The sequence below is a fragment of the Neolamprologus multifasciatus genome, chromosome 4 (assembly GCF_963576455.1).
Source record: "Neolamprologus multifasciatus chromosome 4, fNeoMul1.2, whole genome shotgun sequence".
NCBI lineage: Eukaryota > Metazoa > Chordata > Actinopteri > Cichliformes > Cichlidae > Neolamprologus > Neolamprologus multifasciatus.
In genome coordinates, this window is record NC_140442.1 from 29,639,113 (window position 1) to 29,783,291 (window position 144,179).

The window sequence follows — 144,179 nt, forward strand, 5'->3', positions numbered from 1 at the left end:
CTAAGGTCTTTAAGATCAGATAAGGCCTGATTATTCAAGACATTGTATGTGACTAGAAGGATTTTAAATTCAATTTAGGACTCAGCAGGGGGGCAATGAAGCAAAGCGAATATGGGTGAAATATGCATGCACTGTCCCCATCAGTACTTTTAGGACATCTTTATAATAATCAATTACAGTAGGCCAGTCGAAGTAATAAATATATGAACTCGTTTTTCAGCATCACTCTGAGACATAGAGATATTATTTAGAGATATTGTGCAAATGCACGAAAGCAGTCCTACACATGTGTTTAACCCCTTCACCCATAGTGCTTAACTATTAAGCTATTCAAAGGCTGTTTTCTTGTATTTGTGTCAGTGTTGATGGTATACTTTCACCAGTTTAACTAACTGGTGTGTGTTATCTGGCTTCATGGATATATAAAGCTGGGTATCATCTGCATAGAATGAAAATGCTGTGCCTTTTGATAATACTACCCAAGGAAACAGAACAGAACCCCGTTGGAACTCCACTGATTATATAGTGAGATCAGTGAGCTGTTACATGCACGCTACTGATTTCCATTAAACAAAGAATAAGTGACAACATTCGACTGTGCAAGAAAAACTTTAATGAAATACAGATTTAAAAGGAACAGTTCAGTTAAAAGGCACTAAGGTAACAATGCTTTTTAAAAGATGTCATTTAATCTAAAGTGCAAATGCTGCAGTTAATTAAGCGTTAGTTAGGAAGAAAACATTCTCCATTAGTAGTAGGACTTTGTGGGGATACTGCTTTAACACAACAAAAGGATGAGGAGGAGTCACAGGTTGACACACTGATTTGCTTCCACTCGTGACCACTGTCTGGTCACTTCATAATGCCAGGCCAGCTGGAAATCAAAATGGAAAGGTGCTCCATCAAGACAATGACACATTACTAAGGTCGGACAACAGCCTGCAGCTCCCCTTCCTATACTTTAAATCTGTTAACCTTTAACAATCCTCCATAGTGTAAAGGTTTACACGTGTGCATAAACAAGCAAAAGATCTCCTGGCATAATCCCAGGAGGAGACACAAACTTCTTTGGGGTTGCATCAGGAAGGGCATCCAGCATAAAACACAATTAAACAAGTGGAGCGATCCACTGTGGTAACCCCTTGAGAATAAGGCAACAGCTGAAAGCAGCTTTAATTTATACATACACACTGAGAAATGGAGCAAGAAGGTCAATTTTTATGTGTTTTTGTAACTTATAACTCCTCCTTATCCTCGTGTTGCAAAACTAATCAGCAGGTAGGAATATAGTACCGTGTGTAATTCTATAGGCAATACAAGCTTTCAGGACAATCTCCCCACAGAGTCAGGCTGGACACCCACTCTTCAGCACATCTCTGGTTGCATCTTTGCTGCCCGGCAGCGCAGGACTTTCAGGAAGCTGTCAATCTTGTGAGAGTCCCGACGGAGGCAGGACAGCAGAAAGTTGAAGTTGACCAACTTGGTAATCTTGTCCTGGCCGAGGTTGGTGCCTCCTCGGTAGGGCAGTGAAGTGATGGCCTGAGCAGATGAGCCCATCTGGACACAAACAGAGGCCGGCAAAAATCATTTTAATGATACATTTTGTATTTGTAAATGAAAATAACTTTTTATTTTCCCCCCAAAGCTCCTGCAGGCGTCTCTTACACACCTTGCTAGATAGTACATCCAGGCCATCCTTGAGACTTTTGGAGTACTGCTGCATCTCCTGGATCTTGTTGAATATGGTGCTTTGTGCTGGGTGAGGCAGGGCACTAGCAGAGGAGGACAGGAGGACGAGAGGGTCCGACCAGGCTTGGAGGAGGGAGCGAGCCAGGGACATCAAATCTGACTCCTGGACAAGAAATAAATAGAAACAAAACCACAAGAAGGTGAAGATGTTTGGGGGAAACAGAAGCAGTATGCAGATTTGTGTCAGATACAGATTTCTTACTTTTGTCTAACTAAAGTTAAAATGGGGGCAGGGGACTTCCCATGATGCACTCAGTGTTTCCTCTTTTCAGTGTCTGTGTGTTTACACACCACTCTGCATTTAATTATTAGCGGTTATAAATCTCAGGCTCTCTTCCACAGTGTCTCTTTTGGCCTGTTTACCTCCGATTACCCTAAATTGATCGTAGCTGAATCTGAGGCTGGTTCTGCGAAAGGAAGTTCTGTAAAAAGGGAGTTTTTTGTTCCCACCGTCACCAAGGGGGTCATCTGATTGTTGTGGTTTTTCTCTCTAGTCTTTACCCTACAATATGGCTGTATCCCAATTCAGGGTCTGCAGCCTTAAAGGCCGCATTTTAAGGCCGATTACGTCACAGCGACGCGACGAAGGCTGTCCCAATTCGAAGGCTGCTCGAAATGCAGCCCTCAAATGCGTCCTTCATTTCCCTGAATTTTAAGGATGTGGCGGTGTAGACTTCGTGGCCCAACATATCCCAGAATGCATAGCGCGGCGGTGGGTGTGGATAATTTTGCCGAAAAATAACGGCGGATGAGGGGCGCCGAAGAGTAAACTTAAGTAGGTACTGAATATTATGTCACTTATTTATGTGCAAATGTTTAATAACGAAGATCATTAAAACATTCCTGTTGGCCACATGTCGGCAAAGTTATGTGACATTAGTGACGTTTGTACTAACTTGGTTTTAAAGCCTTTACTTTAAAATATACGCCGTTCAATAGCTGAGCTTAATCTTACAGAGAATGATCAAAGCTCATGTAGAAACAAACAAACAAAAGATTTTCTCCTTCATTTCTGTCAAACAAAGCTGTATGAAACGTTTCCAGCTGTTAGTATCATGGTTGCTAGGCAACCTGGGCAGCGCAACGGAGGCTAGACCGTCCCATTTCACAAGCCTCGCACTTCCAGCCTTAGCGGTCTTTAAGTACGCGGCCCTTGAGGATCGTTGAGGCTGCGTACTTTAAGGCTGCAGACCCTGAATTGGGATACAGCCTATAAAGCACCTAAAGGCAACTTGTTGTGACTTTGCTCCATCTAAATAAAACAAATATCATTGAATTGCGTTGAAAATACCCCTTTTTTTTCTCGTTAGCTTTTGTAGACAGTCAAATTCACACAGTCGTTCTCAAAGTACTCTTTAAATGACTTACTGCTTAAAGCGGTCTCTGGAATATAATGTATTTCGCAAAGTTGACATTCAATTTGATGTATAAGAGACAGCGGGGAAGGTGTTAAATACAAAACTGAATAATATGTGGTTAAAGCACATGGAAGCAAACAATAATGTCAATACTGGAGTAAAAGCACTTACCGATACTTGAAGTGCTTGGTCCTTGTCAACGGGCGTCTGTAGAGAGGAGGTGTGGCACATTGCGGGACGCGGCATGATCACCCTGCCTATAGGAGGGAAGTGAGAGTCCTGGGAGGGACAGACGTTGAGCGTTAGTCTCTTTAAAAAAAGACAACAAACAGATTTTTCTCTGTGATGGAACGTGAGGATGCAGAATGCTTTAGTTCAACAGAAATGCTCTCAATCCCCACTTTTCAGGACATTAAATGAATATTGTGCTGCTCGAATAGATCAGTTAGATCAGTGCATAGTTCCTGAAGATGAGGCAGCTTCAAGCAGACCCACTGCACTACATGTCGAGCTAATAAGGAAGCATCGGGTTCAAACAGGAAGTTTGTGTTTTTTATGTTTGGGGAGACTGTGACATGTCTACAGTGCAAACACACACACACAAACAGGTACAGACCAGCTCCTGGGTGAGCGTCGTGCTGAGCGCGTGCAGTTTGTCAGAGTGCTGAGAGGCTCGCTCGAGCAGCTCGTTGATGGGGACGGCTCTGCACATCGCCACCACACACAACACTGCGAAGCATGAAAAGATGAGGCAGCGTTAGAGGAAGCAGCTGCAGGGCCACAGTTTGGTGTCCTTTTGGCTTTTTCCCTCTTTTTCTCTTACATCTGCTTATCGGGGGGGCTGGGTGGAATGTGAGCATCATTCAACAGGTACAGCTGTCATTTGTTTTTCCTTATTTTTCTTTTGTGTTTGAGTTAAAATTTCTGACCTGCATCTAATCTATAAAAGGTAAACTTTATTTATAGAAACAAAATTCCTTGTTAATCATAAATATAAATATTACGCTAGGTCTGATAACTGATTTTCAATCTGGCTTTAGTCAATGCAAAAGTGCCATCATCAGTGCAGCCATTAAAATTATTAGGTTAATTTAATTCAAAATGTTATGCACTGAAAAATACATTAAGAATACATTATTATGGCTTTCTAACTTCTAATATAATAAATAAATAAATAAAAACAAATTAATAGCCAACTCTGGTGCAATCATTTTTAAACGTAACTTTTTTAAATCCCCTTAAAAAAAAAATTAAAAAAAATATTTTTTTAATAATTACTACAATACGTTGAATAACAATCAATAACAATTAGTGAAAAAAGTATATTAGTGAATGAATGGTACGTGTCATATAAAACCACTGCAATAAACAATGTTATTAGGATAACATTTACATTTAATATATGCAATACAGATGCATATATTGATGTTATGCAGTTTGGTTGTCAGTGCTGGTGAGCAAACTTGTAACAGTGTTTCTAAATATAATCACGCTTACAAATTTGTATCTTGTTGGTACAAAACTGTAGAATGTTCAGGTCTGAACATTTACATTTTCATAAACGCAGATTTTAACTTCTAACATTTTCTTTTAAAGCAAATGATCCATTCGATTTGGACTGTTCTGTACAAATCAGTTTTCAGAAGTAAAACGGCTACGCTGAGCTCACTTGTCATGAAGAGGTTGGTTCCACTGGTTCTTCTCTGAGCCATCTCTCTTCTTCTTCTGTCCGTTAGCCGTCGCTTCTTCTCCTCGTCGCTTTTTCTTCTTCTTGGTCCATCTTGCCTCTATTTTATAGTTCTTTGGCTGCAGTTGTTTGGTTATGCAGGAGCAGGGTGACTGTGTGCTAATTGTCAAGAACTTGCTGGAACCAGTTTATAATGAGAAACATGGTGGAGGGGCTTTGAATGGATGCAACAGGATGCAGTCACAAGTTGATAAGGTGTGTGTGTGTGTGTGTGTGTGTGTGTGTGTGTGTGTGTGTGTGTGTGTGTGTGTGTGTGTGTGGTGGGGGTAAGGTGGAAAATGTTTGTTCCTGATTCTGATTGGGTGGATGAATAAAAATGCTCACATAAAGTTTTGTAAAAGCGCCGTGACACATGCAGGTTTGACGTAACCAACCAACAGGTTCTCCCACAGGACACGAAAACTCTAACAAAACTCTAACACAGCTCTAACACAGCTCTAACACAACTCTAACACAACTCTAACACAGCTCTAACACAGCTCTAACACAGCTCTAACACAACTCTAACACAACTCTAACACAACTCTAACACAGCTCTAACACAGCTCTAACACAGCTCTAACACACCTGGATTACAACTGATCTTTTCAGTCCTTGAGCTTCTTCCATTTAAGCCATTAAACTTACAATTCTCATTAAATGATCGAGATGACATGAAATAAGTAGAAATGAAAATCTTCAGTTTTAATAACCAGGATGAGCTGTGCATTGCCAGGGACCAAACAATTTGTAAGTCGACCGTTAATCTTCTTACAAACGTATTTTACAAATCACAAATATTTAGAAAAATATTAAAATATTGTTATAAATAAAATATGAGAATAATATTAGTAACACGTACCAGTTTTAGCTGAAGAGACTCAGTAAGCACGTAAGATTTTAAATGTCATGCTATGTATTTGTCAATGATAAATATTGTTACATAATAAAGGTTTAATTACTGATCAGTGAGACCATCCTGATCCTCAGGCATCAGATACAGCTGAGATATGCACATGCTGTTGTTTATCATGTCTCTGAGGCAGCTGTTGACAAAACTAAGAAACATCATGTTTTAACTAAAATCACACTTTCAGTTATTAATGATTCGTGAAGAGGAAATAAAATTGGTGACGATTAAAGAAATATAACATCTTAAATCTTGTCAACTAAACATGTATCTTTGCATTACTATTGGTGGTTATTATAAAGCATTACCACACAGTATACTTATGTACACCAGGTCATAGTTGTGCTTATTTAGTATGGTTGTAACCTTTGAGTAGAGAAGACCTTGCTCTCCTCACCCGCAAACTCATTTTGCAAAATACAGGCAGGGCAGAGTTCAGTGGAGACATCTGCTGGACAAACACGGAAATACACACACACACATCCCCCATTCCTTTTCCAGGGGGGGTGGGGGGGTGGTGGTGGTGGTGGGGGGGGTGGGGTTACTGGTGAGAAGTGACAAAAAACAAACGACATGACAAAAAATTCAGCTTTTCTGAGATTTCATCTTGTTTTATAGAGAATAAGCAATTGATCCTTGTTGGTCTCGTCTTTGGCAGCTGACAAAGTCTCTAATCACCTCATTCTTAATGGTGCTGTGATTTAATTTTAATTTATGAGGATTTTATTGATATATTTTCCAAGCAGCTCTTTCCATCAGCTTTGTGTGCAATCCAGAACTGATTATGGCGCTGCCTCTTTCCTCTTTCCTAGAGCCCGCTCATGAAGATGAAACCTTTCCCAACCCAAAAAAGTATTTTCACTAGATCACCATCACAGGTCACCTTCAACAAGGTTTTACTCTTTCTTTGCCTGATTTGCTAATCTATGAGTTTTCATGTCTATACCACATGAAAAGAGTATATAAATTAGCCCTCTGTTGGTGTTGTTATGCCACGGAGACGTTTGTGTGTGGACTTTGCATCTTGTCGCTGTGTTTTCTGGCTTCTCTCCAGGTTCTCCAGGCTTCCTCCCACATGCCTTCATATAAACTGGTGTTTCTAAACTGGCCATAGGTGTGAATGTGAGTTTGAATTCTTGTCTTTTTCTCCATCTTGTCCTGGGATGGACTGGTCGCGCATGTCAATAGCTGAGATTGACTCAAGGCTCCCCGAAAGAGCCTGATTCAGATAAGAGGCTAAGTAAATAGATGGCTGGATTATCCCAGTGTTTACAGATGGACTCCAGACTGCACTGGTGGGTTGAAGTTGCAAACACTACAAACATTTTTATCCCACAACTCAGCTCAGCGTTGTGTGGAAAGTTCAAATCTGTTCCAACCAAACGATTTTATTAATATAGCACCAATTCACAGCAATTGCTGCTTCAACTGCGCTTTATATTGAACGCTACAGCACCTACAATATTACTGTCTGCCATGATGGGTTGGAGTTCAGGGGTCTAAATGCAAACAGACCAAACATTTCACTTTCTTAAAGAACATGAACAATTGTTTATAGAGCTCTGTGCTCTGTCTCAACCTCAGGTCCTGCGCCATTTGGGCAACGACGAATAAAAGGTGTTGTTTGACAGTAAAGCCGATTTGATGACGATTTTGTGACGAGCAAGTCATTAAGCGATCAGTGAGCAGTCAGACTTGCTCAATGAACATCATGACTTCTGATTTTAAAAAGAGACTTCATAATGGGACTGCCTAACCAATACAGTCTCTACATCCAGTCTGTGGCTCTGCTGTTTTACCTACAGTCTACAGTTTGTAATGGTAGGGTCATCATCAAGACGGCGACGGCAAAAACACCAAACCAGTTTGTGACAGTGGCGACGTCTATCTTTTATCGATGCCTCGAGCACGAAAGGCACGTTTGTGATGTGGTGTTGACTGTTTCATCAAACGGGCTCCTGTTCTCTTTGTGGACACATTCTCCAAAAGTCAAGAGGTCATGTATGTGATGCTCGCTTTAAACAGCCCTCCTACACTCCCCCCCCCCCAACCTTATCCTTTCAGACTATACTACCAAAGTACCAGAGTAGGCGTCTCATGTGTGACCTACAGACTGACTTTGAAGGCTCCTCTGATTTTAGCACCGCCTCCAGCATGCACACGCACTTTTTTGTATTCTACCTGCTGGCAGCAGATTCCTGTTTATTGTCAAGAAAACAGTTCATGTTGTTGGCTTTGTCTCACAGAGCAACACTGACTGTGCGCTTGCATGTTTAGTAAATATGCATGCGGTGTTTAAATCATGCCAAGTCAGCATGCGGCCTGAGGGTCTTACGTGTATGAGGGAGGAAGCTGCACATAGATGAGCTAAAAATGAATCAGAATAAGAGAAAAAGAAAAATGTGAGAACCTCCAGAGTCATATTTCATTGTTTTATGGACTGTTAGGGCGGCCTTGCTGCAGGGCACCACAGTGCAGCCAGCACGCCACGCATTAAATGTTACACATTTATGTGAATCCCCCACCCCTCCTCTTGAGTTCCCTTTAACCCCCATGGTGTCTCAAACAGAAGCATCTTCTTTTTTAGACTGTTGCTCTTTTGACTTTCCATATTCCACCTCGCCACTCCCCCTCCCCCAAACACTCCCTCTTTGTCTTTCAGACTGCTGACAGCAAACCCACCGTCCACCGTTTTTTCCCCTTGCTGTCCACCTCAGGATCCAGACATCCCATCTGCAGATAGGTAGGATTTAACAGCATTGGTGAATACATTTCAGCAGGTATGCTGGGGTTTCTGCACAGGAAGCCGCTTCTGTGATTGAAAGTACATGGTGTACTTGTCCTGAGGCGCGTGAGCTCACAGCAAGAGATCAACATAGTTGTTTTGCCCAAAGACAAGTTTTCTTTTCTGTAAAAATAATGCTTACAGTGGACGCCGGGTAATCTGATTACATGTGTTGAGTCTTTTTTTTACTTGAATAGTGGAATTTAGTCATAATTTGTTCCTGCTTTATGCCATGACTTCATGCCAGTGAAATTACGCATGAGTGAGCATTATTTTTGGGAGAGAAGGTGACGGAAAGAGGAGTCTGTTTGTTTTTTAAATGCAAAGAACTAAGTGGTTGGCATTATATGCTAATGTAATTTAGGGACACTTTTCTCTGTGGAATATGAATGAGCAGTTTGGACTGTTGGATTGTTTCAGGGTCCTGAAACAATCCGAGTGTGAGTCCTGGTTGATGTGTGGCTGAGATCGTAAAAGAAAAGAAATAAAAAAGAAAAGAAAAGAAAAGCATGTGTTGTTTTATTGTGAAACTCTGCAGCGGTGGCTACAAAAACGACCGAAGTTAATAATGCTCACACACATGCATTCGCTTGCTCTTCCTTAAATGGGATTGTGACAAGTGTATAAATCTTTTCAAGCCACCATGGGAGCAGAATTACACAGAATTATGATCCTTATTCAAGCAGCAGTTGTGGCTAATTGAGTGTCTGATGTACACCCAGTTCCTGTTAAATGATCCGTCTTTGTATGAGGTGTTGGCACCGTCAGAAACCTGGTAAAACTCTGGACAATGACTTCCACTTCCTGTGCTTTACTGAATTCAAATTAATATTTATAAGACAATTATTATTATTATTATTATTATTATTATTATTTTCTTTTTAATGATGATGGTGAAAGGAAATTCCTTTTTATTCCTATTTATTCCAACATTCCCAAGGGTCTCACCTTTGTCTGTTCTGGTTAATTTTTTTAAGCAAAGTTAGTCTGTATCCAAAAAACAAACAAACAAAAACAGAGGCTGGGGATGCTCTACATTCAGTGTGTTCTCGGTATTTTCTGTGTAACTAAGAACTAAGTGAAGAGCTTTGGAGTTTGGATGGGTTACTTCCACCCCCCCCCCCCCCACCAATCCCCCCACCACCACCAACACAAAAAAAACGTAAAGATTTCTTTTTTTTGTTGTTATTTGTTAGAATCTAACCAGCAGCTCGTCAAAAAGCTCAATCAGAACATTAATTAATAGTAAAAAATTACAAGGTGACCTTGGGAAAACTTTGGAGTTTGGTCACATTTTCCCACAAGGACACTTGGCTTCACTGATTTTGACTAAATACAATAAATAAAGGTCTTTAATTTTGCCTAGTGATTGTAAAAGATGGTGCCCTTTAACGTGTTTCCTTGTTATATATATTCCTTGACCTTTCAGGAATGGCAGCCATGAGCTGTGATGAAGACTTGCAGTTGCACAGAATTACCAGTAGATGGCAGCTTTTTGACAGGCAGCTCTCGTTGGAAGACGAGCTGTCATGGTTGTCATGTGTGTGTGTACTTGCTTACACACACACACACACGTACGTTCATTTCACAGTCCACAAAACAACAACTTTAAAAACCTGACTTCAGGCCACTCTGACTTCTGATGTTTCATTTCACAGACATAGTAGTGAGCAGAATTCAGTTGGCATTGGTCGCTTCAGTGCATCATGGAGTTTTTATCTATTTTCTGAATGCCTGAACTAACACTTGTGTTGGACCACCTGTTAAGTAGTATTATCGGCATCAAACCTGCGTGATGAACCTCATAAATAAGGAACCCCCACAAATTCTAGTATCCTTTTTCTGTCCTTGTTCCTAAATCTTCCTCTTCTGGGTCACTGCCCTTTCACCTCTTCCGCCCCCTCCCTCAGTTCTTGACTGCTATGTACACACGTGTGCTTCCCCTCTCACATGTTTTATCTCCTCCCACCTCCCGCTGTGCTCCCCTCCCCTTTCACCAGCTCGCTCACATCTCTACTTTCTCTCTCTGTCTGTGTCCGTTGGTGGCGCTGGGACCCATAGGCGTTCAGAGGACAAGAACTGGACAGCATACGCACCCTCAACACCACGTAGCAGCACCACCGCAGACATGTCGGACTCTGAAACCGCCGCCGCCCCTGCTGAGGCCCCCGTCCCTGCTGCTTGTGCAAACATCAAGGCTGACCTGGACAAGTGGTAGGTGACTCCGTGCATGTTGGAGTGATTAACAGAAAAACAGTTTATATGTTTGTCATTTGCATATTTGCATATCCTTTAGAGTGGAAGAAAGGTTCTTATCCCAGACGCCAAAACCATACCTCTTGCAGTTCTTGGGTACACCTTTGATGCCTACTCAAGTTCATCTCTGACTCTCAGAGTTGCCTTTAAACGTTTACACGCTGAGAAGTCAAAACCGAATTATCTGGATCATTCGTGATGTTCTTGGCCGTTGCTTAACGAGCTATCAAACTGGAAAGAAAAACACCACGGCACCCAAATTAAGGGGGAGACTCGCATGTGTGGCAGCGGCTGGTCGTGGACTGCGGTATCCTAAAGTGCGCCATCCCAAAATGGAGTCGCTTCAGCGGTCATTGGCGTTTGCGCTAAAAGTCTCCACATCTTGCGTGTTGAGATGTAAATGAATTTGACAACCTGGCTGAGCGCAAGTTTGAAGGTTATGAAAACTTAGGGCACCCCATGTAGGGCAGAGCGATTAAGGGATTAATGATGCGTGACAGCGGTGGTGATGCTCGATGCTTGCCCATACGGATGGATGGAGGCTGGGAATCTGCTTACGTCACTTGCCTCCCTTTCCCCAGAATTCCTCGCGTTAGCTCGTTCTGTTCGTATCCAGTGTCTCCTTTAGCCTCTTGCTATGTCAACGGACACAACAGATGCTGCTTTGTGAGAATGGAGCAATGACATAACACTACTACAGACATTTAGAGGTCTGAGTTCTTCACAGTCAAGTTCAATGAACTGCAGGGAACAGTTTTTCTAGTGATCTCTTCGGTTGTAGTTGGAATTTGACCTGTTCTGGTGTTAATAATTATGTGCTGGCAAAGTAAACACATTTTATTGATAGCAAAAGCTGCCCAGTTTTCTTCAGCCAGCCTGTTTAGTCTTGATAAGGTGGATATGAATGCGTGAAGCTATTAGATAAGCAAGCAGGTTGAGTGGGAAAGGAAGGCATGGCATGGGTAATTGGCTAATCATGCGCCAGTGTGTTGATGACCTTTACGATACCTCTGATATTTCTAGGTGAATGTTGAGGTTTAACATATATTCAAATGAAATATACAACTGATAACTGATTGATAACTTCAGTTCCTCTTATGTTAAAGAATACACTGGGCACTCTGGCCAAAGCTGGCACTCTCAAGAGTATTTGAAAGTACAACGCAAAATGTTTTAAGGTGATAAGACGTTCTGTTGCTCATGCGGCATATCATGGTTTTACAAGATTATACTGTATGTGGGTCATTGCATGAAGCTGACCTGAACCTAACCTTGAAAGGTTGAAAATCAGGCAGCACCAGCACTATTTGTCCTTTAAGTTGTATAGAGCCAGAGTTAATCTGAGGGAGACAGTTGTCCCATAACCTGTAATCTCTGTGGCATCACTTTTTAAACTAGGGATAAATTTAACAGAAAAATAATTATGCAAACAAATTAATCATCAGTGAGTGCAGAATGGCAATCACTGTGAAATCAGTGTGTGTGTGTTGAGCTTAGAAATGTTACCAGAATCAGCAACTTTACAGAGTATTTTTAAGGAATTAGCTTAAATTAGTTTAAGCTAGCTTCACAGACCTGGTTTGTTGTTTACCTTCTTACAGTGCTATTTTTGGCCACATGGGCCTTGTAAATGACCCATTCATTAAGAATGGGAGAATTAGATACTAACTGGTAAACACACAGCACTTACCTGCTTAGCAATTAGCAGCTAAATGTTAAATTAAAACTACAGGGGTGTGTCGTGTTGCTAGCAGCTAATGCTAGCATTCTAGGCACAGTCCCATCGTTCTAATTCCCTAAGATCTGTAAGCAGACTTTTTTATATGAAACTGAAAGTCTAACCTCTTAGCTGTTGGGAATCCCACGCTCTTTCAGCTTTGCTCCTAAATTCATACGCTACATGTAACTAAAAGTAGATTTATTTTGCTAATACTGACATTCAAATTAACTTCTTTGGTTTAAGGTACAGTTTATACAAGTCAGCTCTCTATAGGACTTGCATCAGTATACATGCTCACTTATATGATGGATGCTCCTATGTACATTCATGTGCTGAAAGGAACAATTCTTGCTATACTGCGGTCTCCATTAGCCGTGTTATCCCAGCCAATTCTGAGCCAACTATAGAACCAAGATGGCTCTGCCCTGTGTAAGCAATATATCAGAAATACCTGCGTATTTATAGACAGCAGCTTGTCAAAGTCATGGATAGAAATGTTACGAGTGACTGTATATGCTGGGTATCATTGCATGTTACTAGTCGTAGGTCACATTACTGCTCCACCTGACACCCGCTCCTTTTTAAGCAGGGCAGCCAAATAAGCGAACGCTTCTCTTTCACACCCAGCTGGAAACTTATAGGGCAGCCATGATTAATATAGTCATGACCATGTCAAGGTCACAGTGGCAAAGTCACACAGAGGTGAAGTGAGCAGGTTAAAAACGAAAATGTAATGCATGAACAGTATATCAAGTATATTTTCCTTGACATTTATGAGGAACTGAACTTGACTATGACTAACTAGCATTAATAAAGTGTTACAAACATTATAAATTATAAATATATGTTTATTCCATAAATTTTTCAAAAATTTATCTTATTGATAAATAGAGGTCTCAAATAAAGATGGCACGATACCACTTTTTTATGTCCGATACCAATACCAATATCATAAATTTGTAATAATATCTGCCGATACCGATATGAATCTGATATAGCGTATTTTTTAATCAATAAAACTGTTTTTTTTTTTTTATATCTTGCTGCATTTTGTATAAGTTCATACTTTTTGTCTTAAAAAAACAAAAAAAAAAACACTAAAGCTATTCTGTTATACCTGTATTAAAAAAAATACACTGCACCCAAAATATTTCATAGTTCAACAAAACTGATCAATCTAATAAACTTAAATCCTCCATCCTCCCTATTCTGGTATTTTAAAGAGTACTTAGCAGAAATATTAAACAACCTAACTATCAGGGCTGCCACCCCCCAGCAAAGAAATTGGGAACCACCCTCCGCCTCGTTTTGCTTAATTGACGTAATCAACTTTAATTTAATGCACGTGTACAAATTATTATTTTTTAATTAAAAGAAATGCACTGAAATTAATTATTTTTCTACAATAAATAAATAGATAGAAATCTTTCTTCAACAGAATTGCAGACTGCACAGATTGTACCTTTCCAAAGAAAAAAGTACTATAGCTTACTAGGGTATATATTCAGGGATGCAAACAAGTGCTCCGCAGGTGCACATTCGCTGTCAAAATAAAAGACGCGCACCAGATAAGAAGCACATATTCGAGAAAACGCGCTTCTTTTGCGGTGGAGGAACACCAAAGTAACTGCTTACGGAGCTTGCTTCTTCGACATCTTCAAGAGTTCTGAACAAATGTCTGTCCTCCTCCAGAACATCTTAAGTACGCAAACACACGTTCCAACTTCTTATCCGGTGCGCGTCTTTTATTTTGACAGCGAATGCGCACCATTTATGTGTAGCCCTGTATATGTTAGACTTAACAGTTACTATATACAGTAATGGACTTCTATATATTTTACATCAGATGAAAACTTTGGGTGTAAAATTTGGATAATTACTTATTAAAAGCTCGACATTTTAAATGAGAATAAGAAAGAAAAGTATGTCTCTGTGCCCCCTTTTCCCTGTTAATGTCGTACCAGGCCCCCTGGCTAAACTTTGCTAGATCCGCCCCTGCACAGTTACGTCAGCTACTTAGAAAAAGATCCTGGTGTAGAAATAATATTAAATAAATTCTAACAACAGCTGATCAAGCTTAAACGTGCTGCTGTTGTTCAGCCGCTGGTTTCCTCTTTCTGGTGCAAAGTGGGCCAAAAACAAACAAGAGAGACGGACTCACGACAGAAAAGACGATCAGCTGATCATTGATCAGTGTCATGATTGAAGTAGCAGCAGGAGAGAGAGAGAGAGAGAGAGAGAGGCAGTCGCTCTATATATCGGTTGTTAAGCTTAACGTGGGAATGCTTTACAAACATTCAGAGATGAACTTACACACTTGCTTTACTTCTCTCTGGGAAAACTTCCTCGGAGATGAAATGCTGGGTTGGTAGCAAGGTCTCGCGTGCCACAGCAGCTCTATCACGTGACGCATTCTGCTCCGACGTGCTACGGTTCTGAGCTGAGTTACGCCATGTCGCAAGTTTTGTGAGGTGCTTTGGGGATATTTAATGGATCGGATTACATTTTTTGTCTCTCCGATATCCGATCCAGTAATTTAGGTCAGTATCGGACCGATACGTAATATCGGATCGGTCCATCCCTAGTCTCAAAACACCTCCAGCTGCTCCAGTGGCTCCCTTAATTTATTTAAATTCATTTATATAAATGAATAAATTTGTAAAAGAAGGCAATGTGCCATGTTTATCAATGTAACTTCTATTTATTGCTGCTAAAAATTATTCCTTAAATTGTAGTTGTAGAAACGTGTGACCTATACCTGTATGTACCTAATGTGCTACGTGTTTTATTTATTATGATTCATTTGCAAAAATACAGGTAGGACTGAAAGTATCTCTTTAGCTTTTAACATAAGCATCGACATACCAACACATATTTACTTCCTCTACTTCAGGTTCTGTTTTGCTGGTATAATAACAATGTATTTTTTTAAAAGAGCAAGCTCTTTTTTTACTTCAATAATTGCATAAATGCAACAAAATGTGATTTTACTTTAATGAAATTTCAAAGTTAAAGTACCCAATGGTCATAAATAGCTCACTGAAGAGTAGCCACAGTCTCAAAGTCTCCTCAAAAATGAGGTCAAGGCTGGTTTAGACACCTGTTTGCAGGCCATGGCGATCTATGCAAACTCCTACAGTGAACATGCTGAATGTTAGCCATAGGAACCGTGGACATGCTGGCCTTACGCTTCCTCTGCCTTCCATAAACACTCTCACACTCACTTCCACAGTCGGCCTCTTTGGGCCGATCGCCTGCAGCTGTATGGACGCACATGCATTTAATTTCTGGCTGGAATTTGGTGACTCGGCAGACGTCAGTAATCTGAGTGTAGCACTGCTGCTGTGTCAGGCTAGCTACAGCCTCTTCCCCTCCAGCTCACCATGCTGGACAGACAACAGCTTTGACGCCTGTGGAATCTGTTTATTCATTGTTTTGGTGATTTTTTTCAACATCCAGATGGGTAAAGTGCATTTTACAAAAGCAGATTTTTGAAAGACTCAGATGTTTCGATAAAGGCACAAAATGGAACAACCTTACTTCTTTGGGTCTTAACTTGTTGACATATATTGTTTTAAGAAGTCTCAAGCAGAAATGTTGGAGAATCACCGTCCCAATAAACTCTTTGATGATTCTCATCGCTACCTCACAGGACAGTGACACAGCTAATCACATGACCTCCTGCCTAAATCCTGGCGTCTGCATCATCATTTTACCCTTCTGCACCTGCTCACTGATCTATTATACATGTTGGTCCCAGTGGACTGACTATAGCAAGCCCAGCCTAAATAATTCAGATTACGCTTCCTGATTGTGTCCAAGACAAGGACACAACGTCCCTCCTCCACCCCGTGCAGAGTGGCAATCGGACCTGGACATGCTTGGATCAGGATACTAGTGCTCAGTGGTGCAGAGTTGCTTTCATTCAGTCTGCAGTCATGTATTCACTGAAACAACCAATTGGTTTTGTTCCTGGTTGCTTGTACCACGCTCATTCAGAATCACGCTCTCTCTCCCTCTCTCAGAAGATTGCGTGATGCCTCTAGTTGCGATGATGTCATCAGCTTCTTACCCTTGTCTGCCCATGCATGTGAGCACCCTGCTCTTATGCTTTATGTAATCCCTATATTTTCTTAATATTTGTTCACATGCAGATAGTAGGACTTTACAAGTACAATAATGTTCCTTCTTCTTGTTGGGTTTGATTCAGAGACATGTACATGCATGTTGATGGCACTGCGGCTGGATTATCTGGCAACACAGCCTCAGGGTTAGATTCTGCTCAGCTCTGATGTTGAGTCATTATTGCAGTGCATGCAACATAACCACTCAATGCCCCACTTCCCCATTTCCTTGCACACCCTCGCCAAGCAGCAGACACACACCGTACTCTCCAACTCTCCTGGCAAAGTAAAGTGCTGAGTGATAATCTGCAGCAGCCAGCTGTACGTTACATCACTGAAGGCGCCAGGCCACAATATGAAACGATAAAGCAGTATGCTCTGTGTAGCTCAGCTGGTGTATTAAAATGGATCTGATACACTTTTCAGACTTACAGAATTGACTGTACTTCACTCTGTTGCATGTTGAAGGCTGAAAATCAGACTGGCCTATTTTCTTCGTATTTTCCGTATATTATTTTTACTCTGGAGCTAGTTAGCTTAATTTGTGTCAGGTTTTCACTTATTTGAAGAAGAAAAAATTCACAATAACAGTAATATTACAGTACATAAATAAATATATAAATGAAATCAGGAAAAATGCATTTTTACCTACCAAAGCTGTAAGCTAGCTGTTGGGAACAGCTAGCTTACAGCTTAAAGTAAGCTAACAATGGCTGTATCCCAATTCAGGGTCTGCAGCCTTAAAGTACGCAGTCTCAACGATCCTCAAGGGCCGCGTACTTAAAGACCGCTAAGGCCGGAAGTGCGAGGATTGTGAAATGGGACGGTCTAGCCTCCGTTGCGCTGCCCAGGTTGCCTAGCAACCATGATGCTAACAGCTGGAAACATTTCATACAGCTTTGTTTGACAGAAATGAAGGAGAAAATCTTTTGTTTGTTTGTTTCTACATGAGCTTTGATCATTCTCTGATTAAGCTCAGCTATTGAACGGCGTATATTTTAAAGTAAAGGCTTTAAAACCAAGTTAGTACAAACGTCACTAATGTCACATAACTTTGCCGACATGTGGCCAACAGTAATGTTTTAATGTTCTTCGTTAGTAAACATTTCCACATAAATAAGTGACATAATATTCAGTACTTACTTAAAGTTTACTCTTCGGGCGCCCCTCATCCGCCGTTTTTTTCGGCAAAATTATCCACACCCACCGCCGCGCTATGCATTCTGGGATATGTTGGGCCACAAAGTCTACACCGCCACGTCCTTAAAATTCAGGGAAATGAAGGATGCATTTGAGGGCCGCATTTCGAGCAGCCTTTGAATTGGGACAGCCTTCGTCGCATCGTGATGTAATCGGCCTTAAAATGCGGCCTTTAAGGCTGCAGACCCTGAATTCAGATACAGCCAATATCCTGGCGCTGTGTGTGTGTGTGCCACTTTTTCTTTTCTTGGTGGGGACCAAAATCTGAAATTTACTATCCTTGTGGGGACCACCAGCCCTATTGGTTCCCACGAGTTCGAAGGCATTTTTCACATTCAAAGTGTGGTTTTAGTGTCAGGGTCATGGTTAGGTTTAGGGTAAGGGTTAGGCATTCATTTTTGATGGTTAGGGTAAGCGCCTAGGGAAAGCATTATGTCAATGAGATGTCCCCACTAGGACAGCAACACCTGACGTGTGTGTGTGTGTGTGTTGTGTGTGTGTGTGTGCTTTTCCCAGAAAATTTGTTTTCCCTTTCTCCAAATTATGGTTAGGGTTAGAGTTACCCCCTCAGACCTCGAGGGGTTAACTGTCTGCTGACATCACCAATATGGCAGCCAAATGAATAAAAGGAAAACCAATCTTCTGATCATAAAGGAAAGGTAAAAGCAGCAGACAGATTAAAAACCAATATTTATAAAAGTGACACCGTATAAGTGAGTAAATCTACATACTGGATGAAAAGCAAAACCTTTATCTTGGCAGCGAGTAGGAACCGTTGTGAATAGAGGGATTGAGGCCCCTGCTCTTCGGTGGGTTGCAGGAAAAGTGGAGCAGAGAGATAATGAGACATCATGAAGGCGGAGGAGGAGCCAGTCTATTGGTTTACGTTCATGTAACATGAACCCTCTCCTCCTGTGGCCTCCCCCTGTTACCTCTGTGTCTTATTATCTCTCCATTATCACGCAACCTCCCTCCCTCCCATCAAACAGATGGGTCCACGCACATGGCTGTTCTGTCTCCCTCCCTCCTCTCTCTCGCTCCATCACCCTAATGCACTGTGGCAGTGTCGGCTGCTGTGTTCGCTCCTGAATGGGAAGCCTGAAATTATTCCCAAGCTTGAAATCTCTCTTCCTCTCTCGCTCTGTCACATTCATCCCTTCTTCCTACTCTTCATCTTTTCTCTCTCGTTGAGAGCTGTTGCTCGTGTTTTTGCTTCTACCAATGTTAGCACACCAAACATGCATGTGTTTTGCCAACAGAATTCCTCGGATTGGCATCCAGTTGATGCTTAACTCCTGTACGTGGGTTTACTTGAGGTCTAACTGTTGTTAATCTTTCCTCCAGTGTGGCAGAGAAGGGAGCCGGGGGCTGCAAAGATCTGATGGAGGCCTTCGCTGCTTGTGTGAAGAGTGCAGCTGAAGGGACGTCATGAGGAGTCGCCCTCCAGCCTCAAATGTAAGCATGTTGCATAATTGAATGATTAATTCCATAACAGCTTCGGTGGCGGGTTATTTATAGAAACCTTTGTGAATCGTCTGAAAATGGTTTCAACAGGAACAGAGAATACAAGTGTTTATTCTCTAAATATAGCTTTAAAAAATTAACTATGGCTGAATTCTCTTTAGCTGGTCCTGCTGGTTTACTGTTCCAACGCTGACTATAATGACTATAATGCTCAGCTTAGCCTTACTTTGACATATCAAAAGTTTGTTATTATTGCCAAGACTTGGGAGGATAATTTTTAGGAGGAACAAAAATGACCTATTCTGATAGACTGGCAAATCAAATACATATATATGACTAAATAAAGATCCAAAATCTCATTATTGAGATGCTGAGTTTTAAAATATTTGCTGCTTTGTCAGTTGAAAAGCAGTTTCAATAAGAAGACACTCACCAGAATTAATAAACAGCCCGACTGAGTGATCGTCTGCTGTAGATATCAGTTCTTGGTAAGGAAACAGGTACTTTAATGCAGGCGTAAATGTATGCAAAACAAAGGATGAGAATGCAACTGGATCAGCCAGACCACATACAGAGATGATCTGGATTTCACTGGATCTGAGCCATGTGGGACTGCAGCCTGGACAACGCCTGTGGCCAAAGGTATTCAGCTGGCCTACTGTATAATGAAACGGGAAGAAGCAAGTGGTATGATTTGGGAAGATTGCAACATGTGACGCTCCTTGTCTGTATCTGTTTGAGATCAGCGGTTAGATATCAGATTATTTGTCAGGTCTGCCCAAAGGATCTTTGCCTTCATCCATCTCAAATGTCTCTCGCTATTGCAGGTCCACTGCACTGAGTCCTCCAAGTTCCCAGCATTTTCCTTCTGCACAACAGCACTGGACCGATGACAACAACTCGAATGATGAAGATGATGACGATGATCATCACAGAGAGGCAAACACTGTGTTGATTTGGGCCGAGTTTGGGATCTGGTGGCAGAAACCACAGTTTCCTCCCCCCTGTCCTCCCCCTCATGTTTTAGGCTTTTCTGGGTCCCGCAGTCTTACCCGCTATTCCCCTCGTCTCTAAGGCTGATATACATTATACTGACAATTCCAGAGAGCCAATGGGCTGTGATGTAAATTGTCGACTTGAAATGAATACTTATAAATGGAAATAAAAAGTATGAAATACTTGGTATAAAAACCAACTTGTGATTTCTGGCCTCTTGATTTGTAATACTGAGGATGCAGCAACCTTTGACCCAATCCTAGTTTTGCCTTGTAGAAGTTAGAGGTTAGCATGTACACCAAGACAGTAAATACGCAGAATAACTTCTAAATAACCGAGTAGCAATCTGAACATCTTCGTGATCATCAAAAGGATAGAGTGATGACACTGCTTCTGACATCAATGCTAGTTAAAATGGCTGTACAGAGACACATTATTGTATCCGATCGTTCAGTCTGACGTCACTAGCTGTGTCTGGGCCTAAACTCTGCTGCAGGTCCATATATCAAACGATCACTATGGCATTACTGAGAGTTAAAACACTGTCTAAAGTCTTTCATCTTTAATAAAATGATCAGCGTTCTGCTCTACCAGGTGTAACAATTGAGTTTAACATCCAGGCATCCATGAAAATGGAATTTATGACATTTAACAGAGAAGTTAGCAGGAAGTTAGCTCGCTAGCTTCTATCTAAATACAATATAGCATGTCCTGACTGCGGGGTTTTGGAAACAAATTAAAACGTACAGCTCTGTTATCACTTCCAACATAAATGAAGACAGAAAACTAAACAGCAGTGACGTTTGTAGGGTTACTGAAGTTTGGCTAGCTGGTATATAATGATGTGCTACGTGACCGCTAGCGACACAGCTATGTTAGCATAATATAAACAAGCTAACTTTTTTTCCACTCGATAAAAGTTAACGTGAGTGTTCTCGGTGGTCAGGAACAAATGTAATCGCATGGCAGGATGCTGTAAAAGGACCAAACTTCAGCCAGGAGAACAACTGAGATAATCCATCCACAATACGAGGTTAGTCATTCATATACAGCTGCATGGGCTGGGCTGTAGTTACATCCTAAGGTTTTAAAAACTGAGCTTAAATAAATGATTAGCAGTAATAAAAGCCGAGGGAGGTCAACGGTGATCACTGACTTTTTTTAGGACCTTTTTGAGATCAAATAGAAGAAAATACAAAACATTAAACATGTTAACAACACAAAAGCCATATTAAACGCAGACTACTTTAGGCCCGGAAGTAGGATTCGTCACGTCATCACTTAATAATCGGATTGCTACAGTATGTCTTTATTTTCTGCAACATCTCTAATTTTTCCCAACATACTGACACTTTTTCAAAAACATATTAATTATTAATGACAGTTTATAAAGTAAATATGTCCTAAGTACTGGTTTGTCTAGGGACTGTTAATGCTTAGCTATCTTCAGTGTTAGCATTTTGATGCTAAGGATGAAACAGTGGAGTTCCAAGTTATCAGCTAATGCTAGCTAGCTTTGTTGCTATACACATATAATAGGGTGACCAACCATCCTCTTTTCCCCGGACATGTCCACTTTTCACGTTCTGTCCAGAGCATCCGGGAGGATTTTCGAGATTGATGAAAATGTCCAGGTTTTTCTATGGGCCTACAGAGGAACCATATGTGTGATGTCATCTCCGAGCTGATGCTTTGCGAGTTTGTTCTGCGCTCACAGACCGGACAGACAGATGATGATGTTTAAAAGACGTCAAAGTGCGTGGAGCTTTTCAGATAAACTGCAAAATAAATTTCCCTCGTACGGTCCCGGTAATTTTTCTTATAAAGATGAGGCATTCTTTCTGCACCATTATTTAATTCCAGAGGTTTTTGAGTTATTTTTTTTTGCCCTTGATGACTTTTAAAAGCCTAAATGACATTTTGGTTTCACCATTCATTAACTGCACAGAGAAGGCATCGTTTAAATGTGTTAAAAATTTCTTTAAGCAAACAGTATTATTAAACTTCTTCATGAAGTGTCCTCTTTTTTTGGAAATCAAAATATGGTCACCCTAACATATAAGATAGTTAAAACTAATAAAATACTAGAATCTCACTCACCAAGTCTGAAGGACAAATTTGTTGGATGGTTTGTACCACACAGCAAAGCACATCATCAGTCAGGCAATCTGCAAAAATGCTCCAAATGTCACTAACAGCACACACAAAGAGACAAGGTCAAGTTCAATGAGTCAGAGTAGTGAAGGAGAGCAGATCTGATGGGGACACTGCTGACGTGCCCCTAACACAACTGTACAGCTGGATGACTTTTAATGAAGGTGTAAACTATTAATAGAGGTCTAAACTTTTTATTATTTTTTTATTATTTTCTTATTTATACCTGGCTTTTTGACCATGACTGTTCTGTTTTCCGTCCGTTAGATCAGCTTTGCTTGATTAACTGTATTCAGACTAAAATTCTTTAAAGGCTAGCTTCAAAGCCAAATGGTCAACCGTTTCTTTGTGACTCAACTGGCAGCCAGTATGACCCAAAACACAAGAATCAGTTTTTAATGAAGACTAAAGTCTATAAAAAGACGATTTTTGAGTTCTAGAGGTTGTCCCTTTAATGAATGTTGGCAATCTTGATAACCCAGCAAACCAGAGTTTCACACAATATTTTAGGTTACATTATAAGTAGGGATGGGTATCAAAAACCGGTTCTTGTTGAGAACCGGTTCCCACTGTTTCAATTCCTTGGAATTGTTTGCCCTTTTTGCAAACGATTCCCTTATCGATTCCAGTCGCCCCGAATGACGTCACCGCATTGCGGAGCGTCACTTACCTGGCAGGAAACATGGCGGCTCAAACGCTCAAAAGTTTGATTATACTTTACGAGAACGGATGACAACAGGACAACTTGCAATACTTGCAAAGTAGATATTTCATTTAAGGGAGGAAACACTACGAATATGCAAAAGCATTTGCTCACAAAACGCACGATGACCTTAAATGAATGTCGTGTTTTTAATTCCGCTCCGGACTCGTGAATCTCAACCCAGCAGCAGCGGTAACGTTTGCACGTCCTCTCCCGTTAATACGGCAGGTAAATAATCAACTAACAGTGCAGATTATGTTAGCGCGATCTGCCTTATTACAAACCTGCCATTACTGTGCATTTAGGTGACCATGATGAGACAGACAGAGTCTGACACCCCATTGAAGAGCCGTAGGCTGTGGATCTCTTAAGATCTCACTGTTGGGTTTGTAAGGCCATGTTACTCCTAAATTCCTATCTTGTTCAAAGAGGAGATATAAAACAAAGTTCTAAGCTAATCAACTTTAGTGTTCTCCTTTTTAAAAAAGAATCGATCAAGAATCAAATCATTAAACAGAATCGAAAATTGAATCGGAATCGTGAAAATCTTATCAATACCCATCCCTAATTATAACTTTACATATCTTGCTGTTCTCAGTGCAAAATAACTGTTTGGGCAAAGGTTCTACAAGTTGCAACAAATGTTAGCAAGAAAGCGAGAAGCTAATGTGCCAGTTACAGTTCAGCATTGTAGTGCTCCTTTCCAGTAAGTCCACAACTTCCTGTATTTTTGAAATTCACTGACAACACACGTAAGTGAGGTAGATCAAGATCTTTGTGTAGATCAAACTTTTTCTGACACATCCTTGAAAGGCTCGATTAAATTTAGACCTGAGGGAGTTTGGAGACTGGACTTCAACAGCATTTGCATTTTGGTGAGGTGAAGTGTCTGAGACCACTTCCACTGTAGCAATGGTTTATTGGGTAGCTGAATGTCAGAAATCAAGAACATTGCACTGTAACAGAATGAAAAGTATTATACATGAATCTTTTATGGTTTTCCTGTTCTAGTGTAAATATTGCAGATGATCGGTGTATGACAGAGTAGGTAGTAAATCCAATATAAGTGCTACAGTATATATTACCATCCTATATACCATTTGGATTTATACATAATCATATATATCTTGCATGTTGCCATAGATACACCAACAGCAGGGATTACATAAGGTTATAAATTGCTGAAGAGAGGGAAATTCAACATCTACCCCCAGTCATTCAACTTGTTCAAGCAAGAAGCCTCAAACATGGGTCTTTACTGTCAGCTGTCTGTGTGGCTGTCCTAATCCAGCCCCAGGGGGTAAATTCAGACTCTTTTTGGCATCACACCCATACATTCCCAGATTAGTCTGTCCTCAGCTTTCACACAGAGCCTTGCTTTCAAGAGGTCTCGAGTTTGTACATGTTTATGATACTTCAGACATATGGAAAAAGTACATTATACACTACATAATTTGCAGTAGTACCGTACAGTCACTTCAGAGGTATAAAAGAGGTATTATTACATTCAGAAAGTAGCACCAGTGTGATAAAAACATTTTTTTAGACACATCAAAACACTTTTTTTTACTCCTGCAATTATTTTTCTTTTACTTTAAAAAAACATGTTCATACAAAATCTGTCCACAGTTGTATCCACTTCTTATTTGTAAAAGTACCCATAGTGAGCACAAGAGGGAGCCAAAGACCCTCCACTCACTTTCCATAAGGTCTTCTTTCTTCTTTGAAATCGTCTTTCCTGTTTAACCCTCTGAGCTCTAAGGCGTCCTCTGTGATGAGTTGAAGGCAGGGTTAAGATTATAACCTCTGCTGATCTGAAAATCAGAGAGTCTAAGTCAACTGTACTGAAGAAAATGTGACCAGCAGCCCACATTATGCAACGCTACACATATGCACATATTGTCCGAGCAGCCACGCTATGTTTCCAGAAATATTCCCCAGCTATCAACACCTGACAGGACACATCATGTCCTACATTCTCAAACACAGATGCACATGTGTCCGTGTAATGTCCACAGTCTGTAGGCCTGACTGTATAAGGACCCTTTCTTCAGCACAAGAAATAGTAACATCAATCATAATGTGGAGCACATGTTACAGGAACACTGTGTCGCACTGCCTGCTCTGTGCTTGACATCAGATATACCGTGCCCAACAACCTAAATGCTAAATGCTTCAGGAAGATTCCCCTGGGGGGAGGAGATGCAATATTTCTGTCTGACTCTCAAGAGAAGAGCCTAAAAGGGGAAGTGTGTGTATGTGTGTGTGCGAGCGTGTGTGTGTGTGAGAGCAAATATTTTAACATATATTATGAAGTAGTCCTCCTTGGTCTGTGCACATACCAGCTTATGTAGCTGCACAGACATGTAGCTGCATGTATTTCTTTGGTGCAAGAAATTTCAGCTATGGATTCGAGCTCCTCGTGGAGCCAGATATTGCACGGGAGCCTGATGGTGTGCATTTGGTGGACAAACCTTGGCCTGGTGGCACCTGGTCAGGCACACGCCAAGCTCCCACATTTTGAAACCACTACCCTTTAGGCTATAACCATTGGAATGAAGTGCTATAAGATACACGGCGGGTAAGGAAGGATGAAGATCACCTGCCCATACACTCAGAAATGCAAAGCCAGATATAAACAAGATCCAGACTTGCTCCTTTCTTCTCTGTCAATGAATCATTTAACATTGGCTAAGGCAGAAAACTGCCATGTGGTCTGATGTGTCAAAATTTCATATCTTTTATAAAACTGATGGACACTGCAACTTTGTAGCTAGAAAATTCCATCAAGAGAAAAAAGAAAGAAGCTAGTGTAGTAGCCCAACAGCGCCACCCTGTGGTTGGAAAATGCACTTACACCAGCAGTTATACAGACTCATCTATGAAAACAAAAGATTTATTTTACTCTTGTGAAAATCAAGTTTTGTGCTCCTCTATCTTTCACTAATGAATAATGTGCACAAATGTAGGATTTTAATGTGCAATGAGATAAAAACAGCATCTGTGACACAAAAGATAACCTGGCATGAGTGGACTTACAGACTCACAAAGCACTGTAGGATAATCTGAGCTACATCAACCTGACTCTATCCACAGATTAAGATTAAAAGGGATTAAGATTTGGGTACGTCATACAGTTATCACAATGTGGAAATTTAATCACATACAGTGATGCAGCACCCAGTGGTTTTGCGTTGGTTTTGTGTGTGTGTGTGTGTGTGTGTGTGTGTGTGTGTGTGTGTGTGTGTGTGCATCGATCTGTCCCTGGGGTCTGCTATACATGAAGCACTAATGCTAAATGTTTCTAACCTAGATTCAAGCGTGACTGGCCACACTGTAGTCTTAACATCAGTTGTGAACTAGATTAGCAATGAAAGAAAAGAAACCAGAGTGCTGCTATATATACACTGCTTATGTGCAAACCATGCGCCTGTAAGCCAAGTTATTCCTGACCCTGGAAACAACTGCTATTAAAGATTTTATTGTCCACTTACTTGATTGATTTCTTGCTTTTGACCCCATTGCTTTATCCTCCAATAACAGAGTAACGTTTCCTCCTAGAAATCAAATGCTCACTGCTACAAGCTTATATGGCTGATAGCCCGTAATAGCTACTGCTGTGAGTGGGTTTATAGATCTTATTCTTCATTAAAAACTGATTCCAGTGTTTTGGGGCTGCCAGTCCTGTCACAGAGAGACGTTTGAGTGCTAGCTGGATCTTAAGGAAGCACTCAAAGTATTCTAGGTGGAATAAAGTCATGCAAGCAAATTCTTAAGATGGAAAACAGAACAACAACAATCAGCATGATCACCACAAACTGTATGTGAGAGACCAGCACAGAGTCACACATTGGTTTTTGAAAGCCAGCAGTTAGTGTTTAGGCCATGTTGGGGGGGGGGTTGAGTCAGAAGTGAACATATTTGTACAAGAGGGTCGAGTGCTAAGTTATCATGCTTAGATATCAACAAGCAACAGTAAAGTTTGCAAAGCACACTAGTCACAAAGACCTGCTCACTGGTGCTAAATAGCCGAGCATATATATCAGAATTGAACTCACCAAGAGCACAGACCTCTAGGATAGGCTGTTTGTATTAGCAACAAAGCATTATTTGTTAGATACTTCCGACAAAAACACACCTAAAAAGGACAAAAACTGTGACTCCACTTAGTGGAGGAGAGGTTCTGCACACAGCAAGGCCACAAGTCACCACTTTTAGGATCCATCTGTCAGTCTAAGAAGCCACACCCCTAACTTTAAGCCTTAATAGAGTATAAAGGCTGCATTATAAAATAATCCCAGGCTGCCAGACACACAGTAGTTACAAAAGGGCAAAAAGCGGCGGTGGTGGTGGTGGGGGGGTGGTGTCTTTTTGCCAAACTCTAAAAAGGCAGCTGACACAAAGTCAGTTGTTGGACATTTAACTTGGGAGCGTTTGGGGGTTGATTAAATCCTGTTGGATTTGTTTTTTCAAACTGGGAGGTCGTCTCCTAGCAACCACGAGTAGGAGGAGGAGTGGCCCCAGTATAGAGCCTTGCTGGACTCCTGCAATTATTTTCAACTTCAGTAATAAAAAAATATATTTCACAATTAATGACAAAGTGCCCAAAATATTTGTAAGTTTGACTTTCTGTGACAGTCAAGCAAATTACAAATGTATTAGTAAATGCCTCCCACCCGACACCCACAGAATCAGACATTTTTTTAGTATAGCAACTGTTGAAAGCATGCAAAAATTTACCGTTACATTTTTGTTTCTTAGATGCAGTAACGGTCCTCAGGTCTGAGTTGGCTGTTTTTCATTTATTTACATATTTATTTTTAATTACATTATCCATCCATCCATCCATCCATTCGCTTCCGCTTATCCTTTTCAGGGTTGCGGGGGGCGCTGGAGCCTATCCCAGCTGTCATAGGGCGAGAGGCAGGGTACACCCTGGACAGGTCGCCAGTCTGTCACAGGGCTAACACACAGGGACAGACAACCATTCACACTCACATTCACACCTAGTGGCAATTTAGATTATCCAGTTAACCTATCCCCACAAGCTGCATGTCTTTGGACGGTGGGAGGAAGCCACGCAAACACGGGGGAGAACATGCAAACTCCGGCCCCGCCCTGATGTTGGAATTGAACTCAGGACCTTCTTGCTGTGCGGCAACAGTGCTAACCACCATGCCACCGTGCTGAAAATTACATTTTCATTTATTTATTTATCTGCAATCTTAAACGTTCATAACTTCTTAAATATAGGGGGATTAGCATTAGCATTACAACTGAAACAGTGCTTTCTGGGTAAATGTTAAAGGATAACAGCATATGGGACAGGTATAAACCAAGTTATAGTATATGAAAGTTCTTCTTTTAATCTACACTTTGACACCAGACTTGTTTTCTGGCTGTGACTCCTGCCATGTGTTGATTACAGTACACTCATTTTTTCATTTTTAACACTCAGTTTGAAGCCTTCGGTGCTTTCAGTGTTATCCTTTCAAATCGACCCTGGTAGTATTATGTTCTTGATGCCCACCTCGTTTACTTCAGTGTTTCCTGTAACCCAGACAGGTATTAAAAGAAAAATAAAAAGCTGATTCTGAGGGGTTAACAACTGGCAGACTGGATTCATTTTATATGGAATGATCCTGTTACAGTTGCAGTCATATACAGTAATAAAATCTAAAACCAGAACCTGGACAGCAGCTGCATCTAACCTGCAGAAAAACAAAGAAACAATACAATCCAACTTTTACACGTTCTTCATCTGTGTGTTGTTCAAAGGTTTTGCCAAACAGATTTTTCTGCGTGCTGCGCATGTGCAAAGTAACACTTCAGTTGCGTGACTGACTGCATTACGGCTACATCGCATTATAACTGGCGCTATAACTTCTGTTTTACTTTAAATAGAAGCCAACATTGTAACAATAGAAATGTCATAATGTTTGCTTCCATTTAAAAAATGACAAACGAGATTTCTGTTGGCATTTTGCCATTATTTGTACTGAACCAATTATGTATTTGTGTGCGTCTGTGATGCTGATGTTCACGTGGTCATGTGCCTTTTTAAAAAAATACGCTTATGTTGTTGTTGCAGTCAGTCACAAACAGCATTGTGGAACTTTGCAGTAGTTAAAAGGATGGGTGGGGAGGGGGAGGTGGGGAGTTGGACGAGGTAGAGGCGTAGCACCAGGGAGGGGTGGGGCGGGAACTATGGAACCCGGATGCTGATGCTGACCCATGAAAAGGAGGAGGAGGAGTGTAATAGGTGGAGGAAACAAGAGGGGTAAAAAACGGGTAGCGGCAGAGTAGAGGAGGACATCCCGTCAATGATAAACACTCCCATGGATGCGGCCAACTTCGGACTACCTGAAAGACTCGAAACTAAAATATTTTTACTTATTTAGCGTTTGTTTTTCTGCTCCTTGTGCACGAAGCAGCCGGCTAAGGGAGGAGATGCGGTGATATCATGAGCAAAACCGGCCAGCGAGAAAGAAAGGAAAGACAGAGAAGAAGAAGAGAGAGGGAGGGGGAGCAGGGGAACAGGAGAGGCGGGGAGTCGGCTACCACCAGGCCAGCTGAGGATGCTTGTTGTTTCTAGAAGCGGGATTAATCACCGGGTTGAGCGCTGATCCTTCCCCCGGCGCACCGAGCGCACCTCTCCACGCTGCAGCTGTCCCGAGCCAGCACGCCTTTCGGCCGTCTGGCCCGGTCTGCCCCCGAGGCTGTTTGCCTTTTTGATGCTCTTCCCCCTCTTCCTCTATTTCCTGATGCAGGGCCGGGGAGGGGGCGAGCCAAAGTGTGCACCGGATATTGGAAAACCCATTCTTCTTGCTGATGCTGTTTGTGATAATAGATTGTTATCTGGGCAACGCCGCATCTACACAGAAAGGCAGATTGTGACCAAATGAGGCCCGACTTGACAGGAAGAGGGGAATGTACGGGCTCGGGAGGATTATGAAAACATTTTTTTTGGACGGCAACAGAAGAACGGGGGTCCCTGATATCGATCAGGGCATTCTGGCTTCGGATATTTGAGACTGCTCTTACAGAAATCAATCTGTGGCAAATGTAGCCTTCCTGTCCAGGTCTGAATGAGATTTTTCGTTACTGCTGTACTCTTGGCCAGCTGCATAAGCTATATAGGATCAATCAGCTTTAAACTACAGTTATTTATAGCAGGGGGTGGGTTTAATTTGACTGTTCGCACCTCTGTGGGCATCTCCCATCTCTGATACCGGCTAAACCTCACACGTCCTCATCTCTGATCTTTTCCTACCTTTCCCTTGAATGATGCCGCTTCCTGTGCTTTGGTAACTGACTTGAAAGACTCTGGATTTACAGAGTGGAAACAGGACCGGTTCTCACTCCTGACCGCATGACAAACAATTGCATGGGAGTAGCCTGCGAGGCCCGGCTTTAGATCACGACCAGTCCGCACCTCCTCTCTTCTCCTTTCCTCCTCTCTGCACCGCCGTATAGCCGCCTGTAATGTGCGTTACGGCATTACGCACGGAGCAGGAGCGAGCGCTATCTTGATTTGCCTTATATCTGGAATAGAATTTCATCTCGGGAAGGATGAGCAGCAAAGAGCTGACGGTGGGCCAGTCCAGTCAGTTTGTGGGGCCTTACCGGCTGGAGAAGACCCTCGGGAAGGGACAGACAGGTAGGCACCCTGCAGAGTAACGCAAAAAACAGGGCGTCTGCAAGGTGCGCCGGGGTGTAACACCCCACTGCAAAGCCACTTTAACATTTCTGTAATATCGAAGCTCATGGTTTAATCCGTCTTTATTCTGTACACTAAGTCTTCTCATCTCCTGTTTTATCCCTCCACGGCCTTCTTAAAGCGTCTCCCAAAAGCTAAACATTTTTGAGGAGGTTTCTGAGAATGGAGATAACTCTAAATCATTTTTTGAAGCTGAGTTGGAAGAATAAAGCTTTTTGAATTAATCATGACATCCCTTCCTTCCTGTTATTCACACCGCATCATGATCTGCGATATTCAGATGCTCTCTTCTCCTCCCTCTGTCTTGCTTCTCAGGACTTGTGAAGTTGGGTGTCCACTGTATAACAGGGCAGAAGGTGGCCATAAAGATCGTCAACAGAGAGAAGCTCTCTGAATCGGTTCTAATGAAGGTACAGCACTCCAAATTCACCTCATCTACTTATCCAGCTGTCTTTCTAGCTGTGCCGTGCATATAGTCACTGTGGCTGTCATTATGGTGGCTGCCAAGCTCAAATCATGTTAAGCTTGCACTCTGCAGAAATAGCAGCAGAAAATGAGTCTTTATTTTTGTCAAGAAAAGCCCGGCAGTGTGTTGGAACTTGGAGCTGCCGAGTGTGTGTGGGCACTGCTTCTGTATACCGAACAATAGGGATGATTTCATTCTGCTAATTAAGCCCTCTGATGAAAGCAACTGCAGCTGAAATACACTGGACTGAACTGAAATCTAAATAGCTTGTTCATGTTGGCGTTTTTAATGTGGTTGATTGCTTGGAGCTTTACAGGGTATGTCTTTTTTAGAACTGGCAGGTTGCACAAGACACACTTTAGGCGCTAGACGTGCAGCACGGTGCTAGCATATGTTTTAAGATGTGCAAAAATGTCAGCATCCTAAAAACACCGGATAGCTAAAGATTTCACGTGAGGCAGGTGTACATCACACATCTGGTATGTTTGGCTTAAACATCACGGACCTGCTCCTGTCCCATTTCCATGTGTGTGTTTATTTTATCAGAACAATACAAAATAATGTTTTCTTTCTATAGTCTGATAACTGTGTTGGGAAAAAAGCAGCATTCACCAATAGCACGTGACAAATGCCCTGAATCACTCAAGCTTAAAAAGGCACAAAATTCAAGGGATGAACCAGTGCTGTGTCCACACATAACGGACAACTTAGCAAAGAGTTAGTGCTGCAAAAACACATCATTTGTACCAATTTCTTTAGCTGAATATGCAAAATAAAATGTCAAAGAACAGTTTGACAGACAAAAAAATTATACTTTTTGCACCAACAAAGTGATTCCAAAACATGGCAAATCTTGTCATGTGTGGTGTGTCTTTAGAATAGAATAGAATAGAATAGAATTCAACTTTATTGTCATTGCACATGCACAGGTACAGGGCAACGAAATGCAGTTTGCATCCATCCAGAAGTGCTTTAGCCATGATATAGATATATTACAAATTGCTAATATATTAGCAATAATATAGATATGTGAGTATATTACAGAAATGGGTCTATTATGGGATGTTATAATGTACACGGTATGAAGTATGTTATGAATATGTTATAACTATAAGTATGTACAGGCTGTAGTGGGTACAAGCTATGTACAGGATATAAATATGAAATAAAAAACTACAGAAATCTGAGATATACAGTTATACAGAAATGTGAACTATGCAAGTTATAAACAGTTGTAGGATTAAAAATTATCGTATGTACAGAATGATTATTTATACAGAGCTATACAGTAGTGCAGTTAAGATAAGTGAGATATGTGGATAATTTCTACAGAGGCTATAAAGTGCTGGTGGTTGTGAGTGGTGGTTCAGTCCATGATATTATTGTGTGTTTGAGGGTACGGTTGTCCATTGTGTGTGTGTGTAGGTGGTTGTGGGTGTGTGTATGTTCAGTCCATGAGTTTAACGTGGGTCAGATGTCAGGAGTTCAGGAGTCTGACAGCTGTGGGGAAGAAGCTGTTCCGGTACCTGGTGGTCTTAGTCCGGAGGCTCCTGTAGCGCCTCCCAGAGGGCAGGAGGGTGAAGCGTCCATGTGATGGGTGACTGGGGTCTTTGATGATTTTCCCAGCCCTTTTCAGACACCGCTCCCTTTAAAAACAAGTGGTGGACAAAAGAAATGACAGGCCTAAAAACTATCTGCAGTCGATGACCTGAAGAAGGAGAACCATCTCAGAAACACAAAAGAAGTCCAGTTGGCTCTCTTTGAAACTTGAACAGTATCTGAAAGTTGACCTCAGTTGTGTTGAAGCAGGAATCATGTTGGCAGACAACAAAAGGCAGCCAGTTTCCAAAGAAAAGTTTTTGATGTCCTTCAAGAAGCCTTGAGGACTATTCCTGAAGACTAGTTTAAGAAATTACAAGAAAATGGCCTCAGAGAGTTCAGACTATGGTGAAGAATAAATGTGGTCATACTAAATACTGACTTATATTTAGTATGACCAATATTTTTACATCATATACTGTATTGCTGTACATTTTTGAGTGTTTCAATAAATTGCTGCTCATATTTCCCAATTTCCTACCAAAATATAAAGATATCACTGTGTGGCTCTAGACTTTTTCATATATGTTCAGTTTTATGCTGTCTTAAAATATATTTCTTGCGTCACAGTCCTGTTGTATTCAATTAAACCAAGCAGTTTTTCATAGATGTATTTTACAGAGACAACAAGTGTGTCCTTAAATGGCTTCACAAAGGTCTTTGTTTAAACTTTTAGGGCATTTCAGACTATATTTTTCAGCTGTAAGGTTTATTTAAAAGACAGTAGACATGACATGAATTTAGCAATCAATCTGGCAGTGTGGAAGGAAAATCAATGCTGCGCCTAGTTCTCTGCCACGTGTTCTGCTCTATAATAGGTCATGCTGTGGACAGCTACTAGAGCTGAATGAATGAATAAATATTTAAAAGGAACACTTAAAATTACATTTCTTTTAAAAAATAGGCCTCCATATTTTCATGTATTGTAATAAAACATAAGCAATAAGCATAAAAAGTTTAGCAATAGCTAATATGATATGATATAATATGTCTAAGGAAGTACAAGTACTGAATTTAGTCAGATAAATCTTGAGAATGGCCTTTAGACAGAAAAACTAGCTTTTTGCATTGGTTTCATCATATTTGACTGATCAAAGATTAATAAAAAAAAATGTAACTATATACGTTTTACAGAAAACTGCTCCTGGAATCAACTGACACGGCCTGGTCTCAAGGCAAAATGTGAAACAGTCACCAAAAAGAAATATTTTGGTTCATTTAAACATAGGTAATGTGCTACAAAAGTAGATTTTATGCCGTAAGCTGTGCTCTTCGGACTCTTCAAAAGCGATACGTCACCTTGACAGAGCTTTGAAAAAAGTGGCAGCCATATTTGAATCCAAACCGTGTTTTAGTTCATAAACCTAGAAAATTATTTTGGTTTTCAGATGCTAACCAAACATCATTGACATCAATTATTAATTCTGTGTGGAATTTGAACTATGGTCTCTGAGAGACAAAATGACTCAACCATAGTAGCCCTGCTAGCTAAGAAGCTGCTTGCTAAAAGAGGCTAAAATGTTAGCAGCAAAATTACGTAATTATGTATTTCTTTGGAGGTTTGTTAGCTATGAGTTGTAAATGTTATTCATCCATAAAGCAGGAGTAACAAAAAACAAAACAAAACACAGGCTCAAAAAGGGATGCACTAATAATTTGTCAGAATAGCTCTATAAGCTAATACGGGGCTTCTTGAACGATATCTGCGTATTGTCAAAGTAAGATGATATTTACTGCAGCGGTAGACGTTTATGTACGGTGACACATCAATTTTGCACTAGGTGGTGTGGTGAAGAGCTAAAATACTTTTAAAAGGTTTGGTTATTTTTCTATAATTAAAAGTTAAAAGACAAACAAACAAAACAAAAGAGAAACGGCTGTGCCAAACTGTTATTTTTAACTTGGATAGTGGCCCAGAAATTCACAGTCACACTCTGTACATGCCAAGTCTTTATCTTCATGAAAGTTTAGATAAGACACAGGCTTTAAAATAGCATTTTGATTAGTAACTAGCATAATGGAGCTAGCTTACTACGGCTTTGACCCGCTTACTAGCTTGCGCAAAGTAAATAATGGTATTAGAACAGGGCACATTTGATTCAGGATTTCTTAACAATTTCAATTTCAGAACTTTTTGTTCTAAATTATAAATTGTGTATTGCATCTCTGCTTTGTTACTATTTCTGATTATTCTGCACTAAATGTAGCTATTAGCTACATTAGCTATTAGCTAACTATTGAAAAGAAGTTGAAAAACAAGTCTGCCTATTCTCAATTCTTACCCAACTTTTTTATATGCTTGTGTCCTCCCTCTTGCTGTCTTACATCATATTTCCCTTCCTCTTCTGTCTGACATTTCCATTTCTATCATTTCTAACTTGCTCTTTTCTCTCTCCCTCTCTCTTAACCTTTCTCTACACCTCTCCCTCCCTCCGTCTGTGCAGGTGGAGAGAGAAATAGCTATTCTTAAACTAATAGAGCACCCTCATGTTCTGAAGCTGCATGATGTCTATGAAAATAACAAATACCTGTGAGTACATCTCTGTGTCTTTCTCCTTTCTGCTGACATAAAATAATCTGCTTCTGGATCTCTGCTAGAGCAGAAACAACACTGAATTAAAAAGGGAAGAATGTTCTGTAAGACAAAAGCGAGATAAATAAGCACATGGCATAGAAGATATACTGCAGAGATAAACCTTTTGTTTTTTATGTTACTGTCTGTGACCCAGGTACCTTGTGTTGGAGCATGTATCTGGCGGAGAGTTATTTGATTACCTGGTGAAGAAGGGTCGGCTCACCCCCAAAGAGGCCAGGAAGTTCTTCAGACAAATCATCTCTGCCCTGGACTTCTGCCATAGTCACTCCATATGGTCAGTGAGAAGCTACAGGAAACCTTTCTCATTTGTCGTTTGCCTGTTGATGACTTTTCTTTAATGGCTTTAAGAATGAAATCATTCTCAGTTTTTCTGATCCTTTACTTAGTTAAAGTAGCAGTATGACAATTTAAAGATCTACAAGTAAAAGCAGTGCTTACAAACTCCTACTCAAGGAACAGTATGAATATTATCAGATAAACTGGAAGCAAAAATACTGATTCTGCAGATATTTGCCGCCTGGGCCTTACAGGTTGTTATGAATGATAATTAGACTTGGGTTTGTTTTATCTATTTCATATTCAAGCAGCTGGTTTAGCCCACTGGCTCCCAAGATGGAATAAATGAGAGATAATTCATTATTCATTCAGCCACATTCTAGCTTCTCATCGTCTTATTATAATAGAATTTGGAGAATTAAAATAAATATTATTGAATATTCGTATTTAAATTTATTTCACTTATTTATTTTTATGTAACAAGGAAAAAGGTAGAGGATTAAAACTCTTTTAGATGAGTGTCCTAGCCAAGGAAGCACAAATGAGACTATGTTAGAAGTTTAAAGGGACCCTTCAAACAGTGGTAGGTGCTCATATTAGCCATTAAACCTTCAAATACTCAGGTCAGCTAATGTATCTATGGTGCCTATGACTCAAAACACTAATAGTTTCAGATCATTTTTACTACTCTTGTGTCTTCATGATTTCAATAAGAGGGAAAGATGCCTAATATGGTCATATCGGGCACCGCCCACTTCCTATTTTGTTGTTTGAGGGGCAGAAAAATTGTCTTAAAGAGAGGCTAGCTTTAAGGAAAGGATTATTTTAAATCATCACTTGTGGAAAGCTACTCTAGTAGAGTTCTTCAATAAAAATGAGGATTTGAGCATAATCAGTCCACTTGAATGAGGAATTGTCTCTGGTGGAATTATTACCAAATGCAGATTGAGCCCCAAGGTTTTCCATCTAGGGGCCAAACCGATACGCTAGCTGTATGTGATTTTTTTTAAGCTCATCATATACTTCTAATGAAGAATTATTGTTTGTTAATAAATTGCTGATTGTGGCTGTTAGATAACAGCGATTTTTCAAATTCCTCATTTCATATTTAGTGGTGACTCAAACAAAATTACACTGTGGATACTAGAGGTGGGAATCACCATACATCCCACGATACGATATTAGCACAATACTTAACGCACGATACGATATTATTGCAATTTTTTTTTTTTAAATTTTGCGATATTCAGATTCTGTCCATAAAGGTAAACTTTATCAATATTCATTTTCTCTAATATCAAAGTCTCACACTCAGTCTTTCTCTCATTTCAGTTTTATTGTTGACAAACTGAACGGTTTGTATTACAGTCTAGTCCAACTTAACTGAATCAACCATCTGGTACAATTATAGCTATTCTGAACTATGCAGTTTATGAAAACTATGCAGCCCCTTCAGCAACTGAAGAATTTGAAAGTAAATTAAAACAAAATATAATTTTACATTAAATAAAAAAGTTTTAAACTTAATTAAAATAAAACATGTCTTAAATTAAAATAAGTAAACTGTCATGTTTATTGCTGCCATAAAACAAGTTAAACACATTTGGACAGTGAAGGAATGTCAGGATTCTTGCTCAGAAAAAGGATCAACATGCTCTGAAGTCAGAGCACAAAAACCTTTTTGTAACAAAATATCGATTTCTGCTGTCCCTGTATCCATACATTATTAGCATACAAAATATCACCATGCTACACAGTATCGATTTTTCCCCCACCCCTAGTGGATACAAATTTTGGTGACTGTTAGTAATGTGTGGGTAACGTACACTGAACGTGACGCATATACAACTTGATTGGCTTACATGTTTCACTGCTGATTGGCTCTTTGGAGGCATAGTCATGACAATCACCATCTGTGTTTGAATTCTAACACAGGTTGATTGTTTTAGCATTATCTGGGTGCCATGTCACCTGCTTATATAATTGGTCTGATTGAAACCAGTTCCCTATTAGAACCACATGGAGGCTTTCTCTTCCAGAATCCTTTAATAAACACTGTGCTATGAATGTTCACGTCAAACAAGTCAACCAAATATACAAATAAGTACCTTCCTTCTTTCTACTTACGGCTTGGAAAAAATACTTCAGTGCTTTCATTGAGTGTTTGTATGTTCAGTCACAGAGACCTTAAGCCGGAGAATCTTCTCTTGGATGAGAAGAACAACATCAGGATAGCAGACTTTGGCATGGCCTCGCTACAAGTTGGGGATAGTCTGCTGGAAACCAGCTGTGGGTGAGTATGGGATTCATTGGGCAAAGACCACAAAGAAGATTTTGTGGTCTTATCAGTTTTATTGTAATGGATAAAACAGATAGCATGTGTGCAGTATCTTAGTATTTTAATGACTTTAAGCAACCCATAAAACATCCATTGTGCTTTTTACATAATCAATGGCAGCATTCACCAAGAGCTCAAGCGCTCAGCCCATTGGGAGGAGTATGGATTAAAATGATAAAATTAGCAACAGATTGTAGGTTTTACCTGGATTCACCTTTTCAGTCCGTGGATTAAAAAGCAGGTGTTCTCAGATCACAACACGATCAACATCCATGAAAGCATTTTTGATATCTTGGTGAATAAAACAATTCTTTCCTTTCAGATCTCCCCACTATGCTTGCCCAGAGGTCATAAGGGTGAGTTACCTACTTTAAATGAAGGATGTCTTTTGTGTGTGTTTGCATGTGTAACATTAACCCGCTGCGGTGTTTCAGGGTGAGAAGTACGATGGTCGTAGGGCGGATGTTTGGAGTTGTGGAGTCATTCTGTTTGCTCTCCTCGTGGTAAGAAGATTCTCTCAGCTTCTTTTATATCTCTTTCTTATATTGTGTACTCTTTTCTTTTTTGTATGATTGTACAACTTATGTCTATTTAGAACATTTACTCTTTGAGCTCTCAGTTATTAGCTGTAACCACGTAACCCAAAACTGAAGCTTGTGGTTGAGAGATGAACAAAAAGTTCTTTGATGTAAAGAAAGAAGGAAAGCTGGGGACCATATGCTGTAAGGTTATTAAAGAGGTCCAGGTGGGAATCTGCCCTGAGGCCATATACTGCAGGTCTTCCCCTGCTCTCCATCCCAGCTTTGCCAGTCTGCCATGTGCTTTTACCCCTCTGAGGTCACCCTGGGTGATTTGTCCTAACTTTATATCTTGGAGAAAGGCCAAATGGATCATTCTGGAAAAAATCTGAATAGTTTTTGAAATGTGTTAGAGTTATTATTTATTATTTGTCTTTGTTTCCTGATTACCAAGACAAGAGAGAACTACTTAACACGAAGAAGAAGTAAAAATTCTGATTGCCCTGGGATGGATTTAGAGTTAGGGTTAGGACTGAGTTCGTTACAGATGATGACTTAGAGCTTATCAGTTCGACACGTCAATTGTCACATCATAAATGCAAGGTGCCATGCACGTGTAAGTGCTTTCCAGTTTTTTGGGACTTGTCTGCAAGACACTATACCACATTGCACAAACTAATCCTGCTTAAGGTGGACTTGAAGCAGCCTTGGTTATCAGTGGTGTCCACAGCTTTACATGTTCATGTCCTTAGTCCTCAGGATATCATAAGGTGTAACGTGTGGAGCTGGTACTTACTCTGAATGTCACCAGCTATTATTAGATGAGATACATCTCAATTTGGATAGAAGAGTTGGACCAAAAAAGCAATTCTGATATCTGTACATAAAGACTTTAAATGGTTAGGGTTGACTGGGAAAACAATTTTGACACAAAGTTGCCAGCTGCAGACTGGTGAACAGTTCTTCTTTTTGATTAAACCACCAGTACTTCTTAATCTCATCCTTTCTCTCTCCATCGTCTGCCATCACTTTCCAGGGTGCCTTGCCTTTTGATCATGACAACCTGCGGCAGCTTCTAGAGAAAGTGAAAAGTGGAGTATTCCACATGCCACACTTTATACCTCCTGACTGCCAAGCTTTGCTCAAAGGAATGATAGAAGTCAACTCTGACAAGAGACTAACGGTAAGAAGGGAACATGTCACTATTACCAACATTAGCTGATGGTGATTTACCCAGATTTTCTGAGCCCATGTTTTAGGTTTTGTTGATTATATAATAATAATGCAGCAACGCACAAGATATGTAACTACAGTGACATTGAAGAGGTTATCCAACATCATGTTGGAAGCAAAGATGAAGCGCTCTATTCAATTCAATTCAATTCAATTTTATTTATATAGCACCAAATCACAACAAAAGTCGCCTCAAGGCGCTTCATAGATACAGAGAAAAACCCAACAATCATATGACCCCCTATGAGCAGCACTTTGGCGACAGTGGGAAGGAAAAACTCCCTTTTAACAGGAAGAAACCTCCGGCAGCACCAGGCTCAGGGAGGGGCGGCCATCTGCTGCGACCGGTTGGGGTGAGAGAAGGAAGACAGGATAAGGCTCTCTCTGAATTCTTTTAGTTTTCCTGTTAAAATCTATCGGAAGGAGAATAAAGGAGCTTCAACCCACAAGATTAGGCATGACTATACAAATCAAAAAGTGTACTCTAATTTGATTCATTTTGTCTACAACGAACACAACTAAACATTTTGTAATTATGGCTGACTTTAAGCTAACTTGTCTGGCTATGGATTGTTCCAGATAAAGACATTGTTGGACTTGCTCATCTGACCGACATTCATTAGCATATCTGGCAAGCTAGCTTCCTACTAACAGTATTAACTGGGCATTACTTCCTTAAGAATACCGCCTGCACAGATAGCAGGTTGGTCCTGCTTGTCGCAGTTGGAAGTCCTAGGCAGTGTTACCAGCTAAGAGTCAAAGCCATAAATTATTACCCATTCTGTGAGTTGTTTGCCTCATGACATTGAAATAAATTCTATTTATTGAAATATGAACACATAGGCAGCATGGTGGCGTGGTGATTAGCATTGTTGCTTCACAGCAAAAGGTTCATGATTCGATTCCACCATCTGGCCGCGGGGTTTCTGTGTGGAGTTTGCATGTTCTCGCTGTGTTTGCGTGGGTTCTCTACGGGTAATTTGGCTTCCACCCACAGTCCAAAGACATGCAGTTAGTGGGGTTAAGTTAATCGGTAATGCTAAATTGCCCATCAGTGCGATTGGTTGTATGTCTCTATTTGTTAGCCCTCTGACAGACTAACACCATGTCCAAGGTGTACCTTGCCTCTCGCCCCATGGTAGCTAGCATAGGCTCCAGCGCAACCTAGCAAGGATAAGTGGAATGGATGGTTGGAAATATGTCTGTGAAGGTTCTCAGTCATCCAAGTCATCGTAGTCTAAGGAGCTTGGAAAGAAAAGCTTCTGGAGCCGTTTCACCTCTTCACCCTTTTGGGGCGCGGGACATTCCCACAGGACTTAAATCTGGGACCCCCCACCATTTGACCCTAGAACTGAAGAAGCTTCTCAGATGAGAGGTGAAACGTCTTCAAGCAACTTAAAGAAGTCCAGATGCTTTTCTTTCCAAGCTCCTTCATTGGTTGGAAATATGAACACGTGCAGTAGCCTAATAATTGGTAAAGATCAGTGTAATGTCAAAATGTACTTGGTAACTATCTTAACACTAAACTACAATTCTTTTTCTCCTACATGAGTTATGGAACAGTATTGTGCGTGTTATCAGTCCGTTCACGTTTCCCATTTTTAAAATTTCGACAAATAAAGGTGGAGATGCTGTTTCACTGAACTGTGGAATGTAATGTTGACTGAACTAGCTAAGTACCTGCAATTTGTATGATTTGTCAGTGACATTTCAGCCAGATAAACTGTAGCACCATTAAAATGAAAGGCCTGTTTTTGTCTTCCTCTATTTAAAATCAACATCATGCTGTTTCGGAAACTAATTTTAATGTTAGATCTGCCTCCATAATCCTTGTAAATTGCATCAAATGTAAAAGCCTTTCAGGTGTCGTAAAAGTAGCAAAGGAGGGTGGGGATTATCGGGTTTTTTACAGCATGTGGCCTGGACATTTAAAAGGGTGAATGAGGGGAAAAGAAAAGACCCGGCCTCTGGGTTTGCTTCAAGATGTGACAGACATTAAACCTGACACGAGACCTTACAGAGGGAGGATGAAGGAGAGAAACGAGGAGGGTAGAAGGAGTGAGCAGAGGCATGGCCGTAGGGCTGCCACAAACGATTATTTTGATAGTCGACTAGTCACCGATTATTTTTGCGATTAGTCGACTAATCAGATCATCATCCATTGGACGTAAAACGTACAGCTTATTGCACCAGCTGCATCTGCTCTTATATAACTATCATTAGCTTACAGCTTTAAGTGTTTAAGGTATGTGCTAACTAAAAATAAAGACAAGATGATAGTTTATTGAATTTAAATGACATTTACAGATTGTTTCAGTGAAGTTTAATAAACTCCTTGCTATCTAAAATATAACAGGACACTGGAGTAAATTCTTGAGCATCTCACACTTCTGATAATCAGCTGTCTGCTTGACGTTTATTCAGCTGTAACTTTAATCTCAGCCAAACCGATTTACTCAGGAACAAATAAAATACTAAAAAAAGCCAAACAATAACATTTTAAGTTATCTAAGTGACTTATATATCATGTTTAACCTGAGTAGCGAAAGACAGCGGTGGGTTTGAAAACGATTAGCCGGGAGTTCAGTGCTCTCACGGCTCTAGTTAGCCTAGCCCCCGGCTAGCTATCGAGCTAGTGGGTAACAGACGTCTCCGAAAACGTCGGCGCGCTTTTGAAAATATGTGGTGTCTTGATAAACTGAGCAGATATTTGAGGTTTACACAGCTACATTCTCGCCTGAAAATATGTTAAATGTTTATTTTGTGACCCAGAAAGAATAATAAGAGTAATATTAAAACTAACTAGCTGCCGCCATTGTTGGAAACTGAGCTGGGCTGCGCTATGAATTCTGGGACACAACTTCTTCTTCTTCTTCGGGGTTTAACGGCAGCTAGCATCCTTGTACATGCAGTGCTGCCATCTTCTGTTTCAGTCCGTTATTACACTCTTAAATCCTACTACTTATTCCTGCGTCTTTTGTGATCTTACAAAGCTTCAAACGACGCGTCGACTATTAAATCAGTCGTCGACGATTTTGATAGTCGACGTAATCGTGACTAGTCGACCAATCGTGGCAGCCCTACATGGCCGTAAGGTTTTGCTGAAAGACAGAAGTAAAGTCAGCAATGACAGAACTACCACTATTTGTTGTTTCTATTCTTAGACGCAAGTTTGTAGTTTTTAAATGAATCCAGGGACTCAAAACCTTTTCTAACGAAAGGTCAGATTCTTGAAAAAGAAAAGACTGGTAGGGTGAGTAAGTGAATGAATAAAGAAATGAGTGAATGAACTGGGCAGCTAGAGGAAGTTCCATTGCACTCAGGTTATAAAATGAAGCTGAGATAAAGCAATCGTGTGGAAATTAATTCACGCTTAACAGGCAGGTAGATGGGGACAACTGTGACAATGTGTGTCACAGAGGGCTGTAAAATAAGGACAGAGAGGAGGAAAAGTCTGGTTAGTTAGTCGACAACAGCAGATTTAATCAAAGCTGTGAGTTTGTCTGATGAGCTGTTGATTAATGGAGCCTGAAACCAGGTCAGACCATCTCTCCCTCACTCTCTCTGTCTCTATCCGCTTCCTCGTTGCCTCCATGGAAACCACCCACTGCACAAGGAGACAGATTTCACACCAGTTTAGTACCGTAGTAGTTAAGATCAAATAAAGCAACACATCTTTAGTGTTTCATCACATTTAATTTATAACAGGAGGCGGTTGGAAAGGCTCCTGTCTGCAGTCCTTTGTAAGCAAGTTCACCGATGCAAATCCCTAGCTGTGTGCCGATGCTTGCAAGTTTCCTCTCTGCAGATGTATAAATGCAGTGCTTACACAGTAGGCCCACTTTCTCCTTTTATACACTTGCAGAACTGCAGCTGCTTCATTATTCTAGCCCCAAGAGATGCTGCACAGGACTGATGCGATGGTTTCTACTTATATGCAGTCCTAATGCAGAGAATCTAATGTAGGACTGCTGCAGGGAAACTTTTTACCATGTTGTGAAAACTAGAATCTGTGGCCCTTTACTGGCTAAATGCTCCACCAGTTAGCTCATATAACTATACTGACCTTGCTGACATGTTGATATAATGAAGATAAAAATACTTAGCATGTTTACCATCATGTTAGCCTGTCGAATCTTAGCTAGCTAGAAAGAGTAGCTAACGCCTAATAAACTGAGCTGTGAAAAACAGAGTACATTAGCAGCGTGTGGAACCACCTTTGGTAGCAATAACCTCAAGTCAACTTCATCAATCGCTCATCATCATCACTGTGGAGGAATTTTCTGTCCGCTCTCCCTCATAGTGTCGCTTCAGTGCAGTGAGCAGTCATTTATGCATCTCAGTGAGGTTGTGGTCTGGACTATGGCTTTGTGGTTTATTCACATATAACTTTGCAAACCAATGCTGTAGTGGCATGTTCTTCTTAAACAGTCTGAGATGTAGCTCGCGGGTCCTTCTGAGCATTGCATGGTCTGACCTGGTTTTATGTCCACTCCTGTAGAGATATTTCCACTAATAAGATGGGCTTCACATTGTTTCATTACCTTCCCTGTAAGAAAAATGGCTTCTTTTAGATCACCGTTGTAACATGTCTTTAAAAAGTTAGGATGGGGCAACAAAAGGCAATAAAAGTAAGTGGTACTAAAAGAAACAGCTGGAGGAACATTTTGCAACTAATAAAGTTAACCGGCAACAGGTCAGTAATACAACTGGGTGTAAAAAGAACATCTTAGAAAGACTCTCAGAAGAAAACATGGGTAGGGGTTCACGAATTAAAAAACTGCACCTGGCAAGATTTCAGAATAATGTTCCCCAAAGAAAAGACTTTGGATATGTCATTATTAGGGGTGCAACGATACACAAAATTCACGGTTCGGTTCGGTTCGATATTTTGGTGTCACGGTTCGATATTTTTTCGATACAAAAAAATTTTTCATGCCTTTTTAATTTGTCATTTATTAAAATTATAAATATATATTTTAACTCAAAAGTACAGTTTTTAAATTTAATGTTGCTGAAACAACAAAGTAATAAAAAAATAAATCTATCTGATTGAGGAATCACTCATCTTTGGAAAAGAGAGTTTATTACAGAGAAATGTCTCTTTCCAAAATAAAAGCTATACTATACGCTTCTTCTGGGCTATATTCTCAGCAGCATATTAAACATATCAGGTCCCCATAAGGAGAATCATGTGCTAACGGCTGTCTAAATGACTCGGCTAAAGTTTGTAGCATGCGTGCTTGTTGTTTTTGTCTGCTTCCACTTGTCTTTGCACTAGGATGATGTCGGAGTAAATGTGCAGTCATATTCGTTGTGTTCCCACTAGTGCTGTCAGCGTTAATCTGAAATGAGGTTAACGGCATAACGCGGCAAATCTCCGTTAACGAGCTACCGCGGATCGCCCCGTGCGTGGGGCTGGACGGCCAACACGTTAACAAGCTAACTGCGCTAACGCACTAGTTCCCACCAATGTAATTGAACATTGCGTGGCACATCCAACATACTGTTTTACTTTAGTCCATGACGCGCTTACCTTCAGGGTCATACGTCACATGAAAACCAAAATAGTTCCAAACGCCAGATCTGAATGAGGGTGGGGGAGGTTCAATTTGCCATGTTGCAACGAGCTTAGCTTCTGTCTGCTAGCTTGTGCTGCGCTCAGTGAATCTGCGTTCGACTACTCCGCCTAGGCTGCACTGTCGAGCGCAGATCCACTGAGCGCTCAACACAGACAGCATCGTCAGAAGAAAAGTTGATAAAATAAATTAAAAACATTTGTATTGTTCGATACATATGCGTACCGAACCGAAAGCACTGTATCGAACGGTTCAATATCGATACGAGTACCGTTGCACCCCTAGTCATTATCTACAGTACGTAATAGTATAAATGCAAAAACCTTTACAAGGTACAAGGAGCGAGGCCAAAGATCAGTATTGGATGCCGATGATCTTCAGGCCTTCGGGCAGCACTGAGTTAAAAACAGACACGATTCTGTCCTGTAAATCGGTGCATGGGCTCAGGAACAATTCCAGAAATCGCTGTCTGTGACCACACGACGCCACACCCAAATGCAGGTTAATGCTACTGTCTTTTCTGGGCAAAGCTCATTTAAAATGGGCTGAGGCAAAGTGGAAAACTTTTCTGTGGTCGGATTAACTGAAATTTGAAAGTCCTTTTGAAAAACATGGACCTGCATCTCCTGGACTAAAAAGGTGAGGGACCAAAGATGAGAGTTTCTGAACTGACGGGGCATCAGTGCACGTTTTAGAGCAACATATGCTTCCATCCAGACAATGTCTTTTTTTTTCACCCATGGAAAACATCATGTAATTAAAAAATTAGGCTGCTGAGTGTTAAACAGCTCGAATGCAATAGCAAACAAGAAGCAGTGGTTTCTATTTTGTGAAAAAGTTGTGAGTTTGTGAGATTTGCAAATCATTCTGTTCTGTTTTTACGTACATTTTATACAACTTCACAACTATTTCTGGACTTGGAGCTGTAAAATATGTGTTTGAGTCAGAAGTCTGGGTTCATTTTGAGATGTTTTTTGTTTTTTTAATGAAGCAAATGGTCCGAAATAACACGAAACTGGTCAAATGAGACAAATGACATAATCAAAACCATAAAAGCTACAGACGCTAAACATACTGCTTCTTAAAATAGCGCACGTATTTCAGCTGTGCTGACATAATTAGAATAATGGTATTTCTATTAACGACATTTTAGCATGATAAGCTCACATCAGGTGACACAATATGACATTAGAACATGGGTGGAGATACTGAAAATGTACATGTACTAAAATTTTTATTCAAAATTATAGGTAATTTACGATTAATCACTCAATCATTATCATAAACTTGATCATTTTATATCAAACATAAACAGATGTGCTTTCCTTAAAAACGCTGACATTTTTCCCAGAACCCAGAGTTGAGATGTGATTGTAAATAAGTCACAATAAGTCTCTTTAATGTGCTTTAATATGCTTTAATATTGGCTTGTGTTTTTTCAATACAGCTTGAAGCAATACAGAAACACCCCTGGTACCTGTAAGTACATTTAACTTTTTATTTTCTTCTTTTGTCCGTCTGCCTTTTTTTTTTTTTTGCATTTTACATTTCCCCTCTCTATTCAGTGCACCTCCACCCCTGCTGACTTTTTATACATACCAGCTTACTATGATCCTTCAAAGGACCTGTTTCAAAGGCATCTCTGCAGAATTTCCCCTTGTTAAATTTAACAAAGTCAAAAAGCATTTTATTTTATCATAAGATGTCTTTCCTAATTCCAATTCTTAAATATAAAGCTTTAACGTCGTGCTGATACTGAAATACCGTGTCTCATACATAAAGTACACCACTAGTCAGCGTTAACTACAAGTAGGTGATCCTCCTGTGATCTATTTTGGGATTTCTCTCTTCAGTCCTGCAGTCTTGGAGACCGAGAGTAGCTCCCGGCCTGGATTTTGGAAAGCAAAATTAAGCTTTTCAGTTATTCTCACATTTTTATTTTCTGTCAGGCTGTAAGTGAAACAATACTACCTCTACTATCTCTTTCAATAGTCCTGCTTAAACCAGATCTATTTATACTTAAATATGAAAGCCTGTGGCTGATGTGGCGGTGCTCACTGCACCACATGCTAAACTTTGTTCAGAGAAAGCATTTTTAATTACACAGCCTAAATAGACTTTTTGTTTTTGTGCCAGGGGCGGCAGGAACGAGCCCTGTCCAGAGCAGCCTCCCCCTCGCCGAGTGTGTATGAAGAGGATACTGTCCTTAACTGAGCTCGACCCTGATGTCCTGGAAAGCATGTACTCCCTAGGGTGCTTCAGAGATCGGGTTAAACTCACACAGGACCTTACAAGTGAGGAGTGAGTAAATACAACACTTTTACATCCCAGATATTGCCGAATCTGTGCCAACCACGGTTCAACTCACAAATCAGATTTACATCCACATGTTTCTCCGTTATTCCTCCTGATTTACACCATCACAGCCGCTGGCATCTCAGCTCTTACACAGGCGCTAAGTGCAGTTATTAAATGTAAGTGTGCTTGTATACATACTGAGAAAGTAAAAACAGAAAGCACGACTCTGTGTTGCTGATTTACTTTGTCTTTGTCTCATTATCTCTTTGTCTCATTGTGTCAGCCAGTTACTTACATCATGAACTGCCTGACATGGCAAGAACAAGAGCAACAATGCAAACAATGCCTCTCGCATTTTCCTCTCTGTCCGTCCTCTCCGTCTGCAGAATTAACGTGGATGTTCACCCACCACACGAGGCTCCAAAATAAAATTATATTTAGTCTTTTCATGGCAGTAATAAAAAAATACATTAAAAAAGTTATTAAAAAACTTTGTTCTTTGTGAAGTGAACTCAGCCTGAGGAAAGGAGCTGGATACTGTCTGTATAAAACCAATCACCCTCTGAATCAGCTGAGATGTTTTTGGATGAACTTATATATATAATGTATATTTAATAAATGTAACACATGCCAGATTTGACCTTATGACTTAAACGAGTTAGCTACATGAAATTTTCAGGGATAAAAAGCTCCTTTAAGCTCTCTTAAAACCTGCAACAATTGCAACATCATGGGATATATGACAGTTTAATGTCTGTGATATAGAGTAGCAGAAACAAGAATTGGTAGCCTGGACAGTTAATCTATTTCCTGAATATTCACTTAAGAAAATTCCAAAAGTACATTTTCAAAAGTCCTTCGAAGGTCACCGCTATGAGTGGAGTGGCTCTGCTCATAGTGTGAATCATTTGTTCTTTATTTTAGACATTTAAGCTCCCTTTCTGTTGCCTTTGAGCCAACTTTCTTCTGATTGGCTGCCCCTTGGAAGGGTTTGAATAGCAGGTGGGCAGGACGGCTTTGGTTACAGTTGGAGGAGAATTAAAGGTGACGTGATTTGAAAGAGTCCTTAATCTTATCTCTAAACTTTTTTAGAAAGTTTAGAGATAAGATGTTTAGAGAAAGTATATTTCAGTTGCAAGTATTAATGATTTTAGGGGGAAAAGCCACAAAATAACAATAAGAGTAAAAGTGAAAAGGAGCAAAGTGCAATTATTTATATAGAGAAACCATCAGAAAATCCTCTTAGACGCATATATAATTATCCAGCTGTGCAGTCCTTAGCTTTATGAAACATGTCTGTAGTGCAAAATAATTCGTATTCTTATCCTTATTATATCCTGGCTCTTTTACTTGCCACAGCAGGAGCAGTGTTGCCAACTTAGCGACTTTGTCGCTATATTTAGCGAGTTTTCAGACTTTTTTTCTAAAAAAAGTCGCTAAAAAAAGACGTGAAAGCGCATATCGCTTTTACTCTCAACAAGCAGCGGGTGCTGTAACGCAGTCAATTCTTCTTTTACTGTTATGCTGTTTTGTGGATCACAAGGTTTAAAACTACTTATAAACACACACACACAAAGTAACTCCACCAGAGTGCCTATTTCGGGTCACTTTTGCCGGTCCAAGCCCGGGTAAAGGAGCAGGGTTGGAATTGTGACATTAAAAAAAAACAATAATTGCTAAAAGAAATTTAATTTGTAGTTCTAAATAAATTATCCTAACATTTAGGATGTTTTTTGCTCACTTTATGTCTCTTCCACGTTGTTATTTCTCTCTCCAACAACATAGGTTACAATTACATTAGCATGACCAATTATGCAAATTAGGTGATGATGTCATTTAGCAACTTCTAGCGACTTTTAGGACAGCCAATAGCGATTTTCCTTACTGAGGAGTTGGCAACACTGAGCAGGAGGAGCAGTTTTTCATACTACAAGCATGCAGACAGGGTTAGCAACCACTGTAGCAGAGGCGCTAGCAGCTAGCTGATCCGTGTGGCAGCAACATAACGTCGAAAACCGCTAATGTTTGTAATAACTTGTTAATTTGTTGCCTCACCTTCAAATAATTCACAAAGGCAGGTTTAGAGTTGACACTGAACTTTGTTAACATGAACAATGAATACTTACTTTCCCCAATCAGGAAGTGACCCAAAGCAAGTAACAAAAGTTAGCTAGTAGTGTGTCTACTTTATTTAGACATTATGCATCAAAATGTACTTACTGTATGACCAAGTTACTCTAATACATGATTTTTTTTTCACATATAGATATTAGATTAAGCAAAAGATGACCACTTTCTCTCAGTTATATAGTTTGCTACCTAGCCAGCTAGCTAGACATAGATACAGGTAGGTTAAAAAAGTCATTTCTTCCACTAGCACACAATCCTGCAAAACCACTTCAGGTCCTGTAGAAGTTTAACTAGCAATCCATGAAAGCAAACAAAGACATCATCGTCTTGCACGTCTTGTTTAACATATTTGTAAAGTCTTTATGATGACCAAAGACTGACCTTTCGGCTGTTAGATTTTTTCCCCTAGCATTTAATTTCTGCCTTACTACGCTTGTTTCTGCAGGGAGAACCAGGAAAAGATGATCTACTACCTCCTGTTGGACAGGAAAGAGCGATACCCCAGCTGTGAGGATGAGGATCTGCCACCAAGAAATGACATAGGTGAGATCGTCCTGACCGTAAAAAAATAAGATGTAAAGCTCTAAATGTATATGTTAACCTTCGTTCATGCTACTATTTATTCTTGAAAATGTCCAGAGATGTTTTTAATTATTTCTTGCATTTCCATTTCAATTAATTCACAAATATTTTTGTCTCGCAGACCCACCCAGGAAGCGTGTTGACTCCCCCATGCTGAATCGTTATGGCCGCAGTCGCCCGGAGAGGAAGAGCTTAGAGGTCCTCAGTGTCACAGAGCAGGTTTCTCCCACCCCGCCTCGCAGGGCCCTGGACACTAATGCATACAGCCAGAGGTACTAACTGTTTAAAACTACAAGTGAGAACAAAGTGTTCAGCTTTGGAAGAGATTAGAGCTACAAACTGCCAGAATATTTTTTTGATGATTGAGCGTATGTGTTACTTTGTGTCTTTGAAAGGTCTCGTTCAGTCAGTGGGGCCTCCACAGGTCTGTCCTCCAGTCCTCTTAGCAGTCCCAGGGTAAGAACTTCACCCTATATTGTTTCTGTGTGGATCTCGGTGGCTAGGTTTAGGCAATTTTTCTGTTTAGTTGTTTTAAATGTTTTAAACATCGTCCATATAACCAACCTATATCGATTCAGAATACATATGCTGTATTTTATATTATTTGACAACATGATTGTGTAAAAGTACAGAAGTGGCACAGACTGTTACAGTTCATTTGTAATGTGCACCCATGTGACAGAGTCTTTATACAGCTATTGTTTTTGTAAGGACACTAAGCTACAGCTCATCTTCATTTCTCTCTCAGATTTGATACAGTGTAACTTGCTAACAGGTGCACGGTTTCTCAGTTTTATTGTATTAGCTACATATGCTAATGTAGAGCTCCGCAGATTTGCTGTTATTGTTTATGAGCACTACATAGAAGAGTTAACTTTTTAAACGATAAACCATTAGCATAAAGCTAGTAGGGCCAGAACGTTAGCTTAGCTGGACACAGACTGTACATAATGAGCTGCTGGAAATATCAACTAGCAGATCAAGTGTGTATTCTTCCACAGCAGAAATGTTTCCATTTCCATATCTTTTGCTAAAAACTGAATTTCTAAAGTAACAGTAGTGTGAGGCTGTGTTTGGATTCAGATGGTTATTTAAAGACACACAAACACATACAAAAACATTATTCTTCGCCCAAAATACATTTAATAAAATGTAACTGCAATATACAAAATCACAGGTCCAATAATTAATCATTTAGGAATTTATCAAGGGAATGTTTATTTAATGTATAATTTCATGGAAAACCTACATGTAATGAAATTACTCAGGGATTTGGACCTTTTTTATTAGAGCACTGATTTTGGTAGTTATTAGTATTATTAATACATCATTAAATATCATTCTCACGTGCTTTTCTGCAAGGTAGTGTGTTGTAGCGTGATACCAGTAAAACATAAATAGTGTGTCTGTGTGTGTGTGTTGTCAGTTGCTTTAGTACATGCATCATCAGTTCAGGTCTTGACAAAAACAAATTTCCTGTATTGTGACTTTTTAATATATCTCACAAGCTCTGGCTGTCATCGCTTGTCATGCCTCGCCACCATATCGTTACATCCTGAGTCATATGCATTGTCATGTCATGCTGCCTCATGCAAAGATCTCTGTTGTCATGCTGACATGGGTAAAAGTGTCTGAAAGACACATTTATGATAGAAGTAGAAGTAATTAATTCCATCGTTGATTGTTGCATCTCGGTTCGCTGATAAATCATATCCATGAATCATATTTCATGACCATTTCTTCCTCTCACATCTGTCTGTACCTGTTTCCATCTCTCTCTGTCTACCAATCAGAGTCCGGTCTTCACTTTCAGCCAATCAGAAGTCACCTCCACCTCCGCTTCCTCCTCCAAAGACCCCAAACCAGGAAGTGCCACCACCCCTCGACCTACCCGCCCGGCGCCTGACCCAAAAACCCAGACCTTGCCCTCAAAAGGCCCCGCAGAGCGGCCCCACCTTCAAACCATGAAGTCCCTCCCACTCCAGACACCACGCTCCCCTTCCCCTTCGCCCTCCCCTATACTCTCCCCCATTCCACGCTTCTTCAACTTCCCGTCGCCATCTGTCTTCAAGTCCAAGAACGTCCACTCGTCCTCTAACTCCTCTGCCACCCCTCCCCCTGTGTCGCAGGTCACACCGCAAGGCTCGCCGCTGCCCACCCCGCTGGGCACGCCTGTGCACCAACTCCAACACCCTTCCTCCACCACCCCTCCCTCCTCTTCCTCCTCGTCTTCTTCCTCCAGAGCGGACGGAGCCGGAGGGGCCTCGCTGTCGCTGACCCCGCCCTCCAGCCCGGGGGGCAGTGGTGGGATGGCCGCCTCGGGCTCTGCTCACTGGAGATCCAGGCTCAACTCATTCAAGAACAACCTTCTGGGCTCTCCGCGCTTCCACAGGCGCAAACTACAAGGTGAATAAGGAGTTTCAAACACACACAATTAAAGAAAATAGTCTTTTAGCCAAGAGAAGAGATGAATCCAAGATAGGATCTATTGTTACTACGAAAGTAGCACGTGTTCCAGCCTGATGCCTGGGGCCGTGTTAAATAACATCTTATTTTCTAATAATATGTAATTACAGCAATTACATTTGAGCCTGTCATCATTAATTACAGCCCTTTTCTTTCCCTCTCTGACTCCAGTTCCTACATCAGAGGATATGTCCAGCTTAACGCCAGAGTCCAGCCCAGAGTAAGTACACACATTAAATCAGTTTTCTTTCCAAAGGGGCGCACTGTGTTTTGCAAAATCTTCCTTCTTTCACTTACATGTCTAAAGACCCACAAAGTAAGAGAAAGGCCCATCACCGATCAGATCATCCTCTCACTTTGTTCCTTTCCTTCTATAGATCAGTGGGCTTGTCTCTGAATCAACAATTCAAGTTTGCAGTCATTTCTGATGTCGTAACCGAACGAGCAGCAATTTTTAGATGTTGATCTCTTACATTCAGAATGAATATAACTCTAAACTGTCACAGCCAAAAAACACAGGCTGCCAGGGTGAATACAACAATGTTTGTTTATTTCTAAAGAACCGATTTGTGTTAGCATGTAGCATCTAATGCTGCTACAGTCAACATCAGCACTGACTGTCCCCCACAGCACACAGATGTGTTGAAAGTGTAATGCTGAGGCACAGCCAACAGTTTTAAGACCGATTTGAAACCAATATGCAGGAACTGTGTATTGGTTGTTGGTTGCTCTGCTTTTTTTCATCTTTTCTTTTGCCTTTTGTGCTTCAGTGCAAACTACACTCAGCTGGCTTTCACCTCTTTAGCGCTGTTTGCTTTTGTGCTACTATCTCTCTTCGCATTTACTGTGTTTTAATACAGCCAACTTTCCATTAAAGCTCTTCTCATGTATATAATTTTTCTGTTTCTGCTGTCAGACAACAGAACAGGTATGGCACGTTAACTCCTTGTTAATTAGCCGTCACTTGCAAGCCATTTTCCGAGATAAAAGTCACGATTTTACCAAAATCACCATAGACGTTGGTTTAAGACACAAGTTAAAGCTGCTGTTTGCAGATAAACATTCAGAAACTGAGAGAGAGTTTGAAGCATCATGTTCACACCCTGCTTCACACTGAAATAAGTCATTTAGAACAGGGCTAAAGGGCTAGTTTATTATAACACAGCAGAGAGTACGTTTGCTCCAGTATCTTAAGTTTAAGATTCAAACAAACACACTCAAATCTCAAATTTGTGCGTTTAACACCGCCGGGAGCAGAGGTGGGCAGATCGAAAATATTAATAGCCTGAATATCAGCACTGGTATCAGTATTGGATCGATACTGGCGCGACATGATCGATACTTTGTTTCTATTCTCTGTGTTCAGTATGTAGCCGACTGAATTCTGTTTAATAAATACATTGTAACCTTTGTTTGTTGATTTTATTCGTAGCCTACAGCTGACCCAAAGTCGTTTAGAGAAAGACACGTTGACATTCCAGGTCTCCAACAAAGCTTGTTTCAAAATCCATGAAAGGCTGAACAGGGTTTTTTTGTTGTCTGAACTTTTTTAATGTTCAAAGTAAAAATCACAGATTTAGTGGTGAAGAAGATTTATCTCGTGACACACTGCCCTCCACTACATAAGCTGCACTTATTGGTTGAACGTATCGCTGTTGGTATCGGCATCGGTTTAGGCCATGTAAGTACTTGGTATTGGATCAATACCAGAATTTACAATATGGCACACCTCTACTGGGGGGATGTACGATGGCCCTCAAAGGTCAAACGCACTTCAAATTAAAAAACAAAACAAAACACCAACACATAGAAAAATGCTACAAAAGCACTCAAAACACAACAAACACTCGAGCGAGTGTTTTTTGTGGAGACGGTAACATCATGGACCAGCTGCAGAAGTGACAAGCTAATGGCAAACAGCTAATAGCAAACATTTATCTACAGTACTAAATGAATCACATCTTTTTGTCCCTCACGGCACTGTCTCAGAGGACTCCTTTACATGCTCTGGTTTCAGTCACGTTATTTCCTGTCCAAAAACACCAACATTTGCTGGTGTTTTCTTAAGCTGCAGTGCATTTGACCTCTCAGGCCACCGTAGAGATGCCTGACTTACATTATCATATTAGAAAGAGAGAACATGTCAATCAATCAATCAATCAATCAATCACAGCTTTATTCGCCACATGCAGGTTGCCCTGCAGTGAAATGGGACCCCCCCGACCTTACACATACAACACAGACATTACATTCGGACACAAGTCGGAGATTGGTAGCGTTACAGGAAAACACTGAAATATACACTACAATGGGAAAATACAAGAGGAAAAAAGAGACCTCTACTCATGCTGTGCTTCCATGGTAGGACAGCACGAGAACAGGAAACAAAAAAACTCCTCTGCACAAAAAGCACATAAATGTCCACAGCACAACTTTGTGAAAGACATGACAAGCCACAGGATTGGGTGGGGCTTGTGGGGCTTGTTTTATGGTTTTAGACACTGTTAGACGTTGATTTGCAGTTCAGCCTAAAACACTCAGCAGCAACATATCTGAAAAAGAGTAAATGACAGTAAATCGTCATCTTTCACTAAATAACCAGGTAACTTTTTACCAGTTTTACTGTGCTTCACCCAAAAGCCAAAAAAACTCTTTCTGTGGGCTGACACATCAAGAATGAAAATACATGTTGCTTAGCTCTCCACTGTGATGTGTGATATCACTGTGTTATCGACTGACTTGGTTGTAGTTGTGCTTTCTTGTCCATTTTTAGTGAATTGAACCTTTAATCTCTGTGCTGTGTCAGTGCTTATGGATGAGTGAGCCATTATTTTTCTATTTGTACTGTATGAAACGTGTGACTGAAACTAATCTGATTAATTTGCAGGCTGGTGAAGCGGTCCTGGTTTGGTAACTTCATCACGCTGGAGAAAGAGGAGCAGATCTTTGTCTTGATCAGAGACAAGCCGCTCAGCTCTATCAAGGCTGACATCGTCCAAGCTTTTCTCTCCGTGAGTGCAGACGAACTTAGATAAGCTTCGACATACTTGTACGATTCCCACGGCGGTGTTAAACGCACAAATTTGAGATTCGATCGTCATAACTTGGCATCGCTTTTTTCTTTGTCTTCTGCAGATCCCATCCCTCTGCCACAGTGTGGTGTCTCAGAATAGTTTCCGGGCAGAATACAAGTCCTCTGGTGGTCCTTCTGTCTTCCAGAAACCTGTCAAATTCCAAGTATTACTCCGTTCTTATTACCTCCTCAGCTCTAACCAAAGTGTTTTGCATGTTGTCAGTCAGTCTTGTAAGGAATAAGCACTTTTGATGAACGCTTTGAAGTTCTAAAACCTTTTGGTGGAAGTACTCCTTCCTTAAAAGAATTGAGGGTTGTAAAAGTTCTTAAAACCCTATTTGTGGATCTTTGTTTAACACTTTTTTCAAAAGAAGCTTTGAGGGATGTAAATGTACAGTGAGTGGTCTAGATGGTAGATGTAGGGGGCGTCCAAATTCATAGGCTGCATCCTTCGGAGGACCCGGCCTTCATGGTCTACGTGGGCCGGGTCCTCCGAAGGCCGGGTAGGCCGTAAGTGAGCGGCTGTGAAATGGGACGGTCTAGTCTTCAGTTTTGTGTCCCCGCTGTCTCGGTGGAGTTTAATAAACTCGGCCGTCTGCTCCTTGCTATCTAAAATATAAGAAACAGGACACTGGCGTAAACTCTCGACCGTCTCACACTTCTGTTTAACCGGTTTTCTGTTTGACGTTTATTCGGCTGTGTGAAAACTATAACTCCAATCACAGCCAAACCGATTTACTCAGGAACAAATAAAATACTGAACAAAGCCAAACAATGACATTTTTAAGTTATCAAAGTGACTTATATATCATGTTTACCCAGAGTTTACCCCCGTGGGGGGTTTGATAACAATGTGCCAGGAGTTCGCTGTACTCGCCCTGGCTAGCTATCAAGCTGGTGGGTAACAGACGTCTCCGAAACTGTCGGAGCATTATATGCAAATATGTGGTGTCTTGATAAACTGAGCAGATATTTGAAGTTTACACAGCTACATTCTTGCCTGAAAATATCTTAAAAGTTTATTTTGTGACCCAGAAAGAATAATAAGAGTAATATTAAAGTAGCTGCCGCCATTGTTGGAAACTGGAATTGGCTGCGCTATGCATTCTGGGATAGGTTGGGCCACGAAGGATACACCCGACCCATCCTTCAAATCTGGGGAAATGAAGGATGCATTTGGAGGAGTCTTCGAATTTGGACCGCCTTCGTCGCGTCACTGTGATGTGATCGGCCTACAAAAGCGGCCTGATGCTATGAATTTGGACACCTCTGTAATCTAATGCCGGGCTCACACTGTGCGATTTTTGGCCCATTTTGAGCCGATTTTTGAGTCGTGCGACCGTTTTGGCGATCGGCCCGAGTTTGGCCTTCATCGTGCGTCGTGCATCGTGTAGTATACGTGGGGTAACGAGAAGCGATTAACACCTCACGACCAGCTCCCGATCATCAATCGCTTGGTCGTGAGGATTTCAAACCTGTTTGAAATCCTCACGACCGTCGTGAGGGTGTCACCGCAGTTTCTCACACTGCGCACGCGCAAACACAAATGTCAGCGAAAAAGACGGCACAGCACGGCAGTGCAGCGTGTGATCTGGACACAAGCGATGGAGGCACTTGTAGAACTTTGGAAAGCTCATCCGAGCCTTTTCGATGTGGCCTCACAAAATGATCACGACCACAACAACCGTGAAAATAGTTGGATTTACATTGCTGCTCAATCACAGCTGCCTGGTCAATGTTTTTCATTAGCAATTTAGCAAAGTTGATGGTGGTGTGTGTGTCTGTGTGAGTGAAAGACAGAGAGGGAGAGCGAGCGACAGAATTTCTGTTATAACCTTCATTTTATGGACGCACAGTGTGAGCACTCAGGTCGCATCAGAGCATCGGGTCGTATAGTGTGAGACCTGCATCGTGACCTATGAACTTCTAACCCCTGCGAGTCAATCGTGCAGTTTGAGCAGGAGCTGAATCGCGCGACTGAAAAAAATCGCACAGTGTGAGCCCGGCATAAGTAGCGCAAAAAATAAGATGTAAAACTAAAATGTAAATGTGAGCAAAGGACAAATATTTGGCTCTATGAATGAACCAAAACAGAGCAAAATTAACCTATTTTGAAGTCAAGTGGAGGCCTTATGTGACGGACGAAGTAAGATGCGATGCTGACTTGTTAAAACGAGTGAAACTAGCTAGCTAGCCAATTTATAGAACGAAGGACCCAAATGCTGGAGTCAAGGCAGAGAAAATAACAAAAAGCAAGAAACAGATATCCAAAAAATTTAAAAAAAGAAATAAAAAAATCATCATTTGCAGAAAATACACTAGGAGAGGTACACAGATGCTTCATCAAAGGAAATAGGGGAGACGGGACTATGAGTGGAGACAACTGGGGAACAAGCCACCGATGAAAACAAGTGACGACAATCAGACCAACAAGAAGTCTCCAGGCCTCGAGAGCCTGCAGGTTTTAGTCAACACACCTGGTAATGGTGTTCATTATTCAGGCTTTATCAAAGAACTGGAGCTGCAGTGTACTCGAAGAGGTCTTATAATATACTGAAGATCATATAAAGAAAGGCATCAAATGTACTACAGTACAGTAACGTCACCTTCATGTTCTAAGTAAAGGTGTGTATTTGTCATGGAGCAGGTGATTACCCTCAGGGACCTGTGAGGCCCACAAACAGCTGATAGTGCTGAATGAAGCAGCCACTAAATTTGGTTTTATTTAACACAAACCCAGATATGAGTCCGACCTATTATTTTGATAACACACAAATACTGCCTTACACAGTGTACAGATCAGATATGTTATTCATATGTAAAGTGGCAAACCACTGAAAGTCTTTGTCTGCCTGTATTTTAATTGAAAATAATAATTAAAATTAATTTTAAAAAATGTTATAGTCTAATCTTCCATGGAGTACGGCTGAAAGTCGCTCGGTTTATTTTACAAACTCTTTAGCCAAGGTAACCTGGTGTCACTATGTGTAGAATTTGAACATTTCTAATGACATAGAAAGTGAGCGTTTTTAAAAATGCAGCAATTACGTGGGCGCTTTGATTTACAGAGTCCTTTTCCTCCCGTAGGTGGACATCGCTTTCTCTGAGGGAGAGAGGGAGCGAGAGAGGGAACGAGCAGAGAGAGAAGGGAGACGAGAGCTGGGCATTTACAGCGTGACCTTCACTTTAATATCAGGTAGGAGACCAGAGACCACGCTTCCACATGTGAGGAGTTACCAGACAGGTGCAAACGAATGCTGCACTGTGGCTGTATCCCAATTCAGGGTCTGCAGCCTTAAAGTACGCAGTCTCAACGATCCTCAAGGGCCGCGTACTCAAAGACCGCTAAGGCCGCAAGTGCGAGGCTTGTGAAATGGGACGGTCTAGCCTCCGTTGCGCTGCCCAGGTTGCCTAGCAACCACGATACTAACAGCTGGAAACGTTTCATACAGCTTTGTTTGACAGAAATGAAGGAGAAAATCTTTTATTCATTTGTTTGTTTGTTTCTACATGAGCTTTGATCATTCTCTGTAAGATTAAGCTCAGCTATTGAACGGCGTATATTTTAAAGTAAAGGCTTTAAAACCAAGTTAGTACAAACGTCACTAATGTCACATGACTTTGCCGACATGTGGCCAACAGTAATGTTTTAATGTTCTTTGTTATTAAACATTTGCACATAAATAAGTGACATAATATTCAGTACTTAGTTTACTAAGTTACTCTTCAGGCGCCCCTCATCTGCCGTTTTTTTTCGGCAAAATTATCCACACCCACCGCCGCGCTATGCATTCTGGGATATGTTGGGCCACGAAGTCTACACCGCCACGTCCTTAAAATTCAGGGAAATGAAGGACGCATTTGAGGGCCGCATTTCGAGCAGCCTTCGAATTGGGACAGCCTTCGTCGCGTCGCTGTGACGTAATCGGCCTTAAAATGCGGCCTTTAAGGCTGCAGACCCTGAATTGGGATACAGCCTGTGTCAGGGGCATACTTGTGTTTCTGCAGCCTCACCCATTCAGCAGATTAAAGCAGAACATCTGTATGTTAAGCTTTGGTTAAACAAGGGGAAAAGGGGGGAATTAGCCATGTGATACGTCTAAACAAATTTAATATTCAACCAATGGAGGAAAAATGTCTCGTTTTATAGTTTAAGATTTATAGTATTAGATGAGAAGTCACTGTCAGTGATGAACACATTGGAAAATACACTGTTTTTGTTGTTCTGCTTCACAATAAAAGCCCAGCTTGTTTTCCTAGAAGATCTACAGCGTTAGGAGCAAGAAACATCAAGGCTGACACTAATGAAACTGTATTACTCTCTGTTATACGCATGTGTTATTTCATTCCTTCACAATCTGTTTTAATCCACTGTGAGGATGGTTGATTCCTAAAGGTGACGAATACAAGATAGAGAAAATTACTGAAACGATCACAAACACTTAAACTGGGTCTGACATCATCATGTTTGAGCCAATAACAGCACCCGATTTATCAGCTAACAGAGGGAAATACAGTGCTAACCAAAGTCTTTAGATTTTGCTGTGGAAATCAGAAAATGTGTGCAGTGATGTGCAGTTGAGCTTGACAGACGGTATTTGGTGGGACCACCTTTATTCTTCAACATACTTTGAACTCTCAGGCAAGTTTTCTCCTTATTTCTTTAAGTAGTCCTCAGGAATAGTTCTCCAAGGTTCTTGAAGGACATTCAAAGCTCTTCTCTGGATGTTGGCTGCCTTTTGTTCTGTCCTCTGTCAAGATGATCCCACACGGCTCTGCGGAGGCCAATCCATGACCGATTGTGTTGCATTGTGCGTTTTTCTATCCAGGTTGTGTTTTTACTGGATTGGAAGTGTGTTTAGTATTATTGTCACGCTGAAAAATGAAGCCATTGCTAATCAGACACTTTCCAGATAGTACTGTCACTGTTGTACCTTTCTGCTAACCTTCTCAGCACATGTTGACAAAGACGTGTTAGTACTGACTTTGAGTCCAGTTCCTGTGTATCTCCAGAAGTTGATTCTGTTCATCTGGACGTAGCGTTTTGTGGGAGAAACGTTTCGTCATTCATCCAAGTGACTTCTTCAGTCTCAGCTGACTGCAGGTTTCCAATCTTATAAACAGTAGTAGTAGTCCGTAAGAGATTACAGGATGACACCAACCTCAGCAACAGGACCGCTCTCAGCATCCACCAAGTGTGTTTGAACTGTCTTCTTTCCACCTACTTCACATACAAGGGTCAGTTCTGCAGGCAGAAACATGGGTGTGCCGTGGGCTCCCCAGTTTCACCCATCGTGGCCAATTTGTACATGGAAGAAGTGGAAAAGAGGACTTTGCTATCCTACCCTGGAACACCACCAAGCCATTGGTTCAGATATGTGGATGACACCTGGGTGAAAATCAAATCTCAGGACGTTCCACATTTCAGGGATCACATTAACTCGGTGGACCAACTCATCAAATTCACCAGGAAGGATATGAAAAGTGGCAGGTTAGCCTTCTTAGACTGTGAGATCAGTAATGGGGGACATCTAAAAGCTGACGTGTACCGTAAACCTACACATATGGATCAGTATTTAAGGTTTGACTCTCATCATCCACTGGAGCACAAACTGGGCGTCATCAGGACACTACGACACAGAGTGAACACCATCCCCACTGACACAGCAGCCAGGGAGGCAGAAGAAGATCAAGAAGGCCCTGAGTAAATGTGGTTATCCCAGCTGGACTTTTGTCAAAGCTGGAAAGGCTCCTAAAGAATGCTCCAGCTGATCCAGGAGAGAAGGACAACCGCTGCCCAAGCGAAAACCTGTAGTGATCCCATATGTGTCAGGAGTATCAGAGCAGTTGAGACGCATTTTTTCTAAACACCGGGTCTCTGTGGCTTTTAAACCCCAAAACACGCTGCACAAAAAACTGGTCCACCCCAAGGATCGGGTCCCCCGACACAAACAGAGTAACATAGTGTCGCTGTTAAGTGCAGGAGGATTGCCAGGATTTATACTTCGGGGAAACCAAACAACCTCTGGTGAAGCGGATGGCACAACACAGAAGAGCCACCTCGTCAGGCCAGGACTCTGCAGTCTGTTTACACCTACAGGCCAGTGGACACTCTTTCAATGATGAGGATGTAACATCCTGGACAGGGAGGAGCGCTGGTTTGAGGGCGGAGTCAAGGAGGCCATTTACGTGAAAAGGGAAAGACCATCTCTGAATCAAGGAGGGGGCCTAAGGGTCCATCTGTCACCATCTTACATGCTGTGATTGCAGCCATTCACCAACTCTCTGTGAATGGGACTCATGGTTATTGATCAGTGAGCATTGATCAGTGGTCATGAGAATTTGCATAATTAAGATTGAGCATGCATCAAGACACTTCCTGTGTAATTTGGCCAACCTCAGCCCCGTTTCCCTTCCACTGAGATCATTTCTGATGATCAACTGAAGTTCAGCTCTCAGGTCCTGTGCCAGGTCTTTGCTGGATTTCTTCCTGTTTCTTAAGGACATGACTTTTACATACTGTTCATCAGCTATAGATAGCTTTTAGGCCTCTTCTTTTGTCCTCCACTTGTCACACACATCAAGCTGAGATATGCCAAGAATTTACTTAATAGCTGAGCCCCTCTAGTGGGCAATGAAGGTATTCCATGTGGGTCTGCATATTAAGAACTTATTGATACCTGGAGGATTTTTCTTTTCTTTTTTTGATTATTGTTTTGGATAAATAAAAAGGGATAAAGGTATTCTCATCTAGGTTTTGGTATTTAGCTTAGATATACTAGGAAAGCCTTACAGGAGAAACTCATCTAATAAAACAAATTCATCCATTTGGTTCTTGCTACCGACAGTGTTGGTCAAGTTACTTGAAAAAAGTAATCAGTAACCAATTACTGATTACTTCCCCAAAGAAGTAATCCCGTTACTTTACTGATTACTTATTTTCAAAAGTAATTATTTACTTAGTTACTTAGTTACTTTTTAAAAACAGGATTTACATCCTGAATAGGTGATAAAGTGATAGATCTTTCAGCCCAATTCTACTTTTTCTACATAATCCATCATACAAAATGTAATCAAATGGAAAAGTCTCTTTTTAAAACTTGTTTTATTAGTTTTAATCTTTTAACTTTATGCATCAAGCAAAAAATTAATTATATGCAACATTCTCTGACTGGAAGAAATTAGTTTAACATTTAAACCTATTTTCTGCACATTCCAGCACATAAAATAAAATATTTTGTGTGTTTACACTCAGTCTTTCAAATAGATGCAAGTAAAACACAGCAGAAAATAAATAAAGTCAAAGACTAGCGGTCCTGTTTTATTTTCACCTGTAAAGCAGGAGTGGGGTAGGCGGAGGTTTACCCGGTGCAGGTGTGCCGCGGTCAGTGGAAGAATCCGCGAGTTTCTCTGTGAGTTTCCCATTACGTCGTAGCTACTCGGTGCTTGTTTGGAAGTTTAGGGGTTTTTCGCTGTAAAAAGAAGTTTTCTTCCCACGCACAACGGACACTAATGTTTTTGTCACTTTTTATGGAATCAAACTCAAAGTAAGGTCAGTACTTCCACGCTTTAAACGCTGCACGCTCATACTCTCTCTGCACTCGATATATGATCCATTGTTGATCTGCACACAGCTGTTGTCACGAACGTCGCACTCGCTTACGTCACTGTCATGAGACATTCTCGCAAAAAAATCACGGTTTTAGTAACGCAGTAACGCAGCGTTCCTACGGGAAAGTAACGGTAATCTAATTACCGTTTTTGCAATAGTAATCCCTTACTTTACTCGTTACTAGAAAAAAGTAATCGGATTACAGTAACGCATTACTGCCCATCTCTGGCTACCAACACTCCTGTTTTTGACCTGTTTTTCATCTTGGATATCTCCTCCTAGGAAAGAACTGTGAAGCATGTAATGCAGCAGTTCAACAAGTAAATGATCAGAAGATCAAACTGTATTACTGAAAATACACAGAAACACTTCATATTCTCCATGTGTGATGATCAGAGTTTTGATTAAAGGTTTGGGGGGCCAAACATGACCCAGAATGAGTTACTGAACCCATAAACTCAGCAGGTAAGTGTTCACAAAGGTCGAGTTCAGGAAGCTGTTTTTCAATTCCTTCCAAAGGATAGGAAGTCGTTTTCCAACCAGAGATATCGTCATCTGGTGCAGGTTTAAGGTGCTTTCACATCGGCTTTATTGTTCTGACTCAGAAGCTGTTTCCACTTTTTATGCTGTCTGTGGATAAACCCAGTAGAAATTGGACTTTTAGACTTTTTACCTAAAATACTAACTCATAAGTGACATATTGATTTTTTTCCTCTATTCAGGTCCGAGCCGCAGATTCAAAAGGGTAGTGGAAACCATTCAAGCTCAGCTACTGAGTACTCATGATCAGCCTTCTGTGCAGGCATTGGTTGGTGAGTAGCACCAACACACCACCAACAGCACACGCAGTAGTAGCTTGTTAGCTTTGCTTCATCTCTCCCTAACTTTACCTCTTACCGTTTAGATGAGAAGAACGGTCAGCTTTCCCGCCAGCCCAGCACTCCTACACGTCAGAACTCCAGGAGATCTGAAAGCGGATCGGAGCGGGGAGAGGGGGAGCATGCGGCAGATGGGGGGAGCAGTAGCGGAAGCAGCAGCGGAGCCGTCTTACAAAGACGAGGGTCGGGGAAAGACAAGGCCAGACTCTCGCCGTCCAACGGGACACAGGCTCACCCTTGAAAAGAATGTTGTGGAGGAGAAGTGAGGGCCCTATGCCGGGCCCTTTTCTCTTCCTCTCTTTAGTCCTTTCCACATTCTTTCCTTTCCTATTTCCTTACTTCCTGCCTTGCTTCATACTTTTAGTCCTAAGCAATGGGATGGAAAAAGGGAGAAGATTTTCCTTGCAGCTGATCTAGGGATTTAATGAAGATTTCCCCCTGAAATGGCTCGTTTTCTCAGAAATGTATATTTTTGGAGACTACTGGAGCTGATCTCTAATTAGCCCTAAAGGATAGCTTCACCCTGGTGGGACAAGCCTAAAAACAAATGATGTCCAAAAAGCTCCACTTTACTATGAAAATAGAAGAAATTTAGTTCACCTGTTCCTATGGATCGAAAAAAAAGCACATGAAGTTCCCACTGACCAATCACATGCAACACATTGTTCAAACTCAACGATCAAGTTCCCACCCGTCAGTCAGAGCGGCTGTGAAGATGTTGGTCAGTGACGGAGCGCGTCAAGGCATTCCCATTCCTCATTTCCTGGCTGTCTCATGAATCAGCAAGTCTTTTCAGCATCACCTGACATGACAGGAAACCATCTCTGCTCTCGTCTCATCAGTTTCTAATTGAAGGCTGCGTTAAGGAATGAAAGCAACAAGAGCTATAGGGAGAGTCCTGTTTTAGACTCGGTTGTGAAAATGGATTTAATTCTTAAATTATTAGCCAACTTAATGCTGTGCTGACAATGGATCTGATGTAGCTATGTAACACAACCCTACAGCAAAGTGAATATCTTAATCAACAAACACAACTTGCTTGAGTGTATGAGAAGTCCCACAGTCATTTCTGAATTACTCTTATTTAAAGCTATGATACCATATTGCCTTTAATGAAGGAGAAGAAAAAGTGGATATCCAGTTAGATTTAGCCCCGTTTTAAGGACACTAGGACACACCACAGGCAAAATCTCACAAGTAAAAGTGGAGCTAGGGGAGAAAAAGGTTACGTAAACACAGGATGTCGAGCAGTATCCATTCAGTAGTAGAAAAGAAGAACAAGTTGTGAAAAGCCTCCAAAGCAATCTTGGAGACATATTTTGTTAAAAGAGGTTTGTCTCATATAACATTCACATGCCATATACACATGGTTTTATTGTTCACCGTAGTTCTGTTCTACATACTGGCTGGGACGTCTTAAACTTGCGCCCTAATCGGAACCCCATTTTAACCCTACGCTGCAACCTTCTGGTTGTTTGTGGTTACTACGTGAGTTAGGATGTAGATTTCCTGCAGAGGTCTAAATCAAGCTTTACCTTGCATAAGTGGATCTCCAACAAAGAAGTGACAAAATCTTTGTTCCCTGGCAAAGTGCACGCCAGTGTTCAGACAAAGCTAGTATGAAGCTTTAGCGTTAAAAATAACCAGTCGCCTTTTCCACAAACAGCAGTTGCACATGAAGGCCGTGCAAGTATGTCGACCTGTCAAATGCTGATTGTCTTATCTAAACTTCTCAGCATTTTCCTTTTTTGTCCTTGCTCTAACACAAGTCTGTGTTAGTCCAACCAGCAGCCAGCGTCAGGATACGGTCACATTGGAAACCCACAAATATTCACCTGATAGCTTGACTTAAGTTACAGTAACATATTTTTGGACCTTTTAGGTCCTAAGAGCTTGTTTACGTTTCTACATATCCTCTCCATTTTTGTTTTTCGTGTCTTTATAAAGGCCAACTTGAATCAAACAGCTCCAGCTACCCAAAAACGTTGTGAGTAAATTTGTCTTCAATTTCCGATTGTTGGTAGCTTATTGATGACTTGGTGATGAGTGAGAACCTACACAGATCGTCTTTAAAATTTTGGTGAAACTTCCAGCACACTATCAGCAAATCGTTTAACTTAGCTTAACCTTCCTTTGGATGATTTCCTTGGATGATTGAGCATCATCAAGACTTTACTGAAGCGCTATGCTACAATCTGTAATGTAACCTGATGTATATCTCCCTTGAAATGTGACTACACATTACCATCTGACCATCCCGCTGGCATAAATTCTGGAAATGGCTACTTACGCAGAGATCCCGCACACAATAGGAGTTTAGGCTTGACATGTCTTTTACTGCAACCAGCCACCAGATGGCAGTCAAGTAATTTGGTTTAGAAAAATGAGTAGATGTCTACTGTTTTTATTTTTTTTATTTATGAAGTTCCAATTTCTGCAAGCTGCAAATAACTCAGTTATCTTAACCATTTCGCATGAACAGTGCTGTTTTCAGACAGTGATGACACGATGGAAAAACATTATCAACCCTTATTCAGATTTTAGCATTCATGCAGTATTCTTGGATGGCTGTACACACTGCTAGCTTTATAGTTTAGCTGCCTTTTCTGTGTTACCTAAATAGATTGAAACAGAATCTTTGAAATTAGCAGATATGTAATTTCCTTTTTGTAGTTCTTTTTAATAAGTTGTTTCTAAAATTCCTGACATTTCTTTCTTAAAAGTTACACACAAGCCAGCACATGCTGGACAAATATGACAATTTCATTTTGATAAATTTAGAATACAATGAGCTACAGCTCAATATTTGCTAAACCTTTATATGCAGGGTAGGGCGCTGATTCTATCGAGCAGTAGATATATGTGCATGTGAATATTGTACTGAGAAAAATTCAAACCTCTCCCTCAATAGAAATACAATTAAGAAATGACTTGCAGGGAACTTCTATGCTCATTTCCAGACCATGATATTTCTACTTTGGAACACTAGAGCATCATTGCATGATTTACAGTTTTTAAAATATAATTTCTTTAATCTTTTAAAACTCCTACCTGTCATTTTAGACCAGGGGTGGGCAACTCCAGGCCTCGAGGGCCGGTGTCCTGCAGGTTTTGGATCTCACCTTGGGTCAACACACCTGAATCACATGATTAGTTCGTTACCAGGCCTCTGGAGAACTTCAGGACATGTTGAGGAGCTAATTTAGCCATTTAAATCAGCTGTGTTGGTTCAAGGACACATCTAAAACCTGCAGGGACACCGGCCCTCGAGGCCTGGAGTTGCACACCCCTGTTTTAGACCCTCCCTACAAGCCCACTTTCTTCCAATTGTCTTGTTTCTGGAAGCCTGCAGAGGGGCAGGACCCAGAGCTTGTAAACTGTACTGACTGAATTATGACTGTAGCAGATGAAGAAAAGAAAGTCATTCTGGTTGATGTCAGCTTGTACTGTGAGTTGACTGAAGTCCTTTGGCTCACTGGCATTACTTTTACATATGTTCATTGCATTAATATGTTTAATATGAGCATTCAGCATCATAACACTAGACATAATAGGTCCTCTTAAAGGTAAATGTGGAAGAAGTCTTTTTAAACAGGACACCCGGGTGTTTGTTTGCTTTTTTGCCCAACAGCTGGGCAACAGAAACCCATCCTCAGCTGCATTTCCTTTGATAACAATGCAAAACTGGCAGGTTACAAATAACTGCTTTGTGTCTGTAGTCATAAAGACTCTGTACACAAACTGCCTGGCAAGGAAAATGAAGCCACATCTAAGGAATGAAAGATGCTTTTTTTTGTTTCTACTTTATTTCATTTTTATACTCTGATCCAGATTTTGCGTATGGGTATGTTTTGTTTTTTAAGTTTTTAAGTTTTAGTCTAACACCAAGAAAGCACCAACCATGTGAATGTCAAGAAACGTTTTTGAAACTATTTAAGAGGGCAGAAATAGTTTGTTTGTCTATTTATTGAAAAATTTATTTATTTATTTATTAATGTATTTATGTATTTGTGTATGTATTTATTTGCATTCCTGGATTATTTTCAATAATGGATATAGGTGGTTATAAAGACAGGGAAATGTTAGTTAGATGTCTGGTACTGCAGACAAAAACTAAACGATTAGTCCAAAGTTTTTTTGTTTAAAATTCTAACATTTTAATGCTGCAAAACAGCCCTTTAAGCTTTATGTTGTGATTCTGCACTTTAGATTTATTTTGTCATTATTTTTGCCATCAGAGATGTCCATTTTATAATGCGAGACCAAGATTTCACACACATAAAACACCTTCAGTGCTGAGTCTTTGCCTCCTTTAGGTGTTTGTTCAGTTCATTTTTTTTTCTTAATTGAGACCTCAAATGAAAAGACCGCAGGATGATAATCTGCTGGAATGTTATGTAATTACTTGTTGTAACAAAGAAGTCCGTGTTTCTGTGTGTCTCTATGTACAACACACACGCTAAGGCCTTTCAAATTAAAGGTCCTTTTCAGCCCAGTTAGATATGTGTCTTTGTGGATAAAAGGAGCATTATTATCTTAATTATTGAATTGATTTGAGTGGGAAAATTCCAGTTTGTCCACTAAATTGGCTTAGTAATTTGGCACCAAAATCATGTATTCTAGGTGGTTTTCTGCAGTTTGTGTTTAGAACTAACTGGTAAATGTTAGCATGCTATTAGGCCCATCTAAAAAAAAGAACTTGGTGAGCATTATACCTGCTGAACATTTGCATATTAACAATATATACACATAGCAATTACAATCTTACTGTTTCAGAGCTACCAATGACTATTGCTAACAGTTAGCTATTAGTTAAGCTAACAGTTAGCTATCAGTTAAGAATTGGCATGTTTAGTTAGCATGGTGCATTTACAGACTGTGTGTAACTGTTGTGGGTACACTGCACACAGTTACTTCTTAATTATTACCAACAGTCTAATAAAATATAATTTCACTCTGAACAAAAGCCAAGCCATGTTATTTATCAAATAATTGCGTTAAACTGCTCTAGAATACCAGTACAGTGTCTCCAGTTAGCTGAGGTGATAGCTAGCAAAAGGCTACATGCCTAACCCAGTCGCAAAACAGCCCTATTCATTCTTAATGTTATTATTAAGAAATTATGTAAGGGCAAGTTATATAAAGTGTCACCCCCTGGGATATTAGCTAACAAGAAAACAAATATTTATTTATTTTTGTACCACCGTGTAAATGAGTTTATTCTGCATTTGAATATGGAAATCAATGGGACTGATGTGGACATTTGAGGTACTGTAGTTTTTCGGCTTCTACTTTGGCTTCATATTTGAGCCCCAGGGGACGTTACTTGCTTGGCATGCTAACATTGACATTTAGCTCAAACACTGCCAAGTATTACAATGCTAACAGTTTACAGAGCAGTCATGTGCACTCCTTGTAAAACATTTTGTGTCGTTTCATGCAAACCAGCTTCATTCCTCACTGACCTTCAGGCGTGTTTGTCATTACATCTTTTTTTTTTCTTTCTTTTTTTTGCTATATTCCTGGTTGCTTTTACAAATTCTGCTTCAGCTGCCTATAAATAGTTTAAAAGAAGAAGCTGCAAAATGAAAGTTTTCACAGCAGAGCCCCTCATGACGTTTTGATATCTTTCACTTTTAGTGGATACACTTGTGCTGTCTTTAAATTTTTTCTTTTTTTCCATTCCCATTCTCATAATGTACACCTGTGGGAAAACCCAGCAGTGAGATCCACACACCTGACAGGTCAGAGTTTGGCGAGTGTTAAAGTTGCACACTCAAATACACAAAAGGTAGTGTTAGATCTTTTTATTAAAACAAAGGTTCATCTTTCATCCACTTAGAAGAGAAAAAGAGCAAAAGGATTGAAATAAGAAGAGGAAAGGAACCTTCTAAATTTTGCTCCACTGAGCAAACACTGCATTTTAATCCATTCAAAGACACAACAGGGCGCTTTGCTTGATTGCGCAAAACTCCCTTATTGAAAGAAATCTCCCCCCTCACTCGTTTCCTCCTTTATCCTCCACCTATTCACTTAACATTTTCTACATTTTCCTCCTCCCATTCTTCCCCTTTGTATTCCTGGACTCCTGCTCCACCCATCCTATCCCTCACCACATGCACATATCTCACCTCCGTATATAACCACCCCTCTTGTATACATTTTATACCCAGTATACTTCGACAAAGATGCTGTATACATTTGTATACGCTGTGTGCCTGTCTCCATTGTATGCCATCCATATCTATGTAGCGTTCACTATGTTTTATTGACACTGTAGTCACCATACAATTCTTCCTCTCATCATTATTGCTCATTCTTCTTCTGCAGTTAAAGTTGTACGACTATAATCTCCTATCATGTCCCTCCTCCATGTCCGCCCTTGCTCTGCCACTCAAGCCCCACTCCCAACTCCCATCTTGTGACCCTCCACTCCACACAGAAGAAAAAGAATGTTTCACTCTGGAGAAATTCATGATGTGAGAAATAAATGGAGGGCGGAGGTGGAGCGTAGGAGAGGGTGGGGTCGAGAAAACAGCTCACCCAACTAATGACAAAGAGAAATGTCTGTAGTATAATTACAAAAGAGGAAAAGTGCACTATTATGACAATGATTATTATTGCCTGTGAAAAATACTGACCAATAAACAACAATGGATATATGTATGTGTGTGTCTGTGATGTGTTTCAAAGCATTCAACTCATTAAAATGCTGAGTAATTATCTTTACTTGAAATTGTATCAAAATCAGTATCATAGTTATTAGTTCCTGTCATTTCCTTCCTTTCCTCAGTTAATGCAACTCAACTGCACAAATCACGTTTATCGCAAGACGCCCTTCAATACACTCTGCACTTGATGGTGTTCCTCAGTCCATCATTTTGGTGACAAAATATCAAACATGATGTAAGCTCTTTTTCTCCCAGTAGAGGTTACTGTATTTGGTAACTTGGTGAAACGGGAAATCCAAAAATGGCTTCCCCGCGCCTTTCCAAGAGGTCGTTGAACCATGTAGAGTTCTCCCAGCCAATCTGCAAACTTCAAGCTTCTCACAATGAAGTCATGATAGCTGACTAATCACCAGTGGCCTGGACATTTCAAACTACGGCCCTGTGCCCCGACCTACAGTCATAACTAGGGATGGGTACCGTTCTGACATAAACGGTAGTAACCAGACTGAAAAGCAGCGCACATTTCGGTGCTTTATTTTCCTGAGATGTCATACACTTTAGTTTCTAGCCAATCATTTTACCTTTGCAAGCGTAGTAGGCAGGCCCAGGTACGTAGGTTGCAACAAGTGCTTTAAGGTGATACTGTGCAAAGGAGGTAACTCCTCGAATCTGATGAAACACCTGGCGACTTATAGCATTTTGTTAAAAGCCGAGAAATGCGCCGTATTTGATAGCTTGCTGCGAGACCTCACACCGAGCACATCTACTGCGGGTGTGGTGCCTGTTATCGGACCCGGAGTTAGCAACATCCCCCAAAAACCCGAAGAGGAGAGTCCTGGCCCCTAGCCCTGCCAGTGTAGCAGAAATGATGAGGATGATGATGCAGCAACAGCCGTTCTTCTCTGCGTGAGTAGCTTCATGTTGTTCGTGTGTAATTTACGTTGAGTAGGCTAACCATGTTATTACATTAATGCATGTAAGGTGAACTAGCAAACACCATCATAGTTACATGCAGCTGTCTTCTTGTTTGATGTCAGATACTCCCTTCACCCTGGACAAAAAGGCTAAAATGACCAAAGAAAAAGTGGAAAACAGCTAAACATGAGAGGTTTTTGGACAAAGTTTGTGTTTTTTCCATTGTTTAAGCACTGCTTCCAGCCAAGAGTGATACCATATATGCCCCATAGCTGCAGAAAAGGCTAACATTGTTATCTTTTTACAAAAAAACAGCTGAACATGAGAGGTTTTTGGACCAATTTTGTGTTCTCCATTCTGTAAGCACCGGTTTGGGCACCGGTTTGGGCACCGTTTAAGCACCGGCACCGTTTCAAAAGTACCGGTTTGGTACTGGTATCGGATAAAATTTAAACGATACCCATCCCTAGTCATAACACTGAAAGTTAGGACTTCATATGTGTATTATAACAGTGGGAAATTATTACAAGTCAAATATCATATGGTTGAAGGGTTGTTCTTCAACCCAAGGGACTCCCGTCAGAAGATAAAACATTTATAGAAATTATGAAAACTAATAATGAAATCTGTGTGGGTTTGGTCTGTTTTAGGACTTTATTCTGTTTACCTTCACAAATAGTTAAAAGTGGCCTTGATGTTGACCCAAATACATTATCTCTTTAGTTACATAGCTGCCTAATCAACTCTTTTACGGAATGATGGAGAATGTCGTTGTCCCATTCTGCCATCAGAGATTGTGAGGGTACGGAGGACGAAGATGAAAATGTGAAGAGCCCAACTTTATCCCACCAACCCACGATGTCAACACTCCAGGCCCAAGTGACATGGGCCACTCTGCCAAGAGGAAGTCTGTGGAGTTTGCACTTGAGGTGCTTGTGGATAACAATGCAGTGACAAGGATGATAACTAGCCAGCATCACAAGCCAAGAGGCCCACCAAGAAGAAGAAGAAGCCAACGGACAGCCAACTAAACTTGATCTGGAAAACCCAGCCCTGGCTGAGTACCAGCGCTCACCATTTAAACACGATAGCAGGTACCAGGCCAGCTTACTGAAACCTTTAAAGCAGCGGTCCCAAACATTTTTTGCGCCACGAACAATATTTTCATGTACCGGTCTTTAAGGTGTCACAGATAAATATAACAAAATAAAACCAGTACCCAAAAAAGAAGATTATTCATAACACATGGGAAAAGCAAACCGTCAATTTCAGACCTGAGTCTCAACAATTGCGGCCCGGTACCAAACGACTCACGGAGCGGTACCGATCCATGGCCGGAGGGTTAGGCACCGCTGCTTTAAAGGACATCAAAACTACCTCTGCCACTGTTGAAGATGAGATGATGAACTTTGTGATGATCCTGATATACATGGGGATTGCTGAGCTGTCCTCCATTCATCACTACTGGGCAATGGAGAGCAGGAGCCCTCAGCTCAGGAACATCATGCCAAGTCTTTGTCTACGACGTTTCAGGCTGATAAAGGAAGACAACGACAATACTCAGAACACCGAACACTGATCTATTCTTCAAGACTTTTCAACTTAATGATTACTGCCTTCAGGAGTGAGCCACAGATCTCCAAGCAGTCAGTGGATGAGGTCAAGGTGTATAGAAATGCAACAAAGACAAATGAGGATTCAAATTGTTTGCCAGTGCCTTTGAGGACTGCCTCATTCACGATGTGGTTCTAAACAAGGGCACTAGAGCCCCACATTTCCCCCCTGATACCTGAACAAAAAGCCACAGGTTCCAGCTGGCATCTTGTCTCCATCCTGGCCATCACTATATCCTCAACCCCCACTGTCTGCAGGCCACCAGCTCTGCAGTGACACCAAGATGAAGAAATAGGTAAGTTACCATGTTGTTGTCAAACAGTAAAGAAAAAAGCAGCATACTGATGCTCTACTGTAACTCCAAGAAGTCCAACAAGTGGATTATACAAATGTTTGCATGCACAGTTGATGTCAGCCTCACAGATGATGCGCTCATCTACATGTGACACTGTAAAGCTGTTGTTGTGGATGCCATGGCACTAAAAATCTTCAGGAATCAGGTGTTCTTGGATTCTAACAACCAGAATCCACTTGTCTTGCTCCTGAAGGAGCTCAGCATTTTCAGGTAACTCCAACTCTTCTGCTCCTTACAATTGTACCACGACCCAACCACCTGTCTATATCAGCCAGACCTGCAGCTACGGCAACAGGTAGGGGAACATGTTGAGGTCAAACTTGGTCTGTAGGGTCTGCAAGTTTCATTTGTGCCTCAATACTGAACTCAGCTGTTTATGCAACCAGACTGGACTGAATGTTGATCCATGTGTTTCATATGTCAAAATGGATAAGGCAGACATATGATTGTAGGTAAATAGCTGGCTCACCTTTAATTTATATGTTCATTTATGATGTACAACCAAGGATTGTAAAGGGAAAATGTAACTTGTTGTTTTACAGTTCCTTCAAGTTCCTTTAAGTTTATGTTTTTCTTCAATTTTTGGGGACATTTAGTTTTTAGAATTTCTTACAGACCAGTTAAGTGACTGGAATTAGCGTGGCTCGAGTTTAGCAGTGATTGTCTCAGTGGCCTGTTTTAGCACAGCTATCAATCACAATCGCCCATGGTTGTTAAGTAAGCAGGAAATTAGATATAAAAACTTATCCAAAACACTTTTTACACCAGACTGTTTATGGATGAAATTGGGCATTTTAACATGTGAGTCTGTGGAGACTGATTAACTGTTCTTTTAGATATGCAATACATTTTCTGGGGATTATAATGAGGTGATGGCACTTACTAGACTTAGTGGCAGTGGCCAAACTCTCAGCACCTGCCTTTAGCATGTGGTCACGGCACCAATGGTACCAACCTTTCCCAATGGCCTTTGGGTAGCGCTTGAGGTGATATTCTAAGGGTCCTCTGCCAGAGCACAGAGGACAGGAGGACGTGTAGGTTTGCTGGGCTTGAAAGGAGATCATAGACGGCTTCCACAAGGAACCCAACCCAACTGGAGCCTTCCTGAATGATGTTAGACCAGCTAATTCTTCAGCAATAAACTCTCCCACCTTCTGCTCTGTGTCTGAGGTCCACTTTCCTGCACACCTACTCTTCTTTCACCTGCTCAGACTACTTCATATCTTTGAATAAGATAGGTTAACCATTGCCATGGGCCTTGTCAACCTGTATCTTTGAGAAGTAGGCATCAGTCGCTCTGCCAACAAGTTTCCTTTCCACCAGCCCTCTCTGCCTCAGTGGTATTTCTCCAACCCTCACTGCATTTTCTTTCCATTCTGCTGGTCTCTCTGCAGCTGTTTAAATGTTTAGCCACACTGATGCTCACACAATAAATGCAGCCTGGTTCTTGGCCCTGTCGCTTTCTCTTCTGCTACTTCACCTTCCCCACAGGTCAGCCAAGACAGAATTTTTCTGTCACCAATTAACCTAACGAGCTTTGGACCGTGTTACTTAAAATGTTATTTAATCAATAACACACACACATATTTTTTTAATCTATTTTCTGTTTTTGGGAACAAAAAATTGGATGTAAATGGAAGCAACCAAATGTTTTTGAAAAAACAAAACATAACCATCTACAGCACAGCGTTGCCCTGAGGCAACAAACCACATTTTCATGCCTTACACTGGCCCTTCAAAAAAATTCAAGTAATGCTACCAGACACGTCTCTTTCCAATAAAAGGCTGAGTTGAAGGTGGTGTGACTTTCATTTGGGGGAGGGGGGGGGGGCCCTTTCTGCAAGCTGCACTACATGAGATGTGTGTGCATGACTATGTTAAGAAGCATATTTGATTGTTTGTTCTACTTTTTTAAAATTTATTTATACAGTAAAACTGTCAAGGCAACACTGCGCAGTTAGCCCAATTTTTTTCAGGCAATATAATGCATTTGCATATGTGTGTAGAGATGTGTTTGTGTGCATTTATATGATCATAGTCAATGTTTTTTACTTCACAATCTACTCATAATTACAGGACATGGATGTAAATGGGAATGTGCACTTTCTGTCCTCAGAAAGTGAGGACAGTGAGCTTTCAGGGAGTGACATTGAAGTAGAGGAGTGGATCCCTGAATGAGGTTTGCGGGACACTTAGGAGCTCAGGGGTCAGTTGGTAAAGTTCCTGTTTCTGTGTGTGTCTTAGTGCCCACATAGCAAGCAGGTCTGGTCTGGATCCGGTATCAAGCCAGTTGACAGCAGCCAGCTGACTTCTGGCATGATAAGACGTATGTCATCCAGATATGGACCAGGCCTGGCATAGATGGCACTGTCTATCTGATGGCATGCCATATCTGGCTTGATTGTAGCTTGGTTTATGTGGCCCAGGCCTACAGAAAACAGGTCTGGCCCAGATCTGGCATCAAGCTGGCACTTCTGACTGACTGGTGTTTTGGCAGAGTGTATGTCAACCGGATGTGTGCCAGGTCTGGCAATGACGCCACTGTTTATGCGATGGCATGCCACATCTCAGGTGGTAGAGCAGGTTACAAACTGATCGGAAGGTTAGTGGTTCGATCCCTGGCTCCTCCAGTCTGCATGTCAAGAGTGTGAATATGTATGAATGTAGTTAGGAAGCACTCGGTTAAGCGAAAGTGGGTGAATGTGGCATGTTGTATAGAGCAGTTTGAGTAATCTGGGAGAGTAGAAAAGCGCTATATAAAAATCAGTCCATTCACTGTCTGAACAGAGTTTCGTCAAGTTACTTTTGCACTGTTTTGCATGTTCTGGCACATGTTGTTATTACATGGCTTGATTAAGGTACACATTAGGCTGACATCTGGGGCCAGAGCTGAAACCGTTCTGGGCCAGCACAAGGCCAGCAGTGTGTCTACAACTGGTCCGTGGCTGCACACCACCTACAGATGGCCCACCGCAATGAATGACGGCCCTTTGGTGGCCCAGATCAGGTTTGCCAGAGGTAATCCACACATGGGCTAGCACAGGACCACCAGTGTGTCTGAAACTGGCCTTGTGCTGGCCCATGTGTGGGCCACCTCTGGCAAACCAGGTCTGGGCCACCAAAGGGCCGTCATTCTTTGCGGCATGTGGGCCATGTGTAAGCACATTGTGTGGGCCTGATCCGGGCCATACCAATTTTGCTGTGTGTGTGTGTGTGTGTGGTCGTGTATTACTTATTGTTGTAGGGACACAAATTTGTTTACACACTCCCATTGTGAGGTCTCGCCTACTTTATGGGGAAAAATTGCAAGGTAAATCATTCAATTTTAGGGTGAAGGCTTGAGTCAGGGTTAGGGTAAGGTTCAGGCAGGGACTTGTGATGGGTAGAGTCAGGATAAGTCTCCAGGAAATGAATGTAAGTTAATGTAATGTCCCCAAAAGTGATGGAAACACAACGTGTGTGTGTGGGTGTCTGTTTGTGTGTGTGCGCGCGCGTGCATGGGGTTAGGGTCAAATGTTGGATATTTTGGTGTTTTATTGTTCTGTGAAATGTTTACATTGTTTATTTGTTGTGTATTTATTTGTTTATCCTTGTTGTACTAATACAACTTATTATAGAATAACTTGGCATTTTACTACCCTTGTCGCACAGTGTTGCCTTGAAGCAACAAACCAATATCTGTTTGGGGGGGGGGCTGGGTGTCAAATTTTATGATTGATATATTATTAGGGACCCTAAAGCTCCCCAAAATAGGGAGAAATATTCTTTTCCCCCAAAATTAAAAAGTCATGCAGTAGAGGGATAAAATAAAATAAAATAAAATAAAAATAAAATAAAGCCAAACTAAGACTGTCTCGCACTCTTTTGTTGTTGTTTTCTAGATGTTGTTTACCAGGGTCCCGTTCATGTAATTCAGAAGCTATAATTAATGAGAAAAACGAGCGTAATATAATCACAAGTGGGCGGGTTTTCCTACACTGACAGACGTCTCACTCTGACATAAATACATTTGCTTTTGATGTATTTATGTCAAAGTGACATAAACACCCCCCCCCCCCCCCCCCACACACACACACACACACACTTCCTTTCTATGTATTTTTATAACTTTGTGTCAATTTCATGTTATTTCCCATATGTCCATTATGCGTACACATTAAGGCCCATGAGCGTGTGAGAGTGCAGCATCTTTGTACATAGAGACGATCTCTGTCTGGCGGCTCTGAAAGACGGCGGAGCGGTGGGAGGTTTTCAATCTGTGGCGTGCACTCTGTGGCTGGAAGAGGCGCGGTTCGTATCAGCGTCTGCGTATTAAACTTCACACGGAGAAACCTCGAGAAACTGCAGAGGTACGTTTAGATTAACTTTGAAGACCACTGTTTGAACTGCGACCTTAAAAGAAAAATTTAACTTCTCCGTTTAAACTATTCCGGACATTTTCCGCGCTCTTGGCTTTTGTGAATCTCGCGGGGTGGAAGCTGGTGTCGAGCATGAATGGACCACTGTGAAGTTGAAGTGAAATGGAGTAATGTGCACTTGCAGTATATATATGCTAACTAACACGGTGTAGTTCACACAAGTGATCTCGTTGTGGGGTTTTAGTGGCAGCTGTTTTTGTTTGGTAGCTCACGCTCCACACTTAGAAGCGATTACAAAACGAAGTGATGGTGAGTGAGCAGGATGGCTGCACTGTTGGCATTTTCTTTACCAAGAATGGAAGGAGCTTAGCCGTACCCAGGACGGGTTGGTGGTGGGGAAGGTCCCCGATACTCCCGAATACTTCCGTTATTCCCTTGTATTGATTTGGTGATTTGGGACAAGCCCTTACACCAAACAGAACTGAGTCATTGGACTTGACCTTGTGCCATGGGCGGGTGTAAATATAGAAACATACAAACAAGAATATGCAAGACATGTCAAAAGAAAGTTTGACGAAGCTAATTATGGCATCTAACTCTCAGTCTTAAAGATGGGTGGGCAAGATAATTAAGATAGTAGTTAAGTAGACTGGTAAGAGTTTAAAACCACTATTTAAAGCACCCGTGTTTGGTGTGTGCTAGTTTAACTTCCGTGTTAAAAAGCTAGAAACAGCTTTCCTGCTGGCTATACGTTACATTAAGCTAGTATATGTTAACGCATTCGTGTGCACGCGCGCCTCCTCGTGCGTGGGTGAGCTAACGGCAGGAAAAACCAGCTTGTCTACGTTGTTCAGATGCTTCATCAAGAAACTCCATTTTGTAGTTTTACTAACGTTACTGGAACAACTTGTTTTATTTTTTGGTCAAGAGCCAACATTAGTTATGTATTAAAATACTTCCTATTCAATGAAAACGTTGTTTGTTGTTTGGACCTGTGTGTTTCCTTAGTGTTATAGCCTCTATAAAAGCCTGTTGACGCTTAGTCACACAGGACCGGAATCCTATAGGAATTTACTGAGGTCATTTAGAAAAGGTGCAGTCAAAGTGTGCAAAGCCAGTGACAGGTCAAGTGTCCGTTTCACCTATTTCTGGTGGCATAGGTGGGGGGAGAAGTGTAGTTGTTTAGTTTAAACATAAGGGGTGGCTTTCACTGATGACAGACTACCTCGTTTAGAGTATAGATGACATGATACCACTTTTTTATGTCCGATACCGATATCATAAATTCGGATATCTGCCGATACCGATATGAATCCGATATAGTGTTTTGTTTTTTTTTAATCAATAAAACTGGTTTTTTTACTATCTTGCTGCTTTTTGTATAAGTTCATACTCAGGTTAAAAAAAACACTAAAGCTATTCTGTTATACCTGTATGTTTAAAAAATAATAATAATAAAAATATACTGCACCCAAAATATTTCATAGTTCAGCAATACTGGTCAATCTAATAAACTTAAACCTGCTCCATCCTCCCTATTCTGGTATTTTAAATAGTAAGCAACCTAACCAATAGGGCTCTAAAACTCCCAGCAAAAACCCCCCCCAAAAAATAGGGAACCACCCCCACCTGCAGTGTGAAAAAAAATGTGAAAAATTTTTTTGTGTGGAAAAAAATGCACAGAAATAATTTATTTTTCAAGAATAATTAAATAGATTCAACATCTTTCTTCAACAGAACTGCAGACTGCACAGATGGTATCTTCCCAAAGGAAAAAGTACTATAGCTTACTAGGGTATGTTAGACTTAACAGTTACTATACACAGTAATGGACTTCTATACATTTTACATCAGATGAAAACTTTGGGTGTAAGATTCGGATAATTATTTATTTAAAGCTCGACATTTTAAATGAGAATAAGAAAGAAAAGTATGTCTTTGTGCCCCCTTTTCCCTGTTCATGCCCTATCGGCCCCCCTGGCTAAACTTTGCTAGATCCGCCCCTGCACAGTTACAGCTGTCAGCTGTGTAGAAAGTAATATTAAATAAATTCTAACAACAGCTTATCAAGGTTAAACGTGCTGCTGTTGTTCAGCTGCTGGTTTCCTCTTTCTGGTGCAAAGTTGGCCAAAAACAAACAAGAGAGACGGAGTCGCAACAGAAAAGCTGATCAGCTGATCATTGATCAGTTTCACATTGAAGTAGCAGCAGGAGAGAGAGAGAGAGGCAGTCGCTCCATATATCGGTTGTTAAGCTTAACGTGGGAATGCTTTACAAACAATCAGAGACAAACTTACACACTTGCTTTACTTCTCTCTGGGAAAACTTCCTCGGAGATGAAATGCTGGTTTGGTAGCGAGGCTACAAATAAACACAGCCTCTCTATCACGTGACCACACTGCTGCGACGTGCTACGGTTATGAGCCGAGTTACGCCGTGTCGCAAGTTTTGTGAGGTGCTTTTTTTGATATTTAATGGCTCGGATTACATTTTTTATTTCTCTCCGATATCTGATCCAGTAATTTACGTCAGTATCGGACTGATACGTAATATCGGATCGGTCCATCTCTAGTTTAGAGTATAACTATATTGCCACAAGTTGCCAGCAGCAGCATTATAGTGACACAGCATAAGTCAAATGTAAGCACAAAAGCATCCCAAGTGATGTTTTTCCTGGGAATTCCAAGTGAAGTGTGTAACTGCTTGACAGTAAAGCAGTTTAACAGTGTAACTACAAAAACAGTCCAAGGTTATAAAACAGTTGGTGCACTGGGTGAAATGTAAATGAAAACAGACCGCAAAGATTTGCAAATTTCATGCACCCATATTTTATTTGGAGTTGAACAGAGAAAATGCATCAAATGTTTGAACTGACAAAATGAATGCTCACAAAAAAATTTTTGCGATTTGCAGCTTGCACATCTGCTTCCATCCAAATGACATAATTTACAGGGAAAGCCTGGCATATTTCAGCAAAACATTTCTAAACCACACACTGCACTTGTTACAACAGCATGGCGTTTTAGCAGAAGAGTCTGGCTGCTGAATGGCGTCCAGTCCAGACTTTTCACATTTGAAGTTTCATGAAAGACAAATGGTGACTAAAGAAGAGCCAGAACTGCTGAGCTGCTACTAGAGCTGGGCGATATGACGATATATATCGTGTGGACGATAGAAAAGTGTCTATTGTGCCATTTGTCTTCTATCGTTTCTAACCTAATTTTATAAATTATTACATAAAATATATCATTAACCCTTTAAAACCGGTCGGAGTGGGCACGCTCTGTTTTGCCTAATTATTTTTAAATCCCTGTATAACTGGAACCATGTAAGCTAGGGCAATAATTATTTTTGCATATGAAACCGGAGGAGTTGTACTTACATCTTGGGGCGATCGTGGAGGTCGCCTTGTAATCGGAAGGTTGCCGGTTCGAGCCCCGGCTTGGACAGTCTTGGTCGTTGTGTCCTTGGGCAAGACACAAAATTCAAAATTCAAATTTTTATTTGTCACATACACAGTCATACACAGTACGATATGCAGTGAAATGCTTAGACAACTGCTCGTGACCTAAAGAAAAAAAAGAGAAGGCTATAAATAAGATAGGAAATAAATATGAAAATAAAAAAGGGTAAATTTAACCAGGAAGGAATAAAATAAAATATAAAAATTAAGTTAAGAATGAGATAACTCTACAACACAAATTAGAATGAAGGGTAAAGGGTAAATTTAACTGGGAAGAATAAGATAAAATATATAAATTAAAGTTGAAAATAAAATAACTGTACAGCAAAATACACAGTATAGAAATATATAAGAATGTATGAAGAAATATAAATATATATATATATATACACAATAACAGCAGCTGTACAAGAATTAACTGGAAATGAGGAATATAATATCCAGTGTTGTGCAATCCACATTATTTAGTGTCTTGTGCAGTGCAAATATGCTTAAAGTGGTTTAAGTGATGAAGTGAAAACAATGTCCAGACTGTCCAGTGTGTGTGTAAGAACTATATGTGTGGGTCAGTACTGTGTGGTGGTGTGATTGAGAGACTGTATCGCCTGCGGGAAGAAGCTCCTCCTCAGTCTCTCTGTGTTGGTCTTCAGGGAGCGGAATCGCTTTCCTGACCTCAGCAGAGAGAACAGTCTGTTGTTGGGGTGGCTGAGGTCCTTCACGATCTTCCTGGCCTTGGTCCAGCACCGCCTGCTGTAGATTGAGTGCAGGTCAGGGAGCTCTGAGCGGATGGTGCGCTCAGCTGAACGCACAACCCTCTGTAGAGCTCGTCTGTCCTGCATGGTGCTGTTCCCGAACCAGGTTAAGATGTTTCCCGTCAGGATGCTCTCTATGGTGCAGGAGTAAAAGTTCCTGAGCACCTTGGGGGGCAGTTGGAAGTCTCTCAAGCGTCTGAGGTGGTAGAGACGCTGACAGGCCTTTTTCACCACGGTGTTGATGTGACAGGACCATGACAGGTCCTGCGTGATGTGACCTCCGAGGTATTTGAAGCTGTCCACTCTCTCCACTGGGCACTCGTTGATGACAGGGGTCTGGTAGTTCCTCTCCTGCTTAGTGCTGAAGTCCACTATCAACTCCTTTGTCTTACTGACGTTTAGAAGGAGGTTGTTCCTCTGGCACCAGTTCTCCAGATTCCTAATCTCCTTCAGGTAGGGCGTCTCGTTGTTGTCAGAGATCAGACCCACCACGACGGTGTCGTCAGCAAACTTGATGATGGTGGTGGAGCTGGTAGTGGCCACACAGTCATATGTGTACAGGGAGTACAGCAGGGGGCTCAGAACACACCCCTGGGGGGCTCCAGTGCTGAGAGTGGTGGAGGCTGAGACATGTCCATCCTTACTGCCTGTGGTCTGCCAGTTAGGAAGTTGGAGATCCACTGACACATACATGAGCTGAGTCCCAGATGCTCCAGCTTGGTGGTGAGTGTGGAGGGAATTATGGTATTAAATGCAGAGCTGTAGTCTATGAAGAGCATTTTAACATAATTCCCCCTTCTAGTGTCCAAGTGAGTAAGTGATGAGTGGAGGAGATGAGAGATGGCATCGTCTGTGGAACGATTTGGACGGTAAGCGAACTGTAGTGGGTCCAGTGTGTCTGGTAGTGAAGAAATGATGAAGTCTCTGACCAGGCGTTCAAAGCACTTCATCACTACTGAGGTGAGGGCTACAGGGCGATAGTCATTGAGAGAAGCAGGGTGGGGTTTCTTTGGGACAGTGATGGACTCTTTGAAGCATGTGGGGATCACCGACTGAGATAAAGAGATGTTGAATATCTCAGTGAACACAGGAGCTAGCTGGTATGCGCAGTCTCTGAGGATACGACCTGGGATGCCATCTGGTCCTGCTGCTTTCCTGGTGTTCACTCTCTTGAAGGCTCTCCTTACTTCATGCTCGGAGATGACGAGCACGTTTCCGGTGCTGGCAGTATCTTCCTGTCTGCAGCCGTTAGCGCCGCTAGCACTAGCATCGTTGGAGTCCTTAGCTGCAGCCTCGAGCATAGAAAGTGTTCAGCTCATCTGCCAGAGTCACGGCCGTGTTCGTCATACCGGTTGTTGGTGCTTTATAATCCGTTATTGTCCTTAGTCCCCGCCACAGGCTCCTAGAGTCACTCTGTTGGAGTTGTGACTCTAGTTTCCTCCCGTAGCGCTGCTTCGCCTCTTTCACCGCCTTCCGCACGTTATATGACGCGGCTTTGTACGGGTCCATGTCCCCCGTCGTGAGTCCCGTGTTGTAGGCAGCGGTGCGGGATCTCAGAGTGTCGCGGATGGTTTTATCCACCCACGGCTTCTGGTTGGGAAACGTTGTGATAGTCTTTGTCTCCACGGTATCATCCGCTAGTTTCCCGATGAATCCCACAACCGCTTCCGTAAACACGTTGACATCATCGTCGGAGCTGTTTCTGAACATGTCCCAGTCTGCGTCGTCGAGTGCGTCCTGTAACGCGGCCACCGATTGATCCATCCAGCGTGCGACCTTCCTCTGAACCGGAACTTCTTGTTTCAGCCTTTGTTTGTATTTTGGCATGAGGAAGATGGCGGCGTGATCGGATTTGCCAAACGGAGGGCGGGATTGTGCCTTGTAGCCGTCCTTGACCGTAGTGTAGCAGTGGTCCAGTGTCCTTTCACCTCTGGTGGGGCAGGTGATATGTTGATAAAAGTTCGGCGCTGCGCGTTTGAGGTTGGCACTATTAAAGTCCCCCGTTACAATAAGCGCAGCGTCCCAGTGTTGTGTCTGGTGCAGTGTGAGTGCCTCATGCAGCTCGCATAAGGCGGTGACCGTGTCCGCTTGTGGTGGAATATAAACGGCATTTATAATGACCGATGTAAACTCTCGAGGTAGATAAAAAGGACGACACATGATGGACAGTAGTTCCAGATTTGGTGTGCAGGAGCGTGTGAGAGGAACAACGTTCGCACTGTTGCACCAATTGTTGTTCACCATTAAACACACGCCGCCTCCCCTTGACTTCCCCGAGTCCTGTGTCCTGTCCATGCGGTGAACCGAGAAGAACTCGGCCGGCTGGATGGCGTGGTCCGGCACCGCTGGGTTCAGCCATGTCTCGGTGAAGCAGAGGAGATTGCAGTCCCGAATGTCTCTCTGGAACTTTATCCTGGCCCTGAGGTCATCAAGCTTGTTCTCCGGTGACTGGACGTTGGCGAGCAGGATGCTAGGCAGAGGTGTGCGGTGTGCACGAGCTCTCAGCCTGTTCCTGACGCCGGCTCGTTTCCCTCGAGGCCGCCGCTTCGCGTCGCGTCCTTTGTTCCCCCTCAAGATCTCACTCGGCCAGCTCGGATCCGGAGTTAAAAACTTCGAATTGTGAGTACATTGTATACCAATAGAAACAAGAGTGTCACTGTCATACCTAATGTACCCAATGGTGATGATTTTGCCGATTTAGAAACGCTGAAAACTAACTTAAAAAGCAAAAACAAAGAAAAGGTGGTCGGAGCAGTCGTGACGGCAGCCGACCTCACCGGCGCCATCTTTTTGTCCTTCACCCGTTGCCTACTGGTGGTGGTCAGAGGGCCCGGTGGCGCCAGTGTCCGACAGCCTCGCCTCTGTCAGTGCGCCCCAGGGTGGCTGTGGCTACAATGTAGCTGCCATCACCAGTGTGTGAATGGGTGGATGACTGGATGTGTAAAGTGCTTTGGAGTCCTTAGGGACTAGTAAAGCGCTATACAAACACAGACCATTTACATCTTATGCTACCAGCTTGTCCTAAGTCACAGTTTCCTTCCACATATAGTTTTGCAAAAATTGCATAAAAAGCACCTGCAGCAACAAAAAGATAATATTCCAGAAACACGCTTTTCCGATCAGCTTTTCATAACACTTCCTATGTTGGAAGTGTTGTTGTTGGTCAGCGCGAACTATCGCATGTCCGCCATTACCTGCCCGGAACCGGAAGTGACGTCATTTTCGCCGAAAATGTCGTTTTTTTTTTACCTTCAGGGCCTTATAAGCCTGTACTGGTGTTTTTAAAAGTTATGTTTGACTTTATGCTTTTCTGGGATGCTTAGAACTCAAATCACACTGTTGGAAATTGTTTATTTTGATGCACATGCTGTTTTTTTGCAGCAAGTTGGGAAAAGAAAAACTATAGCCAGCCGAAGATACAGCAGTCTTTCACACAAGGCTCTTATGAGAAAACGTCCAAGCGCCATAAACAAACCACAGGAGCCGTCTCGCGTTACATTTGTAAATTCATGGCCCCTTTTATGTAGTTGAGAAGGACAGCTTCGGTGACCTCGTCAAAGTACTCGATCTGAGGTACGTTATGCCCGGTCGTAAGCACTTCAGTAAAGTCGAGTTGCCGCTTATATGACGCATGCTGGGCCAAAGTAGAGAAGGATGTTTGCAGTGCTGTGCATTATGCTTTGACAACTGACCTATGGACGAGCAGAGATACGCAGTCCTACATGAGCGTAACCATCCATTTCATTAACAAAGACCTCTGCGCTCGCTGTTTACAGACTGCGTACTTTCCATATGACCACAGGTCAGGTGGTATATTGTGATATATATCGTTATCGTGATATAAAATAATTCATATCGTGATAAATATTGTTTCCACATCGCCCAGCACAAGCTGCTACAATCCGATATCGGACAAGTTATTAAGTTAGTCAGCAAATACACACAAAATATTGTCAGTTGAAGATTAAAGCACCTACCAATTATTATTATTTTCTCACAAGTTATTATTTAAGCAAGACTGAACCTCTGTACTAATGAAACCCAGCACTGTGGGGCTTTTAAACAAGGCAGTTAAACCTTGTTTGGGTTATGGTTCTGGATGAATCCAGATCATTCATCCGTCCTCCCGAGAACACAACAGTTCTGTGTCCTCAGGCAAAGTTTCAGCAACTGCGCTCATTGTGAGACAGTGTCTGCTTGTCCACATCCACCCCTCCCACGTTCACACACACCAGCAGAGAAATAGTTGTTGGAAGTGAGAAATGTGTGGCAATCAGTTGCTTGGCTGCGCAGCGAGAAGAGGAAGCAATAACACGAACACGCTCCCTGCAACGTGACTTCAAAGATTGTGTTTTGCCTGCTTTCTGTAACTTTATGGGTGTTGGATCGCCATCTTTTACTTGAAACTTTGTTAGGCCCCTCCAGGCTCTTCTCCTGCCAAAAAAACATCAGAGAAACCAGTGATGTCATTCAATGTTCTGCTAACAAGGAGCAGCGGTGACTCAGATTATTTAGTCAGTCCTCCAGTGAAACTGCCTGTCAGACTCGTGTTCCTCCAGTTAAACCTTGTCTGTTTGTCTGCTGCTGAAGGCGTGATGGTATTTGCTCAGACTTGCCAAATCCTGATCACAAATTTAAATCTGATAGGACAAAAGGATGAGTTATATGCAATTATACAGGCCAAAATCTAGCTTGTTCCAGAAATGAAGTTATTAAATGTGTTGCGTGGAGCTCACTGAGGATGAGACGTGTCGGCGTGGTGGCTGCTGTTTACACAGTTCAGTGTTGAAACAGACTGCGCAACTGCAGGTTTAGTCAAACAGCAAGCAGCATGTACTCGGTGTGCATGGGGCTGCCGTGAGACAACAACATTCCAGTGATTCATTAAATTAGTGTAACAATATCGCACAGAGAGCTATGTTGAGGCTTATCAAATTGGCTGTTCACTCATAAAGCAAGCCAAAAATTTACAGGTTATGAAATTTTATCTGAAATCGCTCACATGTTTCTCCACAATCATAGTCAAAGTCATGATGGTTTCCCGGCTGCAGTTATCGAGTTTAGTTTTGGATCAGATAAGAAGTAAACAAAACACCGCTTCCTCTTGGTGTTCACATTTGTGCTTGTGTTTCCATAGAAATGGCGGAGGCCCACCAGGCAGTGGCATTCCAGTTCACCATAACACCAGAGGGCATCGATCTGCAGCTGTCCTACCAGGCGCTGAACCAGATCTACCTGTCTGGACTACGATCCTGGAAGAAGCGAGTCAGCCGCTTGAGGGTGAGCATCACAACCCCAGACTAATCAGGCTGTGTACAATTTATTAAAAAAAAAAAAGTTGTTTACTGTTCATTTTATTTCATTTCATTTATTTATTTATTTCACACTTGGTACAAAAAAAAATCAAACAAACCAACCACACTTTCTATCAAAAGCACTACAACCATGTGTGAAAAGGAGCAGGAAGAAGAAAATATTCTTATTAAACCCCGCCCCCTATCTGCAAACCAATTTATATTACAAGTGGGCACCAAAAATCAGGGAACAAACTAACATTAACATTTATCTCCAGTCCTAACCCAAACCAAACAACAAATTTACAATCAGAATATACCGCTCCACATAGTAACAAGGAGAAAAATAAAAATTAAAATAAATAAAACAAAAATTATAATGGATCCTTTTTCAATGAACTCCAATTTCATTCACATTCTTCATATTGAGTTATCGTTTTGAGCATGTAACACTTTTTAAAACAATGTAAATTTATACAATTCTTTAAATTATAATGCAGTGTTCCACAGTCGTATACCCCTAACCGTTGGACTCATTAATCTTTGTGTAGTCACAGCTAACTGATGCTTAAAATAAAATTTCCTTCTGCTATCTTCTCCCCCTGAACACAATAAAAATACTCTTTGTAACTTAAAGGGCAAAATATTATTTTTAGCCTTAAACATAATTAATAGTGTCTGTAATTTCACTAAATCTCCTAATTTTAATAATTTAGATTTTATAAATAATTTATTTGTATGTTCTCTATATTTAACATTATGAATCATTCGTATAACTTTCTTCTGTAATAAGTTTAGACGTTTTATAGTATTCTCATATGTATTCTCCCAGACTTCAATACAGTAACTAAAATATGAGAAAAAAATGAGAAATATAAAATGTGCATTGTTTTATAGTCTAATAAATCTCTTACATTTCCCCAAATATAAATGTTTTTAACCATCTTCTTTCTAATATACTCAATATGTGATTTCCACGTCACATTTTCATCTACTATTACACCCAAAAAACGAAATTCAGTAACTCTATCAATCAATTCTCCATCAATGGACATAATGACTTCATCCTCCTTTACACGACTGCCAAATATCATGAATTTCGTTTTTGTCAGATTCAAAGATAATTTATTTACATCAAATCATATTTTTAATCTTAACATCTCAGAAGTCATAATTTCAACCAAATCTTTCAAATTCTCTCCGGAGCAATAAAAATTTGTGTCATCTGCAAATAAAATAGAATTTAACCTTTTTGATACGTCACAGATATCACTAATATATAAATTAAAAAGTATGGGTCCCAAAATAGAACCTTGAGGAACGCCACATACAATCTTCAATCTTTCAGAGGTGTTACCGAGATAATGTACATATTGCGACCTATTTTCTAAATAACTCCTTAACCAATTCAATGCCACTCCTCTCACACCATAATTGTACAATTTAGAAATCAAAATATAATGTTGTAACGTATCAAAAGCTTTTTTTAAATCAACAAATACCCCAACTGTATATTTATTATTATTGGTTGCAGATGAAATATCGTCAATGAAAGTCAACAATGCTAATGCCGTTGATCTATTTTTACAAAATCCAAATTGATTTTCATTTATTAGTTAATATTTTTCAATAAAACTATCAAGTCTTTGCGCAAAAAGTTTTTCGAGCACTTTTGAAAACTGTGACAAAAGAGACACTGGCCTGTAATTGTTAAAACTATGCTTATCTCCTGATTTATATAAGGGTATCACTTTTGCCACTTTCATTTGATCAGGAAATACTCCTGAATGTAACGAAAGATTAAAAATATAGCAAAGAGGAATACTTATACAATCTAAAGTCTTTTTAATTACAACCATATCTATACCATCACAGTCAGTAGATTTTTTATTTTTACAATTTTCTACAATTGCTACCATTTCTTTTATGGTAATATCAGCTAAGAATATAGAATTAACCACTCTACTTTCTCCTTTCCAGACTTTGTCATTTTTTCTAATTAAATTTGCTAAAGTGGGTCCGACATTTACAAAAAAGGAATTGAATTCATTTGCTACTTCAGTCTTGTCATCAACAACTTGATTATTCTTAATGAAATAATTAGGCCGATCTAAGGGTGTGTTCTTGTTACCCAATACCTCCTTAAAAATATTCCAAATGCCCTTAATATTATTCTTGTTTTCCTGAAAAAGTTTATTATAGTAGTCTTTCTTGGCTTTCCTCAATATTAATACCAACTTGTTTTTATAAACTTTATATTTCATTTCCGCATTCTTAGTTCTCTGTGTTATATAATCCCTATATAAATTATTTTAATTTTTACACGCATTTGCAAGACCCTTAGTCATCCAAGGTTTCATATTCTTATTCTTTTTCTTAAACTTAAATGATACCAATGGACAATGTTTATCATACAAGGCCAAGTAAGTATTTAAAAAAGCTCCATATGCAACGTTGACCTCATTAACATAAACTTCCTTCCAGTCCACTTCCATAAGATCTTGTCTAAACTTATTAATTGCCTCGTTATTTCTTAACCTTCTATGACTCACGAAACCAACTTCTTCCTTTCTTTTCATATTTAAATCAAAAATAAAAAAGACTGGTAGATGATCGCTTATCATTTATGATGAGGCCACTCATAATATTACTCTCTAAGCTATTAATGAAAATGTGATCAATTAATGTTTCTGATTTATCCGTTATTCTACTTGGCTTTATAATTAAAGGATAAAATCCTTTACCAAGTAATAATTAAAAAAAAACTGACGCAGCCTTATCATTTGCCTCTTTACAAAGATCAATATTGTAATCACCACACAATTTACAGTCACAAGATTACTCGAAATCAGCCGCAGGTGTAAATGTGAGTGTCTCCATACAAACAGAAGATCTGTCAGTTTGAGTGTCAGCTGTATGTTAACACAGCGTCACAGTCGTCCAGGATTCAGTCCAAGGTCAGACGTGCAGCACTCAGAGATGGGCCTCAGTTAACATGTGAAACGGTCAAAGGTCTGCAAAGCAAATGCAAATCTGAACAAACAACAAGACCTTTGGAACAGACAAGACCAAAGCGCAGAAGTTCGGTCATCATGGAAAAACCAAACCAAGCACATCAGCACAAACACCAGCCGTGAGCACGGTGGTGGAGGGATGATGATGATTTAGGCCCTGGACACCTCATTGAGCAGACTGTGAACTCCTGTATACCAAAGTATTCTAGAGTCAAATGTTAGCTCTGTCTGACTGACAGTAAAGCTTGGCTGTAACTAGATCACGTAATAGCAGAGCAGCGAATCTCTAACAGAATGACTGCAAAAGAAAAGAATAGAGGTGCTGCAATCACCCCGACCGGCCCAGCCTGCAGTCTGATTGAAATACAGCTGTGCATAAATCACTGCTCAGAAACGCCAGTGAACTGGAGCAAGGCTGTAAAGACGAGTAGGTCAAAATTCCTTCACAGTGACGCGAGAGCCTGAGTCGTAGGTCGTACTTTCATTTCCCCATGATTGGAGAGCACATGCACATCTGTATCTGAAACATTTGATTAAACTGTTTTTAATGCAGCCTTTTTAAAGTTGAACCCATAAATACACAAACACACGCTGTCCATGACTTCTCACTCATTACTCATCACCTCATTAACATAAACTTCCTTCCAGTCCACTTCCATAAGATCTTGTCTAAACTTATTAATTGCCTCGTTATTTCTTAACCTTCTATGACTCACGAAACCAACTTCTTCCTTTCTTTTCATATTTAAATCAAAAATAAAAAAGACTGGTAGATGATCGCTTATATCACCACTCATAATATTACTCTCCAAGCTATTAATGAAAATGTGATCAATTAATGTTTCTGATTTATCCGTTATTCTACTCGGCTTTATAATTAAAGGATAAAATCCTTTACCAAGTAATAATTCAAAAAACTCTGACGCAGCCTTATCATTTGCCTCTTTACAAAGATCAATATTGTAATCACCACACAAACATAAACTCTTATTTCCCTTAGCCTTACTCAATAAGTCTTCTGCTGCCTCTGTAAATAACTCAATCTGTGACCCCGGTTTCCTATATATACATGTTACAATTATATTACTACTTCTTTCTATATCCAATTCCACTGTCACAGACTCCATTAAATCGTCTATAGCCACAGACATACATTCAACTTTTTTACATTTCAAATCACAATTAACAAAAAGTGCCACCCCTCCTGCCTTTTTCTTAATTCTATTTACAAAGTATAAATCGTACCCTTCGATACAAAAATGACAACCCCTCTTCTCATCTAACCATGTTTCAGACGGAGCAATTATTTGAAACCTGCCACTCAAACTATATAGAAAATCTTTAATCGAAGCAAAACTTCTATAAAGACTTCTGCAATTAATATGAATTAATGAAAATGTATTAACTAGTTCAACCGTATGCCTGAATTGCTCCTCTGTATAATATTCACATGTGACATTAATTGTATTAAGCACATTCCTTTCAGGGTCAATACCTACTTCAAAATCATATGATTTATTATCTGAGTCGTCGAGCATTATGCATAATTATTCTAAAACTATCTATTAACCTCAAAAAAGAAAGGGATCCTTAGCAATCGCACATTCATTTATCGACATATTTTAAAGTCCGTTGATCTTGTTTTCTTCCATGTCCAATTTACAATTTCCTTTTGTCCTTTTCCACCCGAAGTAGCATCTGTTCTTGTAAAGGATGAACTAATTGTTTTTAGGCTCGTTTTTGTTTTTGTTTTGGTCGTAACCGTTTGCCTATCTTGTTAATGTTATCTCATATAAATGTCCAATTCCTCAAGATCCTTAATCGTTATAACCTTGGCTTCTTCTGGCGTTCCATTCAGTTTAATCATCACTTTACACTTCCTGGTCCAGGTTGCTTGAATCTTTTTCTCCTTCCGTAAAATGCGAGCTTGTCTGGCAATATCTGCATTTCTTTTTGTAAGATGTTCATTCAAATATACTCCGCTTCCTTTCAAAAGGCTGGACCGCCTCAGCAAATCAACTTTGTGTTTACGGTTTACAAATCTCACTACAATTGCTGGAGGAGCATTAGTGTGCCTTCTAGGAAGGGTATAGCATGCAGATATATTATTACTATGCAGGGGAAGTTTTTTATTCGATAAGAATTCCACAACCTGCCGTTCCAACGACTGTAGCTCCTCCGTCGGGGGCTCGTCTTCTCCTCTTTTTGCACCGGTCCCAGACTCGGTGACTCTTGCATAACTCCTGTGTTTAGTTTCCAGACCTGTAATAATCACTTCAAGTCGAGCCTGCTGTTCTAGATCGTCCACCTTCCTTTCCAAAAACTGGTTTGTCTTATCTTTCTCCTTAATCAGGTTTTTTAGTTCTTTGATTTGGTCCATCATCGACATTAATATTCCTTGTTGCTTATTTACTTTTTCAATTTCCGACGTCAACGAGTTAAGTGAATGTTTAATCTCCTCCAGATCTTCTTCGACTTTCTTCATCTTTGCCATTTTGTCTCTTATAAATGTCAATCTTGGTTTATTTATTTGCCCAAACAAGTTCTATAACTGAAATTGTTTGGACACCAAACATCACGGCACCACCGCGAGGACGCCAATCCGGCTGTTTAAAGCATTTATTTCATTAGAATGTTCAAAATGCAAAATTGTACTAGTTTGATAATTGTTGTTGGGGGGGGGGACAAAGGTATGAGAATCCCATAAATGTTTAATGCTTGGAGGAAACTCCAGGTGGAATGGTTGGCACATGCTATCACTGTGATCGTGGTTAAATCACCTAGAGATGGCACGATACCACTTTTTTTTATGTCCGATACCGATATCATAAATTTGGATATCGGCCGATACCGATCTGAATCCGATATAGTGTTTTTTTTAATCAATAAAACTGTTTTTTTTAACATCTTTCTGCCTTTTGTATAAGTTCAAACTGAAGTTTAAAAACACCCCACTAAAGCTATTCTGTTATACCTGTATGCAAAAAACACACTGCACCCAAAATATTTCATAGTTCAGCAAAACTGATCAATCTAATAAACTTAAACCTGCTCCATCCTCCCTATTCTGGTATTTTAAAGAGTAAGCAACCTAACCAATAGGGTTGCAAACTCCCAGCAAAAAAAAAAAAAAAAAAAAAAAAATAGGGAACCACCCTCCACCTCATGATGCTTAATCAACTTTAATTTGATGCGGTTAAAAAAAAATGCACAGAAATAAATTATTTTTCAAGAATAATTAAATAGATTCAACATCTTTCTTCAACAGAACTGCAGACTGCACAGATGGTTCCTTCCCAAAGGAAAAAGTACTACTACTAAAAAGTACTAGGGTATATTAGACTTAACAGTTACTATATACAGTAATGGACTTCTATACATTTTACATCAGATTAAAACTTTGGGTGTAAGAGTCAGATAATTATTTATTAAAAGCTCGACATTTTAAATGAGAATAAGAAAGAAAAGTATGTCTTTGTGCCCCCTTTTCCCTGTTCATGCCCTATCGGCCCCCCTGGCTACACTTTGCTAAATCCGCCCCTGCACAGTTACCAGCCGTCAGCTGTAGAAAAAGATCCTGGTGTAGAAATAATATTAAATAAATTCTAACAACAGCTTATCAAGCTTAAACGTGCTGCTGTTGTTCAGCCGCTGGTTTCCTCTTTCTGGTGAGAAGTGGGCCAAAAACAAACAAGAGAGACGATCAGCTGATCATTGATCAGTTTCACATTGAAGTAGCAGCAGGAGAGAGAGAGAGAGAGAGAGGCAGTCGCTCCATATATCGGTTGTTAAGCTTAACGCTAAAATCCTTTACAAACATTCAGAGATGGACTTACACACTTGCTTTACTTCTCTCTGGAATCACTTTCTCTGAGATGAAATGCTGGTTTGCTAGCGAAGCTCCAAATGCTCAACCAGACAACAGGTCTCCACGCCACAGCCGCTCTATCACGTGACCACACTGCTCCGACGTGCTACAGTTATGAGCCGAGTTACGCGGTGTCGCAGGTTTTGTGAGGTGCTTTTTTTGATATTTAATTGATCGGATTACATTTTTTTATTTCTCTCCGATATCCGATCCAGTGATTTACGTCAGTATCGGACCGATACGTAATATTGGATCGGTCCATCTCTAAAATCACCCGTGCAGGAGCTGAGGTAACAAACTGCTTTAAAGCAAGTCTCATATCAGGCGAAATGTTTCTTCCTGCTTGATAAAGGGTTTCAGCTTTAAACACTACAGTGCACCTGCAGTCTCACTATGGACTCATGCTCCTGAAACACCTGCAGGATGTGAAACCTGTCTGTATCTGTAAGCATTAATAAGAGAGAAATATTTTAGTTAACTGAAATGAAAATAAAACCTAGACTTTGAACTTTTTATTGTAAAATCTCTGCTGATTTGTGCCTGATGGAGTTATCAGCTGGGCCAAAACATCTATCAATATTAGTTATTTGCAGATATATTGGTATTGGCGTTTATAGCAGCCAATAAATGAAAAAGGAAAAAGGAAAGCAGAAACGGGAGAAACGCCCTTCAACCATGTTGGGTTTGATGCTGCAGAGTTTGCAGCTTCCCTGCTGGCAGCACCACCGCTGCAATGATATCGACTGATTCGGTTTTTAGCTTTTGTTCAGCAACCAAAATCCAGAGAAGCCTGTGTGTTGAGCTTCATCAGTGATGCAAACAAACAGCTTAAATGTTGTTAATTGTCTTGTCATGATGTCTGTTTTTCAAAATTATTAATTTTCACTGACAGTTATCGTGGTATACATGGAATACCATTAATCAGGAAGGGAATGCCTTCATTGTTACTTTTCTTTTAAATATAAAATTTGTTAACATTTCAGCTGCAAGAGGATTACCATTTTTATTTTTTATTTCACATTCACGTGTGGTCAGGTGGTTTTATCCTGCCACACATCAGAAATCTGTATGCAGTTGAACGTTGACTAAATTTCAGTGTTTCCGCTAAATCAGCGCTCTCTACTTGTTGTTACCTTTGTGAGAAGTAGGCGGGGCTCCTATGTAGGTGGGTCATTCGTGTCCAGGATGGGGCTGACTGCACATGGCAGTATTACGCGGTCTACCTGGGTAACCCTGGTATGATGAGTCTTTGATCACATGTACTGATATGCATGTTTGTCCTTCTGGGTGACAGCTGTTAATGTTTGCATCACCATTTGTGGGAAGTCATTATGTTCAGTAACAGTCTCTTTGTAACCTTCAGTGTTTCTTGGTGAGTGTATGAAATCAAAACACAGTTGAAACCCATAAATGTTTCCCCACTCATGAAACACATCAGTGTCGTGTTTGGCTTTAGAGCAAAGTTTATAAAATTGATCTGAAACGACACAGCTGTGAAACAGCTGTGCACATCTGTAATGTGTTCCTTATCAAAGCTGCTAATGGAAGATGGTTTTTCACCTCTGAAGGTCTGACCTGCACTTCGTTTCAGAGCCGCTGAATAATCCCAATGCCTGTTTCTTTTTCTCTGCTAACAGAACAGTCTGATTAAAGGCGTGTACCCCGCCAGCCCGTCATCCTGGCTCTTCGTTGCCATAGGAATCCTGGCCACCATGTACATGCAGTCGGATCCCAGCATGGGGCTCATCACCAAGATACAGCAGCACCTGCCGCTAAGGTACACAAAGGCAATGTCAGTGGCAAAGGTCTTTAAATGGGCAAAATGATTTGATAATGCAGAGTGGACAAATTAGACCATAATTTTGTTGTTGTTTTGTTTTAATCAAAGTAACAAATCTGAAGGTGCAAAAATAGGTGAGCACATGGAATCATAATTTAGCTTTATCAGGGTAAACGCTGCTCTTATCTCGTCTGCTGTGGGTGACGACAGGGATGAAGTGTGTGTGTGTGTGTGTGTGCAGCAGAGAATGATGAAGCTACCATGATTGGTGGATACATGAAGTCGTGAAAATGTAAAATGGTTCATGGGTACTTTATCTGACTTTAGGGCTGCCACGATTAGTCGACTATCAAAATCGTCGACGACTGATTTAATAGTCGACGCGTCGTTTGAAGCTTTGTAAGATCCCAAAAGACGCAGGAATAAGTAGTAGGATTTAAGAGTGTAATACCGGACTGAAACAGAAGATGGCAGCACTGCATGTACAAGGATGCCAGCTGCTGTTAAACCCCGAAGAAGAAGAAGCTGTGTCCCAGAATTCATAGCGCAGCCCAGCTCAGTTTCCAACAATGGCGGCAGCTAGTTAGTTTTAATATTACTCTTATTATTCTTTCTGGGTCACAAAATAAACGTTTAACATATTTTCAGGTGAGAATGTAGCTGTGTAAACCTCAAATATCTGCTCAGTTTATCAAGACACCACATATTTTCAAAAGCGCTCCGACGTTTTCGGAGACGTCTGTTAGCCACTAGCTCGATAGCTAGCCGGGGGCTAGGCTAACTAGAGCCGTGAGGACACCGGACTCCCGCTAATCGTTTTCAAACACACCGCCGTCTTTCGCTACTCAGGTTAAACATGATATATAAGTCACTTAGATAACTTAAAAATGTTGTTTGGCTTTTTTCAGTATTTTATTTATTCCTGAGTAAATCGGTTTGGCTGAGATTAAAGTTATAGTTTTTACACAGCTGAATAAACATCAAGCAGACAGCTGATTATCAGAAGTGTGAGATGCTGGAGAATTTACTCCGGTGTCCTGTTATATTTTAGATAGCAAGGAGTTTATTAAACGTCACCGAAACAATCTGCAAATTTCATTAAAATTTAATAAACTATCATCTTGTCTTTATTTTTAGTTAGCACATACCTTAAACACTTAAAGCTGTAAGCTAATGATAGTTATATAAGAGCAGATGCTGCTGGTGCAATAAGCTGTACGTTTTACGTCCAATGGATGATGATCTGATTAGTCGACTAATCGCAAAAATAATCACAGACTAGTCGACTATCAAAATAATCGTTTGTGGCAGCCCTATCTGACTTACCAGTTGTAAATACACTTTTACTCTCTACTCGATCACTCAAAACACTTCATACAGCATGTCTCATTCACGCGGCACTTTTTTGTTCTTTTTCTACATCTAAGCGCTGTTCTGTCAATCAGTCATTGTGAAGAACGCCTCGAGAGCAGCTCTGTATCTTCCCCAAGGAGCTTTTGGCGAGCAAGCGAGCAAGGCCCACGAATGATCAAACTCCTCTCAGAGTTCTGCAGACAAATCAAGTGTCAAGAAACTATAATGTGATGCTTATTTTAAGCCCAGCATCTTCCTTACCTTCTCAGTTCAGTTGTTGTTGTGTTTGATGTCATGTTGTTCTGGAAGTTTTGCTCTTGCTCACTCATGTTTTTATGTTTCTTATAGGCCTGCCACAAACGATTATTTTGATAGTCGACTAGTCGCCGATTAATTTTGCGATTAGTCAACTAATCAGATCATCATCCATTGGACGTAAAACGTACAGATTATTGCACCAGCAGCATCTGCTCTTATATAACTATCATTAGCTTACAGCTTTAAGTGTTTAAGGTATGTGCTAACTAAAAATAAAGACAAGATGATAGTTTATTAAATTTTAATGAAATTTGCAGATTGTTTCGGTGAAGTTTAATAAACTCCTTGCTATCTAAAATATAACAGGACACCGGAGTAAATTCTCGAGCATCTCACACTTCTGATAATCAGCTGTCTGCTTGACGTTTATTCAGCTGTGTAAAAACTATAACTTTAATCTCAGCCAAACCGATTTACTCAGGAACAAATAAAATACTAAAAAAGCCAAACAATAACATATTTTAAGTTATCTAAGTGACTTATATATATTTAACCTGAGTAGCGAAAGACGGCGGTGGGTTTGAAAACGATTTACCGGCCATGATGATCCATTTGGCAAAATAAATCCATTGGGTATCCTTGTTGGTCTTCAGACAACAATTCTGACGGCTAAAGAACCAAATGGGACAGGCAGGAAAAAAAGAAAAAAGAAAACGATTTGCCGGGAGTCCGGTGTTCTCACGGCTCTAGTTAGCCTAGCCCCCAGCTAGCTATCGAGCTAGTGGCTAACAGACGTCTCCGAAAATGTCGGAGCGCTTTTGAAAATATGTGGTGTCTTGATAAACTGAGCAGATATTTGAGGTTTACACAGCTACATTCTCGCCTGAAAATATGTTAAACGTTTATTTTGTGACCCAGAAAGAATAATAAGAGTAATATTAAAACTAACTAGCTGCCGCCATTGTTGGAAACTGAGCTGGGCCGCGCTATGAATTCTGGGACACAGCTTCTTCTTCTTCTTCGGGGTTTAACAGCAGCTGGCATCCTTGTACATGCAGTGCTGCCATCTTCTGTTTCAGTCCGTTATTACACTCTTAAATCCTACTACTTATTCCTGCGTCTTTTGGGATCTTACAAAGCTTCAAACGACGCGTCGACTATTAAATTAGTGATCGACGATTTTAATAGTCGACGTAATCGTGACTAGTCGACTAATCGTGGCAGCCCTAGTTGCTTAGTAGCTTTTATTTCTGCACACTGTATTTGCCCACAGTTTCACTCACGTCCCTGTGCTGTCTTGCTGCTAATGGTGACAGCACTGATGCTGCCGCGAGTCAGAAACCTGAAACATTTTATTAAAAACATCTCATGGGGAACACATGACAATAACTGCTGTGATAACTAGGACTGGAATTATGTTTCCAGGTGTGAGTTTTTCCTCAAAGGTGCAGCACCACTCTAAGGCCTCACAGTGAGGAGGGCTGGAGTTGTGTGTACATATATAGCAGGTTTTTCAGCATGTTAACAAGATGAGTCAGAGGATTGTGGGTGTGGTGCTTAAACCTGAACTTTCCTCTACTTCCTACCAGCCTGACTACTAACTGTAGCTTTATATTATTGCATGAACCATTACTGGTTCACTGACTGCACCTGTTGCTTTCATGATGCTCTGAGTCATTTCAGACAGCAAGCTTAATAAACATGAATATAACTGGCAGGATGGAGGGCATGGTGAAAGTAAACAGTGACATTCATTATAATGACTGTAGCTGAACATGTGACATGAATGAACGGAAACCAACATGAGTGTGAGGGTGATCACATGTCTCATCCACCACATTAAATCCACCTGTCTAATATTATGTAGGTCCCCTCTCACGGTGCCAACACTGCTCTGGCCCGTCGGGCATGCACGTGGGACTCCAGGGGGAGACATTGGGTTCCTGGGGTTGTAGGGTTGGGCCTCCGTGATTGGGCTTGTTTTTCAAACATCCTGGCTCGGATTGGGATCTGGGGAGTTTGGAGACCGGGCCAACATCTCGGACCGTTTGTCATGTTCCTGACTAGTTTTGTGGTATGGTGGGGCGCACTGTCTGCTGGCGTCAGCAAGTGTCTTTGCCAACAGCTGATCGGTAGCTGGTGTGTCTCAGTTACATCCACCTGAACGCTAGGAACCGAGGTTTCCCAGGAGAGTCAAAACTCACTTTCCTGATTACCAAGCTGAACTAGTGCAGTACTAGACTACAGAAAAAAACTGACCTGCTTGTTGCCTTCATTATGAGTTTATTACTTTTTAAATGCAATCTAATATCCTAACATCTTATTGTTTTTAATACTATGCACAGTTCCTCAGTGGCCCACTAGGTGTTGCTGTTGTATTTTTATACTGTCAGAAGCCTCACGGTGAGATTAAACATGAGCCATGTGAGTGAAACGCACACTTTCTCAGTTTTGCTAAAGTAACAGATTATTCAGGGAGAACTGGATTTATTTATTTATTTATTTATTTTATAATTTTGTGTTAACCTGTCAAAGGCAGCAGTTTTTGGAGCCGCTGGAATCTAAAAGCTGCTGTTACAGGATGTCTTGGTCACTAACACTGAAGTCTATTTTTGCATCAGTTCTTAGCTGTAGATAAAAATACTTCCGATCTGTGTTTAGTGTAGCTGTAATCAGATAATACTGCTTATTACCTCACATTTGAAACGGATTACCAGGCAGTTGTCTGGTTATATCTGAGCCTCTCTGGGCTGGACTCTGAGTGTTGCCTGTAAATATGGCTGTAAATTACCGTGGTGGTGTGTAGAGGCAAAATTACAATAATTGTCTTTTTTTATTTATTTTTTTATCAGATATGGGAGATGTCCCATTGCTCTGTTACTTTAACAGAGCAATGATAAGGTCACTTATCAAGACTGTTCCTCCCAGCTTCCTTCAGACTGTATTATTTATTGTCTATTGAAAAAGTTTCCTTGTATCTGCTCGCGTCACTAAAGCAATCTCACTCCCTCTGTGCAGCCTCCACATGTCCCTCAGTGCCCAGGGTCAGACTATGGTGTCAGCGCTGGTCTTCAGCACTCTGCTGTGGCTCTCCCTCATCCTCGCCCTCAGGTTCTGCCTCAAACTGCTGCTGTCCTACCACCAGTGGATGTTTGAAAAGCACGGCCGGATGTCTAACACCACCAAAGTCTGGGTGGTAAGCCACGTCCCTGCTCAGCTTCCTCCAGAGGCTGCTGTGTGCGTGTGTTGGACTCGAGGAGTTATTGCATTAATTTTTTCCTGGACTGAGTGTAATTATGTTGGATAACATGAACCAAAAGCACGTTGTTTATTTTTTAGGCTGAATGTTCCATGTTATAGTGTTGTGTGGGCTTTTTTGTAGGGGTGCAACGATACACAAAATTCACGGTTCGGTTCGATACTTTGGTGTCACGGTTTGATATTTTTTTGATACAAAAAATGTTCATGCTTTTTTTAATTTGTCATTTATTAAAATTATAAATATATATTTTAACAAGAAAGTACAGTTTTTAAATTTAATGTTGCTGAAACAACAAAGGGATAAAATAAATCTCTGATTGAGAAATCCCTCATCTTTGGAAAAGAGAGTTTATTACAGAGAAATGTCTCTTTCCAAAATAAAAGCTATACTATACGCTTCTTCTGGGCTATATTCTCAGCAGCATATTAAACATATCAGGTCCCCATAAGGAGAATCATGTGCTAACGGCTGTCTAAATGACTCGGGTAAAGTTTGTAGCATGCGTGCTTGTTGTTTTTGTCTGCTTCCACTTGTCTTTGCACTAGGATGATGTCGGAGTAAATGTGCAGTCATATTCGTTGTGTTCCCACTAGCGCTGTCAGCGTTAATCTGAAATGACGTTAACGCCACAACACGGCAAATCTCCGTTAACGAGCTACCGCGGATCGCCCCGTGCGTGGGGCTGGACGGCCAACACGTTAACGAGCTAACTGCGCTAACGCACTAGTTCCCACCAATGTAATTGAACATTGCGTGGCACATCCAACATACTGTTTTACTTTAGTCCATGACGCGCTTACCTTCAGGGTCATACGTCACATGAAAACCAAAATAGTTCCAAACACCAGATCTGAATGAGGGTGGGGGAGGTTCAATTTGCCATGTTGCAACGAGCTTAGCTTCTGTCTCGCTAGCTTGCCCTGGGCTCAGTGGATCTGCGTTCGACTACTCTGCCTAGGCTGCACTGTCGAGCGCAGATCCACTGAGCGCTCAACACAGACAGCATCGTCAGAAGGAAAGTTGATAAAATAAATTAAAAATGTTGTATTGTTCATACATATGCGTACCGAACCGAAAGCACTGTATCGAACGGTTCAATATCGATACGAGTATCGTTGCACCCCTAGTTTTTTGCCGTTTTCTTTTCAAGCACATAACACGTCCATGTTGCTGCTGCATGAAAGGATGTAAAGCTATTTTAAACGTGTTTCTCTGATTTGAAAGAGTAACAGTCTCACTGGATTGTTTGCTTTGCCTCATTCTTGTAGTTTAATTCATTTTAAGTGGGGCTTGTTGGAGCTTCTGAGCTCGTCTGTTATCTACAGTAGATGGCAGCACAAGCCTGCAGAAGCCCCGACTGGGAGAAAAAATTCAACTACTGCTGGTGATGATTTACAGCAACACTTAATACTCGCTTAAGCGTGAGTTTTGCTTGGAAGTAGGAATGTTACCCTGATCTTGGAGGATTGGTCCATGGAGTCTGATGATTAAATAAACAATTTGCAGCTCCAGTTTTTCAGTCTTGGACCGGAGCAGTATCTGCCTCCTAGCTGGAAGAGAACTTTGAAAGGGAGCTTTACTTTAAAGAAACTTTATTTTCATTGTCATTAAACCTCCTCCTGGGATAAAGATCGCACCCAGCCCTCTCTAATAGTCAAAGACTGAGGGTTTTTGTTGTAAAACATAGAAAATCTCTTTTAGGGATAAGATTACATTTTCTTATTGGAAACACGCTGTCTGTAATGACCGTCTAAAACTGTCTGCCCTCTTTGACCTCTTCTTTCAGCCTCTGGTGAGGTTGCTGTCAAGCAGGAAGCCTTTGCTGTACAGCTATCAGTCGTCTCTACCTCACCTCCCCGTCCCAGCCATCCAAGACACAGTGATCAGGGTGAGTGTGAACATACACCTGAACACATGGTGGCGCATTTAAGCTTGTTTTCTGTCCCCATCCTTATCATCTTGTCTGAATGTTTGCTGTTATCAGTACTTGGAGTCTGTGCGCCCTCTGCTGACGGACCCGGAGTTTAAACGCATGTCAGACCTGGCCAATGAGTTTGAGTCGAATCTGGGGAACCGCCTCCAACGCTACCTGAGACTTAAAGCTCTGTGGGCCACCAACTATGTAGGTATTCAGCAGGAAGTGCACACAGTGCAGCTGACAGCGAAGGGTGCAGGAGGGTGTATGGGTCACTGACTAACCCAGAGTTACTCATGCTCAAGGGCAACACACGCCGACCTTTGTCCAAACTAAATGAATTGACACTGTATACAAACAAAAAACAATCTTCTTCAGTGCATAATGTCATTGTTATAATTAAATAAATTGCTAAACTTTCAATTGCCAGAGCAGGTGCAGCAGGTTTATATAACAACACAAATGTCGGTTATTTTCATCCTTTTTCCAGCTTGTTAACAACTTCATCAGGTCACATGACACGGCCTCTTTCCATCATTTAACTGCTTTGATCCTGAAGCTTCTGGCTCTGAGCTTTGAATGAGTTACATGTGTTTGTGGTGGCTCTGCTGCACTCACAGTGAGTCGCTTCAGCCTGCATATTAGTGTGACGGTGCCACAAATGTTTCCTGTGCTCGCCTGTTAGTGCAGAAACGTATAGCATCTTCTTAATGATTATTTAAAGCATATACAGCGGTCCCTCATTTATCACCGGGGTTATGTTTTAAAAATAACCCGCGACAGGTGAAACCTGCAAAGTAGCAACTTTATTACAACTATTATAGATGTTTTAAGGCTGTAAAACTCCTCACGACACACTTTATACACTTTTCTCTCTTGTTTAAACTCAAAGTTCAAACCTTTGTAGAAAAATAAGTCCAGTATTATAGACGGAAACCAAAGGAACACGCAGGTGACAACGTTTCGTCGACATTGTTGTTTGTTGGGGAGAAAGCTTATAAACATACAGTGCTGCACTTCTGAGTCACACTGCTGGCGATCCAAGATTTATGTAAATTTGAAGCTGAATGCATTCTGTACTGTACAGGAAACACGGCACGAGATTGTTTGACAATGGTCTACAGCCAATCAGGATGCAGAACACAATGTGCTGGATTTAAAATAAATAAATAAAAAAAATCTGCGAAAGGTGAACCGTGATATAGCGAAGGAGAACTGTAATGCTTCAGTATTTGCATTTTTATTAATGAAAGTACGTCAGACAAATGCTTGGGCACAGTAGACTTTTACTTGAGTAAACGTTATTTTGCCAGCTCTGTAATCTGTGTGACAACTGACAGAAGTGACGCAGTACTTATTTAAAAAGCACATTCTTAGCGTTGTCCTCCTTGTAAATCGAAAATCGTCACGACCAGTGTTGGTCAAGTTACTTGAAAAAAGTAATCAGTAACTAATTACTGATTACTTCCCCCAAAAAGTAAGCCCGTTACTTTACTGATTACTTATTTTCAAAAGTAATTAATTACTTAGTTACTTAGTTACTTTTTAAAAACACGATTTACAACCTGAATAGGTGATAAAGTGATAGATCTTTCAGCCCAATTCTACTTTTTCTACATAATCATCATACAAAATGTAATCAAATATTATTTATTAGTTTTAATCTTTTAACTTTATGCATCAAGCAAAAATTAAATTATCTGCAACATTCTCTGACTGGAAGAAATTAGTTTAACATTTAAACCTATTTTCTGCACATTCCAGCACATAAAATAAAATATTTTTGTGTGTTTACACTCAGTCTTTCAAATAGATGCAAGTAAAACACAGCAGAAAATAAATAAAGTCAAAGACTAGCGGTCCTGTTGCTCTATTTTCACCTGTAAAGCAGGAGTGGGGTAGGCGGAGGGTTACCCTGGTGCAGGTGTGCAGCGGTCAGTGGAAGAATCCGCGAGTTTCTCTGTGAGTTTCCCATTACGTCGTAGCTACTCGGTGCTTGTTTGGAAGTTTAGGGGTTTTTTCGCTGTAAAAAGAAGTTTTCTTCCCACGCACAACGGACACTAATGTTTTTGTCACTTTTTATGGAATCAAACTCAAAGTAAGGTCAGTACTTCCACGCTTTAAACGCTGCACGCTCATACTCTCTCTGCACTCGATATATGATCCATTGTTGATCTGCACACAGCTGTTGTCACGAACGTCGCACTCGCTTACGTCACTGTCATGAGACATTCTCGCAAAAAATCACGGTTTTAAGAACGCAGTAACGCAGCGTTCCTAAACAGCGTTACAAGTAACGCGTTACTGCCCATCTCTGGTCACAACCTCTGTTATCACTACAATACGTCCTGGTGTTTGAACTTTTTAAATTTGAGGAGCTGCGTCTTGTTCAGGTGCTGAGTTTGACTGTTACAGGTTTGAGTCACTGCTCCGTGTTGCACTGTCAGTGTGCCCTTACTGACACAGCTGATGCATTATGTAATTTATCCTTTTTTTATTTGCATGTTTTCTTATAAAGTTGCAACTGTAAAGCAATACATTTTTCAATTTTTAATCCTCATGCTTTGTGCTCCTGGTTTGAAAAGAACAAACACTTTAGATTCCTGTTTTGGCTCTAGGTGAGTGACTGGTGGGAGGAATACGTCTATTTAAGGAGCCGAGGGTCCCATAATGGTCAACAGTAACTACTATGGAATGGTAACCACTGCTTCTTTATATAATTACATGTTTACGATCTGAGCTAAGGTTAGGAGTTATATTAAAGTCAGAATGTTTTATTTTCTTTACCCGTGATCTTGATTAAATCTACACCTCATATCCTGTTGTCATTTTTAAACCTGAGCTTCCTGTCAGTCCAGCTCATATTTTTAGAGAGATAATTTCATTCTCCTTCCTTTGGTTCTTAATCAAAAATCTTCTATCCCTTGTGTGGTCCTTCCAGGATTTTCTGTACGTGACACCAACCTCAGTGCATGCGGCCAGGGCGGGGAACACGATCACTGCCCTGCTGCTCTACCGCCGCAAGGTGAACCGGGAGGAACTGAAGCCGGTGAGGCTGCACACATTTCTGCAGATTGGAAAAATAATGAGATGCAGTGTGTTTGCATCTGTTGCGCTGTTTGTTTTTAAAATTTAAAAAAAAAAATGTCTGATGATACCTATCGCTGTGAGATTCTTAAAAATCTTCCAAGTTTGCATCAGTAATCTTAAAAAGTTCAGTGTCTCTCAGGCTGAAATGATGAGCTCCTGTTTTATTATGTTGACCAGAATTATTCAAAGTTCAGATTCAGTTTTATTACAGAGGGATTCAATGGAAATATTGCATTAATATTGTGGCGTTGCTTTTAAACACATGGTCTCAGATGTAATTGGACTGATCAGGATAAAAGACAATAGTTTTTTTTTTTCTCAAAGATATTTTTATTAAATTGAAGTAACAAAGAAAAACAGATACACACAGAATTGTTAAACAACAAACACGTAGGTTTCACGATGACTGTTTGAACTGAATCAGAAATACTTTATTAATCCCGAAGGAAATTATGGGTTACAGCAGGCAGCATGCTAAATGGCAAACATACTTTAGGGAGACATGTCAGAGAGAGACTGATGGGAAAAAAACAACGAAAATACACAACATGAGGTGAGAGGAGGGGAAAAAACCTCCTCAGACTGAGCTCCTAATGGGAGAACAGTTTGAGAACAGAAAAAAAACAATACACAAGACTGTCAATACACCACAGACACACAAGATAAGCAACACGGGTGGGTAAATGGTGAGGGAGAGCCGGTGTAGACAGCGCATGCTTGTGTGTATCCTGAGTTTAGCTGAGTGTCCTTGGCCCAGCCAGGCTAAGTAAACAGTCTTCCAGCCGACCCAGGTGGCTTTGCGTAGGATAGGAAGGAACAGAAATAATAGAATACAGATTAATGACACTCACATATCTTGTAATTGCGTTAAGCAGTTTACCCCCCTACCCATACCACATAGTAGCCCTATCTCTCAGGACAAGTACAAAAACAAAAACAAGAAACAGAAACAAACAAACAAAAAACGCCATCACAAGTACAACAGGACAAAGCAGAACAAAATAAAACAAACACACAAAAAACATAAAGGCCCTTTCACAGCGGAAACAGCATGTGCTGCTAATGCTAACTGCTAACTAAAAGCCAACGATCCAGAATTCGGTGCGCTGGCTGCTGAGCTTTGTGGGGTTTTGCGGCACCTCTACGTGCACTAGATGCGCCTGCTCCCCGTCGTTTCTATCTCTGTTGAAAAGGCTCTGCAGTAGCCCATACTGGGGGTCTCTGTAAGCAGGTTAACCTGTGACACAAAAAATAACCGAACTCGGACACACACAGGCTGTTTTCCTTCGTGGTGATGAAGGAAGTCGCTGGGCTGGCATGTAAAAAGGCATTTATTCTTTTAGCACCTGCAGCTCAGTAAAGCACCTTCCAACAGCCAAACCCATCTGTTCTCTGATTGAATTGTTAATAAAATTGAATTGAATTTCGCCAATTTGGTCAGTTTTCAGGATACAAGCTCAACCTATGGAAGGGCACCAGTGTATGACTATACTAACCTCCACTTTAAAATAGCAGGAGATCAGTTTACATGTAAAAATATAACGATATGCTCTGGCAGACTTGGTTCTATGGTGGGTCTTAAAGGGTTAAAAAGTTATGCATTAAGGTGCTTTCCTGCGGGAAGGTGTAATGTTGAGAGTAAAAAGTCCTAAACTTATCATTAATTTTGGAAGGTAGTCCACAGCCCATTGTGTAATATGGGTGCACATGCTTTTGATAGTCAGCTTATTCTGGCAGTGACTCTTGTTTCCTGAGGTTCTGCAGAACCTTCGATGTGCTCCAAAATCATCTGTCTACTACCCACCTTGCTTTTTTACAGCTCCCCTTCAAAGAGAGAGCAACAGAAGGGTGCAGCCGTCTGTGTAGGCTGTATTTAGTGATTATGTGAAATACTTTGTTATCTAGTGAGGGTCACATGGTTTAATGTCCATCTAAAACAAATGGAAAATAGCCAGTGTGTTTGTGTCTTTGTGCTGTAGATCCGCGTTCCGGGTACCGTCATCCCCCTGTGTGCTGCTCAGTGTGAGAGGATGTTCAACACAACACGCACACCAGGAGTCGAGACTGGTAACAAACACACACATACTCAGAGTAGATGCAGCACATAAACATGCACTTTGATTGTTGCAGTTGTATTTCTCTCGCTCAAGTGTCTTTAATAAGGGAAGCTGTTCCTTTGCTAAATTCTATTAATTGCTATTCTTCTATTATATGCCCATTCTATTTCTATGACCTCACTGAAGCAGGATATTCAGGATATGAGGATATTTAAGTAGCATTGTTGAAGTATAGTATTGAAGTTCATTATCAGGTACTAAATTATCATCGGAGGCTGATGCGCTCTTACACTCAGACATGTTTTGCATGTTTCCCTACTGTAGGGGTCTCTGCAAGCATACAGAGGGGGTACTCTGAGAGGGTACAAGATGACAACTTTGGAATTCTACTAGAAACAGTCGATTTGTTTGTCAAAGCTGAATCCAGGGCAAACTACGCTAAATTAGCGTTTTTAGCTAGCAGCTACAATAAGCATAAAAGTTACCTTACGGCTATCATTTGTTAACATGATGCTTGTTCTTATACATGTAATACATTTATTACCAACCTGAGAGTTTATCCGCTGGTCATTCGACATGACGAATGACTTCTGAAGTCTTAATTCAGCTCAAGATGCTGTAGATTCCTGTCAGTAACACTTTCGGTCCGCTAGTAAAACGTAGCTCTATTAATCTGCGCTTGAACCGGAACCGGATGTAAGTTCCAAAAAACTGAATTTTGGAACTGAAACTGAATGGTGAGAAGTGAAACTGAAATTATTCTAGAGCTGAATTTTTAAAGGATAAAATGCAGTTTCAAAGCAAATCAATTCATTTTCAAACCATAAATTCAGTTTCAAATTAGACTAATTCAAATTCAGTTTTCAAAAGCATTTATTCAAGTTACAATTCAGATTCAATCTGAGCAATTCAAATTTAACTTATTCAAATTCAGTTTCTGATGGCACAGATTTCTGCCCATACTTGTCTTTTTACACACGTTAGGCAATGTAAACACATCTCATGGTTATATCTTCTTGTTGTTGCACACAGTAATATGGCACGGCCCTACTCTTTTTCACAGATGTGCTGCAGCACTGGCTAGACAGCGAGTTTGTAGCAGTGTACCACAGGGGGCGCTATTTTCGCCTGTGGGTATACCAGGCAGGCCGCCTGCTGTCCCCCAGGGAGATTGAACACCAGGTCCAGAGGATCCTGGATGACGCTTCACCCCCGCTTCCTGGAGAGGAGAAGCTGGGAGCTCTCACTGCTGGAGACAGGTGCGTACAAAGTGGCAGCTGATATGCTTACTACTGATTACTACTATTGACATGGCAGCAGCAAGCGTGCTGCTGTTTGAATTTTCTAAATGTCGGGGAAAAGCGGGTGACGTCACATGCCTTTTTATCCCTTTTTATATACAGGCTATAGTAGGAAACTTTGATACATTTTCTAACTTGACTAACTGTGAAATATTTGATAGAAATATGAAAAGTTAATCACAGGTTCTAGTCTGTAATTGAGTTATTGGTATTGATAAGAGGTTCTTTAAAACTGAATAAACCTTTTAAGGTTGACATCAACATTTTTCTTTCATTAAAATAAAATAATTTTCTTTTATTTCTTCACTGAAACACAGCCAGTTTGTATAAAGCTGTCTGAACCTGTTGTCTTTATATTTAGCAGGTTGCTCAGAGGCAGCTCAGAGACGAGCTACAGTGCGACCATTAGAGGGCACCATAATAAACTAACTAGAGCTCTAATACTAAAGTGTAGACTCAGCTTTCATTTGAGAGTACCCAGTTTTAAGTTTGGCTTTGGAGTTTCAGCTCCTTAACAATTGCACCCACATGTGACAACTGACTCTAAGGCTGTTTCATATGAAAGTCCATTATGTCATTATCGATTAAGCAGATAAAAGGCATTTCATTTAAAGTTAGATCTTCCAAATGCAAGCAACATCCTGTGAACTAACAACGTGCGGTCAAAAGAGCTCTCCATGCACGGGAACCATCCTTAAGCTGCTAAAACAGAAAAAACTATGCAAGAATTTGCTATAATATTAGAAGTGGCAGAATCTACAGTTTGGTACTTCCTGAGAGGGGAAAAAGCACGGGTAAATTCAGCAACGCAAAAAGACCCGGACGCCCACGGAGGACAACAATGGTTGATCCAAGAGTCATTTCCATGGTTATGAGAAACCGCTTCACAAAAGCCAACCAAGTGAACAACACTTTCCCGGAGGTACGCGTATCGATGTCCGAGTCCACCATAAAGAGAAGACTGCATGAAAGTGAAGCCTCAAGAATAGATTGGAAAAATCCAAAGCACACCACATCATCTATAAAACTGTGTGATGGTTTGGGTTTGCATGGCTGCCACTGGCACTCGTCAATATTGAGGTGTTCGGAGACTCTCTGCTGCAGTCAAATTGATTAGATGGTGTTTCATCATACAGATGGACAGTGAGCCAAAGCAAGCCAGGAGTTTATTAAAGCAAAGAAGTGGGATGTTCAGCCACCTGCTCGTTTTCCTGGCTGTGGGCATCTTTAGTTGAGTGTGAAGGTTTCTAAGTCTCTCTTAATTCCTCAAAACCTAAAAAGTTTGGGTTGACTTCACTGAAATGATTGAAAGCAAAACTGTGGAAATTAATCATGTGAACAGTAAGTGTAAATAAATTTTGGCTAGAAGAACTGATGAAGAAAAAAAATGGAGGGATCAGCTCTTCAAGTTTATGCATGTTAGTATTTGTAATGTCTGTTGTACACACATGGCTAGATTTTTTTTCCTAAGATGTAGAAGCATAACAAAAACAAAACCAAGAAAGAGAGAGAGTGCAAAAGTTAACGTGTATCAGCAAATGGATTGTTAGCAAGACATGGTAATGGTAAATGGCCTGCATTTGACTTCCCATTTAGTTGGGAAGCGTATCTGTAACCGGAAGGTCACCGGTTCGATCCCCGGGCTCTCTGTCCTGGTCGTTGTGTCCTTGGGAAAGACACTTCACCTACCGCCTACTGGTGTTGGCCAGAGGGGCCGATGGCGCGATATGGCAGCCTCGCTTCTGTCAGTCTGCCCCAGGGCAGCTGTGGCTACAACTGTAGCTGCCTCCACCAGTGTGTGAATGTGAGAGTGAATGAATAGTGGCATTGTAAAGCGCTTTGGGTGCCTTGAAAAGCGCTATATAAATCCAATCCATTATTATTATTATTTGTATGGCGCTTTACTCAGTCCCTAAGGACCCCAAAGCACTTTACACTACTTTCAGTCATCCACACATTCACACACTGGCAATGGTAAGCTACATTGTAGCCACAGCTGCCACTGACAGAGGCGAGGCTGCCAGACACTGGCGCCACCGGGCCCTCTGACCACCACCAGTAGGCAAACATAGTATCTTGCTCAAGGATATTTGGCATGCAGCCAGGAGGCAGCCTGGGATCGAACCACCGACCTTCTGATTAGCGGCTGATTATTAGGCTCTGCCACCTGAGCTATAATTTCACCTCAGTAATAAGTGTGCTGGTGAACTGTTTGCCTTTGACGTGTGAAAAAAACACACGAAACACCCACATGTCAGTGTGTTGTTTCTTAATGCCCTCACTCACTGATAGAAATCTGTGCATACTGATTTTCTTTGATAAGCTCACATGATTTAACTTTCAATTGCACTTTTCTCCAAAGGCCATTAGGACTTGGCATATATGCACGTCTCGCTCTCTTCAGGATTCCCTGTTGTGATTAAAGCTAAATATTGTGTATGTTAAATCTGTTTTAGACTGGATGTCTTTAGCAGGCGCTCCCATCCTGTTACTAGTCTCGTGCTGGTTTGTTTTCTGGTATGATCAGTATTGTGCATAATTAACAAACAGATGGAAATGAGAACTACAGTCTGGATATTGTGCTGCCTACACATTATGCATGGCTTAAAGCAAACAAAGTGTGAAAAGTGCCACCAACGTGCTTAGCAGGAACAGTCCGATGAGCCTCTGCATTAATGGCCCGTCCGTCAAGCTGTGTGTATTACTATAGTGAGCCAACCAACAAATCAGATTTTAGAAAACATCACTGGGCTTTTGTCCAAGACCTGTCATCTGATTTTGACATTTGCATCACACGCTGATGTCTTTGACTGTGTGGAAACTTTTTCGGAAGCTTCAGTCTGCTTGATGGAAACAATAGTTTGATGTTTTGAGTTTTCAGATTGTCTTAAGTTATCTTAGAGTGGACTAAGTACTTGAGAAGGATGCAGCGTTTAGTGAAGTACGTTTTCTCATAATTGTTATGGAGCGTCTGCAGTTTCCACTGAGTTGAGCCTTCTTCCACTTCCGAGGCTCTTTTAGTACTTTGTTTTAGGACAATTGTGCAAAAAGACTTGCTGACTGTGAGTACAGACCCGTGAGCAAAACAATGATTTATAATATATCCATGTCATCTCCTCCCAGAATCCCTTGGGCTCAGATGAGGAAGCAGTACTTCAGCTCTGGGGTCAACAAGAGATCGCTGGATACCATTGAGAGGGCGGCCTTCTTTGTAACCTTGGATGACGAGGAGCAAGGCATGAGGGGAGATGACCCAGAGGGGAACTTGGACAGCTACGCCAAGTCTCTGCTTCATGGGAAATGTTATGACAGGTGAGCAGGTCACTAAGGAACGTGTGGGGAGGGGTTTTATGGATCTGGTATATTTGAAACGGTGTTTGGTGCCTTCAAGAGCCTAACTGCAGTGAGCATGGTATAAAAATGTGAAAGTGAAGGTAGATTTGTAGCATTATTTGGTTCATCATGGAGACAAAAGATACTTCATCACATCACCACTTCGAGTAGAATACATACCCGAGGGAATGCTCTGGGAATACTGTGGCAACTGATCGCTTCATAATCCGTCCATGTAAGAATGTGATGCTGATGTTTTCCACATAGGAAAAATGATCTCCATGCATATAAGATCTTGGCTAATCGTGGTCCATCTTATTGTAAAGACCTGAAAGCACCATGTTACTCCAAACAAGTACTTCACTCAGTGCCTCCGAGGGTATTTAAAAGTAGGATGAGGTAGCACCTTCAGCCTTTAGGCCCCTCTTCAGCTCCAAGTTTGGATTAGTGAGACGGACACTTTCTCTGCATTTAAGATTAGGTTTAAACTTTCCATTTTTATAAAGCATATAGTTAGGGCTGAGTCACATGACCCTTAACACCCCATGCCTTAGTTGCAGGTGGAGAGTGTTCGCACTGTTGCCAAGTGCTAGCTCATAAGCTCATATCATTGCACTTTCTTGTAGGGGCCATGAGGTGACTGTTGTTTTGATTTGGACACTTAATAGGGACAAATTTGATAAATACTGCAAAAAATGGACTGAATTTACTAAACTATTGAGCTCAGATTGTAAGAGTGGAAGAGTACTCCACACACGCCTGCGCACACACACCAAACATCTCCACCTCTGCTAGACACTTTTTTATGCTTTGTTTTGGCGTCTTTTGTCAGTTCATTCAATCATGTGTCAAAAACATACTGGTTAGTGTGGCAACATTTGTACATAATAATGGCTGGTTTCACCTGAAATACCAACAGAGTAGTGCACAGGATGGCAGGAGATTAGTGAAGTGAAACAAAAATATAGTAATCAGTAGAGCAGGGGGATATGACCAAAAATATTTATCACGATATACATTTGAAAATTTGCGATAACGATATAATTGACACGAGACAAAATTCTTTACAACTCCACAACTTTATTAGTGCAAAAAACACAAAAAATCATCAATGTATTTTCACTTAAACAAGCAGCTGTTTATGTGCATTAAAGTTATATAAAAATATAACAGTGCAAATGCAAATTCGTTGCTGACAGTTTAACCAAAAGGCATTTCCAGTGGAAACTGGCCGACATATCCTCAGCATAACCATGTATAATATCCACAAAACTTAAAAAGAGGTGATACACACACAATACGGTAACATTATGTTGAAGCACAGTACGTATCACTCCGCGAGGCTCCGCCTACGATAGCCGTAATGCTCCAACAATCCATCACGCGGTGCGGCTTCGTAGCTTAGCAAAGTCGTACTGAAACGTGACAGATTTTCGAGCGCCGTGCACATAAAATCCTTTCAAGGTCAGTAAACACAACCAGAGTTCATACATAAGGCACACGGGATTATAAGGGGCTCTGTCGACTTTCAGAAAAATCAAAGGATTGATTTTAAGTGCGCCGTATTTTCCAAACAACACGGTAATAACGACGGCCCGCTAGCATGCGCTACCAAAAATAGTGCTGTGTTGTGTATCTGACGGACGAAAGCTAAACCAGTTCCACACCAGTGAAGCTGCAGCATTTTTACAAACCAATTCTGGTTCATCTGTTTCATTTAACGATCCACTTTCGCTCTTCTAGTTCTGCGTAGCCGCCATGTGCGTATGTAAACAAAGGCACTGCGCATGCGCGTTTTACCCATATTCTATCGCGATATTTCATTTTCCTACCGTTGCCCAAAATTACACCGGTATTACTGTGAACGGTATGATATAGCCCAGTCCCAGTAATCAGTTTCTAATCTTTAGCTTTTGTTGTCTAATGACAGATGCTATCAGCTGCTATGTGTATCTAGTCATCTTTCTTACAAAACAGTGTAACGTGATTTAAGCTGCTCAGTGAGTCACACCTGGCAAAAAACTGAACATGGAACATGGCTTTCCCTAAAATACAACCAGACACAAAAATGTTTTTTCTTTTCGTTTTGATCCTCAGACTGCTGCATGTTTTCCATGTGGCACATGCACACACAAGCAGCCACACGCACTGTGGAGATGGTGCTCTAAACTTACTGCCATCTTCAAAAGAAGAGTTCGATACAAATGAGCTTTCATGTGGCCTGTTCTGCTGAAAGTAGCCGATAGAAGATAAGAGCACTGGTGATAAATACTTTGTGTACTAAGAAGCCCACAAAGAAATCTTCATGATGCATTTGGAACATTGTTTTGGATCTTGAATTACTTCATGTTCTGCACTTCCTGTTGATCGTGGCTGTAATCAGCGATTGCTATCATTATGAATTTGTTACTTATATACAACCAAGACAATGACGACTTTATTTGTCCCAGAAGTTGCAAAGTCATTGTGTCACAGCAGTTAAACTGGAGATGATGCCAACAGTAATAATTACATCTCTGGAGAATAAATGTGCATTACGAGGAGTTCAGGACTGAGGTCACAGAAACATTCCTCCACAGCAACATGTCTGTGATTACTCACCTTCTCACAGGCCTCAGGCTGCCAACGATTCTCCTTTGGTTTGTGATGGTGACAAAAACCACTATCAGACATGTAAAAATAAAGGATTGTGATGAATCCTTTATTTAATCCTTTACTTTCTTCATTGAATTTCAGCTACAGACACCAAACAGACACCTGAGGCTGATCTGGACTCCACACAGGAAACCTTGACAGATTTAAAGTTTGTCTCGCAGGGTAGTCGTCTAAACTAAATGCGTTTTTAAGAATACAATACAAGGAAAAATAAGATGCATGGATACCTGCATGGCATCGGTATCATTGTTGTTGTGACACTGGTTATAGACCTGCCTTGTTCCAATCTGTTTTGTCTGGTCTAAAGCCAGGATTCTTATTTCTGCATCTGCGACTCGACTCGGGTGGCAACCTTTACACAAGCTGTGTCAACACGCATCTCCTTTTACGCTTTATCTTCTCTCCTCTCCCAGGTGGTTTGATAAATCCTTCTCCGTTGTGATCTACAAGAATGGGAAGAGCGGGCTGAATGCAGAGCACTCCTGGGCTGATGCACCAACTGTAGCGCACCTTTGGGAGGTGATCCTTGGTCTTATTTCTGAATTTGTGCTGACATGCATTTATCACACAGGGATGGCACAGCTGCGAGTTGAAAGTTCCAGATGGAGCCAGTTCCAGGAACTGATTGTGTTACAGTGTTATCACAGCAAAGAGGAAGTGACACTTACAGGGACACAATCACACTTGAACTAATGGCCTTCAACACCCACCATTTTTACCACAGTGAGATAAAAGCAAGACTAAAACATGCTTTCTGATAATATTAGCAGCATTTATTAATTTGACTTGATATAAGAAGCAAAACTACTAAGACTGCAGAAATCTGTGTTTCAGTTACTTGATGATGTTTAAGAATGAATATTTCTAACCCTGGGTTAAGAAGAGAGGAGAGCAGAGATTATCTTTAGGCAGCAGTATGGTTTCACGCTGAGAAAGAGCATCTTAAACTGCATGTTTGATGGTGGAGAAGGAGCTGCACTGGGTTTGTGGATCTAGAGAAAGCGTATGATGGGGGACCAAAAGAGGAATTTTCATTGGCAGTGAGAAGAATGGACAGATTTAGAAATGAGTACATCAGAGGAACCGCTTGGGTCGAGCATTTTGGAGGAAAGGTGCTTTGGACATGTGCAGGGGAGGGATGGTGGATATATCCGATATAAGCAATGTTCCCTCTAAGCTACCCTCTGATTGCGCACTGCTGGCACGCTCTCTGCGCACAAAAAAATCTAACCTGAATTGAAATTAAAATAAAAACTTTAACAATTCTGTTTTGCAGTGTTAGTCAGTGACTGGCTGCTCCCGTATGGGATTACAACGATGCCACCTTATCCCATAGTCCAGCCAATAATGCCATTCACATTCGTATATACGCAGCTCTTGGCAGCATCATCTTGAATGACGGGGTCTCTGATCGGGATGTCGACGCCAGAGTAGGGAAGGCAGTTGGCGTCCTGCGACGTCTCCAACCTATTAGGAACTCGACCTCCCTGAATGTTAGGGTCACGATCAGACTACTGAACTCTATCGTCTTCCCTACTGCACTTTACGCTAGTGAAACCTGGCGCTCAACAAGTGCAATTATTCAACACCTGAACGTGCTTCTTCAACGTGGCCTGCGGCGAATCCTGAGAATTTCCTACCGGGACTGAATAACAAATGAGGAGGTCCTACGAAGAGCAGGCACCCGCCCATTAGCCGATGTTGTCGCAGAAAGGCGCTTCCGCTTTGCGGGCCATATTTTACGCCTACCCCCACATCGCCCAGCTAAGATTGCAATGACATGGCGTCCACGCACTGGCAAGCGAAAGCAATGCCGACCAAAGACCACATGGCGTCGAACATTCATGGACGGTCTGAGAACTGTCGACATTGCCTGGGACGAAGCTGAAGCGACATCGATGGAGATCACTAGCTGCCTGATGCGCCGCCCGGCGTAGGAGGAACTAAGTGCTAATATACGCTGCTAATCAACGTGGTTGACAGGCTCTGACAGCGTCCTTATGTGCCGACACCGATGTTTTAGCAAAGCGACTGATGTGGAGTGAAGCCACGTTAACAACAACGTGTACAACCATTGGAGATGTGAGCAGGACAGACGGAACAACTGACGGGAAAAATTTATAGCAGTTTTTAAATTGTGTTGATCGGCGTAAAACCAGAGTTATGATGAAATATCTGCAATGTTTGTTTTTCTTCCTGAATACTGTCGTTGTTCATATTTACTGCGGGAAGAAACGGTAAAAACGGCGTTTTATAAGGAAAACGCTGGAAAGCCTGTGAGCAAAAACAAAAACAAAAAACCCGCCCAGCCTTTCCTATTGGTGGAAAAATGTACCATGTCGACCAATCGAAAAATGATATGACAACATGGCATCTAGTTGTTTAGGGAGGGGGAAGTTTTAGGAGTGATGGCGTGTTTGAGATGTGAGAGATTTGCGACGTTTAGCACAAATCTTGTGTAGTTAGTGTGTAGTTTAGTCAATAGTGTTGAAATGTAACATTTAGTGTTAACCGATTTAACTGATTAACAATTGTAGATAATCAGTTAATCAAGTGCATTAGCAGCAACTTAAAAAATGCTTATGCTGAGTTTTCAAGCACTCATCATCTCTCTTGTATTTTTGTGTCGTCCTTTTATAATGGGGTACATGTTTGCAAGTATGGCTGTGCTAACTCTCATACTAAATCTCAATAATCTTTTCCTTCCCTATTATTTTTTCCTCCAGTACACGCTGGCCACAGATGCCTTTCAGCTAGGCTACACCGAGGACGGCCACTGTAAAGGCGATGTGGAGCCTTCTCTACCCCAACCTCAGAGACTTGCCTGGAACATCCCGGCAGAGGTAGGAATGCTGGGAAAGATGTGTGTGTCTGATTAGTGTGAAACTGCCCTCACCCGTCTCAACATGTGGCAAAGTAACTTTGTGCAGGTTGTGTGTGTATATATGATGTATGCATGTAGTCTTGACACCATGTTAGACCATCTTGCCCTTACAGACTCTAGTCTGATGTACATCAGATGTGATTTAAGTCTCACTGTTTAGTCTGAAGGTTCTCAGTCATGCAGGTGATCGTAGTCTAAGGAGCTTGGGAAAAAGGCATCTGAACTTTAATTTAATTTAATTTGGATTGGCTGTTCTTCTTTTTTTTTTCTTTTTTTTTTAAGAGGACGAGCGGCGAGGTCTATTGCAATAGTTTAACTTTTCTATCGAGAAAAAGTTATTTCGCAACACACATCATTATCGTTCTATCGCCCAGCTCTAAGTGAAACTATTCTAAACTATAACTTTCACTGATCACAGAAGCAAATTATAATTGAACTGGGAGATTTCCTACTGCTTTCCAGTCAGACCATCAGGGAGAACAGGCAAACTTCACACAGGAACAGTTTGAGGTTTCAACCACAAACCTAACTACTCTAATATACTGATATGCTAATAATTATGTTCGCGTGGGTTCGTTTCCAGTTCAACGGTCACTTTGCATTTTGAGAAAGAGTTCCGGTCTCACTCCCAAACCGTCTAAGCTGTGAGGTTACGTCCACAGCAGCAGCTTTTTAGCTCAAAATGATACTTGTCATGGTGCTCAATGCTGTCAACAGGGTGGGAGGAAGGATCCAGCAGTGAGGGATGAAGGGTCGCGAAGTATTGAACAACTCTGCTGCCCTCTTTCCTTGAGCTGTTTTCACTCCATGCTAGCATTAAAACAGTGTTTCTGTTCTGCTCCCTCTGCCTTTGCAAGTGTTTGAATAAAGTAAAAGATATTGTGGGCCGTGGCAACACTCACAGCTATGACAATGTCAATTGGTGTCAGTGGAAGCGGAAACAATTGAAGGATTTCAGACGCCGTTAAGCCGCCTTCTGTAAGACCTGTGGCTCCACTTTGGGACTGCAGCAGTGACTGCGTTCATGAGCAACACATAAATCTTCTGTTGGAGAAAAGCTGACGTACATTTTATTCCACAATGTCTCCCCCACCCACTGACATCCCGACAGAGCAAGCCCAGCGTGTTATTCAATAGCAGGAGGTGCATGAAACTGCATCCTATTATTTATCTTTAGTGTACAAAGTGCTGCCATGGATGGAAATTAGGATGCACAAAATAATTAGTCCTCAAAACTACTGCAGGTGAAAACTGAAAACATCACAGTAAAATGAAAGCATGATGTAACAGGTCTCATCCTTCCCAGCAACCAATTTGATGTTTAAACAGTAGTAATTCCATTTTATACTCATTGAGATAATAGTTACTGTGTTATCTGCATCACACAGACATGGATAAGAACCTCTTCCTGAAGACTTCTGTAAACTCTAAGTAGGTCTTGCTTAACTTAACTTTCAACTAAGTCTTTTAATGTCACATTGTCTTCTTATAGAAAAATCAACAGTATAAGGAGAGTAGAGGTGGGAATCACCATACATCCCACGATACGATATTATCACAATACTTAACGCACGATACGATATTATTGCAATTTTTAAAAATATTTTGCGATATTCAGATTCTGTCCATAAAGGTAAACTTTATCAATATTCATTTTCTCTAATATCAAAGTCTCACACTCAGTCTTTCTCTCATTTCAGTTTTATTGTTGACAAACTGAACGGTTTGTATTACAGTCTAGTCCAACTTAACTGAATCAACCATCTGGTACAATTATAGCTATTCTGAACTATGCAGTTTATGAAAACTATGCAGCCCCTTCAGCAACTGAAGAACTTGAAAGTAAATTAAAACAAAATATAATTTTACATTAAATAAAAAAGTTTTAAACTTAATTAAAATAAAACATGTCTTAATTAAAATAAGTAAACTGTCATGTTTATTGCTGCCAAAAACAAGTGAAACACATTTGGACAGTGAAGGAATGTCAGGATTCTTGCTCAGAAAAAGGATCAACATGCTCTGAAGTCAGAGCACAAAAACCTTTTTGTAACAAAGTATCGATTTCTGCTGTCCCTGTATCCATACATTATTAGCAAACAAAATATCACGATGTTACAAAGTATCGATTTTTCCTCCTGGCCTAAACAGCATGTTTTTAAAGGAGTTCAGTGACTTTTTATCCTCGACTTTGAAGCTGTCCAGACTGGTTATAGTCGGGGATTTTAATATACGCGTTGATGATGACTCTGACCTCTTTGCCAGAGGTTTCCTTAGCGTCGTGGATTCTTTTCATTTTACTCAGCATGTGTCTGGTCCCACACACACCAAAGGACACACACTGGACCTTGTTTTTACTTTAGGTTTAAACATTGATTTTATTTGTACTGAGGACATTTTTATTTCGGACCATCGTTGTTTTCTTTTCATCTGTCCCTCTCTGCTGTTCGACATGTGGTTAGCTCTCGCATCTTAAATTCCTCTACTGCTCTTAAATTTTCCGATGCCTTTAATTTAGTTTTATCTCCTTATAACAATGTTCATTTTTTAACAAATCATATTAATAATCATTGTTTTTCTATTTTAGACTATGTTTGTCCTGTCAAAGCTCGACTAGCTCCGGTTTCAAAGTCGTCTCCCTGGATAAATGACAGCATTCGCTTCTTAAAGCGTTGCTGCCGTAAGGTTGAGCGTTTATGGAGGAAAACGCGTTTGCATCTCCTTCATTTAAATGCCATCCACACTGATGAGGCACAGGTGTTTCCTCCTCCGAGGGCGTGAAATGGCTGATCAGCGACCAGCTGAACCTCCAGGCCGTGACAGTTTCGCTTAATGTGCCTTATGGTCCAAAAAATACAGTAGCTCCAACCGATTTCACACAACGCGCAGTTGTTTTTGAAACATTAATGTGAGTCTGTGGGTCTTTTGTCTACTCATAACAGATACATTAGTGTTATTAGTGCTGCAGCGGCGTCTTCCCGTTTGGTGCATAAAATCTGTTGATCGTGCATTAGAATCGACTGCAGGTCCAGTGTTTTATGGAAGATGTGTTAATCGTTTAGTGCCACACCTACATGTGCTCACGTGCACAAAGCTCAGAGGCATGGGAGAAGGACGGCTGACTAGATTGGCTAAAAGTTGTTCTTCTTGGTGATTAACGGTGTAGACAGATGTTATCCGTTTATTTTATTTTTAACGTTTTTAATTTTTTTTGTTTGTTTTTTTTTTTTGTTTTGTCTTTTGAGAAATGCTCTGATTTCAGATTGAATCTTATTCATTCATCCAGAAAGCGCAGTCAACTAGACAAAGGGAGGAAAAGATTAAAAATACAGTGGTTAATAGCCACAGCATTTGGTGAGGAATGTGTCACGTTTGTATGGTTTTCTGTATTTGTATTGGTTAGTGGAAATGTTAGTCAAGAACACTCATGCTCCAGGCATGGAATCACTGCGATCTGTAAGATAGTGAAGCATGGGGAGCTGATAAATTTTGAGGACGTGTCAGATTTACGAGATCGGCAGGGAAGATTTTTATCGTTACCTACAGGTTCGGAGCTTCTTCCAGAAGGAAATTAAAATGCTTGACGCAGAAATACCGGTCGCAGCAGATGGCCCCGCCCCTCCCTGAGCCTGGTTCTGCTGGAGGTTTCTTCCTGTTAAAAGGGAGTTTTTCCTTCCCACTGTCGCCAAAGTGCTGCTCATAGGGGGTCATATGATTGTTGGGTTTTTCTCTGTATCTATGAAGCGCCTTGAGGCGACTTTTGTTGTGATTTGGCGCTATATAAATAAAATTGAATTGAATTGAATAGATGCTAGTGGGGTGATCCAAATATTTATGGATGCTTATGGTGACAACATTATAAGAGGTACTATAGGCAAAATATACAGAAGTTTTACAGCTATGAAAAAGACCTCAACAAGATATGTCAGTCATCGATGGGAAAAAGAAGCAGGTATAACTATCTCAGAGGGAGATCGGTTGCGGATGTGGAAGAATGTGTTATCTACCACAAATTCTTTAACATGGCGAGATTTTGGGTGGAAGAATTTAATTAGATTCTTCATCACACCAAAGCAGAAATCCAAAATAAGTGGTTCAGGCGCTTCATGCTGGAGGGAGTGCGGGGAGGTCGCTGCGGGTTGCTTCCATGTCTTCTGGTCACGCCCTAAACTGAAGACCTTTTGGGAGGAGATTAAACAAATTGTGATGTGCTGGAAGTAACACTGGACTTCTCCTTTAGTACCATGTACCGTGGGAATATCCCTGAGGATATAAATAACAATGACTCATACTTACTGAAAATAATTATGGTTGCATGCAAAAAGGCAATTACTAAGTGTTGGTTACAGACAAGCCCCCCCCCCACACGGAAGCTGGTCATAGACATTATTAACACAATTCATCATATGGAACTGATTACCCTCTCACTGCGGCTACAGAAGGAGAAAGGAGAGAGACTTTGGGAACGATGGGATCGTTATACGTCAAGAGACTAGAAACTGATAGCTCTGTGACGCAGAGGGACCGCTACGAATTTGTTTGAATGGAACATGCGCCTGTGTAATATGTAATATGTGTAAGTAAAACAAGCTGATGTGTATTTTGGAATATGTGAACATATGTGAATGTGTTGGTTTCCCTTGCCCTCTTTAGTTCTGTATGTAAAATAAGACGAAAATCAATAAAGAGAAAGTGTTTAAAAACAAAACAAAAAGACCACTCATGCTCTCACTCTGGGGACTGGGAGGTGTTTTCCTGTAATGGAAAAATCCCACTGAAGCCAAATAAGTGAGGAAACAGGTGGATTTTCTTCATCTCCCTTTCACAGCACAATACCATCAGCCTAGACAACTTGAAGTGTGTTTTTTCTGTGGAAGCGACAACTTGTACATAATATTTGAGCCTTTGCCTGGAATTCTGGTTTCGTTTTGGATATGACAAGTATAGCGGTCATGAGTTGGTTTTGATGATGGATAATTCATAACTTGGTGCAGTCTGCAGTGTCAGTTTTAGTGAAACCTTTGGAGTAGGTGGAAATTGAACACTTCCCAAGACCTGCCCCTTATTGGGCTTCCTGCGTTCTCATTCGCTATAAAACATCTGCTCATAAACTGTTGGGAAATCAGTTTCACCCCCGTTCTTTTATTCCTCGGGCCTCCAGAGATGCACCGGACTCAGTTATTTTCACAAAAGCTTTATTCATCTTCATTTAAGCATGCATTCTTCTAGAAGGGAAGACTTGCCAGGCCGTCCCTCTGCAAAATCTTCACTCCTTTGTCTGTGAAACACAGTTTTGTAGGAGCAACCCCATCATAAAACCCCCACGGTGTGCTGCAAACTCTGTGTCTATGTGAGTGCACGTGAGTGTGCGTGTGGATGTGTGTGCGTAACAGTTAAAGCACTATGTGCGTGTATCTCTATGTACATGCCTTCCTGAGGGTCATAAATGTCCATCTCCCTTCCAAACCAAAGTTATTTAATTACAAACTTTGAGACTCCCACCCAGGTACGCCCTGAGGAATTTCCACTCAACAGTAACCTCTCTTTGTCTCACTTTCACAGTTCTGGGCGAGTTTCTCCTAGAAATCTACTCCTAAGTTTATGACACACTCAGGCCTTTATTTACACCCAGGGCAGTGTCAGTGTCTTTACACTGATTCTATATCCTTCTAACACTTTCCTAAACTCTAAAATAAGCTAAACATTCCTACAATATCCAAGTCAGTAGGGTGAGAACTCAACTGAACACGGCAGATTACTTAATTACCATAAGTCCAAAGTTTTGTCTCTGGTGGGGCATTTCATGTACGGTGAAAGTAGAGAGGACGGGGAGCATGCTTTCTTGATAACACAATCTTTCCATGAAACAATGAAAATCCCAAGTTTTCTCGATCCAGCAAATGATGACAGAATGTTGTTATTTTCTTGTATTAATTCACTGGGATATCCCCTGCTCTTACAGTTTCGATCTGCCAATTTGGATTCGGTTTGTTATCACTGACTCAGTGGGCAGGCATCTGTAGGAGTGTTTTTAATCTCCTTTAGTCTCCTTTTTTTCCTTCTCTCTCTCTTCTCCAAATCATTCAACCTCAGTCGTGTCCAATCGCTCTTTTTGCATGAGTGTGTACATGTGTTTGTGCTTTGGGTCTTGGCTAACTCTGCATCTCGCTGTGCTTTGAATGCCTTTCATTCAGATAGTTTAAATAGTCCACAACAGTGTCAATAATTGTTGTTGGCGCAGGCAACAGGACTCTGTACTTACACTCACATTGTTATTTTATTTATTTGATTTTTGTTTTTAGTTTCAGCTACTGTTGGTTTGTTGGATGGTTTCCACTAGAAATGAGCAGAACTGGGCTTGGAGCTCAAACGACAGCTGTGGTGAGGCTGTCATCCAAACTGATAGCCTGTGTCATCAATCATGTGTTCAGTGATAAAATGTTTGTGCTCGGGAAGGATAATGGTGTTAATCTCTACCAGGGCTGGTGTATCCTGTTTTTCACACACTGAAACACTTCCTGCGTGTGCACGTGTGCATCCTGCTTGTCCAACTTTTTCTTTCTACACCCACAAAAAAGACGCTTGTCTGCATTTTGTGGAGTCTGCAAAATACTTTCAATTTCACATTTGCCTTTTCCTTGGCTTCACTTTTGTTTTTTCCAGTCATCGTTTCAGTGCATTTATTTATATATTTTAGATTGTTTTCTTTTCAATTTTGCATATTCTGGAAACTTTGAAGCAGCCACATAACCATCTTGCTGAATCAATTTGAGAACTGCTTTGACTCTGTACTAGTAGATGGAGAAGCTGCAAAGAAATGTAAGACTGAACCAAACCCACTAAAACATAAATGACTGTTTTACCTGTTTAGCAGGAGCGGGTGGAGGTTTGCCCGGCGCTGCAGCGGTAATGTCGGTGGGGGTTTCTCTGTGAATTTCACATTCCTATGGCAGCGTGCTAGGTGCTTGACCAGATGAAACTTCTCTTTCTCTTATATTTTATATAACCACACTACTGACGGACAAGCGCCTGTTTTTATGGGTTGTCGTTAGCAACAACGACGGTAACACCATCTCATGTCCGCTTGTTTATTTTCCACATAAACCTTTCAAGTAGAAAGATCCAACTTCTCAGATCGCACCAATTACAGGAACCTTAAAACCGAAAAAAACATTAGCAGCCCTTCTCAAATCCTTTCCCCTCCTTTGCCTTGGCACGCTGTGTCTTTTGCTTTCTCTCCTTCATCTTTCTCTTTTCTTTTTTCCATTTTATCTTACGATCCCGGTGGGGTTACTATGGTGAGGTACTGGTGAGTGCGCTCTCACAAAGCAACTGGGGGGCCCTGAACCAGCATTGAAGCATTTAAGCGCTCATTGTAGCTGACTGGTAAAAAGTTGCATTGCAATTTTTTTGGAACCAAACACAGCAACGAAAGATTTTCAAGCTAATACCTGTCGGGATGTCGTAGTCCTGGTTAGGGCTGTTCGATATAACCATATATATCGGATGACGATATAAAAACATCTGTTGTTTCATTTTACGCTATCGTTTGTTTCGTGGTGTCTCAAAATAAACTGTTTACGGCAACATGTTTTCATGGTTCTGATGGTCACTGTAGTTATTATTCATTTCTTAAAGTTCTCTCTTTCTCTTATATTTAATATAACCACACTACTGACGGACAAGCGCCTGCTTTTATGCATTGTTGTTAGCAACAACGACGGTAACACCTTCGCATGTCCGCTTATTTATTTTCCACATAAACCTTTCACAATAAAGCTCAAGATCCTGTTGAGACTTTTCAAAATAAACTGAATCACGTGAAAGAGCAGATTATTTACGGGTGAGAAGTAAAAATGACGCCAGGTGCTAAAAAATAAAGCTTAGACTCAAACGTTAGAACAGGCTTTTCCCCGCAGCACGCCGTGTAATAAATACTCACAAAGAAAACGGCGCCGTTATAACTTATGTCTAAAAATGCATCGGTTAAAACACTCGACTCAGCTACACGACGCAGTGGAAACACTTCCTGCAAGTGGAGCTGCCCGAGATTCACAGACTTTACAGAAAATGTTACATTTTTGTGATTTATATCGTTATCGGACGATAGAATTCTTATATCGGGATATGAGATTTTGGTCATATCGCACAGCCCCAGATTAAAAGTTTATATTTTTTTGCTGTAGAAAGAAGTTTTCTTCCTATGCAGAGTGTACAGCGGGCGCTAATGTTTGTGTCACTTTTGCTTGTAAGCTTTAAACGCTACAAGGTCGTATAAAGTCAGTGTTTTCATAATGCTATCCTGGTTATTGATTCCTAGAGAAATGAGTATTGCAAGTAATACAAATGAGTATTCGGTCTTAACTGTCAATTAAGAGTATACACAAGCTGTTTGTTTGCCATGTTTGAATTGCACATTGGAAATTGATTTTCCGTGATCTTGCCTGTGTGGATGTGAGGTTGATTACCCACTCAAGCTCTTTCCATGTACAGACATATCTGCGTAGTTGTGAGTAGAGCAGGGTGATATGACCAAAAATATTTATCACGATATACATTTGAAGATTTGCGATGACGATATAATTGACACTAGACAAAATACTTTACAACTCCACAACTTTATTAGTGCAAAAAACCCCATCAATGTATTTTTACTTAAACAAGCAGCTGTTTTTTTTTTTTTGTTTGTTTGTTTGTTTTGTTTTTTTTTTTTTTAATGTGCATTAAAGTTATATAAAAATGTAACAGTGCAAATGCAAATTCTTCGCTGACAGTTTAACCAAAAGGCATTTCCAGTGGAAACTGGCCGACATATCCTCAGCATAACCATGTATAATATCCACAAAACTTAAAAGAGGTTATACACACACAATACGGTAACATTATGTTGAAGCGCAGTACGTATCACTCCGCGAGGCTCCGCCTACGATAGCCGTAATGCTCCAACAATCCATCAAGCGGTGCGGCTTCGTAGCTTAGCAAAGTCGTACTGAAACATTTGACAGATTTTCGAGCGCCGTGAACATAAAATCGTCTCGAGGTCAGTAAACACAACCAGAGTTCATACATAAGGCACACGGGATTATAAGGGGCTCTGTCGACTTTCAGAAAAATCAAAGGATTGATTTTAAGTGCGCCGTATTTTCCAAACAACACGGTAATAACGACGGCCCGCTAGCATGCGCTACCAAAAATAGTGCTTTGTTGTGTGTCTGACGGACAAAAGCTAAACCAGTTCCACACCAGTGAAGCTGCAGCATTTTTACAAACCAGTTCTGGTTCATCTGTTTCATTCAACGATCCACTTTCACTCTTCTCGTTCTCTGTCGCAGCCATGTGTGTATGAAAACAAAAGCACTGCGCATGCGTGTTTTACCCATATTCTATCGCAATATTTCATTTTCTATCATTGCCCAACATTACACCAGTATTACCGTGAACAGTATGATATGGCAAAGCCCCAGCTGTGAGCTGAGTCTTGTAACCTTGTAAAGCAAAATATCGGAAACGTTTGTCTGTGCGTCCACAGATGTGTGTCGTGTGTTTGTTAATGAACCTTTTAATGTGAAGCACTCTGAAAAGCTCTAAGTGGTCTGTTTACTTAGCCATTTTTTTTTTTTTTTTACAAATTGCTTCTATATAAAAGCGACCTTGTCTTAACACATACAGTCAGTAAAAAGAGGAAAGTCTTGGTTTCTGAAAGAAGCGTAAAGGCTGCTGCTTATTTTTTCCAACATTCACTTGGCCCTCCAACTTCTGGCCTCGACATCATTAAAATCAACAAGAAGCACTTGGAACATAAACTTCTGCCAGAGTGACTCTCTCTCCTGGCAGTATTTACTTTTAAGGGCACAGTGCTGTATTCTGTTTTCTTTATAAATACTGTACAGTGCCATTAAAAAGTCAGATTCAAGTTCCAAGTTTTCTTGTCATGTACAGATAAACGGTGTAGCCACATTTATCCATGATGAAATTCTTGTGCTCCTCAGCTTTACATGAGCATATAGAGTGTGCAGTTATACTGAGAATAAAATAACAGAAATTAGCAGTGGTAGCAACAACAACAGCAACAACAACGTATTAAATATTAGAGAATTTAGTTGGTATTTAAATTTCAGACAACTTGGTATTTACAAGTTTGTGCAAAAGTATTTGCAGGTCGTACAAAGTTGTTCAACAAGCATTTAAGTAGCATTTGTTGAAGTGACAGTGTGCAGAGTCCAGTAATTGTAGTGGTGTGTAGGGGATGTCTGCAGTTCAAAAGTCTGATGGCTTGTGGGTAAAAACTGTCCCTGTGTCTGGTACTGTGGGTCTGGATGCTCCTGAACCGCCTGCTGAATGGCAGGAGTGTGAAAGGTCTGTGGCTGGGATCAGAGAGGATCTGTCTTCCTCATGCAGCTGTCTGTAGAGATCAGTTCAGTCCTGGTGATGCGCTGTGCTGATCTCACCACCCTCTGCAGAGCTTTGTGGTCCAGAGCATTACAGCTGCCGTAGCAGGTGGTGATGCAGCCAGTCAGAATACTTTCATCGGTGCACAAGTATTCTGAGGTTCATGCTGAATCTTCTCAGGCGCTGCAGGAAGTAGAGCAGAAGAGCAGATAAGGGCATGACAGATGTTTACATGGATTACACAAACATGTAGGAGTATGTCATAGATAATGGGTATTGATATTTTTTTAAATAGATTGTCAGTGGTCTTGTTTTTATTCCATTTTCTAATAATTGCTCCAACAGTCGATCTCCTCACCAAACTACTGCCTGTTTGTACACCTGCACAACCCTATCTCAATCTTGTCCCTGGTGTCCTTAGACAGCTCTCTGGTCTTGGCCATGGTGGAGGTTGGAGTCTGACTGTTTGTAGGCGTGGGCAGGTGTCTTTTATACAGATAACGAGTTCAAACAGATGCCATTATTACAGGTAACGACTGGAGGATAGAAGAGCTTCCTTGTTTGAAGGTGTTAAATACTTATTTTCTGCACCATTATACACAAATTCTTTAAAAATCATACATTGTGATATCTTGGGTCTGTCTCTCACAATTTTAAGTGAACTTATGCTTAAAATTACAGGCTTGTCTCATCTTTTTTTAGTTGGACAACTTGTACAATTGTTGGCTGCCAAATACTTTTTTTGCCCCACTGTATTTATAATTAGGCAGCTCATTTTTGAAAATGGATGTTAAAGATGTAGCACATCAACTTTCACATAAATCATAAGATTTAAGAATCTTATGATTTAATAAAGAAATTTGCAGACTTGCACAGAGATGCTAAAATTATGATGACTGATAACAGAGACGAAGACAACAGACGACGAGGACAGGGAGGAACAGGTTTAAATGCACCGAGGAGACAGTCGGAGGGAACTCGGGACAACTGGAGACATTTGAGGATGCAGGGACTGACAGAGACGGGAAGAAGTCTCATCGTGACGAGTAAAGTTTATCTCACCTGGCTGGGCAGCTCTCTGGGTGCGCAGCACCCCCAAAGCTTGATCCTAGAATCACCCCTGATACATAAGTCGGTTTTTGAGAAAATGAAAGGATGCTAGGCTGCGCAGCCCCTGTGGGCTGCATGTCGTTAGCGCGGTTGGCTCGCTAACACGTTGACGCCGTCCAGCCCCACGCACGTGTCCATCTTGTCATTGCCTGCAGGTGTAGCGAGGGGGGGGAGTAGTAACGTTGCGTAGAGACAAAAGTGGACGAAAGAGGCAAACCTGCGGCTCCACAAGTATAGTTATAACGTAACACATACTATATCAATAAAAACGATATTGTCACATCTTATATCTCGTATAAAAATATATCGATATTTAAAAAAAACTCGATATATCGCCCAGCCCTACCCGAGACCCATAGTCTGAAATCAGACTCTACATTCTGACTGGTATCTAAAGATAAAGCTGTTTTTAATGAGCACATTGGTCCAGTGTAATCAGAATGCAGTCAACTAACATTTGTTTTCTCCTCTCTCACTTTTTACCATTAAACTCAAAGCATTTCATTCATTTAAGACTGAATTTTAAAAAATCAGCTTGATTCTCTAACATCTGTTATCTAATTATTTCATCGTGTTCAGGCAGTAAGATTTTCACCTGTAACAGCAACTTGATTTCTTAATCCCAGTTTCTCGAATCTATTGCTACACAATGCCTTCGAATGATTTTAATTTCGTGAGATTACAATTATTACTTCTGTATTACACTTGCAAGTATTTGTTGCACTGTAAGCTACTTAAGTCGACCATAAATATTTTGTTCTACTTTAACTAATACTACCTACAATTTTAAAAGTAGCAAGAATATTTAAAAACACTTTATTAGAAAAGTTTCTGTATTTTTCTCAGTATTACAAAATTACAAAACTGGACTTGCACACAGAACAAAGTAATAAAAAGTACTAAACACGAGCTCAATCTTAGCTTAAAATCAATTTGTAAAAAAAGCTATCAGGAATCTGCATTCGATGCCTTTCATTGTGCTTGGTGATAAAAGGCTTTGATGCATCAGCTGATGGAAACCCCAGCACTGTTCTTCAGCTGATCTGAAGGCCATGTGAGGTGTGGAACATGTGACATGCTGGATTAAAACTAGATGAGCTTGAATGTGTGAGTCTAGGGACGACGGTGTGTCACGTTCCACCTGAATAGGAATATAAATTCATCCGGTGAGGACGGCAATAGGACTGTAGCTGCAGTGGAGTGACCTCGGCACACTGTGGAGTCCAGTAGGCGTTGCTTTGTCTTGTAATTCATCCACAGAAGAAAATGTACAAAGATGGAAGTTAGCATTGGACCAACTGATGTCAAAGACTCTGCAGATATCACTGTACACTAATCTTAAACAAGGGTGAAACTGTTTTTTTTTTTTTTCTGTGACTGTATTTTATTAATTTTTTGTAAACCACTGAAAAATAAATCAGCACTGATTTCAACAGGCTCACATTTTGGAATAACAGATTTCCGAATCTTTCATGTGGCCTCATAAAAGGAAGTCCAGGTTTGCACATTGGCAGAAGTGGAGGAAAGAGAATAAGTGCGTCTTTCAAACAGAAGTCTACGATGACTGAGAACTTTACAGACATATCGCGTAATATCTTAACAACTTTGTTCATTTTGTACAGTTATGGATACAGGCTCTGTTTGACCTCTGCTCCCTCCTCGAGTCTTTTGCTTTCACTAGAAATGGACAAAACACAAAACTGCTTCCACCTTTATCTGCTGTTGTCTTTTCTTTGTAATCTAGAGAAAATATTTTCTATACAGAATTAGGAAGAAACCAGCCTGTACTGTGTGTGTGTTCTTTTAAAGGGTGTTGCCTTGTATGGCAGCTGTAAACTGATTTGCATGACAACATCTGGAGCTTTTTGACTTTGACTCAAAATCTTGTCACGCAGTGCTGATTGTGCAGTGTGATTCTGTGTTTCAGGTTCAGGCTCAGGTCAGCACTTCTCTAGCTGTTGCACAGGCGCTGGCAGATGATGTCGACTGTCACGTGTTTCCATTCAGAGAGTTTGGCAAAGGACGGATCAAGAAATGCCGGATCAGCCCAGACGCCTTCATCCAGATCAGCTTACAACTGGCATATTACAGGGTAACACAGTGAAAGAACCGAGTCTGCAGCTGAATCTTAACAGTCATACTGGATTAGAGTCAAGTTAAATAAAGAAGCGAGCACACACGTTTTGTTCCTTTAAATATTATTGCAGGACAACTGATGTATTCATTCAGTCCTGATGGCAGTACTGGAGTAAAACATTAAACAAAAACATCAATCAAAAATAAATGAGGACGGTGGGCGTCCTGCACACCGTTTGGATTTAGAAACTCCACAAATAGACAGTTTCAGTAATGTACCATTATTTAATTTACAGTTATTATGTACAATACTCAAAGAACGCAACAACATCACCGCTTGGTCAAATAACATACTGAGCAGACAGCTCCCTACAAAACATATTTTAAAATATCAGATTATTCTTCTCGATACGCCCTGTGTATGAATTATTTTGTTCATCTCTGCCTTTACAAGCCAAGAAAACACAACTGCAGGCCTGTATTCAGTCTTTGCAACTTTTAAATCTTCCTGTGTTCCCATGAGACGACCGATGTCATTAAGGAAGGATATTTGTGTTGATGGTGTTAAGGAATGAATAAAACCTCCACCTGATAAGCAGATTCACTAAGTCCTGTGTAACTCCTTAACCCTTTAAGACCTACCATAGAACCAAGTCCACCAGAGCTTATATTATATGTTTACATGCTGTGGAGCCATTTTTGGGAGCATTTCAAGTTGCTATACATCAATACAACCATTACAGCCTAAATTTTAATAATATGTCTGCATTAAGTGCATAGTAATTACATAAATTGCAAAAAACTACAAAAAAATTGAAAATCGTTTTTGTTTTTTTAACATATATTTCTAGTTAGAGAAATTTAAGAGGCTTATCCCTCAAAACTGTAAATACAAAAAAGTTGCACAAAATAGTTTCCCACCACAGGAAATTTATTTTGAGTGTCTTCATAGTTTTATTTTTGAAATACACCAATTTTTATAAACTGCGGGAAAAACGAAAATAAATATTATAATGCAAATTTGCACAAAAGCAGCATATGCATCAAAATAAACTATTTCCAGCAGTGCAATATGAGTCCTAAGCATCCCAGAAACCACACAGAAAGTCATAAAGTCAAAGTTGACTTTTAAAAACACCAGTATAGGCTCATGAGGCCCTGATGGTTAAAAAAAACTACATTTCCGCAAAATGACATCACTTCCGGTTTCGGGCAGGTCATGGCGGACATGCGATAGTTCGTGCTGATGGACGTAGGAAGTGTTACAAACAGCTGATCGGATCGGCAAAGCGTGTTTCTGGAATATTATGTTTTTGTTGCTGCAAGTGCTTTTTATGCAGTTTTTAAAAAGCAAAGGAAACTGTGACCGAGGACAAGCTGATGTCTAAGATGTAAGTACAACTCCTCCGGTTTCATATGCAAAAAAAAAAAAAAAAAAAAAATTGCGCTAGCTTAAGTAGTTGCAGAGCTACCGAGATTTAAAAATAGTTACGCAAAACGGAGCGTGCTGCTCTGACCGGCTTTAAAGGGTTAAAAACCATTTTCTTTATAATAGTAGGCTTTTATCAAAATTGACTTTCCTGATCCCTGGAGTAGTTATCTCCCAGCCTTCAAAGGAAGCTTTGCCCCCTTTTTTCCCTCTTCAATTCAAACACAATATTCTTTTTGTATTATCAAAGTGCAAAAATCCTCCATTCAGAACAGATCTGTAGCACACACACATCAGCCAGCATGTCCAGTTTTGCTTTTAGTGCTTCAAACCACTTCTCCTCACCTGCTTTCACTTTCCTGCTTCCAGGATCGCGGTGGCTTTTGTCTGACTTACGAGGCATCGATGACCCGTCTGTTCAGGGAGGGCCGGACAGAGACTGTGCGCTCCTGCTCCAACGACAGCTGTGCTTTCATCAAAGCTCTGGAGAGTGGAGAGGTACTGAAGTACTAAAATACTTGTTATTCATTTGTTTAAGCTTAAAGTTGAAAAAGAAGAAATGAATGCAGAGTGCCCGTGGTCAAGGTGCCTGTCCAAACTGAGCTGAGTGAACCAGTGAGAACTACATTGGAATAAGTTCCTCAACTGTAGGCCCAAGGTCAACAAGCTGGGTAATGGCAGAAAGGATACCATTCATAGCGCCTCTCTGCATGCAGCAGTGAACATGAAAGCTAATGTGTATGTAGAACACACACTGCAGGGCACTACAGTGTATTCACCAGCAATTACACACTCACACCTTTTAACACTTGGAGTGGGTCTACAGAAATCCAACTGTAAGCCGTGTGGATCAAACTGTTGGTAATTATGTGTTCAATCATCCAGCAGAGCAACATGTGTACACATTCACCCACATAGCACAGCAGTAAGTTCATAAGTGCTACGGACAGGACTGGTCGTGACAGACGTTTGTTTGCTTTGACAGACGGAGGAGGAATGCAGACGCCTTTTCGAACTGGCTTCTGAGAGACACCAGAACCTTTATCGGATGGCTATGACCGGAGCAGGAATCGACAGACATCTCTTCTGCCTTTACGTAGTCTCCAAATACTTGGGAGTGGAGTCGCCTTTCCTCAAAGAAGTAAGCCTTGGCTCGTGTCCAGAGGATGGCCACGTTTAGATGTACTGGTATTCATAGACTGGTTTAAAAGTCCAAACAGATTAAACGGGACCAACGCGAATGAGTTTCAGCTCTTCCAAAAGTCGTGACTGTCTTCATATGTAAACAGATTGCGTTGATTTAAATGGACGTGCACTTCTGTAGCAGCATTCTTGTTGGACAAAACAAACTTGCAACACGACACAAACACCAAAGACTCTGATGTCAGGTGGACAGAAGAAGGTGAAAGCAAGTGAACGCTCCCATATATGTGTGTGGACGTAGCTTCAGATCAGAACAGTATCCTGATGACGTTACGTCCTCAGGCTCCAGTTATACTGCACACAACATGCTTCGTGAGAGAAAAAGTGACCCAACAGTCGTATTGATGGATTGGAGAGCTCATATCATAAATGTAGAAATTTAACACTGTCTCAGTTTTATTAATACAAACCATAAAACGATTAAGAGCGCAACAACAAAATGGACTGATTGATCAGCTGCTTTAAAGATGCATATCTAACATATTATGAATACATGACTATTGGCTCCCTTTGTGCAGTCCATATTGATCCAATTAAGAGTCGACTGCAGCCTCATCCAGCTACCACAGGGTGAGGGGCAGGGTACACCCTGGACGTTTTGCAGGGCTAACACATAGCGACAGACAACCATTCACCCTGGTTCTTTTATTCCTCGGGCATCCAGAGATGCACCAGACTCAGTAGTCCATCCATCCATCCATTCGCTTCGGCTTCTCCTTTTCAGGGTCACGGGGGGCGCTGGAGCCTATCCCAGCTGTCATAGGGCGAGAGGCGGGGTACACCCTGGACAGGTCGCCAGTCTGTCGCAGGGCCAACACACAGACAACCATTCGCGCTCACATTCACTCGCACATTCACACCTAGTGGCAATTTAGATTATCCAATTAACCTATCCCCACAAGTAGCATGTCTTTGGACGGTGGGAGGAAGCCGGAGTACCCGGAGAGAACCCACGCAAACACGTGGAGAACATGCAAACTCCACACAAAAAGACCTGATGGTGGAATTGAACTCAGGACCTTCTTGCTGTGCGGCAACAGTGCTAACCACCGTGCCACCGTGCTGCCTCAGTAGTCATTTCACAAAAACTTTATTCATCTTCATTTAAGCATGCATCTTCTAGAAGGGAAGACTTGCCAGGCCGTCCCTCTGCAAAATCTTCACTCCTTTGTCTGTGAAACACAGTTTTGTAGGAGCGACCCCATCATAAAACCCCCACGGTGTGCTGCAAACTGTGTCTATGTGCACGAGCACGTGAGTGCCTGTGTGTGCGCGTACCCGTATGTCTATGTGAGTGCACGTGAGTGAGTGTGTTCGTGTCTGTCTGTGACTTCCTGGGGGTCATAAAAGTAATCTCGTCACCCAAGCAACACCAAATTCCTTTAAAGCACATACAAAACAGAGTTAACGAACTGCAAACACTGAGAGCCCCACCCAGGTATCCCCTGGGGAATTTCCACTCAACGTTAACATCTTTGTTAATGTTTCACAGTTCAAACTGGGCGAGGGCCTCCTAGAAACCTACTCCTAAATTCCTGACACACTCGGGCCTTTATTACATCGAGGGCAGTGTCAGTGTCTCTACAATAATTCTACCTTCCAACACACTAAACTCTCAGATAGGCTTCGCATATCTTCAGCACTCACACAGAAAGGCCTGATGGTGGAATTGAACTCGGGACCTTCGTGCTCTGCAGCGACAGTCAAAACTTTATAATCAGGTTTTGTGTGATTTGGTGTCTCCTAGCTGGTCACATCTGCTTCTGCATGTTCACCCCATGTTTTTCTCACTCAATCCCTCATTAAAGGTTCTGTCTGAGCCTTGGCGTCTCTCCACCAGTCAGACTCCAGTTCAGCAGATGAATCTGTTCGACCTGAAGAACCACCCAGATTTCATCTCGCTTGGTGGGGGCTTTGGACCTGTGAGTGGGCACATTTACATCTTTTAAGACAAGGAGACGAGATTATGTATTTGTGGTGGGTGGTACGTGAGGCGTTAACACGAAACCTCGTGTCTTCACTGTCATGTCAGGTCGCTGACGATGGTTATGGAGTTTCATACATCATCGTGGGTGAAGATATGGTCAACTTCCACGTGTCTTCCAAACACTCCTGCAGTCAGACTGTAAGTAACGTCTCCGTGTCTTGGAGTTCAGAGACATCACACTGTTGTAGGAAATCACATTTACACCAGACAACATTCTCAAGCCTTTTAAACCTGGCACAGTCTTGGAAAGAGAAGATCGCAAATCCCAGAACTGTAGTACTGGTATTCCGGTGTCCAATACCAGTAGAATTCTTGATAACCAACATATTTAAACTTTGACATGGTGGCTGCTCATTTATTTAAAATGTTGACAACATGCTTTGATGACAAGACACAGGCTGAAATGTTAAGATGGTTGCCATGGTATCCTGTTGGTGTTATAGTGCTATTATGTTAGCATAGCATTAGCATTTGGTGTTAGCCGTTGCAGAAATTTTTGTTGACTTCTCCATGGCAGTGTCAGCTTTCTCAAACCCAATGGAGATGTGCATTTCAGGACAGCATACTCTGAACTGAAATGTGCTTAACTTGAATTTTTGAACAGGTCTGGGTGTTGACCTGTTAGGTACTTCACTAAATTGGAAGTATTTCCTCCCTTGGATCAAACCACCAACCTTCCAGTCAGTAGATGACCTGCTCTACCTCCTGAGCTGTAGCCCCACCCCATGTAACACATTTGTAAACAAGATGTTTTACTGTGTGAACCCAGCGAACCAAATACAGACCCAAAAAGCCAGGATGTTTATCCTGGCTCTGTCAATCCTAAACTGTTGGTTTTATGCTGACTAGTTTTTAGGAGTTTTCCTTGGCTCAGGTTGACCTTTGGATAAGTCCCTACAGTACAAGTTAGAAGGTTCTCACAAAGTCAGCGGTGCCCAACCTTTTTTTTTTAATGTCAGACAATATTTTCATGGCCCGGCCTTTACGGTGTCGCAGATACAACAAAATAAAATTATATGACCAAGACCAAAACTGGTATCACTGTGTGATTGAGTAACTTTATTAGCACCGTCCTCCTGAACAACAACAGTGAGAGTAACGTCCTCCTGTCTGCCCCTTAATGCTCTTCTGGTCACCATGGTAACGCATAAATATTTCTTTCAAAATAAAAACTACAACACAGGAAAAGACCCAGGGAAACTGAGTTAATGATAAAAACCCTGAAAACCATAAATTTCACACCTGAGCCTCAACGCTAGCGGCCCGGTACCAAACAACTCACGGACCGGTGCGTGGCCCGGGGGTTGGGGTCAAAACTGAATCCAACTTTTAAAAGCATGGCCTCCTTCAGACTTCCAATCCTTTAAATAGTTGAAATGCCATGCTTGAAGCCAGCTTGACACTTGTGCAGATGTAGAAAAAGTAGAATTGGGCTGAAAGATCTATCACTTTATCACCTATTCAGGTTGTAAATCGTGTTTTTAAAAAGTAACTAAGCAACTAAGTAATTAATTACTTTTGAAAATAAGTAATCAGTACTTACTGATTACTTTTTAGGGATTACTTTTTGGGGGAAGTAATCAGTAATTAGTTACTGATTACTTTTTTCAAGTAACTTGACCAACACTGGTTATGAATAGTAGCAGTAAAATATTTCCCTGATCTCCACAGTTTCCTTTGAAAAGTCACAAAGATATCGACTTTATCCACTTAACAATATTTCTGTTTTGCCGGTAATAAAAAAAAATGCATCAACATTTTTCGAATGGGGCTAAAACACGACGATGAACCGAGCCTCACAGTGGTAACTTATTGTGGGAGTTTTCACAATAAGTGCACAATCTTGATAAAACAGAATGAAATATTATTAAATGTTAAATGTTTGGATCCCTAACATACTCAGTTTACATGAAGCAAACGTGACGGTAGGGGCGGTTGAGGATACAGTGAGAAACCTCCCTGGGCTTATCGGGAAATCCGTCTTTTTGATTAAAGGACATTATAATGTTGGGACTGAGTCTTCTCAGACAGAAAGACAACCTGAAAACACAACCTCTGACAGGAAAAAGCAATGACAACATCTGTTCCTGTTGTTTCTGAGAATGTTGAGATTCGTCTGATTCACTTTATGCAAGAAACATTGTAGCATTTTCTGACAGTACTTTTGGATTTTGGGACGAGAACTCGGTCCTGTTTTAAAGCGGTCTGTTATGCCCTCCAGTTCATGGCGTTGAGACTGCACTGTTTAAGGCCTATTCAGTTTCTCATCATGTGGCCTTGACATGGAAACTTTGTTACTCAGTGGCCAAAATGTTCCTCCGATGAGCCTCTGCTTTTGCAGAATGCACTCATTGTGCAGTCACACTGGAATTCGGGACATTCAGATCCTCACACGTGGAGTCCTTTTCCCCGAGCTTCTGACGTGTGTTTTGGTGGGAAGACCGTATACGTGGGTTTAATGGTTTCTAAGAAGGGGCCACATGAATGCTGGGACCCAGGGACCCTTGAAATTGAAATTGAAATGAATGTATGAGATCAGTGTCTATAAATATTTTGTTCTTTTTATTTTGAAACTTGCTAAAAATCCCTTCTTCATTCTAAAGAGGGGTTGACTTCTCACTTCTGTCCATGTTCTCTTTCTTCCTTCTCTGTGGTTTTATTTATGTTCCCAGTAACACATTTGTCTGCTTTCTACACTTCCCTTTCACTTCTCAATACTTACTTTTTCTTTTTTCCTTCCCAGGACTCTCACAGGTTTGGAGTTCAGATAAGTAAGGCTATGCAGGACATCATGGCTCTTCTCTCAGCTGATCCCAAAACCTCCTCGTCATCCAAAGGCACAGACCATCCACAGTCCAAGAAGCTCCAGTAAAAACAAAAGCGAACGAAAGTCGGAGCCAAACAACAGAGAGCCTGTTTCAGAGATACAGATCTTTCGTCTTCTGCGGTCTTTGGACACAAACATTTACAGCAGCCTTTTACAGGCCAACAGATTAACACAACTACTGTTGTTGTTCTTTTTTTAAAACCTCCCACTGACAGAAGATAAGCCACGACGCTCCCGTACCTCATCCATTCAGAAGCCTCTTGTGCATCAGCACTAAACACACAAACCTTCTTGTATTCTGAACTTTAATAATTCAACTTTTTAAAGTTTTCTGTCAGAATATGAAAATCTGTGATCAGCAAAATATATATTTATATGTTGGAGAAAATGGGGCAGATGTTTGGAGGCAGAGAAAGTGAGACAGATGTCCCTGATAATCGGCGGAAAGCATTAAGACGCCCTTAATCTCACTAAAAGTGAAGAGCGCACTGACACCATTCATTACAACATTATGTTGGAGGTTACTGTGCATGTTGGGCTTTGTCAAAGTCAGCGGACACAGCAAAGGAAAAAGGACGTTCTGGCCAAATTGCACTCCTTTATTTCTTGATGGTTTCCAGTGAAAGTCTCTGTAAACCCGGTGTAATTGTTTACTCACTTGATCTCCAGATAAAAGCAGAACATAAGCCTGAATCAATAATTAACAATTTAGTTTAATTTTTAAACCGGAGAGAGAACCGACTGTTCAGCCACAAAGCACATCGCTTTATATGTGGGCGAGTTTTAGGGAAGCTTTGGGCATCAAAGCCGTATTTTAAAATGATTGTCACATTTTATTTTATTTTTTTAAATGTTGTGTTTTTAGTTTGTTTGCTAGCGTGTGGGCTTTTTCTTCACTTATCTTGCTGGTGCTTAGCCACGCTCTGCTAAGGCTTGTTGATACTTACAAAACACTGCTCATAGTAGTGCAAGTAAGAGTCCTCATTTCAAGCTTGAGATTTGGCTCTCCTCACATTCACAGGCCACCCAGGCAAAGAAAAGTTAGACAAATATACCTTTTAATTGTCCAGACACTGTCCAAAACACACTAACTGGCATTAAGTAAACAACGTGAAACAAGTTATTTACCAGAGGCTTTGAACTTTTGGCTCAAATGCGATGTAACTAGAACAAACGTTAAATGAGAAGTCTTTGGCCCAGCTGGAAGATTTCGCGTCTGTTCTTCTTTCTTTATCGGGGGAAGTGCTGAGAGCACCAGAAACAGAATGCAAAGCAAGACAGTGATGAGAAAACGCTGTGAAATGAGCGACTGGGCGTTCTGTGATGGCTCACAACATCAACAACATCAAGTTAGAGCTTTCAGGCTGTTCTGTCTGGGCTCCAGGGATGGTTATTAAAAGTGCAGCATTTTAAGAAGGGAACAGAACGATGATGTTCTTTTGTGTCGTGTGCTTAGCGTCGTGATTAAAAAGGGGAATCTCATTTTTGATACATTTGTGGCTATATTTCTGTATTTTAGTAACAGTTGTTACAGGGGTCATGGGAAGAGCAAGATGGCAGCATGTGATCTACAGATGTTGACAGCTGGGAATACAGCTGTGTCTCTGTGTCTCGCTGCATTCATATCACTATACAAAGTTATATTTGTTCCTGATAGCTGCTCGCCAGTTGAGGGCAGAGTGACAGACGTACTAACAGCCCACTTGTTATTTTACAATTTTCCACGGGGCATAAAGTGGTTCGTTCCCACAGAGCCTCTTCTCTGTATTCAGGTTTAAGAAACATGTTCACAAAGTGAAACTGTTTCGGTGCATTTTTTCTCCAATTAGACACTTCCTGCAGCAAACCGTGTAACGTGCCTTTTTATTATTATTAACTGTTTCCTGTCTTGGTTTTAAATGCTTCGATGATGTTTGATGTAAAAACAAGTTTGATGCTTGTTTGTTTTTTTTCCCTCATCTTGACGTGTGTGTGTGTAACCTGGTAACACTTTTGTAACTGCTTGTGTTGTTTCATGATTTTCTTTGGTTGTTGGGTTTTGGGTTTTTTCCCTTTAGTATCATTTTCTTTCTAAAATGCATATAAATCTGTATTTTATGCATTTGTGGACTCTGATCACCTTCCACACATGGATCTGATGCGTTGTGTAAAATAAAATATTTACTGTCCACACCAGCGTGTCTGTAGCTGATGTCGTATTGTTATCATAATTATGTGTTGAACTTATCAAATTGCGTAGTCCCAGCTCTGCTTTGGACAAGAAGCCCAGAAGCTCCAGTTTTCCGACTGGGTCAGATTCTATAACTAGAGCCGAGTCTTTGTGTCTGTGTCTCAGTCACATGCCAGCTGAATAAAGATTTAAATATTTGCTACAGATGATCTGAAGTTAAGGACGGAACCGAATTCACTGTTGTGAAAGAAGTATTTGCCTTCTTTGTGATTCTTATTTGTATTGCATCGTTGCACGTTTGTCACACGAATACTTCAGATTGTCAAAATTTTAATATTCAAGGATGATTCAAGAAAATACAAAGTGCAGATTTTAAAATGATTCATTGGTTTGTAAAAGTTGACAAATTTTATCCAAACATACCTGCCCATACATGGGAAAATGCTTACCCTTCTAGATAAAGAAATGCTTTTTGTTTTTTAAATGATAAATCACGAATTAACTGATTAAATGCACTTTTTTATTTAACTGATTTAACTGAAAGCTCAGTTCAGTTTTGCCAAACCAAGGCCTGATTATCACCAGGTGTGTTGCATCAAGAAATCACTGCCAAAGTGAAGTAGGCTTAAAAAAAAAAAAGCAACACATCTAAAGAAAAGGATGAGAAACAATCAGTCAGTCAAGGGCTACAGAGCCATTTCTGACGCTTTGGGAAGTATGATGATGGTGAGGCCAGAGCCTCAGTTACGTCAGCAGGGTTCAGAGTTTGGGTTCTAAAGCAATACGTGACTTTTCAAATGGTTCCAGTGTTGTGGTAAAAAGGGATTGCAGGAATTTAAGCTGTTATAAATGACTTCACCCTAAAGTCTGTCAGTCATATCTCTCACAAAGAACATTCCTATCACTGCAATCAGTTTTTGGCAAAGCGTCTTTTGTATTTCATTTAGGTAAAAAACATTATTGACATTAAAAATGTGTTTTCCTCGAAGTTTAGCCAAGAGGGCAGCAAAAATTGCAACAGCATCAGTTTTCTAAACTTACTTGACTTACTTAACAGATCAACAAGAACTGGATTGATGACAATATGGGTACAAATAGGCAGAGTGATAAAGATACTTCAAAAACAGGTCATCTCTGTATTTTATTTATGGCCCCTTCATGAATCCTGTTCCCTACAGTCAATTTACTAATATAAGTAAAGATACTGGACGTAAAAACATCAGAAACCACTTTTTGGCAGATGATTGGGAGGTTATATCTTACGGTGGCCCCTAGAGACAAAGCACGTACAAACTCCAAAACACTTGCAAACTCCAAAACACATGCAAACTCCAAAACACTTGCAAACTCCAAAACACATGCAAACTCCAAAACACATGCAAACTCCAAAACACTTGCAAACTCCAAAACACATGCAAACTCCAAAACACATGCAAACTCCAAAACACTTGCAAACTCCAAAACACTTGCAAACTCCAAAACACTTGCAAACTCCAAAACACATGCAAACTCCAAAACACTTGCAAACTCCAAAACACATGCAAACTCCAAAACACTTGCAAACTCCAAAACACATGCAAACCCCAAAGCACATGCAAATTCCAAAACACAACGGAAGTGCTCCAGGACGCTAGGGGCAGTGTTGAGCTCGATTTGCAAAATAAACGGCAAGTTTGTCTGTATGGGACGGTCTAGTCTCTGTCGCGCTTCCCAGGTTGCCTAGCAACCATGATACTAACCGCTGGAAACGTGTCATACAACTTTGTTTGACAGAAATGAAGGAAAACATATTTTGTTCATTTGTTTGTTTGTTTCTACAAGAGCTTTGTGTGATTTGATAAGTATCTGAGGTTGAGACCACAGGACAGTAAAACATGATTTTTGGGCTTCATTTCTGTACTGAACAGTTATTTAAGATTAGTTAGTAAATAACAATTAGCTAATGTTGTTCATGAGACTAAAGTCATATCACTTTGGTAATGTAAATATAATATGGCCAATATTATAGTTATTATATTAATCATTATTAGCTATTACAGCAGTGAACATGAACTCTGTGTCAAATACTGAGCCTCAGTAAAGATTCAAGTTGCAGTTATTTATAGGTCTTATCACCTTAAATCTTCACTCAAAGACAAGTATCTTTGACAGTGCATATATAGGTGTATCATATATAAGAGAGAAATGTTGTTCCTTCAGTATGTTGGCATTACTAAATTTGACTCATTGCTTACATACATGTGTAAAAAGAAATTGTATGAGCTGTGATAACTGTTTCTGATAGAAT

At 40.9% G+C, this 144,179-nt stretch overlaps 3 protein-coding genes across 5 annotated transcripts; 2 read left to right on the forward strand and 1 right to left on the reverse strand.

Moving 5' to 3' along the window:
• Positions 1-599: 599 nt before the first annotated feature.
• On the reverse strand, positions 600-5,314 carry prl (prolactin). Its single transcript, XM_085157744.1, has 5 exons — positions 4,777-5,314; positions 3,724-3,836; positions 3,279-3,386; positions 1,670-1,852; positions 600-1,557 (listed from the first exon to the last, which is right to left on the reverse strand). Exons 1-5 carry the CDS (start codon positions 4,817-4,819, stop codon positions 1,366-1,368), a joined length of 639 nt encoding a protein of 212 aa, XP_085013870.1. The 5' UTR covers positions 4,820-5,314; the 3' UTR covers positions 600-1,365.
• A 24,040-nt stretch (positions 5,315-29,354) lies between these two features.
• On the forward strand, positions 29,355-71,175 carry LOC146520784 (serine/threonine-protein kinase BRSK1-like). Of its 2 annotated transcripts, none has more exons than XM_085157371.1 (20): positions 29,355-30,805; positions 31,181-31,275; positions 35,375-35,460; positions 35,660-35,800; positions 37,979-38,095; positions 38,463-38,496; positions 38,575-38,643; positions 39,695-39,841; positions 46,918-46,949; positions 47,607-47,771; positions 50,344-50,441; positions 50,602-50,752; positions 50,876-50,936; positions 52,274-52,886; positions 53,118-53,166; positions 55,834-55,957; positions 56,082-56,183; positions 59,107-59,215; positions 64,354-64,443; positions 64,536-71,175. In XM_085157371.1, exons 1-20 carry the CDS (start codon positions 30,718-30,720, stop codon positions 64,748-64,750), a joined length of 2,586 nt encoding a protein of 861 aa, XP_085013497.1. In that variant the 5' UTR covers positions 29,355-30,717; the 3' UTR covers positions 64,751-71,175. The 2 variants fall into 2 exon arrangements, with proteins under 2 accessions (XP_085013497.1, XP_085013498.1); XM_085157372.1 differs by having other exon boundaries at positions 29,361-30,805; positions 52,610-52,886; positions 64,536-69,586.
• A 32,281-nt stretch (positions 71,176-103,456) lies between these two features.
• On the forward strand, positions 103,457-140,440 carry LOC146520785 (carnitine O-palmitoyltransferase 1, liver isoform-like). Of its 2 annotated transcripts, XM_085157375.1 has the most exons (14): positions 103,457-103,588; positions 106,000-106,078; positions 106,323-106,430; positions 108,451-108,538; positions 109,592-109,787; positions 112,953-113,141; positions 116,231-116,336; positions 118,544-118,660; positions 132,128-132,292; positions 134,075-134,203; positions 134,691-134,846; positions 136,717-136,830; positions 136,941-137,033; positions 139,639-140,440. In XM_085157375.1, exons 2-14 carry the CDS (start codon positions 106,052-106,054, stop codon positions 139,765-139,767), a joined length of 1,617 nt encoding a protein of 538 aa, XP_085013501.1. In that variant the 5' UTR covers positions 103,457-103,588; positions 106,000-106,051; the 3' UTR covers positions 139,768-140,440. The 2 variants fall into 2 exon arrangements, with proteins under 2 accessions (XP_085013501.1, XP_085013500.1); XM_085157374.1 differs by lacking the exons at positions 103,457-103,588; positions 106,000-106,078.
• Positions 140,441-144,179: the final 3,739 nt, after the last annotated feature.

Excerpts from the sequence above, each read along its gene's own strand:
- prl (XM_085157744.1), bottom strand. The coding sequence starts at position 4,819 with ATGGCTCAGAGAAGAACCAGTGGAACCAACCTCTTCATGACAA. Across the intron at positions 3,837-4,776 it reads AACCAACCTCTTCATGACAA|TGTTGTGTGTGGTGGCGATG; the intron begins GTGAGCTCAGCG and ends CATGCTTCGCAG. Across the intron at positions 3,387-3,723 it reads CGACGCTCACCCAGGAGCTG|GACTCTCACTTCCCTCCTAT; the intron begins GTCTGTACCTGT and ends TGTCCCTCCCAG.
- LOC146520784 (XM_085157371.1), top strand. The coding sequence starts at position 30,718 with ATGAGCAGCAAAGAGCTGACGGTGGGCCAGTCCAGTCAGTTTGTGGGG. Across the intron at positions 52,887-53,117 it reads CCACAGGCGCAAACTACAAG|TTCCTACATCAGAGGATATG; the intron begins GTGAATAAGGAG and ends CTCTGACTCCAG. Across the intron at positions 53,167-55,833 it reads ACGCCAGAGTCCAGCCCAGA|GCTGGTGAAGCGGTCCTGGT; the intron begins GTAAGTACACAC and ends ATTAATTTGCAG.
- LOC146520785 (XM_085157375.1), top strand. The coding sequence starts at position 106,052 with ATGGTCAACAGTAACTACTATGGAATG. Across the intron at positions 106,079-106,322 it reads ACAGTAACTACTATGGAATG|GATTTTCTGTACGTGACACC; the intron begins GTAACCACTGCT and ends TGGTCCTTCCAG. Across the intron at positions 118,661-132,127 it reads CCTGGAACATCCCGGCAGAG|GTTCAGGCTCAGGTCAGCAC; the intron begins GTAGGAATGCTG and ends TCTGTGTTTCAG.